The sequence below is a fragment of the Petaurus breviceps genome, unplaced genomic scaffold (genome assembly GCF_028583685.1).
Source record: "Petaurus breviceps papuanus isolate PSGF00001 unplaced genomic scaffold, PetGlider_PUasm1.0 90617, whole genome shotgun sequence".
In the NCBI taxonomy this organism is placed as follows: domain Eukaryota; kingdom Metazoa; phylum Chordata; class Mammalia; order Diprotodontia; family Petauridae; genus Petaurus; species Petaurus breviceps.
In genome coordinates this window covers 2,586,003-2,728,480 of record NW_027187287.1, presented here as the reverse complement: position 1 = coordinate 2,728,480, position 142,478 = coordinate 2,586,003, and the positions used below count along the sequence as shown (strand labels likewise).

Here is a 142,478-nt window from a genome sequence, read left to right as displayed (position 1 = left end):
CAAGGGAAGCAGCCTCCGACGCCGCAGCCGGGACAGGCGAGGTACGACATGCCCCACGGGGTCACAACCTCCCCCCTCCTCAGACAACTTTAACCGGATTTCCTGAGTTCCATATTAATATATGTTAATTTAACAAGATAAATACATATAATTTATATATATATATATAATTATATATATAAAATATATATAAATATATAATTATATATATAAAATATAATATAAATATAATTAATAGTAAAAACAACAATGATGTTTATTTGTTAGTGTTATCACCGACTCGAGAAATGGATAAAAAATAATGATGGTAACTGAGCAAGGCCCTTAATCTCCAAGCCTCAGTTTCCTTATCTGTAAAATGAAAATGGGCCACCTAGGTGGCACAGTGGATAGAATGCCAGGCATGGAGTCACTCCTCTTCCTGAGTTCAACGCTGGCCCCAGACAATTACTAACTGTATAACCCTGGGCAAGTCACTTAACCCTGTGTGCCTCAGTTTCCTCATCTGTAAAATGAGCTGGAGAAGAAATGGCAGACCACTCCAGTATCTTTGCCAAGAAAACCCCAAGTGGGATCAGGAAGAGTCAGACACAACAAATGGGCATGATATATCTGTCCCAACAGATCTGTTGATGAGATGTATGTTAAGCACTTTTCAAACCTTAAAGTGTCAGTTATGATCCTTATAGTTTGGTAATTTAAGGTCCACAAGGTATTTTTGCTCATGGCCCCTCAGATCTGCTTTGGTCTCCTTGGTTTTCAATCACACTTGGAGTACTTTGCACCAGAGGCATTGTGAAAATTGGTTTTGACTGATCTAGTGAGAGGGAAAGGAGTGAGAGAGGTAAGAAGAGAGAACAAGTTGACTTGAAATGCTGCGATTGCACTATAGTGGATAGTAATTTGGCACTTACCATATATCATCTTCATTTAGCCAGCCTATAATATTGAATGGTTTAAAAGTCCCAAATTAGAGGCAGTGTGGTATATAGTTGAAAGAGGTGAGCTGGGAGACCTGGGTTGGAGACTGGGCTTGGCCCAGACTAGTGATATCTCTTTGACTGGGCCACATTTCTCAGCCTGTTTCCATACATACAAAATAAAGACTTTATACTAGATTATTTCTATCATAAATCTGGAAGGGACCTCAATTCATCTGATCCATCCCCCTGGCTTTTTACAGATAAGGAAACTGAGGCTTAGGGAGGCTTGCATAGGGTAGGAAGTGGCAGAGAGGTAAGATCCTAAAGGATATATTCTGTGAAGTTTGGATTCAGTCAAAGGGCCACATTTGAGGACCTAGAGGGCCACATGTGGCCTTGAGACTGCAGGTTCCCCACCCCTGTCCTATACTGATATACTGTATAAAACACACACACACCCCTGTCTTGATATTGGGGCATCATCTCTCATAACATAATTTGAGCCTAGGACATTAAGATCTCTTCAAGCTCAAAAATTTGATTAATGTGATTTGGAGTCTTGACTGCTCCATAGAGAACGAATGAGGTGGTAATTAATTTGATTGTCATTAGATCCATGAGAATTCAGTTTAGACTACAGCAGTAGTGGGTAAATGATGAACCCCGACTGGGGTACAAATACAAGAGTGACCAGTATAACCACCAGCTTGGAGTGGAAGGTGTTCACATGGTGCTAATACATCTCTTGTGTGTGTCTTGTGTCTTCTCTTTCTAGAAAAGAGAAGAAGAAAGTAAACTCTAAGCCCAAGAACTTGGATGATCAAGAGATTCCTTTCCGACTTCGGGAAATTATGAAGAGCCGCCAGGAGATGAAAAAACATATCAGCAAAAAGAAAAGAAAAGCAGGTAGGACACACTTTGTTGCTTCCCAGCTGAGGGAATAGCTAGAACATCTTTTGTGGGGTCTAGACTTGTGATTTCATTGCTTCAGGGAGTTCTTTGTGTGGAATTTCCTGCTCTTGTACACATCAACACATCCTCTGTTATTCAGCACTTAGGGAGTCTTCCTAGGGTCACTGAGAGGTTACATGACTTGTCTGTGGCTACAGATATGTGAGCCTCAGAGGCAGGACTTGAACCCAGGTTCTGGATTCCTGTCTCTACTCTGTCACTCTCCACACATCTTTAATTCATCTCCAGTCAATTCAACATGATGAGTACTTACTCCATTTGGGAGATAGTGAGAGAAATGAAAACACAGACTCTGTCTTCAAGGAGTTCACAATCTAGTAGGAGAGTTAGAACAGTTACACAAAAGCCCCTGCCATGGCCTAGGGGCTCCACCCTTTTCCCCCCAACTCTAACTTATAGGTTAGACCCAGAAGATTAAAACTGTAAGTTTAGAGTACTCAGTGGCTTTTGGCTCCCGTGTAGCTCATAAACCACAGTGGATATGTTTATCTTTTGATAGATAGCTGAAGGACACAACTCTAACTTCTCCAGCTCAAAATACAAAAGCATTTTGTGAAATAGCACAATAAATATCAACAAAATATCTCCCCCCAAACCAGAAACTCAGTGTCAATTCAAATAATAGCTAAAATTTACATAGCATTTTAAGGTTTGCAAAGTGCTTTTCAAGTATTATGTGATTGTGTCCTCTTAACAACGCTTGGGAGGTAAGTGTTATTATTATCCTCGGTTTTTACAGATGAGGAAACTAAGGCTGAGAGAGGTTAAGTGACTTGCCTGGGGTTGCACAGCTATTGAGCATATGTATTGGGTCTTCCTGACCCCAAGTTCCTTTCCACCTCACCACCTAGCTGCCTTGACACTTATAAATCTCTTAAGTAGAGAGGCACGAATACTGGAGACGTGTTCAAGGTAACTTAGACTTCTAGGGATGTATCTGTCCTCTTTTCCCACCCCGCATTCTTCTGATAGTCCCCAACTGTTCCTTGTGGGTTGAAGCATTTCTCCTCAGTGAGTTGTCTGGTTGTCTCCTAAGCAGGGCTTGTATCCCTGAAGACTGGCATCACTGCCTTCAGCTTCAGCTGAAATCTTGGCCCAGCATATTATTTGCCGTGTGCTCCAGGAAAGAAGTAGAACCCATAGTCTAGAACCAGCAGGAATCTTGCCTCTCTTGAGCAAAGTCTTGCCTACAGAGTTGAGATTCCCCTTACCAGTTCAGCTCTACCCTGCTTCTGGACTTGCTGCCAAAACACCAGTGCCAGATGGGAGGTGGGGATTGATAGGAGAGAAATCCCTTCCCCCACTTTTTGCTGTACTTTCTAGTAGAAACAAAGGAAAAGATGAAGTGTGAACTCTCTTTAGAATTGACTTCTCCATTCTGTCCAGGACAGTAAAAAAAAAAAAATGAGTAGAGAAAAATCACCAAAGCAGTCCATATGCAGGGGTCTTTTCCAGTCCTCATCTGCATTTGCTATTATTTCCATATGTAGATGGGCTACTCTGGGTCAGCAAAAGGTTAAATCCTTATGTCTTGCAGTCTGTTACCTGCCCCTTTGCATCCCTTAATGTCATCTTACTTGACTCGGGGAGTCAGTTGATCTGGAATTCCCAAATAACCACCCTCACACCCATTGGATGTAGCACAAGGCTGAACTCAGTATACCTGTCAGTATTTCAGGGGTTTTCTGAAAGAGATAACATTAGGTTGGGGGCAGGAAGGTAGTGTGGATTTGGTGGAATATGAGCTGAGTCATAATAGATGGGTGGTATTTTAGTCTGCAGAAAGGCAGGAAAGAAACAATATAAGCAAAGGTATAGATGGGGGAGCCCAGATAAATCAGTGGTTCATATTAACTAGAACCTAGGAAACACTTGGAGTGAAGGAGATGGGGAAAGGGGAGTTAGATAAATAAGAATGAACTTAATGATCTCTAGGTTCTTTCCAGCTCTAAGTCTGTGCTCCAGAAACAAGGCTTACTTAAGATAATTTTGCTTTGAATTGGGCCTGTTTAAAAATGGAACATCTGTTTCTTCTCTCCCCACTCCCTCCCAAGGGTTCTTAACCTGGGCATTCTGAATTTTTTTTTAGGGGCAGGAGGCATAACTATATTTCAGTACAATTGATTTCTTCTGTAATCTTTTATAATCCTTTACTTTGTGCATTTAGAAACTTAATTCTGAGATCTTGTCTACAGGATTCATTAGGCTACCAAAAGGGTCTGTGACACAAAAAACTTATTTAAGAACCCTCGATTTATGGGAAGTCTAATTTTAGAATAGATTACATTGATTGAGGCTAAAAAGTCTTTCTTCTGCTATAGAATACTTTACTCTCTTAAATCTCTTCTCCCCCATTCTTAGGTTCCTGAAGCCTGGTATATTATAAAGCATTTGAGAGTCAGGAGGCTTGGGTTCTTGTCCCACTTCTGCCACTAATAAACTATGTGATCTTTACCACTCTGAGTCTCACCATCCTCCTGCATAAAATGAATAAATGGTTCCTCAGGTCACTTTCTGTTCTGAAACTTTACATTCTGGCTGTTTCCCTAGTCCAAGTGGCATTCAGGCAGAAGTTTGAGAAGGAAGCAATGGGGTCTCTGTCAGACATCCCAGTTCCCAAATTCAAGCAGGGAAAAAAGGAGTCGGATGAAGCATATGTTCACCGAATGGAACAAGAGGCCCAGCATGTGATCTTTCTCAGTGAGAACCAGTTGGAACAGAAACCCGAGAAGGAAGAAGCTTCTCAGCAAAAGAAAGAGAAATCTCAGCGGAAGAAAGAGTGAGTTGGGTTTGGCTGGGGTGTGATGACTATTTGCTTAAATCTCCAGCTTGAGGGTATTACTATCCCCAAACATGTCAGGGCATAGGGATTTTAGAGGCTTCTAGACTTCAGAACACTCATTAGGCACTAAAAATTTCATTGGTTGATGGCAATGATGTTAGTTCACCAGCAGATGGCGACAGAAACTCCCAGATAATGCCAAAGGCCGACCTGGAGAAGCAAGTTTCCAGTTTCAGTCAAATCCGTAATCACATTTTTTTGAACATCTGTACTAGGGTAGGCACTGCATAACTAAATTTCCTGCCCTTAAGGAGTTTGCAATCTAGATGAGGAAACAAGAAGTGAAACATGTGAGTATGTAGAGTACTATGCTTGACACTGGAGAGATACAGTGACAAAAATAAATAGTCCCTGCTTTCAGGAAGCTTAAATTCCACTGGAGGATAGCACATGCAAACAGGTAAGTATATGTGTGATTAACTGGGGAAGGAGAGAACAACAAGCAGTAAATGGTACCTACTTTTGGGAAGATGTAGTACCTAAGGCAAGCCTTGGAGGGAACCATCAGTGATGACGACGATGATAGCATTTTTATAGCGTTTTGAAGTTTCCAAAGAGTTTTACAAACATTATTTCATTTTTATCCTCACAAGAACCTTCTGAAGTAGGTGCCATTATTTTCCCCATTTTATAGAAGAACAGATTGAGGTCTGTAGTGGTTAAGTGAATTATTCAAGGTCACATAGCCATTAAGAATCTGAGGCTGGTTTTGAACTTAGGTCTTCCCAACTCCAGACCCTGCCCACTATCCATTGAGCCACCTACCTGCCCAGTGGTTAGATGGGATGGATAGTCTGTGTAAAGACATGGAGTTGGAATGGTGGAATGCTGAGTTTGGGGAACCCCATGGAGACCATTTCATGGCTACCAAGTGTCTTATGGGGAAGATAGGCAGGATAAAAGTTTACATTGCAGGCTATTTGTGAACTCCATTGTTTCTATAGTTTCTTTCCTCTACTCTAGTTATAGCTATTTTTCTTTCCTCATTAGTGTGCCGGTATCTTAAGATTTAAACATTGGGAGACTTTGTCCTGGAACCAAGGTCTCAGGCTTTGTTAGAAGGATAATATAGTTGGATTTCTAAAACTATTAATGGTACAAATTCACCTTCACTTACTAGGCATTTGGGCACTTTCTAAAATTTGCAGTTGACCAAAAAACGGGGAGATAGCCGTTATGTTGGATGATAGAATCAGGATCCACAAAGATGAGATCATTGGGCTAAAACACGATTAATAAGAATAAATATGAAATCTATTTGTTCAAAAGCTCAAATATGAAGTAGAGGAAAATGTGACTAGAAATTTTTTCGTATTTTTCATGTGAAAAAAATCTCAGGGTTTTAGTGAATTGTAAACTCAGTTTGAATCAGCAATGTATTGTGATTGACAAAAAAAACCCTAAAGATATCTTAGAAGGAAAAATGGAAACAAGCCTTTGTTAAGAACCTGCTATGGTCTAGGCACTTTACAAATTTATAAATTGATTTGACGCTATCATTTGATCCTTAAAACAAGCCTCTAGGTATTATTATCCCTGTTTTACAGTTGAGGAAACTGAGGCAAACAGAGATGAAGTGACTTGCCTAGGGTCATATAACTAGTACTTGTCTGAGGTCAAATTTGACCTCAAGTCTTCCTGACTCCAGGTCTGGCCCTGGCTCTCTTGCGCCATCTAGCAGCCTCTTAAGTGACATTAACAGATGTATATCTTCCCTCTTCCTACCACATCTGGGTTATTGGGTGCAATTGTGGGTGCCACATTTTCCAGAAGAAAACACCCGGTGTAGTGAAGGGTCTCAGAATTGAACCACAAAAGAATCATTTGAAGTTCAGGGAGATGTTTAGCATAGAAAAGAAAAGAACTAATTTGAGGTGACTAGAAAAGGACACATTCGCTAACTTCAAATCTATGACGAGATTGTTATGTAGAAATGTTAGACTTGGATTTGATTGGTTCTTGGGGATCTGAACCAAGTTCAGTGGGTAGAAATTACAGGAAGGCTGTTTTCAAGACAGGGTGTGGACAAACTTTATTGTTAATACTGTCCAGAAATGGAGTGAGCTTCCTTAGGGAGTAGAGCTCCCCGTGACCAGAGCAATCTGGGTAGCCCTCAATGAGGCTGCTGTAGATGGGATTAATGCTTTTCATGGATTTTGAATAACATTTGCATTTGCATCTGAGGTCCCTTGTCACTAGAGGCCTATGATTTTTCTTGACTCTGTTCTAGGCCCCATTGGAAGTTTACAGGAAAAATAGTCCTTCTGTTCCTGTTGACCAATTTTCTTCAGGCTCTCTAACTCTGTTTCAGATTTCACCTTATAGTTATTAACTTCTGGATAGTTGGCACAGTAGATAGAATACTGGACTGGGAACTAGGAAGGCTCATCTTCCTGAATTCAAATCTGACCTCAGAATCTTACTAGCTGTGTGACCCTGGGCAAGTCACTTAACCCTGTTTGCCTCAGTTTCCTCATCTGTAAAATGAGCTGGAGAAGGAAATAACAAACCACTCCAGTATCTTTGCTAAGAAAACCCTAAATGGGGTTAGAAGAGTCAGCCGTGACTGGAATAACAACAATAATTTCTGTGAGATGTATATGTATGTGTGTGTGAGTGATATGGATATCAGTTTATCATCCTGGAAAATATTGGGAAAAAATGAATTATATTTGACTTTTTAGGTTCCAGAGACGGCGTTTGGATAAAGTTCGACATCAGAAAGAGGAAAAGGCAATAGCTGGCCTGGAAAAAGAACTCTTTCAAGGTTCTCCAGCTTGGGATTCAGTCTGCCAATCACCTGCTTTTGGAAACACATGCCAGAAGAGAGTATTTTAGAGATTTCTGAGGACTTGTAGATCAGAGAGCAGGTTATTAGCATCCAGTGGTTTTAGCCATGCCACTTGTGGAAACTTTTAATAACAAATATAATTACAGCTGACATGTATATCATGGCATGATGTTGCAGAGCCCTTCATATACATTATCTTGTTTGATCTGTCCAAAAGCCTTTACTTTTTTCTGTGGATAGGGGCTCAGAGTGGGTCCCATAGAGAGGGTCAGGGGCAAAATTCAGGCTTAAGTATCTCCTGACTGCAAGGGCAGCACTTTGTGTCTAGTTCCCTACCTGCTGCCCTAACCACTGGTGGTACAATTTGAACCAGAAATAGAATTCTTTTTCTGGGGTTGTTTTCATCAGGAAAGGTAGGGCAGGGTTGAGGGTGGTTCTGGATTAGAGAGAGGGTGGGGAAAGGTGAGATGTGAGTGGTTTGGCTGTGTAGACAGCATCCTATTAGAGTCATTCTCAAACCTCTTTCCATTGTAGATTCTGTGAAATTTGGTGAGGTTGTCCTTCAGCCCCCGGAATTAACAGCAAAACCAAGGAAGGGCACAAACAGTGACAAGGTAACATGGGGCTTGGGTGAGGGGTCTGGTCAAGTGAGGATGAATGTATCACATTAATGGGTCATAAGAATTTGAAATAACCTTGTCCATCACCCTTCCAGTGAAGGTTGATTTGGTGGGGCTTCTGGGCAGCACCTGGGATGTGTGCCTGGGAGCAGAGGAGCCTTATTCTGTCCTGGTCTGGGTGGTGGGTAGATCTCAGCTGTGTTGGGGCTGGGAGCTGTGCACACAAATACTGGTACTGATCTTAGTTCTAAGAACAGGCCCAAGGGGATCCCTCTCTTACCTCATTATTGCCCTCTTTTTCTCAGCTCGGCAACAAGTCGCTGTTGCTGACAAGCCTCCTGACCCCTAGCAATGCTCCCAAACCCCCAGCCGTCTCACTGGCTCGACAGCGGATTGTGGCAGAGGAGAGAGAGCGTGTTGTGCAGGCCTATAGGGAGCTCAAGAAACAAAAGCAGCAACAGCTGGAGCAGAGACAGCCCTTTAGCTGATCTGAGGGGAAACCAAAGAAACCAGTTAGAAGAAGAAGCCCCTGTGACTTCTGGGACTTGATTCCAGCATCCAGGAATAATGGGGATGACTCTTTCTGGTAGGGGCAGAACTGAAGCCTACTTGGCCTCCCCTTTCCTCCTAGAAACTGCATCTCAAGAGCTAGAAAACTACTTGTGTGTAATAAAGTGACTCTGGACAACTATCACAACAGTGATAGCACTCAGAATCAGGCTGCCAAACCTGAACCTTTTCTGGAACCAATAACTCTTGAGTGGTCCCAGTTTTTGCTATGGCTTTGTTTGCTGGGTGCCAAGAGACATGATAGGTGCTGTGGCTCAAAGAGCTTCATGTGCATTCACCTGCCAAGATGTTTCCTAGGAATGTCAGGAGTCTGACCCTAAAACACTGATTAGACAGGGCTAATGACTGATCCTGTAGTTTTGTATCACAGTATGGACTGTGGAAGGTAAAATTCGGAGTGGCTGCCAAGTTTGGGCTATGACTGCTGTTTAATAAATGCTTGATTTGATTTGACTATTTGTAGTTTATATCTAGAACCCTGAACAGTGAAACTTGGCAACATTACATTCTGACTTGGTTTTTATTTTTTTCCTGGTGCTGGAAACAGATAGAATGTATGTGGATGACAGAGGCCTAAGAGAGCAAGGGCTGGAGGAGAATCACATCCTATCCATTACCCTACCACATGTGTGCTAGCTGTGTGACCCTTGACAAGTCACTTAACCCTTTTTACCTCAGTTTCCTCATCTGTCAAATGACCTGGAGAAGGAAGTGTCAAACCCTTCCAAAATTTTTGCCAAGAAAACCCCAAATGGGGTCAGGGAGAGTCAGAAACGGCTGACTGACAATAACACGTGTGGCACTAGCCTTGGCAGTGAAATCTGTCACAAGCCCAGAATTCCAGCCTAAAGCTAATTATTATCTAGGTTATTTATTCTTGAATTCCTGCAACATGCTTAATATGCTGGCAGTTAAGGGCTAGCAGGACTTTAGAGCTTGAAGGGAGCTTAGTAATCAGCTACTGTAAGGTCCAAGTCCTCATTTTACTGATGAGGAAACAGGCCCAGGGATGTTCAGAGACTTTGTCAAGATCATACAAGAAGCAGAACCAAGATTCAGCACAAGGGGCCACTGCCCCCTGTGCTTTGTCCCTGTTTCTTGGGACTGGCCAAAAAGAGGCAGAAGTTTATGGTTGTTAATTCTGATGAATGCATTGACCAGCACAGTTCCAAAGGAATGAAACAGACTGCCTATCTCCTGACAGAGACATGATGGCCTCAGAGTACAGATTGAGAAATGCCTTTTTTGACATGGCCAGTGATGCAATTTGTCTTGGACTGTACACGTTTGTAAACAGGGTTTTGTTTTTCTTGCTTCTCAGTTGTGTGTGCTCTTAGGGGGAGGGGAGGGTGAAAGGAGAAAAGGCAGTTCTTCGTTTGAGAATAAAATAAAATTGAATGATAAAAAAACACATAAAAATAATTAATGGCCATTTGGCTTTAGGTAAGGGCCTGGTCACCAAAATGGAAAGCGGGTGGGAGGGATCTTTCTATACCTGTTTATACTAGAACTACTTAATTTTGCTAGTTTCCTTCCACATTTCCTCTAATAATTTCCCTGACATTAGTCAAGGGCTAACACAAGGTGGAGATAGAGTTCTCAGGAAATATATGGCAGGTTACATCATTCCTTTGCTCCCTCATCCATTGACTAGGTCTCCCCATCTCTCCCAACTAAATGTCTTGCCACCTGCTTCAAAAATTATGGTAAAAGTGTAGCTCATTCTCAAATCTAAAACTTATACACTCTCAGCTTCCTTGTCTCAATTTGTAAGATCTCTCTGTCCTCCTGACCCCAGGTTACACATTTGAATCGATCATTGATACTTCCTTTTCTCCTCTCTCAGCCAGCCCAGCACCAAGCCCTTTGCTTTCTCCATAACTCGGATCCTTTTGCCAACCCCACACCTCCATCTGAGGCCATGTTAGTTAATGCCTAGGAGTCACAGCATTCCCTGCCTCTGACCTCAGCTTATGACTATTGCAAGTGACCCCAAAAGTAATCTGTACAGATGATTCCCAGTCTATGTTTCTAAGCTAAGTGTCTCCTAAACAGTGCTGCATCACCAACCTTTAGACATCTTGAACTGGAAGTCCCATAGGCATTTCAAACTCAACATGTCCCGAAACAATTCACCTTTTTCCCTAAACCCTCTCCTTTTCCAAACTTCTTTTTTGCTGCCAAAGCTTGCAACTTCAGTGTTATCTTGACCCTTCACTATCACCCCATATATCCAATCTTTTGCTAAATCTTTTTTCTAACTTTACAACATTTTAAATCATCCCCTTAGTTCTCTTCACCCAGCTGCCACCCTAGTTCATCACCTAGACTGTGACTCGGGTCTTTCCATACTCCACCATTCAGTGTCAAAATGATTTTTTCCTATAGCATACATAGGTCTGCCCACATTTACCCTGCTTCTCAATTCCACTGATTCCATATTACCTCCAGAATCACATATAAAATCTTTTGGCATTTAAAGTTCTGACCCCACCTTTTAGTCTAATTATATTTTGCTCTTTTCCATATACTCTGTGAACTAGCCATATGTGTCTCCTTGCTATTTCTTGCACATAATAATTCATCTGCCTTCATGCATTTGTATAACTGGCCGTCACCCATACCTGGAATGTTCTCTTACCTGACCTCTACCTCTTAGTTTCCATGGATTACACCAAGTCTCAGCTCAAATCTGTCTTTCTGCAGGAGATCTTTCCTGATCTTTCCAACCCTCCTCTCCGCACTATAATGCTAACGTCTTTCGTTTGAAATTACCTTCAACCTCTGTAGAGGGATGGCTGTTACTATTCTCAGGGTTCTAGAGTTAACTCTGTGGCTGGCTACTCCTACTAACACTGTAACTCCCAAGCCCTCATGGGTGTACTTCCCAATAGTAGTTACTTTCCTTGGATAGGAGTAGGAACTAAACTTCTAATTTCATAGGTATAGGCAACTCAGCATCTTCAATTTATAGCTGAGCAGAGATGTCAGTTCCTACATGGCCTGAACCAAATTAAAGTGTAATTGGGAAATATTTAACAGAGTAAATAAAAATGCTATAGAACATAGATAATGTTGTCTTGTGGTTTTCTAAGTCAGTATGCATCAGAGATCTGTTTCTTTTTGAATCTGATATCACTGGCCTAGAGCATTGAGAAATTATGTGACTTTCCTAAAGCCACAGAGTCTTTGTTTGAGGTGGGACTTAAACCAACTTTCTCTTAATTCTGTCACATGGCTTCTTTATACTGACCTATATTTGAATTTTAAAATTGGTTAAATGAGAGCAATAACAAATATATAACTATTTATAATACTTTGGCTAAGACCCATATCACCACCAAAGTCAACTGAAATGCTCAAAATATCAGTGGTTAGCTCCGCTTGTCTGGAAACTTAACTGTTATTCCATTCAGTCTCTCAAGATACCAAGTAAAGATTTTTCTTAAATCTTCATATGATAAAGTTTGAAAACTGCTTCCTCAGAAAAGATCTCTTCATTTCTTTCCATATTTTCTTCAATGACAAGAAAAGTCTCTAGCTTTTCTCAAGCTAATATTATTAATATTATCTCTCCACAGTCAAGTGGTTCCTAACAGCTTTAAAAAAAAATCCCACTCTCTCCCTGGCCTTATATTGAAAGGTATAGTTCAAATTCTTCATAGATTCTCATGGCTTACTGATAAGCATACCCTACCCCCACCACCATCAAGTCTACCTGACTGTAGGGGTAGGTCCTTCACAATAATCCATTCCTTGACTGTCCCTTCCAGCTGCCCACACCAACTCTTTTCCTCAAGATTCAATTTGCTCTTAAAGCTATAGTAACAATATTTGTAATCCAATTCCAGAGAAATGATGAAACTTGCTTCGCTCTTGACAGAGAAGCAGTAGACCCAAGATGTAGAATAAGACATATATTTATGGGCACAGCCAATGTGGGAATTAGTTTTGCTTGACTATGCATATTTGTTACAAGGGCTTTCTTTTTCTTTTTTTCCTAGTGGTCAGTTGGGGGAACAAGGAGGAATAGGGATGGGGAAGAAAGGAGAGGGAATTATTTATTGAGGCATCTTCTTTAATGCAGAGAAAAGAATAGAAATCAGAAAGAAGCAAAAACAAGCTTTTATACTTAAAAAGAAAAGCAAGCTGTACATAGTAGAGATCTGCAGTTTCATGTATGAGCTTTTTTTCATTCTATTATGAATGTGGAAATGACCATTTTATTTTTAAATTAAAAAATTTAGTTTAGGGGTGGCTAGGTGGTGCAGTGAATAGAGCACCGGCCCTGGAGTCAGGAGGACCTGAGTTCAAATCCGGCCTCAGACACAACACAAAAAACTAGCCATGTGACCTTGGGCAAGTCACTTAACCCCAATTGCCCCTCCAAAAAGCAAAATAATAATAATAATTTTTAAAAATCTGTGATCTCAGTGATATAGGCATTCAAAGCAAGGAGCTGCTGTTTGAAGTGTGATTAGGGAACCAATCAGATGAGTAGGAATACGGTACAACAGTGAGGGCCCAGAAGAAAGTAGACAGCAAGATTTATAGTGGACAGGGTCAGCATAGTTTTGTCCCTTTCTCTAGCTGCAGGGTTTGAGAATTAGCAGGGCTGAAGATTAGTAGGGCTAGGAGGTCTGAAGGATAATGACAAGGTATCTTTTTAAAATTGTATGGATTCATTTGATATTACCCAATAAACACCTAAAAACACCCCACTGTTTATTGAATTTATTATTCAATAAACCCCAGTGACTCCCTATCACTTCCAGGAAAAAATACAGAATTCTCTGTTTGGCATTCAGAGCCCTTTATAACCTAGCCCTCTTTTCTTCAACTTTCCAGTTTTCTTATGCTTTATACTGCCCCCACCCCCATGTGTACTCTTACATCCAGTGACATTGGTTTCCTTGCTGTTCCCCAAACAAGACTCTCCCTTTCTTGGCTCTAGACATTTTCTCTAGCTATCCCCCATGCCCGGAGTGCTCTCCCTCCTCATCTTCACCTCCTGGCTTTGGTAGCTTTTTTCAAGTCCTAAAATCCTGCCTTCTACAAAACACCTTTCCCAAGCCTTCTTAACTCTGATGTCTTCTGTTGATTATTTCCCAGTTGTCCTGTATAGATTGTTTGTATATATTTTTGGCATGTTGCTTCCCCCATTAGACTGACCTCTGACCTCCTCGAGGTCAGGACTGCATTTTGCATTTCTTAGTATCTCCAGAATTTAATGCAGTACCTGGCACATAGTAAGTAGGTGATCAATATATCGATGACGGCTGCAAAGTACACTTCCCAGCAGTTCAGCAATTACTGTAATCACCTCTGTTAGCACAGGAATTCAGAACGAATTAGGTGATGGAAGGACGAGAAATTGGCTCAGAGAAGAGAATCTCAGAGTTCGTTTGTCTGAGGTTAGCTCACGTGAGATCACTCTGTGTGGTTGAAGTGGAATGAATCATTTCACCAATGCCAAGGGTGGAAGGCAGCAGCATCACCCACTCTGCCCCCATGCTCCTCCCTCAATCTTTTAGTTTCAAGGCTGGTCATATATAGCAAGTGGGAAAGAAGCTTATTACCCGACCAAGGGCTACACTTTCTTCCTGATTTGATGTGTGGGCTCCATCAAACTCTGAAGAAATGACCTTACTTGATGTTTGTGCTGGGAAGCAAGTCATAAGGCTCTCAATCCATGGGAGATCTATAGAGGGAGAAGGTAAGATAATAGCAGAGAAAACAGCTCACAATCTTATGGGAAAGTTGACATGCAAACAAGTATGTACAAACAAACTATATACAGGATAAATAGAGATAATCAACAGAGAAAAGACACTAGAGTTACTTCAGTCAGTCAGTCTAAAAGCACTTATTAGACACCTGCTTTTTGCCAGGTACTTTGCTAAGCACTTAGGGATATACAAAGAACAAAAGTGAAATTCTGCCTTCCACAGCTTACATTCCAACAGGGGATTTATTCATATAAGTATCAATGTAATATATATGTTGCCTGATTGTCTCTGTGGAGATGGGGCATCAAGATGAGGTGGTTAGGATGTGGATTTAGTTTCAAGAGGAGCAGAGGCATGGTGTAGTAGACAAGGATGTGTCCTTCTTTGCACCTGAGGAGGGAGGATGGGACAACAGTGGAGACTGAAGAGAGAGACTGGACACTAACAGTGGCAGGCTGGCCTTAGAGCCAAATAGCCACTTTATGGAAACACAAAATTAAGACTGATTGCTCCTTTTAAGAACTGAAGAGGCTGTGAAAAGATTTTACTGCCTTTCCCCCCTCTCCTTTCCCTTGTTAATAAAAAAAAAATTGATGTGAATTGTTTTGGAGTCACATATTTGATTTTGTACAGTGAGTGTAAGTGGAGGGATAGCTGTGGCTAGCTTGAAAACACTAAAATTTAAGTAGGTCAGAGAATTAACTTTGTTCTGGTGATCAGGCTTTGGTATGATGTAGAAACTCTGATGATTCTTAATAATAAACTACATTGATAAAACTCCCTAAAATAATAGAGAAAGAGTTCCACATGGACCTGAGAAGCCATTGCCCTATAGGCTAAAGCAAGTTCGTTGTTGTAGTAAGGTGAGACTGATCATACTGGAGGAAGAGGGAACAGTGGTGGTGACCAAAAAGAAGCTAATACTTAACTCTCTAGATAGATAGATAGACATCCATATACATATATACATGTTTGTATATATATATATATATGTGTGTGTGTGTGTGTGTATGTATGTATGTATATTAAAACTATAGCTAACATTTATATAGCACTTAGTATGTGCCCTATGGGCAGTTAGATGGCACAGTAGATAGAGTGCCAGGCCCAGAGTCAGGAAGACTCATCTTCCTGAGTTCAAATCTGGGTTCAGACACTTACTAGCTATGTGACCCTGGGCAAGTCACTTAACCCTGTTTGCCACAGTTTCCTCATCTGTAAAATGAGCTGAAGAAGGAAATGGTAGATAGTATCTTTGCTAAGAAAACCCCATAATGGGGTCACAAAGAGTCGGACATGACTGAACAACTACAAAAATGTGCCAGGCACTGTGCTAAACACTTTACAATTATATTATTTAATCCTTACAACAACTTAGGGAGGTAGGTGCTATTATTATCTCCATTTTTACAGATGAGGAAACTGGTTCAGTGCCTTGCATGGGATCATACATTTAATAAGTGTCTGAAGCTGGATTAGAACACAGGTCTTCTCTTCCTAACTCCAGGCCCAATGCTCTATCCACAGAGCCTCCTAGCTTCCCCAGGCAGGGAGAACACCTTTGAGCCAGCTCAGTGAGAGAAGACATAGTCTTAGAGAAACCAACTTGTTCTCTTTCCAGAAGGAGAGTTGGGGTGTTAAAAAAGAGAGAGAGAGAGAGCCCAGTTAGTCAACTGGAGGTGGGTGCCCCAGGGATCAGGAAAGGCTCTATACAGAATATGATATATGAGCTGAATCTTGAAGGAAATCAGAGATTCTAAGAGAAAAAGATGAGGAGGGATTGCATTCTAGGAATGGGGGACTGGCCAATGCAAATGTACAGAGATGAGAGTCAGATCATTGTGTGAATGGACAGAAAAATGAGTAAGCCAATATAGTTGGATTGAAGAGTGCAAGGAGGGTAGCAACATGTAAGGAGACTAGAAAGGTAGGAAAGGGTGAGGCTGTAAGAAGCTTAAAATGCCAAATAGAGAAGTCCTATGTTTTCTCTTCAAAGGCAATAGGGACCCACTGTAGTTTGTTGGGCTAGAGTGTTATGTGATCTGAATTGTGCTTTAAGAAAATTTCTTTGGCCAATGTGTGGAGGATGGATTGGAGTGGGAAGAAGGCAGGAAGACCAAATGTGAGGCTATTGTAATATTCCAGGTAAGAGATATTGTGGGTCTGAACTAGGGTGATGTCTATGTGAGGTGAGGAGGAGGGAACCTATATATACATGTATATGTATGCGTGTATACATGTATGCATATACACTCACATGTGTATGTACATACACACAAATGCATACATGCATACATATGTGTATGTAACTATCTCTATATATGTATAAGCTTTGGCAACAGATTGATATATGAAGGGAGGGAGAGCAGGGAGCTGATGACACTGACATTAGAAACCTAAATAACTCAGAGGAATCTTGGCATCCTCTGATACTTATAGGAAGTTTTGGAAATGGGGCGAATTTTGTGGAGAAAGATAATGAGTTCTGCTTTGGACATATTGAACTTAAAATGCCCCTGGGAGGCATTTAATTTGTGTTGCAAGGCCTGGACCCAAAGGCTATATACATCGCAGCCCAGCCCCTCAGTGAGAGCCTCTAACACCTGCTCCTCTCCTTTGATCTTAATTATTTTTGTACATGACATATATCTCTCCCAGGCACAAGATTGTACTGTATCATTTTTCATATTTGTGTCTTCAGTGCCTAACCCTCCACCAAGAGTGCTCCAGTAAGGAATACCAGAAAATGAAGATGAGCATCGTGCGGCATGCTGCAAGGCAAAAGAAATCTCAGCCTGCAGGGGCATCTCAATGAGCTTCCCAGATGGGCGGGGCAGGGGGTAGAGCCTTGGAACTGCAGTCAGGAAGATGGGAATTCAAGTGCAGCCCCAGATACTTGCCAGCTCTGTGACCCTGGACAAGTCCCTTAATCTCTATAGATCTCAATTTCCTCATTGGTAAATTGGGGATAATAATGTTACCTAGGGCAGCCAGGTTTTGTAGTGGATAGAGTGCCTGACTTGGAGTCAGAAAGACCTGATTTCAAATCCAATCTCAGATACTTACTAGCTGTGTGACCCTGGGCAAGTCACTTCACCCCGTTTGCCTCAGTTTCCTCATCTGTAAAATGAACTGGAGAAGGAAATAGCAAACCATTACATTATCTTTACCTAGAAAACCCCAAAAGGGGTCCCAAAGAGTTGGACGCAGTTGAAATGACTAAACCACAGCAACAAAAAATGGCACCAAGCTCCCCAGGTTGTTGTGAAAATGAGATAACATTTGTGAAGTGCTTTGCAAACCTGAAAGTGCTATATAAACACTAGCTGTTATTGTTATTGTTTCCTGTGTGATTTCCATCTTCCTGAACTCTAATGCAACCAGCTCAATATAAAGAGCACTTGGAAATTACATGAAGAATATCAAGAAATATGGGAAGATTTATATGAACAACAATTGGGGGGGGGAGGCAATTGGGGTAAGTGACTTACCCAGGGTCACACAACTTAATAAATGTCTGAAGCTGGATTTGAACTCAGATCCTCCTGACTCCAGGGTCAGTGCACCATCTAGCTGCCCCACTTTATTGTGCTTTATTTTGTTTGGGCCTCTCTATGAAGTAGGCACTATTATCTCCATTTGCTAGATAAGGAAACTGAGGCAGAGGTTAAGCCATTTGTCCATGGTCACATGGTTAATAAATATCAGGAACAGAATTTGAACCCAGGTTTTCCCTGATTCCACAGCAGAGTGGGGTAGAGGGGACAGGGAACAGAATCAGAAAAATAGTATACACACTGACTTGTAAATATGTAAATAATAATAATAAATGAAATCTGAAAAACAAAAAATTGGAAGGTGGAGGTAGGGAGGAGAGTACAGTCCTAGATGTCACATTATAAATCTAATCAGAGTCAGAGAATCATAACAACAAGAAAAAAGGGGCCCTGGGTCATGAGGGTCAAATTACAAATAAAATGAGTGACCTTTAAGCCAGTTGTGAGACCTATTCGTATGGGCAGGATGTGACTACAAGAGCAATACACCCATAAAAGAGATCTCAAACAAAAACAGTTTTGCATTAAATAACAGGAATAAGGATAAGGACTAGCCTTGTGATCTCTTAGGTACAGGGAACTCCCAGATGAGGAAAGTCACTTCACAATACTGGTTGGCACCTCGTTTGCAATTCAGTCTTAGAGAGGTACCTAGAGCACCGAGAGTTTAAGCAACTATCCTAGAGCTACAGTCAATAAATATTGTGTTATTATATAATCTATAAAGAACTGATTTTGTTGTTTAGTCATTTCTGACTCTGTTACCTCATTTGGGGTTTTCTTAACAAAGATACTGGAGTGGTTTGCCATTGCCTTCTCCAGCACATTTTACAGATGAGGAAATTGGGGCAAACAGGGATAAATGACTCAGGGTCACACAGCTAGTGAGTGTCTGAGGCTGGATTTGAACTCATGTCTTCTTGATTCCAGGGCTAGGACTGTAGCCACCTAGCTGCCCATGCCACCATAGTAGCCCATGCCAATCAATTGCTCCCTAACTGATGAGATACAAAGTCCCAAACAAAGACTGGACCCCTATGTGAGCTTATCAAGTTATTCAAGGAACTCCCCTGTTCACTTTCTTATATAAATGTGTGTGTGGATTACAAGCAAGTAAGAGTATCACTGTACATACTACATATACATATATATGTAGGTATGTGTGTAGTGATTTTTTCTTGCTTGTTACATATATTTACATATGTGTATAAGCAAGCAAACAAAAATGTCCCTATAAACATGTGTATATATGACTATATATATATATAGTCATACTTTGATTGTCATATTCCTAAATTTTGTCAGGGGCCTCCCTTTTGTGGAAGCATATAGTACTAAGGCATTCTGGTATGGTATCTTTGTTTTTGTTGTGAGACTCATTTTGGGTTTTCCTATCTCTCCTGGGCTAGAAGTGGAGTAGGCAGCCACGCACTGGGCAGGGTCAGTTAGCATAGAAGCTTTGACCAGCTCCATTTCCATTTCCTCTCCTTAGGGAGACTGGTTCTCTCACACCTTCCCAGGAGCTCATCATATTGTTGCCAAACTTAGTGTGGATCTCCTTAGCCCCTGGGCATAACTCCCCAAATCAAGTGATCCTCCAGCCTCAGCCTTCCCATCAGAGGAGACAACAATCCCATACCACCACACTCCGCATCAGTTGTGTTATAAAAATGTTAAGAAATAAGTGTTCCTGAAATTGAAAACTTCTGTACAAACAAAGCCAATGTAACCAAGATTAAGAGGGAGGTGGGAAATTGGGAAAGAATCCTTACAACCTATGTCTCTGACAAAGGACTCGTTTCTAAAATACACAGAGAATTGAGTCAAATTTATAAGAATACAAGTCATTCCCCAATTGATAAATGGTCAAAGGATATGAACGGGCAATTTTCAGAGAAATTAAAGATATCTATAAGCACATGAAGAAATGCTCTAATTCACTATTGATTAGAGAAATGCAAATCAAAACAACTCTGAGGTACCACATCTCACCAGTCAGATTGGCTAAGATGACAGAACAGGAAAATGACAAATGCTGGAGAGGATGTGGGCAAATTGGAACACTAATGCATTGCTGGTGGAGTTGTGAACTGATCCAGCCTTTCTGGAGAGCAATCTGGAATTATGCCCAAAGGGCTATAAATACTTTCATATCCTTTGACCCAGCAATACCACTCCTAGGGTTATATACCAAAGAGATCATAGAAGTGGGAGGAAGACCCATATGTACAAAAATGTTTATAGCAACTCTTTTTGTGGTGGCAAAGAATTGGAAATTAAGGGGGTGCCCATCAATTGGGGAATGGCTGAACAAGTTGTGGTATATGCATGTTATGGAATACTATTGCACTATAATAAACGAGGAGCAGACGGTCTTCATATTTACCTGGAAAGGCTTAAACAAACTGATGCTGAGTGAGAAGAGTAGAACCAGGAAAAATTTGTACACAATTACAGACACAACATATGTGTGATGATCAACTGATAGCCTGGACTCTTCTCAGCAATGCAGTGATATAAGTCAATCTCAAAAGACTCATGATGGAGAGAAATGTGTGCATCCAGAGAAAGAACTAGAAAGAACTGAGTTTATATCCAGATGGAAGCAAAATACTTGATCTTTTTCCTTTTCTTGTTTGGTTTTATGTCCTCTTTACCATTTTTCATTCCATCTGATACAATCCATCTTTATAACCTGACTAATGTATAATGTGAAAGTATTTACAGATCCTATACTTGACTATATGCCGCCATGGTGGGGAGTGGAGGGAGGGGGACAAAATGTGAAACTCAAGGAATTGTGGAATTGAATCCTGTAAACTAAAAGTAAACAAACAAATTAATTAATTAAAAAAAACAAGAAATGTGTTCCTCAAAAAAGAGAAGAAAAACAGGGCAGTTAGGTAGTACAGTGGATAGAGAACTGGCCCTGGAGCCAGGAGGTCCTGAGTTCAAAGCCTTCCTCAGACACTTTACTAGGTGTGTGACTAGCAAGTCACTTAACCCTGACTGCGTCAAAATAAAAAAAAAAGAAGAAGAAATAAGTATTCCTCGTGTATAATTGATATCACATTGCTTGCCTTCTCAATGTGTTGTAGTCTGGGGGTGCTAAGAGCCCTGAAATGACAGGGCACGGATCTGCCTCAAAAGAATTCAACCATTCAAGCCTTCTTTTAGTCCAAGTACTTTATTAAAACATCAGTTGGGGTGGGTCAGATTTCTAGTGAGTCTGTGCTTTTTGTGACGGCCAATACAAGAGGCCAGATTTTAAGAATCTAAGCATGTGATAGAGAACAAGATGGACATTTTTTTTACAGAAAGACTGTGGGAAGATCTGGATGGGATTAAAGTGTGGTAAATTACCTGGGTTGGGCTGTACCCAGACAATGAGGGCCACAGTGAAAGGGCAGTGAAAGGATATTTAACTGGGATGGGTGATGTCTCTGGCAAATGCCAGAGATCTGGGTTCAGGGGCTTTGGGGTCCAGTTCCCAAAGACATGAGCTTTTCCTTTTAGGGATTCAGATCCCATCTCCGTCAAATGGATAAGGAGTGAGAGCAGGAGACAAATCTGAATTAAAAATGAAAAAAAAAAAGAATGTTAAAAACAAATAATTTATTTTTTTAAAAGAAGAAAGTGTCCTGGTCTAATGTCCTAGTTCTACTTGAATTAAAGACCTAATCAGTTTTTCTTGAACAGAAGACCTAATCAGTTTTCAGGAAAGGTTTAATTCCCTGAAACTAAGATTAGAGAGAATTTGTCCTTTTTATGACAAGTAAGCTAAGTCTTCTTATTTCATACAATTAAGAAAACTGTATCTTTTTTCTGTCTGATCAAATTGAAAAGGAATCCTTAGAGGATTGCTGTTCCTTGAAAAGACAATCCTTTTCCTCTGATTTTTTTTTCTCTGCCTGTGCCTTATACCTGGAAGGCTCCCATTCTTTATCTCACACCTCCTGGCTTTCCTGGTTTCCTTCAAGTCCCATCTGAAATGCTGTCTTCTTCAAGAAGCCTCTCTGGATTCCCCTTAATGTCAGAATCCTCTCTGCTGATTATCTCTGATTCATCTTGTATAAACTTGCCTAAAAATTGTTGTTTTTAGCTGTGGTATATGATTATAATGGAATATTATTGTGCTATAAGAAATGATAAGCAGGATGATTTTAGAAAAACCTGGAAAGACTTGCATGAACTGATGCATAGTGAAGTGAACAGAAACAGGAAAACATGTACATAGTAACAGCAACACTGTTCGATGAAAAACTGTGAATGACTTAGTTATTCTCAGCAATATAATGAACCAAGACAATCTCAAAGGACTAAAGTTGAAACATGCTATCTGCCTTCAGAGAAAGAACTGATATTGATTGAATACAGACTGAAGCATGCTATTGATGTGGATGTAGCATATGGTACCTTAAAGGGTTAAGAACATGAGGGCATCCTAAAATCTCTTCCCCTTATCTTGAAATACCATAAAACCTCCCCTTATGCTGGACCATAAAATTCCTTGTCTTCTTTATCCTGAGTCATAAAATTTTCCCTATCTTCCTTATCCTGTCCTTATAAAAACAAGCTCCTGTCCCTCTATAAAATGCTAGTCCTTCTTCCAGGGCTAGCCCACTGCTTTTGCATCAATAAAGCTCCCCTTGTTTAAGAGAAAGTCATCTAAGTGAATTCTTTTACTTCTGAACCACTCTCCCAACTCTGAACTTAACGCTATTTTTGCCACTTTCATTTTTTCTTTTATTTGAGTCTTCTTGTACAAAATTAGTAATATGGAAATGTTTTACACAATTGTATCTGTATAACCTATATCTGATTGCTTACTGTCTCAGGGAGGGGAAAGAGGAGGGAGAGATGGAGAGAGGGATAGAATTTGGAACTCAAAATTTTAAATACAAATGTTTAGAAAAAAAATTTTTTTTAATGTTTTTAAGTTTTCTCCCCCCTTAGACCTGTCTTTTGTCTTTCTTTATATTCCCAGTGCTTAACATAGTGTCTGACACATACTAGAAGTTTAATAAATGTTTGTTAACTGACTTACTGACACTAGGTCCTCTCTATAAGCAGAAACAGCTAGTTTCTAGAGGGCCCCTAGGTGGCACAGTAGATAAAGTGCAGGGCCTGGAGTCAGAAAGACCTGCGTTCAAATTTGACCTCAGACTCTTACTAGCTGGGTGACCTGGGCAAGTCCTTAACCCTGTTTGCCTCAGTTTCCTCATCTGTAAAACAAGGTAGAGAAGGAAATGGTAAACCACTCCAGTATCTTTGCCAAGAAAACACCAAATAAGGTCACAAAGTGTCAGACATACCTGAAAATGACTAAACAACAAATAATCAGAAACGCTTGCATTTGTATAAACTATCTGATAGATTGGGCTATGACACAGAGTATAGAGTTTTTCTTCCTGACTGTACAAAAGTCCTCATCTTAATATTATATGACTATATGAGGTAAATGCATGCTTCATGTGTCTATTGTGTATGATAAGGAACAGGGAAAACTACAAGCCCAGTCATCCTCTTTCCCCCTCTCAACTCATTTTGGTGCCCAGAGGTATAGATACTGAAATGGAAAATGAATATAGAACCTTGTCTCCTTACCAGGTAAAAATCAAGCTTGGAGATTTAGAAGCAAGGTCCTAAGGGAGAAGCATAAAATAACAGAGAGGACCAGTTTTTTCTGCACTACCTGTATCAACAATGCAATATTCACAATGCCTACAGTAACTATAAATATGCTGATATGGTTATTAATCACAAAATATACCAGGCTCTCTACATGGGGGACAAAGCTAGAACATTTATTCAAATACCAGAAAACTGAGTCCCAAAACCAGAAAGTCAAAGCCATCACAGTAGTTATGAAGGTGGCACACGTAATTAATGTAGTAAACACCCACATTCTCAAGCCTTCAAAACAGAACAGGTTACCTCAGGCAAAGATCCTCCTCTCTTCACTCATGGCAACTGCTCAGTGTCCACACAGCTTGCTCCCAGCAGCTCTGCTCCTCCACAGTTCCTGTCCCTGGCAGTCCTCAGCAGAAGTCCTTAACAGAAATTCTGGCTGGCTCAACAAAGAAGGAGTTTGTGCTGCCGCCACCACCGCTGCAACTGCTGCCACTGCTGCTGCTGCCATGCTTCCAGTCCAGGCACTCTACCTTGGCTCCAACTTCCTCTTGCCCCACCCCTTCCTGCTATCTCAGAAAGTTCAAGGGGCATGGAAGACCTTCAAATCCTATAACCATTACACTACCCTACTTATTATCAGGCAACTAGGTACAGTGGATAGAGTGCCAGTCCTGGCAAGAAGATCTGAGTTCAAATCTAGCCTCAGACACTTACTAGCTGTGTGACCCTGGGTAAGTCACTTGAACCCTGTTTGCCTCAGTTTCCTCATTTGTAAAAAGGGGAGCTAGAGGAGGAAATGGCAAACTCCTCCAGTATATTTTCCAAGAAAACCCCAAATGGGGTCACAGAGATTCAGATGAGATTCAAAATGACTAAACAACAACACTGCATATTCCAACCCTACATTGCCTTTAGTAGTCATTTGTTTCTGTTCGGCAAATCACAAGTTTGCTAAGATGCTTTCTGGCCTTTTGTTTCCTTGTTGCAGCAACTCATTTACATTGTTTAAATTTCTGGATAAGATAGATTATTATCGGGTATTGATGAAATTCTTGTTTCCAATTTCACATTTTTCATTTTTAAAATTCTCATTGAAATGGTTTAGTTGTTTCAGTTGTCACTAAATAATTTTCTTCTTTTTTGTTCTTTTTCCTGTTCTTCTTCTTGCTCTGTTGTTTTTCTTCTTGTTCTGTTGTTGTTTTTCTTCTTGTTCTGTTGTTGTTTTTCTTCTTGTTCTTGTCGTTCTTGCACTTGCTCTTTTAAGTAGCCATATGGCACAGTACGAGCTTTGGAGTCAGGCAGACATGAATTAGAATTCTGCCTCAGACACTTACAGCTGTGTGGCAATCACTCAAACCTATTTCAGACTTAGTTTCCTCATCTGTAAAATGGGGATTATCATAACAGCAGCAACCTCACAGTGTTGTTGTAAGAATCAAATGAGATAACACATGTAAAGTCCTTTGCAAACCTTAAAACACTATATAAATGCTACCTATTTATTACTTACTGCAGACGCAGCAGACTTAATATTATTATTTTTAAAAAATTTACCCTGGAATCTGTCTGACCCACTTAGAGCTCATTCTTTGTATGTATCTGGGATGTGCTTTCTGATGTTTTTGTGTTATCATGTGCTATTTTGTCTTATTTATATAACATATAAATAGATTATATAGTAACAAACAAGAAAAATACATAGGAGTTGTCTCTGAGTCAGGGTTCCCTGTACAGTCAGATCATTAACTAATCGGAGCTGAAATCAGGATTACTGCATGGAATCAGAGTTTAAAAGATACAATATAATAACTTCAAATAGTTCACTGGAAGCAGCCACTTCCAATAAGAGGCGAGTTCATAATATAAGCCCAGAGAACAGCTGTGCCCTGTCTATAGCATGGTCTGAATGCCTCCATTTCCCTGCTTCCCCTATCTTCAGCAAGCCCAAATTCAGGAGTACCTTAATTATTTATTTGGACAGGGCCCCCAGTGCCCTGAAGCCATAGCGTGGCTTGACGAATTCGTGATAGCACTCTATCTCTGCATCTCAGGCAGTTATCCTTCCAGGTGACCCTACTAGCATCATTCTGTTGCCAGGAGCTTCCAAGAAAATATACGTGTGGAAAATGAGCAGGGGATTGTTTTACCAGAGGTACTATGCTGCCCAAGTGGTCTCTCTCTGCAATGGCTCTCTAACCCAGCTGTTTCACATAACAACCAGACATAGCTCTCTCTGGTATGATGCTACCAAGCAGGATTTTTGTTTCTCTGCATGCCATGACAATTTCATGACCCATCTGATACTTTTATGCATGTTTCTATTCCCCAGAGGGTGCTGTCAGATGGAAATAAGGGAGTTATATTTTATATATATATATCAGTTTGCATATGCAGGTTCTACAAATGGAAAATTAAAAGACAAGTAAATATTAGTGGTGATTATTTCATGTGCTGTGTTTTTTTGTTTGTTTTTAAGTGTAGGGTATGTGTTGGCTTTGAGGGTTATATAGATCAAATTCATTAAAATTCATTTTGAATGAATGGATTCAAATTAAGGAATTAAAGTTCAATTTAAAAAACCTTTTGCAAACCTTAAACCACTATATAAGTGTTAATTATTACAATATCTATATCTACACAGGTTTGTCAAAATTTAATTCATAGGGAAATTTGGTAAATATCATGGGAATTTTGCCTACTCTGCAAGGGAGACTATAATTCCTGTCTGGTGGGGAGCATGAGAAGGAGCCACATGATTAACTAACTATTCTGCTCTCCTAAGAAAGAGGATACTATACTAGAGTTATACATATACCTATCTGCCTCTCTCCTAAATATTGTTAGTCTAGTGATTTTTTTTCTTAGTTCAAGCTGCATGCCTGATTAATATCCCTTAAAGAAGAAGGAGTACCCTCAAACTTATATCTGAAGGCATGACTCCTTGCCAAATTCTAGTTACACAAAAACCATCACAAATAGTGAAGAGCAAGTAAACCCATATATCCAAACAAAAGAAAATAACAAAAAGATAACAAAAAGAAACCAGGGACTGTTTACACATTAGAAGATGATGGAGTGAATAAACTCTATTAATGGGAAGGAAATATTTCAGCTCAGCTTAATGAGATTTACTGCTATCTCACCCAAAGGGAAATTCCACAAAGTCTCTAGGGAGGCAAGCTGAAAGTCAGAGACATATTGGGGAACTATCTTTACCCTACATATCTATCTTCCAAAGTCTATTTTTCTCAAGTTTTCTCTCCAAAGAGCATCTGGAACTACATGTCCTCTCTTGAAGTAGGAAGAAGAAAGTCTCTGTTCTCCCAAGCTCTTTTACCAGCTCCCCTCATTCAAACAAGAAACGATGAGTCATAATTCTCTCCATCAATGAGGAGAATCTTATGCAAATGTTCCAGGTGTGAAGCTAGGGTTACATAAATGTCATAGGTGAGACAAAGGTTTTTTGATGACCAATATATAGCACACCAAAGCAATTTAGGTGTTGTTATTGACAAATATTTCTAATACAGACAAGAATGAGAATTAAATGAGGACAGAACATTGACATTGCCTCCTGAGATTATTTTTTCTCCTGGCTCAAATTCATATGCAACTAAGACAAATAGGATCTTGAAATCATACAAGAGTAACACACCATAAGCAATGTGTTGTTGTTATTCAGTTGTTTCTGTTATGTCTGACTCTTTTTTCCCTTAAAAAAATAATTAATTAATTTTTAGTTTTCAACATTCATTTCCACAAGATTTGAGAGCCAAATTTTCTCCCCATCTCTCCCCTCCTCCCCACCCCAAGATATCATGCATTCTGATTACCCCTTCCCCCACTCTGCCCTCCCTTCTATCACAACACCCCCCATTCATCTCCTTCCCCCTCACTTTCTTGTAGGGCAAGATAGATTTCTATACCCCATTGCCTGTATATCTTATTTCCCAGGTGCATGTAAAAATAATTTTTAACATTTGTTTTTAAAACTTTGAATTACGAATTCTCTTCTCTCTTCTTTCCCCACCCACTCTCATGGAGAAGGCAAGAAATTCAATATAGGTTATACATGTATAGTTATGCAAAACACTTCCATAATAGTCATGTTGTGAAAGACTATATTTCCCTCCATCCTATCCTGACCCCCACTTAGTCTATTTTCTCCTTTGATCCTGTCACTTTTCAAAAGTGTTTGCTTCTGACTATCCTCTCCTCCAATCTGTCCTCCCTTCTATTATCCTCCCCCCCAACTCCTTCCCCCTTCTTTCCTGTAGATACCCAATTGAGTGTGTATGTTATTCCCTCCTTGAGCCAAATCCAGTGAGAGTAAGATTCACTCATTCCCTCTCACCTCATCCCTCTTCCCCTCCATTGTGAAACCTTTTTCTTGCCTCTTTTATGTGAGGTAATTTACCCCATTCTATCTCTCCCTTTCTTCTCCCAATGTATTCCTCTCTCACCCCCTAGTTTTATTTTTTAGATATTATTCCTTCATATTCAACTCATCCTGTGCCATCTATCTATCTATCTATCTATCTATCTATCTATCTATCTATCTATCTATCTATCTATCTATCTGTCTGTCTGTCTGTCTGTCTGTCTGTCTGTCTGTCTGTCTGTCTGTCTGTCTGTCTATCTATCTATCTATCTATCTATCTATCTATCTATCTATCTATCTATATCTATCTATTCCTCCCAATTACCTGAATACTGAGAAAAGTCTCATGAGTTACAAATATTATCTTTCCATGTAAGGATGTAAACAGCTCAACTTTAATAAGTCCTTTATGATTTCTCTTTCCTATTTCTCTTTTCATGTTTCTTTTGATTCTTGTATTTGAAAGTCAAATTTTCCATTCATCTCTGGTCTTTTCATCAAGAATATTTGAAAGTCCTCTATTTCATTGAATGTCCATTTTTCCCCTGAAGTATTATACTCAGTTTTGCTGGGTAGGTGATTCTTGGTTTTAATCCTAGCTCTTCTGACCTCCAGAATATCATATTCCAAGCCCTTCCATCCCTTAGTGTAGAAGCTGCTGGATCTTGTATTTCTACAATACTCGAATTGTTTCTTTCTGGCTGCTTGAAATATTTTCTCCTTGACCTGGGGACTCTGGAATTTGGCTACAATATTCCTAGGAGTCTTCCTTTTGGTATTTCTTTCAAGAGGTTATTGGTGGATTCTTTTTTTTTTTTTTAAGCAATCAGGGTTAAGTAACTTGCTCAAGCTTACACGGCCAGTTATTTCTGGGTGCTGTGCTGAGTGTCTGAGCCCGGGATTCGATCTCCAGGTCATCCCGACACTGGAACCGGTGCTCTTACTCACTGAGCCACCTGGCTGCCCCCTGGTGGATTCTTTCAATTTCTATTTTTCCCTCTGGTTCTATAATATCAGGGCAGTTTTCCTTGATAATTTCTTGGAAGATGATGTCTAGGCTCTTTTTTTTGATCATGACTTTCAGGTAGTCCAATAATTTTTAAATTATCTCTCCTGGATCAATTTTCTAGGTCAGTTGTTTTTCCAGTGAGATATTTCACATTGTCTTCTATTTTTTCATTCTTTTGGTTTTGTTTTATAGTTTCTTGATTTCTCATAAAGTCATTAGCTTCCTTTTGCTCCATTATAATTTATTCATTTATTTTTTGCTTTTTGGAGGGGGGAAGGCAGGGCAATTGGGGTTAAGTGACTTACCCAAGGTCACACAACTAGTAAGTGTTAAGTGTCTGAGGCTGGATTTGAACTTAAGTCCTCTTGACTTCAGGGCCAGTGTTCTATTCACTGTGCCACCTAGCCACTCCAATCCACTCTAATTTTGAAGGAATTATTTTCTTCAGTGAACTTTTGGACCTCCTTTTCCATTTGGCCAATTTTGCTTTTTAAAGCATTCTTCTCCTCATTGGCTTTTTGGACCTCTGTTGCTATTTGGATTAGTCTATTTTTTAAGGTGTTATTTTTTTCAGTATTTTTTGGGGTCCCCTTTAGCAAGCTGTTGCCTCGTTTTTCATGATTTTCTTGCATCACTCTCATTTCTCTTTCCAATTTTTCCTCTACTTCTCTTGCTTGACTCTCAAAATCCTTTTTGAACTCTTTTATGACCTGTGTCCAATTTATATTTTAGATGTAGGAGCTTTGACTTTGATTTTTTTTCTTCTGGTTGTATGTTTTGATCTTCTTTGTTACTAAAGTAAGATTCTATAATCTGAGTATTTTTATGCTGTTTACTCAGTTTACCTGCCAAAGACCTGACTTTCTAACTCTTTGTTAAGATAGGACTATGCTTCCAGTGGGGGTGAGGATAAGGGTGGGGGTGGGTGTACTGTCCCAAGCTTCAGGGGTTTTCTATAGCTATTTTCAGAGATACTTCTAGATACTTTTCAGAGATACATTTTCAGCTCTTCTAAGGTGGTATGTTCAAAGGAGAGGTGTTAACTACTCTCCTGTCCTGCATTCTGGTCTATGAGTGACCACAAGCACTCTTTTCTGCCTTGGAACTATGAGGAAGGTCCCCTCTCTATTGCTGCTACAGGCTCCACCACAGCAGTGCTCATCATCACCAGGATCGCTACCCAAGACTGTGACCCAGATCCGGGCAGAACAAAGCAAGAGAATCCTGCCTCAGTACCAATGAAGAGAACCCTGCAGTCTCCCTCTGATCAGCTGCTTAATCTCAATTCCTCACCATCTGTGGGCCCAGAGATCAGGAAACAACCGCTGCTGCTGTTGCCGCCACCACTACCACTACCACTGCCACTGCCACTGCCACCTCTGCCACCCTGGAACTGAGCCCAGATCTCATTCCTCTTTCACTCAGGTCTGCAGAATTTTCCCACTGACCTTCTATGTTGTCTTTGGCGTTTGTGTGTTGGGAAGTCTGGAAACTGCCACAGTTGCCAGTGATTCAGTCTCCTGAGGCCTGCTCCAGTCCTCTCTGTGCTGATGTGGCCCATGCCAGACTGCGCTCAGCTCACAGTCCAGTAAGATAGACACTTCCTGTCAACCTTACAGGTTGTCTTGGGCTGGAGATTTACTTCACTCTGTCATTTTGTGGGTTCTGTAGCTCTAGAATTTGTTTAGAGTAATTTTTTACAGGTATTTGGAGGGGTTTGGGGTAGAGTTCAAGCAAATCCCTGATTTTACTCATGATCCCATTTGGTGTTGTTTTGGCAACTAGAATTGTTGAGGTTTGGGGTTCAGGGGTGCTTTCAGACCCCCAAATACCAACATTCCGGGTCCTGCTGAATGAATTCAACTCAAGTCTTTTCTCAGCCAAAGAAAAGTTTATTAAAGATTCTCCATAATGGGTACCCTCTTAAGGAGCCTAAGTATTTGTGATGTTTGTATTGGGCAAGTAGGCCAGAATAATCTAACACAGAGTGAGTTTGCACTAGATTGAATTCTCAGCACCTTCATGGAGACAAGATGGATCTTATATACAGAAAGAGTATGGGAGGATTTGGGGGTGGTCTAGAGAAGAGTGAATAGGATGCACTTTCTGTGAAGACTCCTCAAAGTGAGAAAAGAGAGAGATTACACTGAAAACCAGAGGCAGACCAGACAGGCCTGAGTCCTGGGTTTCCTATAAAATTATACAAGTCAGGACCCTTCCCCCCCTTGCTGCTACAATAGCATTAAGCCCTCTAGAAGTCTCCTAGGACCTTCCCCTTCCTTGTTTTAGCTTTTTCTGAATAAAGGTATGTACATTTGAACTGGCTCTACCCTGCTTCTCTGTTCTTTGTCCTTTATATGCCCAGACTGTAAGCCCACCTCCCAGCCAATAGGAGGAAGAGATAGTGGTGGGAGGGGGCTTGTCTGCATTAGGGCATAAAGTTTTGTTTTGTCTTCTGTAACACAACTCATTCCACTGGTCCTTCCTGGTGGAAGAGATGCCCTCTTCTCGCCAGAACTGAATAAAAGCTTCCTGTTCTCACCTCAAGACACCTCTGACTTTTAATTTTTGGGTAGGGGATTTTTGGGGTCCCTGTACCCCAAGCAAGGGGTTTGGGGAGGGTCTTGAGGAGGAGTCTAAGGAGGATCTTGAGGAACTGAGGTCAAACTCCAAGAATGGGATTAAGGGTGGGAAATAGCTGAAGGCTACCTGGATATGACAGACAATGGAGGGCTAGGCTAGTTTAAGGGTAACAGATTTGGGTATGGATATTTTGATAGGATCAAGGATGGGAAGTAACTAGACAATGAAGGGCTAAATTAGGTTAAGAGTAAAGGAGATTTGGGCCTAGTGATAATAAAGGCTTATGGACTCAAGCAAATACCTCATCAAGTGGGAAGATTCAAGGGGGTTCCTAGAGCCTAAACCCCATCAGAGTGGTTTTCCATTTCCTTCTCCAAATCATTTTATAGATAAGGAAACTGAGGTAAACAGGGTTAAGTGACTTGTCCAGGGTCACACAGCTAGTAAGTGTCTGAGGCCACATTTGAATCCAGGAAGATGAGTCTTCTTGTTTCTAGGTCCAGCACTTTAACCACTGTACTACCTAGGTACCCATATAAGTAAGGTAGTTTTATCTGTAATAGAAGACTGGGATCTCCAGCCTAGACATAATCATGGAAAAGAAGGAGTCTCTCACTGCTAGAGCCTCTAAGGTTTCCTTCCACTTATTCTGCATGTTATAGCTTCTATATACCTATTTATTTACATGTTGTTCCTCTTTTTAGAATGTAAGCTCCCTGAGGGCAGAAACTTTTTGCCTGTCTTTGTAATCTTCAGAATTTCACACAATATCTAAGATGTATGGATTGATTGAGGATCTAATCTTAACCTAGGGGTACTCTGTCAGAATTTTGTTAACCAGATATGGAGTGAAAGTTGAATATAGAGTTATGGTGTTTCCCTCCCAAAAGGCAAAATAGTTTCTCACTGCCTCTTGCCAAAATAGGTCTTTGTGTCACTCCCACAGAATGTGTTGATCTTGTCTCTGAATGGGCAGGGTTACCAATCACTTGGGTGATCTTTCATTTTTGCTGGGTTAGAAGTAAAATATTCTTTCCAAAAATACCACACCCTAGCTCTCCAAGGACTGATTTCACCACAAGGTCCTTATTTTCATGCTGCTTACAAGAATTTTCAGCAAGAGTCAAATGAAAAAGCAAAAAAAGAAAGAAAGGCTTAGACTGAAGAAAGCTGCAGCACAAGTCTAAAAAAGGGATTTTGGAAAAATAGCTGATATTATAAAGAAACCTTTAGAACCAAGCAATTTTAAATCTGGATTTAAACTGGGTTTGAAAAATTAATTGTGGCCAATTATTATTCATGGCATAGTTGATTTGCATTGTGAATAGTAATTGATGGTGTCATGCCTTTATAGCTATGAGATTAAAAATAATAATTACTCTATACTGGTTTCTGAATGTAACCCTTATAGGATGTCAAGATTGGGAGACATATGTGTAGAATGTTTTACATATAGATGATTTATATGTTAATTCAATTGGATTAATGGCACTAAATTGGTAATAAGCTTTGTTTTACATTTATATTTCATTATATAGAAGTATTAATATTTTGGAATGATATCTAGAGTTTGATCATATATAACATTAGGAGATTAGATCCTCTTTAATCTGAATATAATGATTGATTTGCGAATAAGAGCTATCATACAGTAGAGACATGTCTGGAAAGCATAGTAGTAGACTTGATGGAATCCCTGCTACTATGTGCATTAGAATATGCTTTTGATCACTGAAGGATGTGAAATGGACTGATTGAGAGAAATGACCCAAGCCAAGCCAAGCCAATAGTTCTGAGCATCATTTTATTGAGCTGGCCAGCGACAGTTTCCCGAGGAAACCTTAGGAGAGCTGCCCTGACCATCGGGAAAGGGGGAATATTTAAAGTCAAAACCCCACAAAATAGGTGTGGGAAATAAAGTTAGTCTTGTGGGAAGTAAAGTTTGTCTGAAATGGTAGATAAGCACATCTGTTGTAGCCAGGTCTTGGTCTGGACAGTTGTACAGTCCTTGCCCTGATTTTTTGTGAGACCCAGATGTCCAGGATCATTCTGACATCAGGAAGTATGGCCAGATCTGTGTCCTCCCAAATGCCTGTTCCATAGGTAGTAAACTTCTTAAATATATTCCTCTCCCATTCCTTCCATCTACTAACTCTTACTGAAACTTGACGTCCCCCTAATGATACAACTTCTGTGGTCACTCTTTCCAGTATGGGTTCCATCTTCATTCATTCTCTTCAACTCACTGGTGGAGGCAGGGGAGTTGGAATACTCCTTGCCACCCCCCCCCCCATTGCCACTTCCAAGTTCTTCCCCTTCCTCTATCACTTAGTAATCTCTCTTCTTTTGAAATTCATGCTATTCATATCTACCACCCAATCAAAATCCTTGCAGTTATTGTCTATAGATCACTAGGTCAATTCCCTTCTTTCCTCAAGCCTTCCTAGTTAGAAGACTATAGAAGTCTCCCAGACATGGGATAAGAGCCCAGACCATTCCTTAAGCACTTACTATGTTCAAAGCCTTGTGCTAGGTGCACAAGGATAGATAAAACACAGAGGACTCTAGTCTTTTTTTTTTTTTTTGCCTTTTGGAGGGAAATTGTGGTTAAGCAACTTGCCCAAGGTTACACAGCTAGTTTTTTTTTTTTTTTTAGGACTCTAGTCTTAATAAGTCAACCTTACCTAGTAAGTTTCATTCTTATTCAAGGACCTTACTAGGTATGGAGAGTGAAGTGTGGGTCACTGAGGCAAGAGCAGGGTAACATATGGCAGATAAGCTGCAGTCAGATTGTTTAGTACCTTGATTGCCAACATCAGTAGTTTATACTTTATCCAGTAGACAATAGAGAGCCATTAAGAATTTTTAAGTAGAGGAGTAATGTGATTGAGTAGTACATGAAGGATGGAAATGTGAAGTATGGATTAGAAAAGGGATGGAATGGACACATGAAAACCAATTAAGATGCTATTAAAGTGGTGTCATGTCTAGGTAAGATGAGATGAAAGTTTGAATTGGGCAGTTATAGTGGGAATGGAAAGAATGATGAGATATGCTGTGGCACTAGAATTGACAAGACAGCAAAAGTATTGGCCTGACTAAGGAATTCTGAAGCCTCTGAAGATAAGTACCTGCACAAATAGGTTTTTTGTTACAAGATCATAGGTTTCACCAACTTTGAATATTTCACTTAATGGTGAAATTTACTTACCTTAATTATTACAGTACCACCTCATTATCACTAATAAAGTGAGTCTATAAAGGAAATAGCCACAGATACCTTGAGGCAAATAGTTTTTCTGACACCCATCTTTATCCCAGGAGTGGGGAACCCGTGGCCTTGAGGCCACATGTGGCCCTCTAGTTCCTTAAATGCAGCCCTTTGACTAAATCCAAACTTCACAGAACAAATCCCCTTCATAAAAAGATTTCTTCTGTAAAATCAGGTCTCAGTCAAAAGGTTACACCGGAAGACCTAGAAGGTCATGTGTCCTTGAGGCCACAGGTTCCCCACCCCTGCAAGCTACCTGTGCTGCTATTATGGCTAACCAGCTCAGTACATTTCTTTACTTTGGGGGCTATATTCCGTATTCTTCTTTGGACATATTAAAGACCATCTTGTTCGACTTCAGAAATTCTTCAGGGAAGATGCATATTCTAAGTTAAGAAAAATCGCTCAGTTCCATTTGCAGAATACGAAACTTGTATACTCACCCAGATAACTTAGTCTACCCTTCTTGAATCTATGTGTTCCTTCTCAAATACCCTACACCTTGTTCCAAATGGAAACAAAGCCTTTATCAAAAGTCCTCTGGCAAGGAATGTGTTTTACTACATACTTTGCTGGGTGAAGAGGAGAAGGGAGAAACAGGAGTGATCAATCATCCCTGAAAACCAAAATCATGGAAATTTGACTGTCCTACTTTGTGGAGTAGTTTTGAAACTATTCTTAAACCTCAATGTCATTTAATAGTTTAACTATGTGACTATATGCTTGGGAATTATTAAGTCACCCAGCAAAGTACAAAAAGTACAGTTTAGCATGAAAGCTAGCATTTCTCCAAATTCCCTGGTGGGGTCTCCATTCCTGACTTATGGTTCAGAAGGTGATGTGAGTCAGAGCTCCAAATATACTGTATTACCTAGAAGGGACTCTCAGATTTTAGCAGCCAATAAGCCCTTGAAATAGTTAGCACAACAGGATAGAGGTGTTATTGTTGAATTTCTTGGTGTAAGATTATTTTGTAAAAACCTTTGGGGACTATCTTAAAATGTCCATGGGCTTATAATGATCAGTCATTGAGAATCATAAGTGTCCAGAATTGCTGATCTGAACCCTATGAAATAAAAAAGCTTGTGAATATCTTAGACCTTGGTCCTTTCTGCCCCATCAACCACATATGCCTACTTCTTCCATAGGCTTTGATAGAAAATAGTTGCAATGAAGCAGAAGAATGATCAAATCAGGACAGACCATGAAATAGAAGGGGTAGTGTGAGAATTTCTCTTACTGAAGATTGAACTCTCAGGTTGCTTAACTTTTCATTTACCTTAATGCTTAACTTGGAGGGAAGGACCATATACCTGATGTTTCTCTGGTATTTACTCAGCTCTCTGGGACTGTGTTCTAGAACTGGAAACTTCCTGAAAATTACTTTGCTGTTTCTGCTATCCATGAGAGTTCTTTGTTCTTTTTTTTCTTTCATTTTTCAAATGCTTTATTAACTTCTGATTTATATCATTCATTTCCACCAGATTTTGAATTACAAATTTTCTCCCCGTTTTCCCCCTATCCACCACCCCAAAATAGCAGTCCCACAGGATATCCCCTCCTCCAATCTGCTCTCTCCCATATTTTCTCCCATACCCCTTTCGACTTTTCCACTGGATCTCTATGTCCCAGTGCCTGTATATCTTATTTCCCAATTACATGTAAAACAGTATTAATAATAGTATATATATATATATATATATATTTGAATATTTGATTTTAAAACTTTGAATTCCAGATTCATTGCCTTCCTCCCTTGTCACCCACCCTTATTGGGAAGATAAGCAGTTCAGTACAGGTTGTACATGTGTGGCTAATGCAAAACAATAACATAGTAGATATATTGTAAAAGACTGACTATTTTTCCCTCCCTCCTATCCCACCTCCCACTTGTTCTATTCTCTGCTTTGATCCTGTCCCTTTTCAAAAGTGGGTGCTTTCAACTTCCCTCCCCCCCAGCCTGCCCTCCCTTCCATTATCTCCCTCTCATCCCCTCCCCCCCCTACTCTCCTGGAGGGTGAGATACCCCATTTAGTGTGTATGTCATTCCCTCCCCGAGCCAAATTCAATGAGAATAAGGTTGACCCATTCCCTTTTGCCTTCCTATTCTTACCCTCCATTGTAACCATTTTCCCTTGCCTCTTCTGTATGAGATAGCTTACCCCAATCTGTCTCTCCCCATCTCCTCTCATTATATTCCTCTCTCATCTCTTAATTTCCCCTTTTAAGTATCATCCCTTCCTGTTAAAAGGTCCTGTGCCCTCTATCTATGTATACCTGTAAACATATATACACACATTCACATATGTATTCATATGCCCATATACCCTCCTATATAGACATATATTTGCATATATATGTATATTTCTATTCCCTTCAACTATTTTCATACTGAGAAAAAGTTTAATCAGTTACAATTATCGTTTTTCCATATAGGAATGTAGTTCAACTTTGATAAGTTCCTTGTGATTTCTTTTCCCTGTTTTACCTTCTCATGCTTCTCTTGCTTCTTGTATCTGAATGTCAAATTTTCTATTCAACTCTGGTTTTTTCATCAAGAATGCTTGAAAGTCCTCTATTCCACTGAATGACCATATTTTCCCCTGAAACATGATACTCAGTTTTGCTGGGTAGGTGACTCTTGGTTTTAATCCCAGCTCCTTTGACCTCTGGAATATCATATTCCAAGCCCTTTGATCCCTCAGTGTAGAAGCTGCCAGATCCTGGGTTATCCTGATTGTGTTTCCACAATATTCAAATTGTTTCTTCCTGGCTGCTTGTAATATTCTCTCCTTAATCTGGGAATTCCAGAACCTGGCTATAATATTCCTAGGAGTTTTCTTTTGGGGATCTTTTTCAGGAGGGGATCGGTGGATTCTTTCAACCTCTGTTTTGCCTTCTGGTTCTAAAACATCAGGGCAGTTTTCTTTGAGAACTTCCTGGAGGATGATTTCTAGGTTCTTACTTTGATCATGGTTTTCAGGTAGTCCAATAATTTTTAAATGATCTCTCCTGGATCTATTTTCCAGGTCAGTGGTTTTTCCCATGAGATATTTCACATTGCCTTCTATTCTTTCATTTGTTTGGATCTGTTTAACAGCATCTTGATTTCTCATAAAGTCATTAGCTTCCATTTGCTCCAATCTAATTCTGAAGCAATGATTCTCCTCAGTGAGCTTTTGAGATTCTTTTTCTATCTGGCAAATTCTGTTTTTTATAAGGCATTCTTCTCCTCATTGCCAGATACAAGAAGCAAGAGAAGCATGAGAAGGTAAAACAGGGAAAAGAAATCATAAGGAACTTATCAAAGTTGAACTATTAACATTCCTACATGGAAAAACAATAATTGTAACTTATGAAACTTTTCTCAGTAGTTGAAGGGAATAGAAATATATATGTCTATATGAGGGTATATGGGCATATGAATACATATGTGAATGTGTGTATATATGTTTACAGGTATACATAGAGGGCACAGGACCTTTTAACAGGAAGGGATGATACTTAAAAGGGGAAATTAAGAGGTGAGAGAGGAATATAATGAGAGGAGATGGGGAGAGACAGATTGGGGTAAACTATCTCATACAGAAGAGGCAAGAGAAAATGGTTACAATGGAGGGTAAGAATAGGAAGGCAAAAGGGAATGGGTCAACCTTATTCCTATTGAATTTGGCTTGAGGAGGGAATGAAATACACACTAAATAGGGTATCTCACCCTCCAGGAGAGTGGGGGGGGGAAGGGGATAAGAGGGGAGATAATGGAAGGGAGGGCAGGCTGGGGGGGAGGGAAGTTGGAAGCACCCACTTTTGAAAAGGGACAGGATCAAAGCAGAGAATAGAACAAGTGGGAGGTGGGATAGGAGGGAGGGAAAAATAGTCAGTCTTTTGCAATATATCTACTATGTTATTGTTTTGCATTAGCCACACATGTACAACCTGTACTGAACTGCTTATCTTCCCAATAAGGGTGGGTGACAAGGGAGGAAGGCAATGAATCTGGAATTCAAAGTTTTAAAATCAAATATTCAAATTATATATGTATATGTATATATACATATACTACTATTAATACTATTTTACATGTAATTGGGAAATAAGATATACAGGCACTGAGGCATAGAGATCCAGTGGAAAAGTCGAAAGGGGTATGGGAGAAAATATGGGAGAGAGCAGATTGGAGGAGGGCATATCCTGTGGGACTGCTATTTTGGGGCGGTGGGTAGGGGAAAAACGGGGAGAAAATTTGTAACTCAAAATCTGGCAGAAACGAATGATGTAAATCAGAAGTTAATAAAGCATTTAAAAAAAAAGGCAAACTAGACCATCTTTTGCCTCAATTCTTATTTAGCCTTTATTTGGTGACTGGGAGTTGCCTCAAACAAACTGATATCTGGGAAAGGCCTTGGCTTAAAAAGGTCAAGGTCTCCCACTCCACTGGGACTCCTATAACTCTGGAGAACAGTGAGGCTGATGACTGCACATCCCTGCCTCATTTATATCCAGGTCACTTACAAGTCAAGACGTCACTCTCCTGAAGACATAGGTCTTCTTCCACAAGGATGAGTAACAACAAACAGGGAATGTGCATTATGATTAGTATTGCTTGTTCACTGGAGTGACCCCCAACAGTGTCATACCATGATTCTTCCAGCCTGGGCCCTTCCTGATTGGGCGTATAGCAAGGTTTATTGTTCCAGCTGAATGACTCTGCCATGTATTGCCTGGTAAAGAATGCCAGAAAGTTTTTCCTAGTCATTTGCCATTTGATAAAGATTATATTCAGTTGAATGGACACATGGAAATGATGCAGAGGCGAAGTCCTTGAGCAAATTGCTTCTGAGCAAACTGAATGAAGTAGGAACAGATCTGAGGAACGCCTCAAATCCTTTCATTGCCCAAGGAGTCTTACTCTTCCAAAAGATGGCAGGAAAAATTTAGGGAAAATTTATTACTAGATTCACATCTGTAAGATTTGGTGTGACAAAAGGATTATGCTTCTAGACTAAGAAGTCTCCAGGAAAGATCAAGTCAAGCAAAGACCTGAGGGATGCATAACCTTGAAAGTAGTTTAACACAGTGCTTGGCACATAGCAGGTGCATAAATGTTTATGTATTTTTGTTGATAATTAAGATGAGATTAGGTGGAAAGGAGGGATGAGGAAGTGGCAGGAATGTAAACGTGCTTCAGATATTTTCAAGTGCTGTTTTGTGCACATATCTAGGTGCAGATATCTTATGGAGCTCCAGAGAGCAATCCCAAGGATCAGAGAGCGAAAGTTCTAACAAGTTCAACTTAAGGAAGTACTAGTACTTAACAGTCAGAGTTGTCCAACAATTGAATGGACTGCCTCATGAGATCAGAAATTCTCTTAACATTGAACATGTAGGGGGATTTTTTTGTATAGGGAGGACAGGAAGGTATTGTGATTTCTATGAACTTTCCCAATTTTAAGAATCACAGATTTTAAGTCTTCCACAGAGGAATTTTGTATAGGTGGCATGCTGTAGTAGAAAGAGTAATAGAGTTGGAGTCAGTGCATTCAAATACTGCCAACTGCCAACTATGAAACCGAGACAAATCACTTAACATTTCTGAACGTCAGTTTGCCTCATATACAAAAGAGGGATAATAATATAGGGTTATTGTTCAATTTTTAAAAATACTGCTGTATTAGGGATACTAAAATAAAAACAATCCCTACTCTCAAGGAACTTGCATGTACCCAGATATGTACAGTACTTTGTAAACCTTAAAGCATAATATGAATATGAATTATTAAAAGTTTTATTATACAGTGATTTTCAGTCAATCTAGAAGTGTTAAATAAATACACGTGCTTCATTTTAAAATCTAGGCTTTATTCCCCTAAGATTTATACCACTTGCTTGATGGAAGACCCACCACATATGCCTCTGGCATTTGGATAGAAAAGTAGAGCCCAGATAATTATCAATAAGCCAAATCCAGGTGCCTGTATGCTGCTTGGGCTTCTGGGGTAGATCAGGGGTTGGTGGGGATGAGGGTGGGGTGTGCACCTTATCAGGGCCAGAGAGGCCAGCAAACTACACTGGAGAAATCAAAGGCCTAGAAGTAGTATGATTTTCCAAGGCGGCATTAGGAATGACTAAATGAGTTTTCCAAGGGGTGACTCAGGTGTCGAAAACATCTTCTCAGAGCTGTGGTCAGCCTCTTCAGTTTGCAATTCAGCTACCAGAGATTTTCAAGCCCTGTAAACACCCTCCATTTGCCTCCCAACTCAGCCAGTTGAGCTTAGGCCACCTTCATCATCTTCTGGTGGCTCAGCCTGGGCCTTTCTGCCCTGAGGACAAAGCCCTACAGTGCACACCTTCTTCTGTCCTGTCTCGAAAAGGAATGTTACCTATATTTCTTCATCCTTCAATCAGCTGTTGGCTTTGTGGGTGTCTTGTAGCCAGCGCAGGACAGCTGCCAGACCAGTGCCATCCCGGGCACTGATTTCTGCTGTGGTGATGCACTGCGTGGCACAAGCAATGATATCTGGGAGTCTGATTAGGGACTTCATCTCCTCTAAGGTCATGTAACAGGGCATATCACTGTAGCCAAAACAAACAAACAAAATCAAACACCTGAGAATAATGCATCTGACTGGCAATGCCAACCCTACCCCACACTTTCTCAAACAGCAACCTGCCCCACCCTTCTCTATTCACCCAAACATCCTTACATCTTATTGAAGAGGATCAGGACAGATACATCGGCTAGCTGTTCTGCAGAAAGGAGGCCCAGAAGCTGACTACAGGATAAGGAAAGCTGGGTGGGGTCAGAAGCATCGATCATGAACTAGGGAAGACAGAGAACCTGTTAGTGTCAAGAATGCCCAAATACAGGGGACCATGGGGACTCTGCCAATTCTGGACATCGTGGAATAATTCAAGGAAGAACACTACGGTTCAAAGAAAAGGTCAAGGGTCCCAGAAGCTTCTTTGCTTTGAAGAACTCTTTGGGTTCCAAGGAAAGGCTCCTTGGGTTCGTATCACAAATGGTACTTCTTCAAAGCAGTACTAAAGGTCTGATGATGTTCTCAATCAGGAATTTTTAATCTTTTTTTGTTTCATAGAACCCTAAGTCAGGTTGGTAAGTCTTTGGACCCTTTCTCAGAATAATGCTCTTAAACACATAAAATACATAGGATTATAACAGAAAGAAATTTTATCAAATATTAAATAATTTTTAAAAATCACAAAATCAAGCTTATAGATTCCAGGTCAACAGAGTCAAATATTTCTACTCTGGTCACAATAAGCTTTTTTTTTTTTTTTTAAAGAAAAAGTTCAGAGCTATGATTTCATCTGTGTAGAGCAATCTTAAGTACATAAACTCTTTTTACTATAGAGCTGTGCAACTCATCTGTAAGTTATAGTCTTACAGAGTTGCCTGGGCTACAGAGAGGTGTGGTCTGGGGACTCCTGGAGATTCCCAAAAACTTTTCAGGGGCTCCTTGGGATAAAAAAAATACTAAAACATTCTAATTTCTAAATATAACCCACATAAAAAAAGTTCTTTGGTGTGGTGTGTGTGTGTGTATGTGTGTGTTGGGGTGCTCCTAAATAATTTTTAAGAGTGTAAAAGGACCCTGAGACTAAAAAGTTTGAGAACTGCTGTGTTAGAGGAAGTACCACCTAAATCTTCCCTTTCTTTATGATATGAAGCCTCTCACTCTCTTGATACATTTATATAAAGACACACACATACACAGACATATAAACACATGAACAGATTGAGCTCTAAATCCTTTTGAGATACTAAAAAATATCGTATTTTCCAAGAGAAGGAAAATTTAATATAGACTTTGTATCCTAAACCAAAGTCACTGAATTATCTAAAGTCTACTCCACACAGAACTGAGGATGAAACCAGCATGAGGACACATATCCCTAAAGGAAGTCTAACAGACTGTGACCCACCAGGACAGAGCGGCAGTCTCCATAGTAACTGGACCAGATGGGGCCCATGCATCCCCCTAACTCCCGGATAGTCATCTTTTTCTGGGCCATGATGTCAGTGAGATCAGTACCCACCTGTGAAAGGAAAAAAAAAACCTTCAATGCAAATGGGGGGGAGAAGTAAATGATTTTCAATTCTTTGGCTCCATGTGACACTATGATGCAAACCCAACAGATATAATTCCTGTCCTCTGAAGGCTTCAGTCCCCTTTGCTAGCTCCTTATCATGTTCCTCTAACCCTTGGTGTCCCTCAGGCTCTATCCTGGGTCCCCTACTTTTGTCTATACTCTCTCTTGCAGTGACCTCATCAGTTTCCATGGGTTTAATTGTCATCTCCACAAACACAGAGGCAGCTAGATGGTCTAACAGAGTGCTGGAGCTAGAGGTAGGAAGACCTGAGTTTAAATCTGGCTTTAGACGCTTGATCAAAGGAGACAATTTCTGTAAAGTGCCTGGCACAACAGTACATACTATGTAAATGTTAGTTATTATTGTTACTCCTCTATCTAGAATCTGGTCCTATGTGCTTCCCTAAGCCTATCTGACATTTCAAATTAGATGTTCCAGAGACACCACAAACTCCGCATGTCCATCAGAACTCATTTTTTTCCTAGCAAACCCATCTCTCCTACAAAATTCTATACAGGAAATATGGCACCACCACATTTTCAGCCTTTTAGGTTCATAAACTTGGTGTAACCCTCAACTCATTCTCCGTCATACCCCATATCCAATTAATCACCAAATCTTGCCTGGTCCTCCTTTTTGTGCCTTCACATTGCTCGTATCCAACTGCTTCTTTTTTACTCACAGAGCTTATATCTTAGTTCATGTCCTTATCACCTCTTGCCTAGATTATTGAAACAGACTCTTAATTGGTATTCCTTCTCCAAGCCTCCTCCCCATTTCAATCCATCCTCTGCACTGCTCTAAAATGATTTTCCTTAAGCGCTATAGTGGATCTCTCTTGTTTGTAGGATAAAATATAAAGTCTTCTGTTTATCTTTTTAAAACAACTATATTATTTTTTCAATTAACAAAAATTTATATTTTTTCTACCCCACCCCCATGGAAAAACAGAATATAAGCAAAACCTTCATAACAAAACTTTGACTTCTGCAGTCAAGCAAAACAAATTCCCACATTGGTCATGTCCACAAAACATAGCTAATTTTATACTTTGAGTCCATTTCCCTCTGTCAGGAAGTGGGTAGCTTCATCATCTTTCCTTTGGAATCAAGGTTGGTCATTGTGATCAGTTTACCTTTTCAAGTACTTTACAATCTGTCCCCAATCTATCTTTCCAATCTCATTAGACCCTCACTCCCCTTCCACATTCTGCAAACCAGTTAAACTGGCCTTCTTTCTGTTCCTCACACACACATTTCCTCTTGGATCTCCCTGCCTTTGCTTGGACTGTCCCCCATGACTAGAATGTATTCTTTCCTCACCTTCACCTCATAGAATCCTTCAACACTCAGCTCAAGTATAACTTTCTGTTGATCAATCGTTTTTTCAGTCATGACACCATTTGGGGTTTTCCTGGCAAAGATTGGTAGTTTGCCATTTCCTTCTCCAGCTCATTTTATAGATGAGGAAACTGAGGCAAACAGGGTTAAGTGACTTTGCCCAGGGTCACATTGCTAGTAAGTGTCCCAGGTTAGATATGAACTCAGGAAGATAAATCTTCCTGGATTTGCTCCACCTACGTGGCCTTTGACATGAAACCTTTCCTGATCTTCTCAACTGCTCCTATGCTCCTAAAACTACTGAGTATCAAACTATTTTATTTGTATTTATTCTGCATATGCTTATACATATAAATATATAGGTACAAGTATGTGTATGTATATATAATACATTCATAAACATATACATACACATATAGTACAAGTAGTTTATGTGTACATGATACAAATTCATAAACATATATGTACACATATATACATGAATATATATCTATAGGTACATTTTTGGGTGCATACACAATATGCACACTCACATATATCTATAGGTACAAGCACAAATATGTGTATATTACACATGTTCATTAACATATATATATGTACATAAATGTACTGGTCCAGGTATGACAGGTATACATGTACATAAATATCCATACACGTATATAGGCACATCAGTGTGTATGCATAATGCACATACATGTATATGTAAATGTGTGCCTGGATATCTCTATATATCCTTGATATGTCTCCTACTAGGTGAGCTTCTTGTTAATAGGGGCTGTTTTATTCCTTTTATTTTGATTACCAACTATCTAGCAAAGGGCTTGGCAAATGGTAGGTATTTAATAAATGCTTGCTGACTGGTAAATAATAGGTCCTTAATAAATCCTTGTTTATTGATGATTTCTAATAACATCAGGCATTTGGAAGGGTGCAAAGTACCTTATTCATTGATCCTCACAACCACCTTAGGAGGTAGGTGCTGTTATCATTCTCATTTGAGAAATGATGAAAATGAGGCAGACAGGTTTTGGGGTTTTTTTAAGTGACTTGCCCAGGATCACACAGCTCGTCAGTGTCTGAGGTTGTGACCCAGTTCTGTCCTTCTGGATCCAGGTCCAGCCTTCTTTCCACCGAGCCACCTAAGTAAGGTCCCTCCCAGGTGGGCTGACCACCTACCGTGGGCTGGGTGGGGGGTGGGTCACCAAGGTCACTTTTCCCCTCCCGGGAGCTCAGCTGTTCCGGGCGGATTAAGGAAGAATAAGAGGGGGCGGTGCTGGGAGGGGAGGGCGCCGGCGACGCCCCGAGGGCCCACGCAGCCTCAGGTAGCTAGTCCAGACCCACTCCTAGGGAGTCTGGGGCATCACCCGAATCCTGGGCTCATCTTTGGCTCCTTCCCTCCCTCCGTCCCTGCCGCTCGGTAAGGATATTCTGTAGTCGTTTCACCAGCAGAGTCTTCCCAACTCCAGTAGCACCCAAAAGGAGACACATCCCTAGAACTTACGCTTCGGCCCACCCGGTCGCCGTAGTGACCAAATACCCTACACCCCCGCCCCGAACACTCTCATTGGACGGGCGTCTCTCTCTTCCGACTGCTAATTGGTCCCCACCACCGACCATCGGGGATGGGTGGCCAATTGGCGGGCTTCTCGCTTCGCTTCGGTAGAACGTCTGCGCTTGCTCCTCAATCCCCGGAAGCTCCTATTCCCAAGATTCCAGCGTCTTCTCCGCGGTCCAGTCGCCGTCCGTCTGTCTGTCGGTCATTCTCTCCGTGACGTGTGCGCTTCAGTGGAAACAGCCCAAGGCGGAAGCGGAAGCCGGGGGACGCGCCTGCTCCGAGTTGGGAGAGCGTCTATCGCTGCGGGGTTGGGTCTGAGGTCGCCATGGGGAGAGGTAGCGGCACCTTCGAGCGTCTCCTAGGTAACGTGCCCCCGACTGACCGCTTCCCCCCCCCCCCTTCGCCAGCGCCGATCTAGGGTCCGCCGGGCCTGCCTCGTACCATCTGGGGGGCCTCGCCGCCCCGGCTCGTCTGCCAGCTTGTTCTTCGACCCCGGGCGCTGAGTCAGTTGGATCCCTGGGGGAGGTGGAGACACCAGAGGGTGGGGTCACGCATGGGGTGGGGGCGGCCCTCCCCTCCTCTTCTTGCTGTTCTCTGTCTTCCCCACCCCCCACCCTCCTATCCACTTGCCCGCCTCTATCCTATGCCTTTCTTCCCACTGTCCCATGGGCTGGTCCCTGAGGTGCTGGAGGGGCGTCGCAATCATTGGTGCCTCCAGGCAGTGTTGGGGACTGGCATGGAAGGACTGAGGACCCCTCGTTTTCTGTCGTCTCTTGCAAGGAGATTAGCCTCTTCCCTAATTTCCCTCCTCTGTATTTTGGTAAGGCTTAGGATCAGTTTCACATGGGGAGCTTTAAAGCATCAATTATTATTAGGAGTCTTGTGAGAATTAATTACCAGAAACTTAGGAAAATGTGGATATTAAGTGGGCACCCAAAGAAGGAAGCGCTAGTATTGATGCTTTAGTAATTCTGCATCCTCGTCTTAGGTAGTTTACACCTGTCCCCCAGGAAAAACAGCCCCCTTGCTTAAAAGAACTAGCATCTGACAGGTTGGACAGGTTGGACTTGGAGTCAGAAGTCCTTCATCACAAGGGTTGGTGACTAAGTCAGATACGAAGAATATTGTTTCACAGGAAAATATAGTTTGGTCTAGATTCTGATGAAATTTTCTTAGTTCTGGTCCCCTCAAGCAATGGAACCAGTTTTCCTCTGGGATCTGCCAGGACTCTCTAGTGCCGCCATCTTCGGGAAACAAAATAACCTTTTTAGTCTGAACCCTTCCTAACCTTTGCATGCCCGACTGGGAGTTAGCCCAGGAAAAACCCTCAGACTTCTCACCTAAAGAAAAAGGGGAGAGAGCTATTTTCTCCCCTTGAATAAGAGGAATTCGGCTTTCAGCTTATCTCATTTGCTTTGTAACTTAGGAGCACACAATCTTTTAAGTTTTCAGGGGCAAGAATGATTGGAGTGTGCATGGGTATATTTGAGAGAAAGTGAGTGTGTGTACGTGTGTGTGTTAGAGAATGGCTTAGCTGTGATAAAGTAAAAAAACAAACCAATTTTGGATTTTGAGAGTTAGAGGACTTGGGTTCAAATTCTAGTTCTGATACTACTTGTGTGACCTTGGACTTCTCTGGGCCTGTTTCCTCACCTGTTAAAAATGAAGCGGTTGAACTATATAATATCTGAACTCAGAATAATCTGGACTTTGTTTCTATGACTCTAGCAATATGTTATCTCCAGCTTAGATAGAATTAGAGGTCTTTTTGGGGTAGAGTTATTTGCTTCTAACCAACAGGCACATGACAGTTAATATCTTGTTTTGCATACCATTTTAGGGGAGATTATACACCTTTCTTATTAGTACTCACCTATATAAGCTAAATTGTATCAAGAAAACATTGGAAGGACTAGTAATTTATATGGACCATTTAAAGTGATTTTGCTCTTAGCTGACTCACCAACATTTTCCATCTTTCAAAATGTACCTTACATGTTAACCTAGTCAATATTGAAAATGAAAAAGGTTTATTTGATCACTTTATGTATCCCCAGAGAAAATTATACTCTCCAATGCAGAAAGGCATTATTATTTCTCCTTGAACCAATATTTTAAATGGAATAGAAATATTAGGTTATAGATCACGTAATGTGAGATTAATGTCTATGACATTCACAAAGACTGCTTTAGATTAAACCAACTAGGAATTTGTGATATTATTATGGTCTTAAGTCTGCTTATAGTCTAATTGAGTAAATTAGACACCTAATAGCCTAAAGGGTTAAGATTAATAAATTATCTTCCTTGAGCAAATTATTTCCTTGTACTTTGTACATTTTTTTCTCTGTGAAATGGGGATAATACTTTCTCCATTTTTTAAGGACTATTGTAAGATTTGGACCTGTGCTGAAATTGTTTTAAAAAATTATTAAAATAAGCCAGAATGAATTTTCTGATTTTGTGATTAGCTTTAGTTGAGATAAATGATCTGGCACTTGATTAAGTCGCAGTAAATTATAGTGAATTCATTTAATGGGTGCATTTTTTCCTTGCAGACAAAGCTACCAGTCAGCTCCTGCTAGAGACAGATTGGGAGTCTATCCTTCAGATCTGTGACATGATTCGTCAGGGAGATACTCAGTAAGTGAGCAATGTTTACTTTCATTATAGATATTTCTTTTCTAAATTTCATAATTTTTTAGGCTACTGCTTCTCAATATCATGCCTGCTAGTCTAGGCTGGCACAGATTGCCTGTACTAGTCCAAGGTTCTGTAATCTTCTGACTAAATTGGAACTGACCTGTAATCTAGGAACCTGCATCCAGATCTTTGTCTGTGAAGCTCTGTATAATATGCTATCTTATGAAATGTTTGCCCTTGATCTTAAGAATCAGGGGCTTTGATTATAAAAGACATAAAATTTTGCTTACACAAAACTAAAGTGCTTTTGCATGTACTCAAAAAAAAAAGAATTGCTACTAGACTAAAAAAAGAAACTAGAAAAATAAAGAGGAAAAAATGTTTTTATTAAACAGCACTGATAATCCTGCCATCTAAGCACTACTCAGTTGACACAAATATATAAGACAAGAGCCATTCCCCAGTCAAAGTATATGAAAGAGTGAAACAGCATTTTATTAAGTACTTACTATATTTCCAAGAACTATGGTAAGGCTTGAGGATAAATATTTTTAAAAATAGAGACAAAGTCCCTGCCCTCAAGGTGCTTACATTCTAACAGTGGATGACTACTGTTTTGAGGAAGTAGAAAGTTGGAAGGGAGGCAGATGATGAGATAGTCTGGGTAGTTAGCTTCATGGGCTATGAAACCAAAGCATTCTTGGGTGTATAGAACCGGCATGTAGAGAAAATGGCCTAATTTGCAGTGAGTGGATTAACTTCCCCAGCTATTGGACCATGTGTTCTGAATAACCTAGTCCTAGTCCGGGTCTTAGGTCCAGGGTGGAGGTCTTATTCTAAATGGGGTGGTGGCAGGTAGATGACCTGGTTGACTGGGTGGGATATGAAATTAGAGCTCAAACAATTTTCAAAAGAAAAATACACTATTAAACAGTCACCAAAATGTACTTCAAATCATTATAGAGAAATGACAGTATAAGACCTCTGAGGTCTTGTGTCACACCTGATAAATTAATAGAGATGAAAAGTCCTCCATGTTGGAGGACTGTGGGAAGAAGTGCAAATGCAGCCATTCTGGAAAACAATTTGGAATTATTCAAGGGTACTACTGATTGCAGAAATTCTATTACTGGACAAATACCTCGATAAGATCAAAGACTGAAAAGTCCAATATGTACCAAAATACTTCCAGCATCACTTTTTTGTGTGATAGCATAGAACCAGATACAAGGTGAGTGCCCATTCATTGGACAGCAGAGGAACAAATGATGGTATTTTGAATAGATGAATATAATGAATTATCATGCTTTAAAATTGATATTTTTTAAGGTTCTGCTATGTACCAAGTAACTCTGTGCTAGGTGCTGGGGATACAAGGCAAAAGTGAAACAACCCCTGCCCTCAAGGAGCTTACATTGGTGAAGAGGGTAATGTGTATATATAGAATCATCGAAGGATTTAGGGAAGGAATGCTATTAGCAGTTGGGAATTGGAAAAGATTTCATGTAGAGGTGGCCCTTGAGCAGAATGTTGAAAGAAGGAAGGTATCACTGCCAAGTGAATCTGAGGAGAGAGTATATTCCAGGCCTGGTGGATGGCCAGTTCATTATCACAGGGATGGGAGGAGGGTCATGTAGAGAACCAGCAGGAAGGCTAGTTTGGCTAGACTGGTTAATGAAGCTGACAAGCTAAGTCGGGCCAGCTTGTGAAAGGCTTTAGAAGTTAAACAGAAGAATTAAATATTGGATCCTAAAAGTGATAGGGAGCCACTAGAATTTGTTGAGGAGGGTAGTGACAGTATAAGACCTCCACTTAAGCCAGATCACTTTGGCAACTCTGTGGAGAATGTTTTGGGGTAGGAAAGAGACTTGGGTCTATGAGACTAATTAGGGGTCTTTTACAATACTCCAGGTAAAGGGTAATGAGAGCCTGCATTTAGATGGCAACTATTCGAGTAATGAGCCAGGCACAGTTTGGAGAGGTGTTGTAGAGGTAGAAATAGCAAGATTTGATAGCTGATTCTATATGTAGGGTGAGAGAATGGGGAGTTGAGACTTCAGACGTTAGAGCCTGGAACGAGGTTTTCGAAAGAAATAAGGAAGCTCAGAAGACGAATGAATTTTGTTTGAACATACTCGGTTTGAGATGCCTGTGGACATCCCATTCAAGATGTCTAAAAAGCAGTTTATGATGCAGAACTGACCCTCAGGAGGGTGACTAGAGGTAGGTGCATAAATTTGGGAGTCATCTTCAATGAGATGATAATTAAACCCCTGGGAGCTGGTGAAGTCACCAAGTAAGTGTAGAGAAAAAAGAGAAGAGGGCCTAGTGCAGTACACCAACGCATGAAACATGAAGGAAGCATGAAACAGATGAATCAGCAAAAGAGAGGAAGGACCAATTAGGAGAAGCAGGAATGAGTAGTATCATAAAAATCCAGGGAAGAGTGTTCAGGAGGAGAAGGTGGTCCCTCTTATCAGATAAAACAGACAAGTCAGGGCTATCAGATTGTACACTTGGGGTCATTTGGTAACTTTGGAGAGAACAGTTTGATTTCCGTGATGGCAGAAGCCAAGTAAAAGGGTTGAGGAGTGACTAAGAGCAGAAGTGAAGGCAGTGGGTGTAGATGGCTATTTCTAAGAGAAAGATGAGAAATTCAGAGCAGAATAGGGAGACTTACGAAGTAGAGCAGAGTGAAGTGAGCAGAACCAGAAAAACAGCATGCACAGCTAGCGCAACACTGCAGCTTACTTTCTTTCACCTCAGCAGCTCTTCCAAACCTCTTCATCCCTCCTCACATTGCCTATGGCCCTCTCTCCCCCTACTCTCTCAACTGAGAACCTTGCCTCATATTTTACCAAAAATATTGATAACATTTGCATCAGACTCCCTTTTCTCTCCTCTTTCTCATCTATACTCAGGTATCTTCTGTTGCTATCTCTTCTTTCACTCCTGGCTCATGTTGTGGAGTGGCCTTATTCCTTACCAAAGCTAAAACTTCTCTACCTGTACAAATGATCCCATTCCATTCCATCTCCTCCAAAAGATTACCTCCTGTTATCCACCCCCTCCTTTCACTTATTTTCAATCTCTCCTTCTTTACTGGTTCATTTCTACTGCCTAAAAACATGCCCATGTCTCCCCCATTCTGAAAACACTCTCACTTGACCCTTCTTTTATCCCCACTTTCATCCCATATCTCTTTTACCCTTTGTAGCTAAACTCAAAAAGGCTGTCTACCATAGGTGCCTCCATTTTCTCTCCTCTCGCTCTCTTAATCCCTTATGGTCCAGCTTCTGACCTTATCATTCCATTCTCTCCAAAGTTACTAATGATCTCTTTCCTCGCCCAAACCAATGACCTTTTCTCATTTTCTCATTCTCCTTGACCACTTTGCAGCCTTTAACAAGTTGATCACTCTCTCTTCCTTCTCTTTTCTCTTGGTTCTCTTATGTATTTCTCTGTCTCCTTTTCTGGATCCTCAAGATCGTGCCCTCTAGCCCTAGGTGTCCCTCAGAGTTCAGTCCTGGGTCCTCTTTTTTTTTTTTCACTTGGTGATCCTATGGACATCTCTTTGCTGATAATTCTCAGATCTACCTATCCTGCCCCAAACTCTGCTGACCTCCAATCTTCTATCTCCAGTTGCCTTTCAGACTTCTTGAACTGGATGTTTCAGTAGACATCTTAAGCTCAACATGTCCAAAACTGAACTCATTATCTTTCCCTCTAAACGCTTACCCTTCTCCTACCCTCTCTATGACTGTAGAGGAAAACAACATCCTCCTAGACCCTCTGGCTTGAAGCCTAGAAGTTATCCAAGAATCCTCACTAACACACACATGCACACATAGTTGCTGAGACCTTCCAGTTCTCTACTCTGATGTGTTATTACAACAGCCTGCTAATGGATCTGCCTGCCTCAGCTCTCTCCCCACTCCAGTCCATCTTCCATTCAGCTACCAAAGTGATTTTTTCCCAGAGCACTGTCACTCCCTTACTCAGTAAATTCCAGGATCAAAGAAAAAATACTCTTGAGTGGCAAACAGAGCTCTTCATCCCTAGCTCCCTCCTACCTTTCCAAGTCTTCTTAACCCCTTATGGAGATTTTAGTGACACTGATCTTCTGGCTGTTACATGAACAAGACACTGCCTCTCTAGATATTTTCTCGGGTTGTCTTCTGTGTCTGGAATGTTGTCCCTCCTCTACTCTGCCTACTGACATCCCTGGCTTTCTTAAAAATCCCATCTTCCACTGGAAGCCTTTCCCCACCCCTCTTTAATTCCTTTGCCTGCTCTCTGTTAATTATTTCCTATTTATCATTTAAATAGCTTGCTTTGTATGTATTTGCATGTTGTCTCCCCATTGTAGCATAAGCTTCTTGAGGGCTGGGACTGTCTTTTGCCTCTTTTTGTATCCCCAGTGCTTAGCATAAATGTTTACTGATTGATTGACTACAATACAAATGAAAACTATCAATTAAAATTCCTTCTAATTTTAATAACCAATTTTGGTCCTAGATAATGCATAATGAAACATGTACCAGGGAGTATAGGGACAGAATATTACATACATTTTCAGATACAGTGCCTGTTTTTGTTATTTTTGCTTAACTATTTTTCTTTGTTTCTAAGGAAGTCCAGTTCTAGAGTTGGGCAAGGAGTTGTCACTTATATCCAGAAATGACTTATAAAAACAAAGGCATCAATACAATTTTTATTATTTAATAGTATTTTATTTTTTTCTAGTTACTTGCAAAAACAATTTTCAACATTCAGTTTTTGGAAGATTTTGAGTTCCAAATTTTTCTCTCTACCCCAAGACAACAAGCAAATTGATATAGGTTATATATGTGCAGTCATGCAGTATGGTTGTTTTTTTTTTTTTAAATAATCTCATGCTTTGCTCTGTTGGTACACTTAAGATCTTGGGACAGTTACGACTAATTCTTCTGATTTTTACCAACAGTGAAAACTGTGTAGTTGTTGAATTCTTTGTCACTGTACAAACCAGGTAGATAAATGTTGTGTTGTAGTTTCTTTAGTTGCTAAGGACATGTTTCTTTCTCATTCCTGTCCTACTTACTTAATGCCCTTTCCTTTCAGAGCAAAATATGCAGTAAGTTCCATCAAGAAAAAAGTCAATGACAAGAATCCACATGTGGCCCTCTATGCCTTAGAGGTAATTAGCAATCAGTATATTCCAGTGAGGTCTGACCTAGGCTTTTACCACATATAAGGTTTCTCCCTATCTTTTTGGAAGGCATAGAGATGAGGAAAGTCTTACGGTCTCAGGGAGGCACCCAGCAGAGAGCAGAGTTTTCTGTTGAGCATCGAGATGAACTCCTGAGATCTAGTTCTTAGCAGTACCACTTACTTTGTGACCTACCAGGGGTGGAATTATTTTCCTTTCTTGTTTTCTCCAGATGTAAATAACAGAGCTGTTTCCAGTAATAAATACCTGTGAAATGATTCATGTGGGTTTTCTAGTTAGTACTATAGGGAATCAGTGGGAACTTTTGCAGACATTGTATGGCTGCCTAATCCAAAGGAATAAAATTACTATTTTGGCCTATCACAGACCTAAGGAGAGAAGACTGGTAGGAGTTTGCCTTTCAAGCAAGGAAGGAATTTTGTAGGCTTTGTCTTAATGAAATATTTCCTTTCCACCTTTTGGGCTTCTTTCCCGTGACAGGTTATGGAATCCATTGTCAAGAACTGTGGTCAGACAGTTCATGATGAGGTAGCCAACAAACAGACAATGGAAGAGCTAAAAGAACTGCTCAAGGTAAGAGTGTCCTTGAGAAATATTTATAAAACAGATGCCCTGTTGGCAAGAACTGAAGGGGGTTCCCTTTTTTAAGGTCTTTATGGCTAAGTTTCTAGCGGGCTAACCTGATAGCTATTCTTTGTAGTCAGGTGCTCCACTTTTGATAACTACTATCTGGATTGGGAGAGAGAGGGAAGGCCATGCATTGCATGAGTAGCAGTTCCATACTGTGCATACACAGTGACCTAGGTAATCTGTTTGCTCTTTGCAGTAGGTCCCACTTTTTGTGACTGATTTGCAACTTCCAACCTAGAGCTGGGCACCAGGAGTGTTTCAAGCATGCTAATGTAAACTGGTGACTGCTGAACTCTTGCTTTAATTCAGTTAACATTTAGTGCGTATTGTTTATAAGGCACTTAGGTCACAAAGACAAAAATAGAGCAGTTTCAGGGAGCTTATGGTCTCTGGGGGAGAAGCAATACATACACTGAAGAATCCATTCTAAGTAATTCTGGGAGGGAGAGGCTACTAGTAATTGGGTATGAGAAAAGACCATATGTATGTAGGGGTGACACATAAGCTCTCCTTTGGAAGAAGCCAAGCATTGTTTTTTTGGTGTTTTTTTTTTTGTCAGTGTTGGTGAGGAAGAAGTTCATTGCAGGCTTGGGGACCATCTGTGCAGAGCTATAGAGATGGGAGATGGCATGTACAGGGAGCTGCTGGTAGGGCAGTTTGACTAGTACAGAGTCATATAAAATAAGACAGGAAAAGTAGAGGAGTTCTTAAACTTTTAACAAGATTTTGATAATTGTATTTTGGTATAATTGGTTTCTTTTGTAATTCTGTGTATTTTATGCATTTAAGAACATTCTGGTAAGAGGTCTATGACACAAAAGGTTAAGAGCCCTTGTCCTAGAGGCAATGGAAAACTGAAGACTTTTTCATTAGAATTACATAGTCATATATGTGTTTTAGGACTATCAATTTAGTAGTAAGAGAGGAGATAGCTGAAGCAGTGAGACCAGTTGAGAACCTATTGCCCAGACTTGAGCCTTTGCTACCTACATTTGTGATTACAGACTTATAATGATAATGCTTTGGGCATTTTTGCTGTTATTAGGTTCTGATTTGACTTAAGGAAATGAAAGAATTATTTACTTGACTCTTTCAGCTAATTGTCTATATATTCCATTTACATCACAATTTGTCACTAAGATGGCATGTTACCTAATAAGTTTCTCTGTGGCCGGTTTTCTTACTGAGATAAGAATTTGAGAGACTGAAGCCCAGATGGAGGTTTCTTGTAGTCCCTCCCTGAAGCCATTTCCTCTGCTTCTTCACTGCTTCAGAATTTACAGCTAGAGGCATCTCCTTGATAGATATATAGACTGAAGATTTGGCTGTGCTGTGACCTGGTTGAAATTGGAGCTTTCAGCACTTGGCCCTTGTTCTGTTTCCTGGGAGAGTTTGCAGAACAGCTGGTCATGTGGTATGAAGTGATGATGCCAGGATCAGCTGATGATGGCAGAACCTCTGTCTAAGACTGACCAGGACTAGAGAGAAATAGAAGAAAGCCCTGCTAAGCTAAGCTGCCTGCAGCTTCCTAAGTATGACAGGCTCTGGAAGGCTGTTGATCTCTCCTTCTAGCTGGCAGCTTGACCTTGGAGGTTCAGAGTTTCACTAATGCAAAACTTGGTTGGGTTGGAGAACTATATGTTAGAAGTCTGGAGTGGTGAAAGACTGTGGTGATTCTGATGAATTGAGGGAAATCTTAGTGGCTGGGCAGGGTCCCATAGGAAGTTTTGTGATTGACTTTAATGACTATGAGTGCTGAGAGCTGAAGAATTGAAGCAATTTGGGAATTGTCTTACTGTTTGAATAGGATTTGGTTACTATAAGACAAACACTCAGGGAAGTGCCTTAAATGGCTGGACATTTCCTGTGGTAACTGTCTGTCCCACATTTCTTAGATATGTAGGAAATCTCCCTTCCCTTTTTCCTCATTTGTAAGTCCCATTCCTTTAGAATATTAAATTTCTCATCTGCTTCCCTACCCTAAAACTTCTCCTGGAATTCTTCATCTCCAGTTGGTTTTACTGATCTCTGCATCCTCTTTTCTCTGCAGAGGCAAGTGGAAGTAAATGTCCGTAACAAAATCCTCTACCTGATCCAGGCTTGGGCTCATGCATTCCGAAATGAGCCCAAGTATAAGGTAGTGCAGGACACCTACCAGATCATGAAGGTGGAAGGTAAATTATGGCAGGAGATGTGTGAAGATGTAGATTAGAGGTTTTAAATTTGGGAGGATTCAGAGATGTGGGGTACATTCTAGGTTAAGGCCAGTAGGAGAAGGAGGAAATTTAGGAATTAACTTGATATGTGTGTGGGGAGGGGTGCACAGTGAAAGCAAAGGAGGATCTATGTCAGGGCGTAGTGGGAAAGCAGGTAAGAAAGGCCAGTTTATGAAAGACCTTGAATTTAGGTAGAGTTCAAATGTGATATGGTAATTGAATATCTGTTGTAAGTCCAAGTAACTGTCAGTTTTGATATGACAGTTGTGCTAGGAAAAATAGTCTGGTAATGATTTGCAGGATGAATTGGAGGAGTAAGACCCTCGAAGGAGAAAGAACAGTTTGTATAAGGGGAAGGAAGGGAATAAGCATTTTATAAAATGCCTACTGTGTGCCAAGCACTATACTTAGCACTTTTACAAGTATTATCTCATTTGATCTCAAATCAACCCTTCAAGGTAAGTACTATTATTTCCCTGATTTACAGTTGAAGAAACTGAGGTGAACAGAGGTTAGGTGCCTTGTACAAGGTCGTATATGTATGTGAGTATATGAATCTGAATTTGAACTCAGGTCTTCCTGACTACAGGCCCAGCGCTCTATTTATGGCACCTCTTACTATAACATTAGGCAACTTCAGAAACCTAATTAATGACCATAGAGAATTCTTTGGGTTATCTATGTCATGTATACCTTCTGAAATGTGAAATAGGAGGTGGACTAATTAGAAAAAGCTTATCCTTTGCATGCTAAGAGCAAGGAAAGAAGAAGGGACTCCCAGAACCCTCTCAGTGTGATCATGCCAGAGGTCAAGATTGGGCAATGACTTGCCATAGGTCACATATAATATAGTAGGTCAGATAGCAAACCTAGGACTTCTAATTCCAGCCTTTGCTTCATAAAACTACTGTTGGGATATTTTTTTGGTGTGTGCAATGTATATTCTCATTTCTACAGGTCATGTTTTCCCAGAATTCAAGGAGAGTGATGCCATGTTTGCTGCAGAAAGGGTGAGTTCTCAGATCTAGGACTTGTACTGAATTGAGGAGAGAAGTATTAACTCTTGAAATTGGGGTGTTGTGTGTTTCTTAACAGTATTATGTGTGTGGTATTTCCTTCAAAGATTTAAATTTCTGATCATGCAGAAGTTGTGGCCAACTTATAGACAAAATCTTCATGTAGCTGTTTTAATCTCTTTATAGTAATATAATAAAGAATTATGGTAGGATACTAAACAAAATCTATGGCTGTTAAGAAATTGCGGCTAGTGGTAATATGATCTAGACCCTAAATTAAAATTTATTCAGAGCCTTAAGATGTCTTGAATTTCCATTCCTTGCCCAAAAAAAGGGATCTTTTGGATTTGGGATCCTTTTTTTTTTTCTCTGAAACATAATCTTTAGGCCTCAGTGATTCTGCCTTTCTCCTAGGCTGCTGGTTTTAATTGACAGGAATAAATAGTTTTTGCACATTTAAACTACCACTTCTTCCTACACTCTGAATTTTCCATGTATTCTTTCCTAGTTTTATTGGGAGTTGAGAATTTTTACTCAGTGCTATTGTTTCAGCACTGGGTGCTGAATTTGGCAGAGCAAAAAGAGGGATGGGGACATCTAGTTTTGTTGCCCATGGAAATATCTTATCTGGTTGTGTCTTTTTGCCTAGGCTCCTGATTGGGTTGATGCTGAAGAATGTCACAGATGCAGAGTGCAGTTTGGGGTGATGACCCGTAAAGTAAGCATGTTCGCAGCTGAGATGACCAGTTTGTACTTTTGTATTGGGTAAGATGGGGAGTAAAACACATTTCTGATGTCCTCCTCACTTCTTATTTGTAGCATCACTGCCGGGCATGTGGACAAATCTTTTGTGGGAAATGTTCTTCTAAGTGTTCCACCATTCCCAAGTTTGGCATTGAAAAGGAAGTACGTGTGTGTGAGCCCTGCTATGAACTACTGAATAAGTGAGTTCCCCTTGTTCCCATGTGTTATCTTTTCACGAATTCCTTCCTTTACTAAGCTGTAATGTCTCCATCTTTGAGAGTCAGTGTTTACCCAGAGCATGGTTTTCCTACACAACAAAATTATAGAATATTACCATTGGAAGTTACCTTAGGCATTACATAGTTTTAATCCAGCCTCCTCATTTTATAGGGGAGGAAACTGAGAACAGAGAGATTGTCACTTGCTGAGAAAGGTGTTTCCATTTTGGCTATTAGGAACTCCCCATAACTCAGGAAGGGACTGGCTGTATTCACTGTAGTTGAGCAACATGAAGCTTATGGTGGGGAAGGCTAAGATTCTCCTTGGAGCAGAATTCCAGTCCTAAAGTCACTGTTTATCAACCATTGGCTTGATTTTTTTCCTTCTAGATGTGTCTGGCTGAATGTAGCTTAGATTTGCTTGTCTAACACTGTGTCTAAGATTGTGTTTGTGTAGCATACCCAGAGGGATTCTGTACCCATTTAGCAATGTTAATAGTCTCAGAAAGAGCCCTGGGCCCCCCCCAAAAAAAAAGAGCCTTGGGGTGCTACATCAGAAGACTTAAATCAAGGTAGTATGGTATAATAGAAAGAGCACTAGATGAAGTGAGGAGACTTGGATTTTTGTTCCAGTTCTGCCACTAACTGTGGTGATGCTGATGAATTGAAGGAAATCTTATTGGTTGGGCAGGTCCCAGAGTTTAATGATCTACTTTAATGACTATGAGTGCTATTAATATGACCTGGAACACTTTACCTTTTCTCTGCCTGTTTCCTCATCAACAATCCCTGTATCAACTACCCAAGTGCAAAATGAGAGGGTGAGACTTGATCTCTGAGGTGTAGATCTTATGATCCTGTACCCCAAATTGTTTTTTAATTCTCCAGGTAACAGATATTTTTAAAAATTATTAATCTGTCCCTGCCCATTGCCACATTGGTCACATCCAGAAATTCATTTCTTATTCTATTTATTAGTCCATCATTTCTGACATGAGGTGAGAGGCATTCTTTTTGGTCATTTAGGTGATGAGCAGCATTGTTAAGTCTGTGAAAATTATTTGTTTTTGTACTTGTTCTGCTCACTTAATTCTGTATTACTGCACACAGGTCTTTATGATACCAACTTTTCCCTAGTTTTTTATAGCATAATAATATTCCGTTACATTCATATAACACAGTTTGTTCAACTATTGCCTAATTGAGCACCCTTATCATTTTGTCACTGCAAAAAGAACTACAATGAATATTTTTATACACATAAGACTTTTTGCTCTTTCTTTGATCTGTGTTGTATTGGCCTAGCAGTAGTCTAGCCGAGTCAAAGTATATGCACTATTTAGTAATTTTTGTGCATGGTTCCAAATTGCTTTCCAGAAGGCTGGACCAATTTATAGCTGTTCATCGGTGTAGCTGTTTTCCTGTAGCTCTTCCAATCTTTTTTTTTCCCAACTTTGTTAATCTGATGGGTATGGTACTGCCTGCCACATTAGGTGCTTAACATGTTTTTGGATTGACTGATTCTGAAGTGGAACCTCAGTTGCTTAATTCTCAATTCTCTAATTATTAGTGTTATGGGGCATTTTTTCATATGGCTAGAGATAGCCTTGCTTTCTTATCTTTAGAACTGTCTATTTGTATCCTTTGACCATTTACCAATTGGGGAATGGCTCTTATTCTTTATTCTTTTTTTTTTTTTAGTATGCTTTAATCTGCGCTAAGTTCATCACTTCTCTCTCTGGAAGTGGATTCTATTTTTTCATCATTCATCCTTCATTGTCATCTTGGATCATTGTCGTGATCAGAGTAGTAGTCTTTCACAGTTGTTCATCCTTAAAATATTGCTGTCACTTTGTACAATGTTCTCCTGGTTCTGCTCACTTCACTTTACATCAATTGATAGAAGTCTTTCCAAGTTTTTCTGAAACCATCCTCCCTCATCATTTCTTATAGCACAATCATATGTCACAACTTGTTCAGCCATTCCCCAGTTGATGGGCATCTCTTCAATTTGCAAGTCTTGAATGACTCTTATTCTTTTACATTTAATTTATTTGCTGCAGAGATTTTTCTCCAGTTAACTATTTCCCCTCCAATCTTGGCTAAGATGTTGTATTTGTTCTGATTGTATAAATTATTCTTCTAATAAAGTTCACTCTACATCAGCTCATAAAATCTTCTCACTTCCTTCCAAGAGAGTTCATTTCATGATTTCTTATGGTACAATAATAGTCCATTTACGTCATATGCCACAATTTATTTAGGAACAGGGGTAAGATGCTAATACAAGTGTGAGGTATGCAATACAAGACAGTGATATTGTTCTAGTTATTCCTTCATATACAACTCATTCCTCCCAATAGGACAGCCCTATAGTTTTGAATTTTTGGTGACCACAAGAAGAGCTACTCTAGATACTTTTCTGTGTTAAAATCCTTTCCTTCCTTCTTTGATTTATTTGATGGTATAGGCCTGGTGGTATGACTGGGTCAGAGACAGTAGGTCTCTCTGTTGTGGGCATAGTTCAGAATGGTTTTCCAGACTGGTTTCATCAATTAATTCACACCTCCACGCAGGGCTTCTTAAACTTTTTCCACTCACAGTCCATTCAGCACTTCTTAAACCATAGGTCACAACCCAAACCCACAGTTAAGTAGCCTATACTAAAGCACTGTCATACCTGTGTTCTCACAGCTCTTCAACATTTATCCTTGGAAACTCAAAGTTTCTTAAATTTGCATTTCTCTGATTTTTAGTGACTTAGATGATTTTTTCATATGATTGTTGATCTTTTTTTTTTTTTTAAGCAATCGGGGTTAAGTAACTTGCTCAAGGTTACACAGCCAGGTGTTTCTGGGTGGATGCTAAGTGTCTGAGCCCGGCTTCGGTCCCCAGGTCATCCTGACACTGGAGCCGGAGCTCTTATTCGCTGTGCTACCTGGCCGCCCCTGATTGTTGATCTTGATTTCTTCCTTAGCAAACTGCCTATTCATATCCATTGACCAATTTTCTTTTGGGAAATGGTTCTTAATCTGATAGGTCTTTGTATATCCTGGAAATAAGATCTTTATCAAAGAATTTTTTTAAAAATGTTTTTCCCAGTTTTACTCTTTAGCTTCTATTTTTACTACATTAGATTTCTGTGTGTGTGGAAAAACTTTTTTATTTTATATAATCAACATTGTCCATTTAACTTGAGTAATACTCTTTATTACTTGTTTAGTCATTAACTTTTCCCCTACTGTTATATCTGAAAGGTCATTAACTCCTCTAATTTATGATGCGACTTTATATTTAAGTCATATATCCGGTAGGAGCTTATTAGTTTCTGCCAGGCTATTATCCAGTTTAATAGCAGTTGTCAAGTAGTGAGTCCTTTCTTTCCCTAATAACTTGGATCTTGGGTTTATTGATTACTAGGTTACTATATTTATTTGCTTCATTCGACTGACTTTTTTTTTAACCAGAACCAAATTTGTTTTAATGATCACTGCTTCATAGTTTGAAATCTGGTACTATTTAATATCTGGTACTACCATAATATCTGGTACTACCCAGATTGTTAAAATAATTAAAATAAAGGTACTTTGAAAAATTAACTGTCAAATACTGACAGCAAATCCCCTATTCTTTTTGAGCTTAAAAATATTTGTTCTCTGTGCCTTCTGGGTTGTTGTAACAAATAAGATGATGCATATAAAAGCATATGAACAGAGGTAAAATGCTATACAAGTGTAAGGTACGCAATACAAAGAAGTACTGTTATTCTAGTTATTCCCATATGACTATAAAGTAATGAGACTAATTGTGTCTTGTGGAGTCTGTTCCACTTCTTTCTAATCTTGTCTAATGTAATTGTAAAACCCCTAGGAAATAACATTGTTGGGGGTTTGGTTTTAGGGATGACCCCATCTTAGAAGTTAGGGAATTGTTACTTTGAAGAGTGTCCTATGATTTTTATCACTCTGTAATCTTTGATGCTATTCTTCATTTAGGAAGGCTGAAGGTAAAGCTAGCTCCACAACAGAGCTGCCTCCAGAGTACCTGACCAGTCCCCTGTCCCAGCAATCTCAGGTACAAAGGTTCCCCAGTGCTAGCCTCTCCCCACAACCTGGACTTGGGAAGCAACAGTTTCCTCCTCCCTTCTCCCCATTCCTCCATCCGCTTTCCCAGGGGTCTTGTATGGTTTATCTTAACTGCACATTAGCCTCTTACCTAGCTCTCCCTGTGCTAGTTGCCTCCCAAGAGGGACGAGACAGCTTTGCAAGAGGAAGAAGAGCTGCAGCTGGCTATTGCCCTGTCCCAGTCAGAAGCTGAGGAAAAGGAGAGGATGGTGAGTGGCTGGTGGGGGCCCCCCTAGACTCAGGACCCTGCTTTGACACAGAAAAGAGAAGGTGTTGTTAATTCAGTCCCTGCCTATCAAAGTGCTAAGGTTTTCACTTGATACATCAGCATGGGGTGAAGGGCATTCACTTGATCAGGGGTGTTAGGCTGAAAGAAGGAATTGTCCACTTGTAATATGTTTCCTAATTACTCTTTCCTAAAAACAATGCTTTCTATTCTATCACAGAGGCAAAAGACAACATATACCATGTATCCAAAGGCAGAGCCCACACCTGTGACCTCATCTGCCCCCCCTGCTAGCACCTTGTATTCTTCTCCTGTGGTAAGGTCCCTTTGTATTACCAGACCCACTTGAAACCTTTTCTTCAGAGTCAGAGGGTAGTATATCTTACTTTACTTACATTTTCAAGATGAAGTTGCCTTTTTCCTTAAAGAACTATCTCTAAGAGGACCGACATTTTAGTACCTGACAAAAATAAATACAAGTCATTTCAAAGCCAAGTGTGCCTAGGCTCTCATCCTTACTGAACCTGATCGTTCTTTTTTGTCATTTGTAGGAATCAGGATTTTAGATTTGGAAGGCACCTTAGAGATTTAGTCCCCTACTACATGAAGGATATTATGTTAGGATTCATGGGTAGATGCAAAGAAGAATAAACCATGGTTCCTACCCTTAAGTTTTTCACAGTTTAGTAGAAGATATAAGAAATGCACACAAATATTACACGTCAGATAAGTACCATAAGATGGGATATGAATGAAAAGGAAGAGAAAAATCGCTTCTAGCTGGGGTGAGTAAGGAAGGGAATCCAAGAAGGGTTTGTGAAGATGATATTTTATCTGGATCTTAAAGGATTTTCTTAAAACTTAAAAGATCTTTAGGAATTCAGCAAGCAGAGATGGTGAAGAGGGTATTCTGGGCAGAGGAATGTCAGGAACACATGCAGTAGTGGGATGGGAAAACATAGGGTCTGTTCAGGGGATACAAAGTCGTTCTATTTGACTGTAATGTAGAGTGCTCAAAGGAACCTAGTTGGGGAAAAGGCTGGGATAGAGAAAAGTTGGGAACTGTGAGCTTTGACTGATAAATAATGGGACTTTGGGCTTTATAGTGTCAGACCTTGGAGGTTTTTTGAGTAAAGGAGTGAGGTCAGAGCTGTGAGCTAGCTAAATAATCTGTAATTTACTATTTGAATCTTGGATCTGTGGGTGTGAACGAGGGAGCAAGAGGAGTAGTGCACGCTAAATCCTGGGCTTCCCCTCGGTGCCTCTTATGGACTGGGCTTCTGTCTGTTCTCTGTCGTCTTCCAGGGTGGGTGTTTCATTATGGTGGGGCACCCGTTGTCTTTGTAGGGAGTGACTGTCTCAGAATATCCTCTTTTTATCCCCAGAACTCATCCGCCCCCTTGGCCGAGGATATTGACCCTGAGGTAGGGGCATGACTACTTGTTCTGTACTGTCTCTCCTCCTTTTTCCTGGCCCACAGAAGTGACTTTTTCTCTCTGTTCCTTCTTGCAGCTTGCTCGGTACCTCAACCGGAACTATTGGGAGAAGAAGCAAGAAGAAGTTCAGAAGAGCCCCACACCATCAGCCCCTGCTCCTTTGGCAGACTCTGCTCCCCAGCCTACAGAAGGACATGCTGCCCCAGTAAACATGCTAGAGGTAGCAGGGTGACCCCAGCGCCTTGTCCATGTGCCCAGTCCTTTGGGGAGGGTTTGGGGGAAAGATTTAAGGTGACAGGCCCCCACTGAACCTCTGGTCTCTTCCAGACTCCCCTCCCGGAAACAGACTCTCAGCCCATAACTCCCTCCGGTGGCCCTTTTAGTGAGGTAAGCTGTTGTTTGGCCCAGCCCATAAACTTAATAATGTTGTCCATCTCAGCAAGCAGTCCTCAAGGGGCCGGCCAACTGGGTCTCAGGCACCCTGGAAAATGGCCCCCAAGGCTAACAAGCTGGCAGGAAGTGCCACGGTGAAGGGAATTCCCTGATTAATATACCCTGGCCTCCCTCTGATCAGAACTGAGCTGATTCCAGTCCTGGGAGTGCAATCTGGGTCACTTAGTGACCCTGCGCTTCTAATGGGATTCCAGAAACCTTCACCCCAAGGACCTGAGGGAGGTGGGTCTGATGTGAAAGGTGAGTTAGTGGTTAGAATAGATTCAGAATGTCACTTGTGGACTGGAGGCCCTAGAGTTAGCTTGAGCCTGCCTTGGGATGAGCTCCAGTGTCCATATTGTGTCTGGAGCCACCCAAGGGGAATTGGGATGTTAGTTCCTGGGGCATTTGTCCGATGACAGTCACACACCCCACCCCCACTCCCACCCCCGGCATTCTGGGTTTGTTAGACAGTAGAGAGAGCCTAGTAGAGATAAAAAAGGCCTCCCTCCCAGAGAAGAAAGAAAGCATTTATCACAACACCTTAATAGAAATTAGCTTCCTTCTAGTATTACGGAGCTCTGAAGGCCTATTAAAATGGTCCCCTGCCCTGGGAAGTCTGAGACTAAGTCTTAGCTCCACTGGCTGTGATACTTGGCAATCTCCTACACTTTGTTTCCAGCAGCAGCAGTACCAGAATGGGGAGTCCGAGGAGAACCATGAGCAGTTCCTGAAGGCTCTACAAAATGCTGTCACCACCTTTGTCAACCGCATGAAGAGCAACCATATGAGGGGACGGAGCATCACCAATGACTCAGCTGTGCTCTCCCTCTTCCAGTCTATTAATAACATGCACCCTCAGCTGCTGGAGCTGCTCAACCAGCTGGATGAGCGGAGATGTGCGTGCTTTCTGGCCTTTTTGAGCTGCACTACAATCATACCCACTACCCACCATGACATAACAACCCAGTATCCATATTTTCTGACATTATGGAATTCCTTCTTGTTGGAAGTCATATCCAGTGGTCTTTTCCATTTTATTTATTCAGTCTAATAGAGATTGATAACTTTGTTTCCTAATGCCATGTCAGCTATTAACTAGCATAGGTTAAATGGGGTTTTGCTTCTGAGATAGTGCTATAGGGTAGCTCAGCCTCCACCACTCCTAGAGTCATGCCTGTGATATACCTCTCTAGAACTGCCTTTCCCTTCCCAACCTCCCTGGGAGCAAAGGCTGTGCAGCCTCTTAATCCCAGTGAGACTGGGTTAGATTGTTACCATACCCTTTCTTCCTCAAAAACAATAGCAACCAGTTTTGCCATGGATGAAAAGATATCAAGTTCTACATCATGTGTAAGTTAATAAATTAGTTATTCTTCAGGGCCAGTGCTCAATCAACAAGTATTTATTACATGCACACTCATGGTGCATACAAAGTGCCTCTTGGGAGTCCTCTCTCTTTCTGCATTGTGAAGGTCATTAGAGCCTGTTAGAGAGATGCATCTCTAATAGCTTAAAATTGCACTGGGACTTTTGGAACACCCTGTATTGGATACTGCTTCTTCAGCAGAGGCCTCACACAAAGGCTTAGCTCCACAGAGGGTATTGCCAATGACTTACAAGGTCAGCCTGTACTTTATGGAGAGGTTGGAGAGGAGCAGTGCCAGGCAGGTGTAGGCTGTGCCTTTCTTCTCCTAACTGACCTTAGTAACAGCATAAAGGAAGTCCGTTCATACCCATGCCTATACTGGGAGGTGCTGCTTAGCATCTGTCAAGATGAAAACTGTTCCAGTATGTGCAGGATGGAAGATGATCCAGCAACATCTTGAAGGATAGAGCCACAGTTGTGTGTGGGGCGTTCACATAGAAAGGAGTTCATGCTTTTTGTTCCTTCTCCCACAGTGTATTATGAGGGACTTCAAGATAAGCTGGCCCAGATCCGAGATGCCCGAGGAGCACTCAATGCTCTCCGAGAGGAGCACAGGGAGAAACTGCGCCGGGCAGCCGAAGAGGCAGAGCGTCAGCGCCAGATCCAGCTGGCCCAGAAACTGGAAATCATGAGGCAGAAGAAGCAGGTGAGCAAGGCCTATTTCCTTATGGGAATGTTCAGATGGAGAGGGCAAGTCCTTTCTAAAAACTGGGTGTCTTTAACTTAAAGAAAAGACAGATTATTATGGGCCTGAGAGCCCTTCACATGGTTAATTACTGCTTGAAAGAGGTAAGACTCATGTTCTGCTTTGCCCTGAAGGCTGAGGACTGGGAACAGAAAGGGCTATGTGTGCACAAGAGGGATGAGCTCCTTCAGGAGGGATAGCCCAGCAGGAATTTGATGAAAAACTCCCCCTGTACCCTAGCAGTTCTGCTGTAAGATCTGAATGTTGTAGAGGGACACCTTCAGGTAGGCATCTAGGTGTGGTCAGGCTATAAGTGGAAGTCCTTGGGTCCCTTTCAACATTTGGATTCCACAATTTGGGAACTAGACATGCCCTGTTGTGGTCGCTAAGGATGAGGATTCTGGGGTCTTCTGTTCCTTGCTTCCTGAGCTGTAAGAGTAGAAGTCACAGCTTGCATTCACATAATGGGTTCACAAGGGACTTTCCTCAAAAAAACCTTGTACGGTGGCTATTGTGACTATTTTCTCCATTTTATTGATGAGGAAACTAAAGGTTAGAGATGTTAAATGACTTGTCTGTCTAAGGTTACACAGCCTATGAGTGTCTGAGTCAAAATTCAATCCTGTGTCTTCTGATTCCAAATGTTCTTTCCACTAGTAGTTCCCTGCAGTTCATCAGTGTTTGATCCTTACTCCTAGGGAAGATACTGATAGGGTGCCTTGTCAATTGTGCTCTTCCCCTCCAGGAATACCTAGAGATGCAAAGGCAGTTGGCCATTCAGCGCCTACAGGAGCAGGAAAAGGAGCGACAGATGCGCCTGGAACAGCAGAAGCAGACAATTCAGATGCGAGCACAGATGCCAGCTTTCTCCTTGCCTTATGCCCAGGTGTCTATTTACCTGCTCATCCTCTCTCCAATCAGACATTTTCTGCTAAGCATTCTATCTCTAATAACCTCTTTATTTTTCCTTTTACTAGTTACAGGCCATGCCCCCTGCAGGTGGGGTGATATACCAACCTTCTGGCCCTACGAATTTCCCTGGTACCTTTAGCCCAGCAGGCTCAGTGGAGGGCTCCCCAATGCACACGGTATATATGAACCAGCCAGCACAGGCAGGCAGTGGACCCTACTCTAGCATGCCAGTGGCTGGAACAGGTAATGGACTATGGGCATCCCAGGGTAATTAGGCTGTTGATCCATAACCAGGAAAGCTAAACTTGGAAATCCTCCATTTTTTTCCTATCACAGATCCTAATATGGTGAGCGCCTATATGTACCAGGCAGGGGCAGGTAGTGGACAGGCAACTCAGCAGGGGCAGCCTGTGCCCACCACAAATCCAGCCTATTCTTCCTACCAGCCAACCCCCACACAAGGCTATCAGGTAAGGAGGTAGAACATACCTGTCAACAAGCAAAAAGTTTAGCTTTTTTTTCTTGGTAGAAGAGTCAAGGCTACCAACTCATTATGAGTTAAGAGACAGAGTGTCTGTGTGTGTATGTACACATATACACACACATTGATAACTGGGAAACCTGCCTAACTTTATCTTCCCTTTGCAGAATGTCGCCTCTCAGGCCCCACAGAGCCTCCCACCCATTTCTCAGCCTCCACAGTCCAGTACAATGGGCTATATGGGGAGCCAGTCTGTCTCTATGGGATATCAGCCATACAGCATGCAGGTGAGAAGAGGGTCGGTAAGCATAGAGGTTGTGATTTATAGTTTGGGAAGGGTACTCCACTGTATCCAGAGGAGAGCTGAGGACTGAAATAGGGACTAGGAAGGGGGAGAGAGCTTCAGTGACTGAAGGATGTTTGTGCCTCTGTGCTTCATGGGCCATCAGTTTTTATAGAAATTGTAATGAAATGAGCCAGGCACAGGTGGAACATCTTTTTCTATCTGATCCTTCTTTTCCTACCATCTGACATTTTCCCCTTCCTTCTTTTGATTCTGCCTGATCATATATTTCAGAACTTTAAGCATCTTATTTCATTAATGCAGCTACTCTCCCTCCACTGAGATAGTTGAGTACACTTTGTAGACAGTCTTTGAGCAATGTGATGGTCAAAAAATTCATCTTGAAGAGTCTTTTTAAACATAGCTAGGCTAGTGCTCAGGTGACAGAGCTAGATTCCATTTTCCCTGGCCCATACTGGAAGCCTAGTCCTTGGTAACATGGTGGAAGATGCTCCCACATCACTCAGCTATTTTCTTAAGGTAGTATTTCCTTTGTTCATACCCAGAATCTTATGACTACCCTTCCCGGCCAGGATCCATCAATGCCACCCCAGCAACCCTACCTCTCGGGACAGCAGCCTATGTACCAGCAGGTAAGTCTGTTCCACAGGTCTCCCCCATTATTATTTGACTGGCTTCTTGACCTTGAAAAACACTATTCTAAAAATGACCTCAGTACCTCATTAGATTTTGGGGTACAAATAAAGAAGGGTATTCAGGCTATCAAGTGGTAACAAAGCCAGTCTGCTTGGAAATCTGTCAGCAGTAGGGTTTGGACTGGGCACAGGTAAGAACTTAAGGCTTTTCATCAGACAAGTGAATGTCCTGGACCTTGAAAAGTCTATGAAGCTGTATCCTGGTGGGCAAAAGAGGACTGACTAAATCTTGCTTCATCAGTAAAGAGTCTAGTAACAAGCATCTGGTTTTCTTCCCTCTAGTTGGCACCTCCAGGAGGCCCATTGCAGCAGCCACAACCACCGGTCCCTCAGCAGCCCCCATCACAGGGCCAGGCGGCCCCAGGAAGTGGAGAGGCACAGCTCATCTCCTTTGACTGATCTTTGGGGAGGGTGGTAGGGTTGGGGGATCATCATACCAGTATGACACTATGGTTCATCAGAAGTTACTTCTGTACTTAACTAGCCATTTTTCTGTCACCTCATTCTCTGCCTGTTGCTGTGTAGTCCTTTCTCTGTACAGGATAGGAGAGGGGGAATCTCAAGAATGGAGGTGGAATTGTCATGTTCTGTCACGGATTCAGCAACACGGTTTCTGAACATCTCCCTTTCACCAAAGCCACCTCTCTTTCTGTCTTCCTGCAGTTTCTTAATTTCCCAGGCCCCCATCACCATCATTCATCTCATTGGTGCCATGTTTCTGGAAACTGACTCCTTTTTCCCAGGCCTGGCTCCTGTGAAAGGAGAGGGGTGGGGGTTAGGAGCAGTAGAAGCATCTTCCAGGTGAATTCTGGCCCTGATAATCCCCCTTGAGAAAAGAAAAGAGCTGTGTTTGAGCCTCAGGGGATTGGGTTGGAATGTGGTTTCTTCTCCACCTTCAAATGCAGCCTGAATTCTGTCTTATTTTGTGAGATTGTTGAGTGTATTCCCAGCAGCTGTGGGAAGGGAATGTGTATGGAACTATATATTGTAGACCAAAGCTGGTTTCCTTCTTAGAGAGGCTAGCTCCTAGGAGTCATTTGCCCCTCTCCATAGGACCTGGCCAAAGGTTGAGGGGTCTGTACACCCCTGCTTCTAAGCACTCATCTCTCATGTTTAGTGTCTTTAGTAAACTGACTGGAAACAATAATCAAATACATTTTAAAAGTGTGAATGAATGCGACAATTTTTCTGATACCTGGAAGAGGGGCCGTTTTCCCCAATTATTATAATTAGGCTTTTTTGTTAGAGGGCAGGTTGAAGTACTGGATGCCGGAGGGCACCTTCCCCAACCTTTGGGCAAAAAGTCCTGTTGTGCCCATGAGTGGCCCTCACACCCAATCCAATAAGAACTTTCTGACCCTGGTCTTTATGAGCTGCCACAGCCTGGGGCCCTGCTCCAGGTTTTCCAGGCCTTCTACTGCCCTTACTAGAATCGGAGCTGGAAAGGAGGAACGATCTGGGTGTCATGGAGTCCAGCCAGACCTGATCAAGAATCTCCTTTACTCGATAGCCAACAAGCCTTTAGAAACCACCTGTGAGACACTAAGCTCGGGGAATGCCAAGAAAGAACATCGTACCAGCCCCTCAACACACCCACAAATACCCTTGACAAGTAATCATTCCATTTCCTCTTAGAGATCTCTAGCAATTGGTAGTTGCCCCCCACTTGAGCCCTTTCCACCGAGACTAATTGATGGGAAGGTTTTCTAGCTATGACCTATTAAGCGCCTGTGTGCGGAGACGGCGCCTCCGCCTTCTGCAGACTTGGAGGAGCGGAACCCGGCAGAGGATGGCCACGGAGGAGAGCTCGGAGTTCCCCCGCCCCCCTCCCTTGTCCCAGCATCAGCCTTCGGGCCCCTCCTCCACACTGTAGGCACGTGGGCCGGGGGGTGGGTTCTAGGCGAGGCGGTTGGCTGGCTCCTCGCGGCCGCCCCTCCATTCCCCCCTCTTACCTGGGGAGGGTGGAGCCGCAGTTGTCCGGGGTAAGTCCGGGTAGGCTGAGGAGCTGGCCGCCTGCCTCCCGCACGGCCCCCTCTGTAGGACGCAAAGCCTTCCCTTTTCATAATTGTTTTCGTTGCATCCCAACTCATGCTTTAGAGTGATCCACCCTGGTTTTACAGGTAAGCAAACAGGTTCTCGGCCTCTTCATTTTCTAGTTTTGAAATAGTTTCATTTAAATGCCGTGCCCTGAAATGTGGCCTGTCAGGGAAAAAAGCCCTCTGTTGATTAATCAAGGATCCACAACCTTCCCGATTCTGGGGCCCAGGGGAGCTCCCCGTCTCCCTGGAGGGCTGAGAGAAAGGAGGAGCGCCCCTGTCCATCACTGCACCACAGACTCGGAATCCCCTTAGCTCAGCCTCAATCAGTCCCCTTTGCCCTCCGAGAGACACTAGTGGGATGGAAATCCCCGCCCCGGAAAAAAAAAAAAAACACTTTTCGTGCCTTATGTTCACATATCCGACTGCCTAGTTATGCCTTTTAATTTTATTTCATCAAGTTAGAGAGCTGGGGTAGGGTGAATAGTGAGAGGGGAGAAGCACTAGGTATAACTTGCCCGAGGCTACCCCCAAGGTCTAGGGAACCTTTCCTTCCCGTCCCCCTCCCCTCACGTTGAAAATGATTCCTTCCCCCGCCTCCATCTGACTAATTCAGTTAAAGGCTCATGGACTCCAGTAAGAAATGACCAGGTCATAGTAGCTCTAGATTGGGCCTTCCCTCCTACTGTGACCCTAATAATCAGAAACTCTTTTTGGACACCCTGTATTTTTACAGTGTTCTAACTGATGAGAATGGCCCAAGACTGGAAAAATCTAATGCTGTGGGGGAGATATCTATCTAAAAATTCTTGGTTATCCACAACGTTCTTCCTGTGTGCATCAGTGATCTTGTATTAACTTGATAATCCTGTTCAACTGAATGTCAACTGCCCCTTAGAGACACATTGTTAAAACCTGGGGTGGAACTTGGGAATGCTTAGTAGTCCTGTGTCCAGATCAAGTCCATCCCAGTCACACTGCACTGTGGGGATGAGCTTTTCAGTATTGGAAAGTCAGGAGGTATTGAAGAGCTAAGATGCAAGGTAGATGGGGATGGGCATCTGCCCCAGATGATGATTTTTATTGTTCAAATTTATATGAAATGAATTGAAGGAGAAAAGTATTGTTTGTATCACAAGCCTTGATTCCTGGGTCTGCCAACCTATTCAATAAATCTTGCAATTACCTTGAAACCTAGCTAGAGAGAGGATCCCTAAATATGGAGACAACACTATTTAGTAGAATGGGTACTGAATCTGAGTGACAATTTCAGTTATTCCTTAACTGCAAATCATTCAATCTCTGATCCTCAATTTCCTCTTCTAGAAAATGGGAATAATAATCCTTGTACTGTTTACCTCATAGGGTTATGCTGAATACTCAAATGAGATGATGTATGTAAACACAAAGGGTTCTAGAAATATAAGCTATTGTTTGTTGTTCAGTTGTGAAAGTCACCTTTCATGACCCCATCTGGTGTTTTTTTTTTTAATTTAAATGCTTTATTAACTGCTGATTTACCTCATTCGTTTCCGCCAGATTTTGAGTTACAAATTTTCTCCCCGTTTTCCCCCCACCCATCCCCCCAAAACAGCAGTCCCACAGGATATCCCCACCTCCAATCTGCTCTCTCCCATATTTTCTCCCATACCCCTTTCAACTTTTCCAGTGGATCTCTATGCCTCAGTGCCTGTATATCTTTTTTCTTAATTACATGTAAGATGGTATTAATAATAGTATATATATATATATATATATATATATATATATATATACACACACTCACATATATATATTTGAATATTTGATTTAAACTTTCAATTCCAGATTCATTCCCTTCCCCACCCTGCCACCCACCCCCACTGGGGGGACAAGCAGTTCAGTATAGGTTGTACATGTGTGGCTAATGCAAAACAATAACATAGTAGATGTATTGTAAAAGACTGACTATATTTCCCTCCCTTCTATCCCACCTCACACTTGTTCTATTCTCTACTTTGATCCTGTCCCTTTTCAAAAGTGGGTGCTTCCAACTTCCCTCCCCCCCAGCCTGCCCTCCCTTCCATCATCCCCCCTCACATCCTCCTGGAGGGTGAAATCCCCTATTTAGTGTGTATTTCCCTCCCTTCTCGAGCCAGATTCAATAGGAATAAGGTTGACCTATTCCCTTTTGCCTTCCTATTCTTCCCCTCCATTGTAACCATTTTCCCTTGCCTCTTCTGTATGAGATAGTTTGCCCCACTCTGTCTCTCCCCATCTCCTCTCATTATATTCCTCTCACCTCTTAATTTCACCTTTTAAGTATCATCCCTTCCTGTTAAATTGGTCCCGTGCCCTCTATCTATGTATGCCTGTAAACGTATATACACACATTTATATATGTATTCATATGCCCGAATACCCTCAAATAAAGACATATATATATATATATATTTCTAATCCCTTCAACTACTGAGAAAAGTTTCATAGGTTACAATTATTGTTTTTCCATGTAGGAATGTTAATAGTTCAACTTTGGCCAGGTGGCTCAGCGAGCAAGAGCACCGGCTCCAGTGCCGGGACGACCCGGATCAAATCCGGGCCCAGACACCTAGCACCACACCCAGAAACAACAACCGGCCATGCAACCCCGAACAAGCCACTCAACCCTGATTGCTTAAAAAAAAAAATAGTTCAACTTTGATAAGTTCCTTATGATTTCTTTTCCCTGTTTACCTTTTCATGCTACTCTTGCTTCTTGTATCTGAATGTCAAATTTTTTATTCAACTCTGGTTTTTTCAGCAAGAATGCTTGAAAGTCCTGTATTCCACTGAATGACCATATTTTCCCCTGAAACATGATACTCAGTTTTGCTGGGTAGGTGACTCTTGGTTTTAATCCCAGCTCCCTTGACCTCCGGAATATCACATTCCAGGCCCTTCGATCCCTCAGTGTAGAAGCTGCCAGATCCTGGGTTATCCTGATTGTGTTTCCACAATATTCAAATTGTTTCTTCCTGGCTGCTTGTAATATTCTCTCCTTAATCTGGGAATTCCGGAACCTGGCTATAATATTCCTAGGAGTTTTCTTTTTGGGATATTTTTCAGGAGGGGATCGGTGGATTCTTTCAACCTCTATTTTGCCCTCTGGTTCTAAAACATCAGGGTAGTTTTCTTTGAGAACTTCCTGGAGGATGCTTTCCAGGCTCTTACTTTGGTCATGGCTCTCAGGCAGTCCAATAATTTTTAAATTATCTCTCCTGGATCTATTTCCAGGTCAGTGGTTTTTCCCATGAGATATTTCACATTGCGTTCTATTCTTTCATTTGTTTGGATCTGTTTAACAGCATCTTGATTTCTTATAAAGTCATTAGCTTCCATTTGCTCCAATCTAATTCTGAAGCAATGATTCTCCTCAGTGAGTTTTTGAGATTCTTTTTCCATCTGGCAAATTCGACTTTTTAAGGCATTCTTCTCCTCATTGCCTTTTTGAGCCTCCTTTGCCATTTGAGTCAGTCTGTTTTTTAAGGTATTTATTTTCTTCAGTTAGGCTGTTGACTCTCATTTCATAATTTTCTTGCATTGTTCTCATTTCTCTTCCCAATTTTTCCTCCACTTCTCTTATCTGCTTCTTAAGGTCCTCTATGGCCTGCAACCAGCTTGTATTTTCCTTTGAAGCTTTTGGTGCAGGAGTTCTGACTTCACTGTTTTCCTCCTGTTCCATGCCTTGCTCCTTCTTATCCCCAAAATAGGAGTGTAATGTTGGAATCTTCTGTCTGCTTTGTTTCCTTTGCCTGCTCATTTTGCCACTCAATGATTTGACTTTTGGGCTTTTTGCCAGAGTAGGACTCTGCCACCAGACAGGGGAGTTTTCGTCCCAAACGCTGGGGTTTTCTCAGCTGCCGGAGGTATTAGATGGGTGCCCTCTCTGAGGTCTCCACGCTCTGGCAAGCTGGACACACACCCCAGGACCTCCACCCTAGACTGCAATCCAGATCCAAGCAGGTTAAAGCAAGAGCGATTACCCCTCAGACTGGTGCTTGGTCCCCCTACACTCTGCAGGCCAGGAGCTGAAGCCGCCACGTGGCGCTGGCAGGCTGTGCTGGAGTCTCAGCGGTTTCTCGCTCCAGGGGTAAAAGCCACGCACTCCCACTTCCTGGGTCCCAAAGTCCGGACTGCATTGGCCTCTTACCTTGTCCTTCGCATCTATGTATTGATAAATCTGGAAACGGCCACAGCTGCTGCTGATCTGGAGTCCCTCTGGCTGGCGGCTGGTCAGGCCCACCCTGGGGCTAAAGCCTCGGTGTGGGGCTGGGCTCAGCTCCCAGAGCGCTGTGCTGGCCTATTCCTGCCGGCCTGCCAGGCTGTCCTCAGCGGGAGGTTAGCTTCTCTGTGTCATTTTGTGGGTTCTGCAGCTCCAAAGTTTGTTTAGAGTCCCCTTTTTACATGGATTGGGGAGGGTGGAAGCCGGAGCTGCGGGAAGGTCGTGCTTCTACTCCGCCATCTTCCATCTGGTGTTTTCTTGGCAAAGATACTGGAGTGGTTTGCCATTTCCTTCTCCAGCTCATTTTACAGGTGAGGAAACTGAGGCAAACAGGGTCACACAGCTAGTAAGTGTGTGAAGTCAGATTTGAACTCAGGAAGATGAATCTTCCTTACTCCAGACCTGGTACTTTATAGCCACTGTCTCACCTACCTGCCCAGGTTATCATTATAATATGTGATTTTTTTTTTTTAGATCTGTAAATCTTCTGGAGTCATGTATGGCAGGTATCCAAAAAAAGTATGACATCTGAATTAGTGCCTGTCCTTAATAAATTCCCAGATTTATTTTTCTTATTATTTTTTGAAGATCCCTAGGTTTAGAGGAACTCAGGAAGACCTGAGTTCAAATCCTACCTCTGACATGAACTGTGTGAGCCAAGATGAGTCATTTAACTTGTTTGAACCTTAGATTCCTCATTTGTAAAACAGGGAGAACAATACTTCTAGTGTACTTTACAGGGTTATTGTGAGATTCAAGTGAAATAATATATGTAAAGCACTTTACAGACTTTAAAATGTTACCTTATATCAAATTTTAAAATTGTAATTATATTATTGTTCTGTATTAGCAATAAGTCAGCTCACATTTATTAAGCACCTACTGTGTGCTAGGCACTATATTAAGCTCTGGGGATACAAAGAAGACAAAAAACAGTCCTTACTTTCAAGGAGCTGACAGTTTAATGGGGGAGACAACATGCAAATAACCATGTACCAACAAAATATATCCAGGATGAATAGGCACTAAGATTAGGAAGACTGGGAAAGGCTTCTTACAGAAGGTAGAAGTCAGATAATGGGAGAGAGGCAGTTCCAGGAATGAGGAACAGTCAGTAAAAATATATGGAGTCAGGAGATAGTGATGGGTGCCTGTGCTTGAACCCCAGTTTGTAAAATCACATTTCTCCCTAGCCTCAAAACACTGTCTTAAGCAGTTTCTCTCTAGCTCAAAGGCACCATGCCCTAGCAAAATACTTATCTCTCTTCCTGATACAGTGGCCAGCTGCACTTACCGAACTGAGTAGTTTGACCTAGCTGTGTACTGGCTGAAGCAGCTGTGTACTGGCTGAGGCAGCTGTGTACTGGCTGAGGCAGCTGTGTACTGCCTGAAGCAGCTGTGTACTGGCTGAGGCAGCTGTGTACTGCCTGAGGCAGCTGTGTACTGGTTCATGCCTATTGTATGTATCGTGGACTCAGTCATATATGTACTCCCTAGCTCATTATATACACCCCGAATCTCTTGCTAGCTTAGTTTACTCCTAACATCTATCTTGTCTAACAAGACATTGATGGGGACGGCCTGGGTATTTCTCAGTCATCTCTGACCGATAGCTGACTTAGTGACATTTCAAGCCTAAAACCACACCTCCATGCAACCCCCTCCCCCTCGGGTTATTTCCCGGTGGATTCTGGGTGATATACTTGCACAGTAGATATTAAAAGTCCATGTTCCTTTAAGAACTGACCACTCCTTAACCATTCCCTAATCCTCCCCCCACCCCCCACTCACCTAGTTAGCATATCTAGCACATATTTTACTATAGAATATGCTATCTAAACTTTAACTGTACCCCTCTAAGGTTGCAGGTTCTTTGAGAACTCTTGCCTGCTGTATACAATAACTAACAATACAATAACACTGTAACAATAAATCTTTGCCACCTTGACTTAAAGAATACTTGAGGCGGTGAACTCATTCCAGACTGCTTTCCAGGGACTCTGGTTATTGGGGTTCCTGGACTCCCTGACCCCCACATCAACAGTGTCATGTACTGGAAACAGCAAGATTCCTGACAATAAGAAGTGTCAAATTTCATCTGATGTACAGTTTCTAGTACAGTAACCTCCTTTGTATTTCAGTCTTTGCTTTAGCCTCACTCTCCTAGGAGGGATACCCACTGCCTAGCTTTCTTTTTCTTTTTTTTTAAATAAATATTATTTCATTTTCAGTTCCAAAGTCCCTCCCTTTTCCTTTTGCCTCCTCAACCTATGGAGATGACAATAAAAATAAAACCTATTACAAATATGTTTAGACATGTTCAAAGAAAGAAAGGCAGGGGGCAGCTAGGTAGTAAAGTGTATAGAGCATGGGCCCTGGAGTCAGGAGGACCTGAGTTCAAATCCAGCCTCAGACACTTAACACTTACCAGCCATGTGACCTTAGGCAAGTCATTTAATCTCAATTGCCCTGCTTTTCCCCTTCCAAAAAGAAAAAAGAAAAGAAAGAAAGGCAGTCAGTAGAAGAAAATATGCTTCCATTTGCACTCTGAATACCTCAGTTCTCTATCTGGAAGTGGATAGCATCTTTCATCATGAATCCTTTAGAAGTGTGATTTGTCATTGGGTTGATCAGAATTACTAAGTCTTTCAGAGTTGATTACTTTTATGATATTACTGTTACTATATAAATTGTTCTGGTTCTGCTCACTTCATTTTTCATCAGTTAAGAAAAGTTGATCCAAGGTTTTTCCAAAACCCTCCCCTTCATTTCTCATAGCACAACAGCATTCCATCACTTTCATATACCATAACTTGTTCAACCATTCCCCAATTTTTTGCTACCATAAAAAGGGCTGCTACAATATTTTTGTACATATGGGCCTTTTTCTTCTTTCTTTGATCTCTCTGGGTTAAGGACCTAGTACAGTATTGTTGGGTCAAAGGGTATGTACAGTTTTATAACTTTTGGTGCATAGCTCCAGATTGCTTTCTAGAATGGTTGGTGCACAGCTCCACCAACAGTGCATTAGTGTACATATTTTTCCCTTAGTTACTCTAGCATTTGTCATTTTCCCTAGCTTTCTCTAGGATCAGTCCCCATTGGTCATTGGGCACCATTCAAGTAAATTCCAAAATGCCATCTCTAGCAGCAAATTATGTTCTGTGGTTAAGCAAAGATCCTTTCTACCAGCATCTCTAGTATCCTCAAAGTGTTCAGATACAGTTACTTAAATTGAAATTTTAAAGTTTCAAAATAAAACATTGCTACCTCCATTACAAATCATCACCCCCACTACTGTCTTCAGCAGTTCACCTAGAGTTGGTAGGGAGGAAGCTTTTGGGTGCTCCTGATTCAAGTCCACTTCATTTCACAGTTGCCACCTCCCCAGTGAGTTCCTTCCTTACACACAGAACAGCAGCCTGAAGCAATGTTCCAGCCCAAATGTGCAAATTAAAGGCAAGTACTGTGACTGTTTATTTCTAGAGGAGAATGCAATTACCATTCTTGGCTTGGGGAGGCCCAGAGTGACTGAGAGAACAAAAGAACCTTAGTTTTGGAGATATTCCAACCTCTCACTTGCTGTAGGAATCTGCCCTATGGCACCCCTGCCCAGGGCTATCTTGTAATCTCTTCTGGAATACCTCTAGTGACAGGAAACTGTAATGCCATGCACAAGCAGCTTTTCAGAGGACTGCTACTGTGAACAGCTTTTAAGGTTCTGATTACACAGTATAGTGAATACTCTATTCCATAACAAATCAAAGCAAAACATTCACAGAAAGTCAAGGTATAGCATTCACAATATTACAACTAATCACAGAAAATCACAATATAACATTCACAGCAGCTTATCATTAAAATAGCCACATAGTTTTCACCAAAGTGGTCACAATATTTAGAACAAAGAACAATCACAGTCAGTCTTCCATTCATGGGGCAACTAGGTTAACTCAGTCACTTATCAATAACAATTATCTCAAAGTACAATAGTCAAAGTCTTACACTCAAGGGGCACACTTGATTAGCTCAATCAGTCACTTATTCAGCAATCAGTTACTAAGTGTCATACACAAAACCCTCCACCCCTTAGGTCACTAGTAAACTATAATTCCATAATTACTTAGAACCCAGGGAGAGGTCTTTTCATCTTGACTTGGGGCCTGTTCTGAGGTTCCCTGGATGCTCTTCCATGGTCCCAGATTCTACCTGGATTCACCAGACTGTCACCTGGGTTCAATGAGTTCCCAGTTCCTTTTCCAGCTCTCTGGGCAGGTTCTGCTCCACACTGAAGTTCACAGGGTCTGGTCCATGTCAGATCGTTCATTAATTCTGCTCCCGGGAATTCAAGGCTCAACCAAGCCACAAACAAAGTCTCAGCATCCCAGTCATGCTTCCTTAGTCTTCTGCTTCCTCAGTCTTCTCCTGGGCTCCTTTTTAGAAGAAGCTCCACCATCACAAGTTCTCAGGAAATTCTGGCTCAGTTTTCCATTCTTCTGTAGCTGCTCTGTCACCAGATGCTGGTCCCAAGAAATTCTGACTGCCTCTCTGAGGCTTTTCCTTCGATACACACAGAATTAGCTTCCTGTTTTAGCCAACCCCTTCCTGTTACATCAGCGACAGGAGACAGGAGTTCATACCTTCTGTTTCCCCAGCAGAGGCTTTATCAGTTACTAAGTGCTAAGTACCTGCTACCTTTGCCAACACAAAGGGATCTTCAAATTCAAAATTACATTACCATTACAGAAACTTACCACCACACATTTCATTGTGAAACAGCTCTACTTGTTAATTCAGTCCAATTTAATAAACATCTATTAGCATATACTATGTGCAAGGAAAGCACTATGCTACTCTATGAGGATTCACAGATAAATAGCTCCTGAGGAGCTTAGCATCTAATGATGGGAGTGAGGGAAAATATCTGTACATGAGTAGTCTTGATTCATGGAAGAGTATATGTTGTTGTTCAGTAGTTGTCAGTCATGTCTGACTCTTTGTGATCTCATTTGGGGTATTCTTGGCAAAAATACTAGAATGATTTGCCATTTTCTTCTCCAGCTTATTTTACAGATGAAAAAACAGGGTTAAGTGGACTTATCCAGGGTCACACAGCTAGTAAGTGTCTGAGGTTGAATTTGAACTCAGGTCTTCCTGACTTCAAGCCCTGTACTTTATCCACTGTACCACCTAGCTACCCATGGAAAAGTTTACCAATTAAAAGAGAAAGACAGGACTTTGAGAAATTTGAGGTAGAAAAAATTGCTTTCTCTGGGGGAAGACACAGAGGAAGAGGATGTCAAGGAAAGCTTCATGGAGGCTGTTAAAAAATTCTTTATTATATGCATTATATGATACATTTTGAGCCCTCACCAAAACAGCACAATATAGTGCCAGACTCTGCCTTGCTATAAATCACATCCATTGATCCAAACTAAATTAGCAACCTTTAGAACAGAGATTCTCAACCTGGAGTCCTTCAATTAAAAAAAAAAGTTATAACTATTTCAGTATAATTGGTATTTTATTTTACTAAATGCACTATCCTGTAATACCCTGAGAAGGGTTCACACATTCCACCAGGTTGCCAAATACATGACACAAAAAATTGTTAAGATGCTAGAAGTTAATCAGTAGAACAGGTTAGCTACATCACACACAGAAACAAACAACTCTATCAACCCTAGTGTTTGATAAGGTTCCCAAAACAAGCTATTGGGATAAGAACTCAATATTCAGCAACAACTAATGGGTAAATGACTTAGACATGAAGAGTGCCATCATAAACAAATTAGGAGAACAAGAAAGAAATTACCTTTCAGGTCTCTGGATCAGGAAGGGTTCAAACCAAACAAGGGATAGAGAGGATCACAGAATGTAGGACAATTTTGAATGTAATAGTAAAAAGTTTTTATACAGACTGGGAAACTGGTAACTAGGGGAAAAGTTTCATAGGAAGTTTCTTTGATAAGAGTAACATTTCCAAAGTATATGAGGAACTGATTAGAATCTACAATCATAATAACTGTTGCCCAGTTGAGAAGTAGTCAAAAGATATAAAAGGAGGTTTTCAAAGGAAGAAATCCAAGCTGCCAATATTTTTTTTTTTGCCTTTTTGGAAGGGCAATTGGGGTTAAGTAACTTGCCCAAGGTTACACAGCTAGTTTTTTTTTGAGTGTGTGTGGGTGTTAAGTGTCTGAGGCCGGAATCCAGGTCCTCTTGACTCCATGGCGCTTTTACTCACTGCACCACCTAGCTGTCCCTACCACTAATCTTAAATGAAATGCTTCAAATTACTAACAATTAGAGAAATGCAAAGTAAAGCAACTCTGAGGTTTCACCTCATACCTATAAGATTGCCAAAATCTACAAAAAGGGAAAATGACAAATGCTGGAGGGGTTATGAGAAAATAAAACACATCAAAGCCCTCTTAGTGGAGTTTCTGTATTCATAACAGCCATTCTGGAAAGCAATATGGAAATCGGCCCCAAAAGTCATTAAACTGTGCATACCCTTTCATTCATCGATACCACTAAGTGTAAATCCCGAAGAGTTCAAAGAAAGAGGAAAAGGACCTATATGTGCGGGTTCCCCTGATCTAGAGTCACCCTCCTCCCACACAACAACTCTAGATTTTTGAAGGCTCATTGGGGTTGCTCTTGTTGGCCGTGTACCTGTAATGTAATGCCAAAAGAAGGCAACTTCCCAGGTTCAAAATTCCAGCATAGGTGCTCTCTATTTTATTCAGTGACAAACCAAGAACAGAGAAGATCAAAACATGACATCATTCAAAATACAGCATTTACTAAGTGTGATTAAATAATCTCCAAGTACTACCCCACCCCAGGACCTTCCAATCATTCAATCAATCACAAAGTCTCTGTTCTAAATACTTCTCCACCCCTAGGCTATACCTTAATTAAGTCCACCACAAAGCCCCTCTTCTCAAATGGAGATTAGTTTCCAAACATAAGGTCAAAAGTTCCCCACCCCTGGATCACAATTGAATCTACCCCAGAGTTACATCAAGTTTAAACACAGCACTTAATACCCAAATGGAGGTCTTTTCTTCATCTTGACACGAGGCAAGTTCTCAGCAATCTTAGTTCCTGGGGAGACAAGGCTTAGCAAAGCCACAAGATACATTGCCAGTCCCTTCATGAATTTATCCTCTGTCTGTAGAACAGTCCTAGAACCCCTGAACACATTAGCAAAGCCCTCTCCCAGGATTTCTGTAAACATACAACAAGAAAATCCTTCTTCAGGGCTTCTGAACCAACAGAAAGGCTCCCAGACCCCTGCAACAACAGCACTGTCCTTCACCAGTGGAGAGTATTCATTCTGTCTGCAGGACAGTCTCCAGACCCCTGCAACAACAGCACTGTCCCTCACCAGTGGACAGTATTCACTCTCTGTCTGCAGGACAGTCTCAGGGCTTCTTAGCGAACAGCCAGGTTCCAGGACTTCTTCAACAAAAGGACTGTTTTTCACCAGTGGACAAATCTGGCAAAACAACATCAAAACAGACAGACAAAGTACCAGCAAAACAGCCATGTCTCCTCAGTCCTTGGCAGCTCAGGGGGCAGGTCTCAAAAGTCCAGGGCAATTCAAAGCGGCCACCAGCAATTCTCTTAGTCTCTCTCTCCACGAGGTGCTGCTTCCAAAAAGATCTTCTGCCTCTCTCTTGTCTCTCCAAATCTACATCCCCAGCTCCTCCCAGTTCAGGACTTTCTTTTCACATCAACAAGCCCATCCCACAGGTGGGATTAACAAACTCTGGGTTTTAACACAATCAATTTGAAAACCAAGCCAATACAGGGGAATCTTTAATTGCCATTACTATCACAGTACCCCATGGAGCCGATGGGGACTTGACTTGGAATCCTGGGATCATAGAGTTCTATTTGGAAGGGACCTTAGAAGTGATCTAATCCAAACTTCTCAATTTACAGATGAAAAAACTAAGGGTCTAGCCAGGTGAAGTAAATTGTCCACAATCACACAGAGGTAGAGTTGAATTGTAAGGAAGTTGTTTAGTTGTGTCTAATGCTACATGACTCCATGGAAAAGTTCATGGGGTTTACTTGGCAAAGATACTAGAGTGGTTTGCCATTTGATTCTCCAGTGTGTCCCCATTTTACAGATGGGAAACTGAGGTAAGTAGGGGTTAGGTGACTTGCCTAGGGTCACATAGCTAGTAAATCTCTGAAGCTGGATTTAAAACTCTTGAGCTGGAACTCAAGGTTCTGTCCCTAAGCCTGGTGTTCTATTCACTGCACTATCTAGTTGCCCCTGATAAGGAAGACCTAGAAAACCCAGTTGTTAATCCTGTGTCTGACACTGACTAGCTTCTCTGTGTGACCATAGGGAAGTCACTTAGCCTCTTTGAGACTGTTTACTCATCTGTAAAATAGAGATAAGAATGCCTTTAGTACCTATCTCTCACCCAGTTGTTGTGATGCTCAAACAGAGATTTTTGTGTGTATGTGTATGTTATGCAATCAAAACTTTATGAAACTTACATGGAAACTAGATTTATTACAAGAGAAATGAACATGTGTGTGGAACCCAAAGAGTTCACAATCCATACAGAAATTTGCATTTTATAACACATTTTTGTAACAAAGGGAAAAGGTACCAGAATCTCCACCTAAAGGGATAGGAGGGGGAAAGGTGCAATAAAGGCTGGAAAAGGACAAAACTCCTCCCAAAGGGGAGGAGCAAGGGGATGACAAAAGCAATATTCTTTTCACTTGGGTCTGTTTATCTGCAAGGATCCCAGTCACACAAGCAATTTCTTAGCCTAGTGCAGACTGACTGGTTCCCGTATGGACATCCAGTGACACACAGGGAGCCCAGTTTGGGATGCAAGTAAAACATTATGTCAGCTCAAGAGGGTCTTTGTCCTTGACACATTCAGGGCATGCTTTGCATCCAGTGTTTCTGGAAAATATGGCAATTCAAAAAGACAAGTTCAGGGGACCTCTTAACAATGTGTATGTGTATATGCATATGTATGCATGTGTGTGCATAATATCTATGTACATTTATGTTTGTATGTGCATGTGTATAGATATGTGTGTATGTGTAGATGCACACATAAAATACTAAATAATACCCCACATACAGGAATAATATATTGTGTATATATGTATATATAACACAGATATGTGTGTATGTATATATACATAAAATACAGAATAATATCCCTTATTATTGTAGTGCCAACACAATATTCACAGTGCCACCGGCCACTGTAAATATGCCAGCATAGTGCTTAACTATAAAATATAACAGATTCTCCATTTAGAAAACAGAAGCAAAACATTTATTCAGACATCAGAAAACCGAATCCCAAAACCTGTAAACCAATTCCATCATAATAGAAAAGAAGTTAATAAACTATAACAGTACAGAGAGCCACAGCATCCTTCAGCCTTCCCACAAACCAACATTATTCACAAGCCTAACTGTCTCCCTGGGGTCAATCCTCTCTCCCCCACCATTTATCTGTTCTGACTCCCGCCTTCCTGTGTACTCTGTTCCACTCTTCAGCAAACTTCTCTCACCACAGGCTCCATGTGATTACATTCAGCCTATTAGGGGGCAGAGTATATCTTCAAAGCAGGGAAGGTCTTCAAATTACCATTACAATTATATGTAGGGATAATGAATATTACGTATATGAATATATATGTGCATACATGTGTACATATACACATGTCTATATATGCATATATTGCTTTGTAAATTTTGATATCCTGCATGTCAATAATTAGGAGACAAAAAAGAAGTGTCAGTCATTCAACATTAGAATACGAGTTCCTTGGGAACTGGGACTGCTTTGTTTTTCTTTTTGTATCCTTCCTTGGTGCTTAGCACAGGGCTTTGCATATAGTAAGTACTTAATAAGTGTTGTATTTATTCAACAAGCATTTGTTAAGTGATGCCTACTGTTTGCCAAACTGTTTTCTGTTTCAAAGAACCTTTGGGTTTTTCCCCTCTCTTTTGGGATAATTGATATCTCCCAACAGAAGGCATTGCCTAGTAGTTTAAATGGTACAGCTCTGGAGAACCTCTTATTCTCTTCTGAGTACAAGGAATCCTCCTGTGGGAAACATCTCTGCTTTTACAAAATGGTCTGATTTTCCTCGATAATGTCAGTCAGTCAGTCAGTAAGCATTTAATAAGTGTCTACTGTGTGCTAAGCTCTGGGGATACAAGGAAAGGTAAAAGACAGTCACTGCCCTCAGTGGAGCTCACAGTCTAGTATAATCGGACGGCATTCTGATGCATTCCAGGGATTTAGCACATACTGCCTTCCTAGCGCTTCCCATGGAGATGGAATGTCCACTTCCCCCCAGCCTCTGGACTTTTCCATAAATAATCCTGTCTGAAACGCACTCCTTTCTCCTCTTCACCTAGCAGAAGCCCCAGGCAGATGGTGTAATGGATTAAGTGTTAGACCTGGAGTTAAGTAGAACTGAATTCAAATCTGTCCTCAAACACTGACTAGCTTTGCAACCTTGAGAAAGTCATTTAGCTTCTGTCTGTTCAGTTTCCTCATCTGTAAAATGAGGGTAATAATACCTACCTCCCAGGGCTGTTGTGAAGATAAAATGAGATACTGTTTGTAAAGCACCTTGCAAACCTTAAATCACTATAAAATGCCCACTGTTATCATTAAAGTACAGCTGAGATGCCACCTCCTGTGTGAGGTTTTTACAGCTCCTGGGCACAGTAATCCAATTACTAGGACTCTCTCTCTTCAGATTACTTTGTATTTACTTAATGCTGTGCATGTTTTACTCTAGTAATCTTAAGGGGCAAAAGTTTCCTGAGGTCAGGGCCTATTTCATTTGTCCTTGTAGAGCCAAATGCTTATTGTAATGCCAGTTTAGTTTTATGTTTGACATATTTTAGTTTAGTTTAGTTTAGTTTATGTTAGACACATTTAGTTTAATGTTTGACAAATGCTAATAGAATTGAGCTGAATTGACTGTCTTATGCTCATCATAGAACTTTCTGTACCTATTTCTGCCATCCCTCTCTTCCCTTCCCTTGCACTCACTATTGCTGTTGTTGAGATTTAGGGGTGCTGGGCCCCCAAAATAGTGAGGTAGGTCCTGCCTCGAATGAATTCTACCCAAAGACAAGATTTATTAGAACACCAATAAAGGGTGGGCGTGATTCTACAAATTTGCAATATTGACTAGACTGAACCTGCACCACTGGCTAGACTCTTAAGGAATCTGAGCACCTTAATGGAGGCAAGATGGATCTTATATACAGAAAGACTATAGGAAGGACCTAGGAGTGGCCAAGTAGTCTGGGGTGACTGGGAGGTAACAGAGAAGGGATGGGAATGCCGGGGACCTGGACCACATGACCAAAGGGGAATGGGGTCTAGATAGGATAAAGGGTGGGAAGTAGCCATGGTGATCCTGAGGTAACACACAGTGGAGGGCTAAGCTAGGTTAGGGGTATCTCCCAGAGAATTGGGAGATCGGGCATAGGCTACAATGAAAGGCCAGTTGACTGGAATGGGTGGATCCCTCAGGTGAGTGCCAGAGACTTGACCAAGTGGGAAAATTCAAGGAGAGTTCAGGGGAAAAAGTTCAAGGGAGGGTTTCCAGGACCCATAAACAAATGGGACCCAAATGGGGCCCCTATCCCATCACTCTAACTGATTCTACCTGTCTTTTGAACCCTTCAGGTATTGGTTCCAAGAGCCTTCTGCAAGTCAAATGAGCAGATGCTAATGGAACAACCAACACCTGGCAAATGCCCTGTGGACAGTGGCCCAATATGCAGCCCACCCAGATCTATCCATCAACATAGAATCCCTGAACACTTTGGTATGCCCTCTTCTAACTAAAATGTGAGCAATCTCCTTCTCCCAGAAGTGTGTGGCAGCTGCAACCTTTGATAGAATTTCTTGGCCTATAAAATAGCATATTGATAATCAAGACTCTCACTGAGCCCCTTGCAAGTGATTGCACCCAGATCACAACATGGGCAAGAAAACTGCTTTCCGCTGGTATTTTGGAGGACTGGCTTCTGTGGTAGCCACTTGTGTGACCCATCCACTGGATCTGATTAAGGTGGGTGCCATCCTCTCCATTCCAAAGAATAAATGAAAATGATGTCTTCTCTTAGAGTTCAAACATTCATTCCCAAAGCAATCACTGGGGTAGTGTGTAGTGCATAAAATTCCTTCAAGTCAGCAAGAGCTTGTTTCAAAGTCCTGCCTCTGACACCTGCTAGATGCATGATCTCAAGCAAGTGTTTCAGTCTTTCAGTGCCCCCAGGCAACACTAAGATCTTTTTAAGTTTTAGATGGGCTATTGATCCACATTGGTGGAGAAAGAGTTCCTAATGACAATTAATTCACAGGTCCAGAAAGGGGGGAAAAATAAGCAATATACTATGTCTCTGGGAGAGAAACAAAGGATAAATAAGACAGTAAAAGATTTAAGGTCTTGGTAGTAGATAAGATACACTTAAAAGAACTGCAATTTAATCATGTTGGTGTTGAGATGTAGGGGTGCTGGGACCCCAAAATAGCAACACAAGGGTCCTGCCTGAGTGAATTCGATCTAAGCTTTCTCTCAGCCAAAGACAAGGTTTATTAAAACACTGTCCAAGGTGGGCGTGATTCTAAAAATCTTCCACATTGGTCAGACTCTTAAGGAATCTAAGCATTTGTATCACTTATGCAAGTGGGCCATTGAATCTGAGCACCTTCATGGAGACCAAGATGGATATTATGTAAAGAAAGACTGGGAGGGATCTCGGAGTAGCCAAGAAGTCTGGGGTGACTGGGAGGTAACAGAGAAGAGCTGGGAACACAGGGACCTGGACTACATGGTCAAGGGAGGATGGGGTCTAGAGAAGATCAAGGGTGGGAAGTAACCTGGGATTATCTGGAGGTAACAGACAATAGAGAGCTGGGAACTAAGAATTGGGAGATTGGGCATAGGCCACAATGGAAGGCCAGTTGAGAGGATTACTGGAATGGGTAGATGCCTCAGGTGAACACCAGAGACTTGACCAACTGGGAAAGTTCTCCTCCAAATAAATGAGACCCAGATTGGGGTAAGGGGCAGTGATCTCAGCTTGGGCCTCTACCCCATCATTGGTACTTCCTCCCAAAGGCAGAAGTCCCAACCCCTCTGTAACTTAGGCTATGCCTTGTACTTCAAGGAGCTGTAATTTGGGGGGGGGGATGTTTTCACTCTTTTTTAGTCGACTCTTTGTGACCTCATTTTGGGGTTTTCCTGGCAAAACTATTGGAGTGGTTTGCCATTTCCTTCTCCAGCTTATTTTACAGAAAAGGAAACTGAGGCAAACAGTGACTTGCCCAGGCTCACTCAGCTAGTAAGTGTCTGAAAGCATATTTGAACTCAGGAAGATGAGTTTCCCTGGCTCCAGCTCCAGCATTCTATCCACTCTGCCACCTAACTGCCCTGTAATTTTGTTATGGGTAGGTATGCCATCCACTAATTTAGATCACAATCTATTTATAATAATTGCTGTTGCCAAAAATTTATCACCCTGCCCCAACCTGGTGATGATACTCTATGAAATTAATTAGGCTGTTCCTCAGATAACAGACACACAGTCCATCTCTAGGTTCATTCTCTCTGTTGTTATTTAAACTTATTTTCTCTCTGCTACCCTCCTCCTATTAAAGAACAAAATAAAAAACAAAACTCTTGCAGTATGCATAGTTAAGCAAAATAAATTCTCACATTGGTCATGTCCAAAGGTATATACGTCTCAGTCTGTACCTGGAGTCAGGAGGTGGGTAGCATGTTTCATCACTGGCCCTCGGAGATTTGATCAGTATTCTTAAGTCTTTCAAACTGTTTTTCTTGACATTGTTGTTGTTGTCTAAGTTGTCACCTCAGTTTTTCTCACTTCACACCAGCCTTCCCAAATTTTTCCGAACCCATCCCATTGATCATTTCTTAGTACATGATAGTTTTCCCATTCTTATACCATAATTTGTTCAGCCATTCCACAATTGAAACACATCCCCTTAGTTTCTGAGATCTTTGCCACGACAAAATGAAAATAAAAGTCAACATTGTCATCCACGGTTATTCTAGAACAGGATTCTTTTTTTTTTTTTAAAGCAGTCGGGTTAAGTAACTTGCACAAGGTTACATGGCCAGTTATTTTTGTGTGGGTGCCGAGTATCTGAAGCCGGAACCGATGCCAGGTCTCCTGACGCTGGGGCTGGCACTCTTACTCACTGTGCCACCTGGCTGCCCCTAAGCAATTGAGGTTAAGTAATTTGCTCAAGGTTACACGGCCAATTATTTTGTGTGGGTGTTAAGTATATGAGCCCAGAACCGATCCCAGGTCTCCGGACTCTGAGGCTGGGGCTCTTACTCACTGCACCACCTGGCCGCCCCTAGAACAGGATTCTTAACCTTTTTTTTCATAATGGATCTTTTTGCTTGAGTCTGGTGAAACCTATGGACCCTTTTTAGAATAATGTTGCTAAATGCATACAGTCCTTAAGATTACCAAGGAAACAAATTATTTTGAAGTACAGTTGTCAAAATATGAAAAATTACAAATTTGTAGATTCCAGATTAAGAACCTTTTTTCTAGAACAAAAGGGGTGTAATTGCCAGGACTCACACTCAGGTCTTTCTTCCTGTCTTATGCTCTAGTAAACTCTACCCCACTTTCTTTGGAGGGGATGTATGCTCTACGCCATTCCTGAGCTGCACCTGGAGGACCACTGTCCCTGGAGTTTGTCCTTTTCTCCTGCTGAATTCACACAAGAAGCTGGCTGGAGTTCTGAAAAATATTACCGTAGGCAGGAGGAATGGGGGAACCTCTACCCTCAAGGCCACACGTGGCCCTCTAGATCCTTGGGCAAGTCCTTTTGATTGACTCCAAGTTTTACAGAACAAATATTTTCATTAAGGGGATTTGTTCTATGAAGTTTGGATTCAGTCAAAAGGTTGCACTTGAGGACCTAGAGGGCCACATGTGGTCTTCAGGCTGAAGGTTCCCCATCCTGGTTAAGGAAAACTAAGGGATAAAAAAAAACTGAGAAATTTCTGGTGAAAGGTTCCTGCCTGAGATCCTCGTCTCTGACCAAAGTTCCTTAACAGTCTAAGCTTCCTGTTTTTGATTAAATGTGGATGGAATCTATTGCTAAGCCCTGTTTTTTTTTCCTGTTCCTGTCCTGCCCTGTTTTTCTAGGTGCTCTTAAAAAAAATAAAAAATGTTTTATTTGATTTAAGGCAGATACTGCCCCATGTAAGAATCTTGGTCTTAGATTCAGGAAGGTCTGCCTCTGACACATTAACTGCGTGTGACCCTCAGCAAATAGTAACTAACTTCTTGTTGGTGCCAGAAAACTCTCTAAAACTAGATTTGGCCGACCAGGTTCCTGTCTGCATTGGTCAGCTTCCTCAACTAAATGTTCCCCTCCTGTGATGTCACAGATACAGACCCCAAAACCTGGACATTAGTGCAGCCACTGAAATGCTCAGTAACTCTTTACTGAGTTAATTCATTTCAGTGCACCAACTATCCCAGTTTTTCAGTCACTGCCCAAGGTCCCTCTGAATTCTTTTTCCAGATGTCCTCCTTCCCTTTTCCGCTCAGATGGTCATGGCCCCATAGACTTGCATTGAGTACAATTTTTGAAGTCAGGAAGATCCTGCCACTGAAGTGCACTTACTTTGTGAATCTGGGCGAGTTTCTTCTCTGGAGCTCAGTTTCCTCATCTGTAAAGTGGGTGGATGAGTTGGATTGTCTGTTCACATGTTCCCCTCCGGAATCCTTCTCCTCTTGTTCTGAAATAGACTCCCTTCTGCCAGATTTCCATGTTCCTTCTCCTCAGGGCTGACTGCTTGGAATTTATATATGGGGATACCTGAATCTTTTTACTTTTTATTCACCAACACTCCACCCACTTCCCTCAGTGTCAGATGATGAACTCATCAGCTCACGTGTTCATCGAAAAGGAACTTCCCAGTCAGCCTAATATTTTCTTACAAAATGATGCCTTTAGCCAGACTCTGAGACAGAAATTGAAACCAACAAATAATCTCCACTGAAGGAAGAGGGTATATTCTCTCCCTTCCCCCAAACATGAAGTAAAAGAGGTGTGACTTCCCAGGGGATATTATAGCTCTACCTCTAAGCAGGAGAGTGAACAATAAGGTCCAGTTAAGGAGAACCTATGTCTATGATCCCATGAGTTCTTGTAGTTCTAAATTTATGAATCAGCACATGCAAAGTACTTAACATTGCATTGCATGCTTAGGACATATATAATCCTTGCTGTCAGCAAGCTTGCAGTTTGAATAGGGTGGAAACCTATGTTGCCCCTACTGCTCACCTGAAGATGCTGCTGTAAATGAGCCACCTTCAGTGGGTCTGCCAATATATTTAGTGCATTACTGCCTAAATAAGCAGTAAGACATCTCTATCAGGAGGTGCACATTCTCTTACCTGACTCATTTGGCTATTGTCCACTTCTAGTGTGCAAGCCTATTGTGATTTTTTTTTAGTCTGATTTCTTCCTCCACCATCCCAGGTTGCAGTTCTGCTACAGGTTGGGAGGCAGTCTTCCAGAATCTTTGCACAGTTTGCTCCTACCTATCCCCTTGACCCCAGCCTGAACTTAGTGAGGCTGGTCCTTAGGTCAAAGGCATACAGCCATTTTTTTCTGGGTCTGTCCTTGAAGGATTTCCAATGTTAACGGAATCCACTTAATCTTGTGCTCTGCTGGTGCAAGATTGGGGAGCTCTGGCTCCTCTCCATGTTGTCGCTTCATAATGCAGCAGCTCATTGTATCATCCCACCTCCATGTTCATCCCCACATGTCTCCCATGTAGGTCCATCTTCAGACTCAGCACAGAGCAAATATTGGCTTTACTGGCACAGCAATGAGAGTGATTAGCTTCAGTGGCTTTATGGCACTTTACAATGGGCTCTCTGCCTCACTCTGTAGACAGGTAGGTGGTGGGATGGGGACCCCTACTATCTTATCTCTGATCTAACCCATCGTGGGTCCAGAAAGTGATCAAGCTAGTTGACATTGTGACTGTCAAGTATCACATGGTTTTGACTAACTCTAGGATGACATCTTTAGACTTGGCTGTTATCCCTCAACTCCTCCTTCTATCCCCAGCGCCTCATAGCACATAGGTATTTAACAATTTTTGTTGATTGATTAATGTGTCCAAATCTTCTTTTCCTACCTTATAAAACATAAGCTCTTTGAAGGTTCCTTTTTGTCTCTGTATCCCCAGGACTTAATCAAGGTCTGGCACAAGCATTATTTTTGTTTTTTGTTCTTTTAAATCTTGCCTGTTCACCCCAGGGCAGTGGGATCTAGGGACTGCTACTTAAGATTTCTCCTGGCTGCCTGAGATATCCTTCTCTTTGAAACTTTCCATCTTTTTGTCAGCTGACCTATTCTGTGACTCGCTTTGCCATCTATCACTCAATGCGGGACCATGTGATACATAACCAGAAGCAGCACCTGTACTTCTATCAGAAGGTGTATATGGCTGCCCTTGGAGGTGAGTAAAGAGGAGCTGAGCTTGGGGCTGATAGGGAGCTATCAAACTACCTGAGTCAAAGGATTGTTAAGGACTGTTGTTCATTTCCCCTGAGTGGGCGTTGGCAGTAGGAAACCATGGGAACTGAGAGTGGATGGTCCCTGGACTTGCAAGGAGTACAAAGCAGGATTGTAAATCCTATACCCTTTTCCCTCTGGTTTTAGGTGTCGTTGGTGGGTTTCTGGGAAGCCCAGCAGAAATGGTGAATGTTAGGTCAGTCACATCCCCTGTTGCCTTCCCTCTCTTTTCTCTTGCTCCTTCACCTGGCTAGTCCTTCCCTCTGCCATTTTCCCCTTGGCATCTCTATTCCTCTGAACCTTCTCACATCCCTGTGTCCTTTAAGGGTGGTCAGCCCTTCTAATCATTGGATCTTCTTTGGAAGCAGGATGCAGAATGATATGAAGATACCAGTGCACCTAAGGAGGAAGTAAGTTGCAAAGAAGAGGGACTGAGTTCATACTTCATAGAAGCTCAGAACTTGAAGAGACCTTAGAGATCCCCTCATCCAAATTGAAGCCCAAAGTTCATTTGAAGTGAACATCAGAGCTAATACTCTTTTAGATGATCATTTAAACTCAGCTATTCCTTAGTGTTTTGGGGAACAGAGATAGAGCTAACAGATTCATGTTCCAGTCATCTTAAACACTCTATGCCAGGATTATATTTCCTTGCTCTTTCCTCCTAGCCCCAGAGACTCTGAGCTCTGCCCCCAGGCTACTGTGGCAAAGTGCCCAGCGGAATGCATATGCCAGAGAATGGAACTTTTGCTGGTTGATGTGAGGAAAGAAATCTCACCTGTCAGGAATGAAAACCCGAAAAATAGAAATCTGAAGAAAGTTGCCAATGAATGGGCTGCTCTGTGCCCAGTAAACCATGCAAAAAAGCCCTACAATTCTGCTGAAATAAACAGCACCAGGTCTTACTGATTACCAACCATATGGCAGCAATTCCCCAAGAAATGCGATGCCTTTGACTAGGGATGTGAAAAGGAATAATTTGGAGTTACAAGGAAATAGAAATAGCCTAGATAAATGAAATCCACAAATGATCCCTGAATTCCACTTTAGTCTTTCCCATGATATCCAAGAGGCTGGTTGCAAAAAGGGAAAAAGCAAAGAATGGAAAACCTACAAACTAAATAACTAGTCCTTGGGATATAACTCTGTGTGTCGGTGTGTATATAAATAAGTACATTTTCTATCCTATAGTTATTCCCATGTGCTGAATGGAATGACTCGTATAATTCAGGAAGGTAGGCTGTCCTAAAGGGGAAGAAAAATAAGAATTTACTTATTGTTGTTATTGTTTTTTGAATCACATTTATTAGAACAAAGTGAGTCCTAGGTACCCACCAAAATAAAGCTTCTGAAATCGGGCACGTAGTTTAGGATTTTCCTATTATCCAACAAGCAGTTATTAAGCCCTTCTTATGTTCAAGGTGAGAGGCAACATGGAGTAGTAGATTGAGGTCTGGCTTTGGAATCAAGATGATTTGGGCCAAAGTCATGCCTCTCACATATACTAGCTGACAAGTCACCAAAATCCTCAGGGCCCTCAAGCAATTCTGTAAGACTCTGAATTATGGGAGGGTGGGAGACTGTTGTTCTGCATCTTCATTTACACCTGTGTAATTATAGGTCTAGACCCCAAAAGTAAAATATGTAAGTGACCGTTCTAAGGGATACAAAGATGTAATAGTCCCTGCTTTCAGGGGGCTTACATTCTTTTGAGGGGTTGCAACATATAAACATATAAGTACATACATAAAAATGAGGAGGGGAAGAGGACAAATGATGAAGGGGATTAGAAAAGGCTGTAGGGGGTGCTGGTGGATCATGGCTTTTTCTTTTTTTACTTATATCTTGTATTTTTCTGTGTGTATACTCCTATTCTTCATGGGGAATGTAAGCTCTTAGAGGACAGGGACTAGTTCATATTTGTACCCCCAGTGCCCAACACCTGGTGGGAGCTTAATATATGGTTACTGAAATTGAATCGAATTGAATGAAGCTTAGGATTCTCTAAGAGGGAGTGCTGGAGATCTTCAGGTCACTTTTTATCTTTTTATAACAGCACCTACCTTGGGATCCTTAGACATTACATGTGCTATTGACTGAGGCTTGTTGAATTAATCATGGAGGTGAATAAACTTTAGAGGTTCTCAGGGTGGTTGTCCATACTGGGACTGGGCCTATAGATAGCCCTTGGTCTAAACTTGCTCAATTTCATTCCATCTGATTCCCTACCCCTCTTCTTTCCTCCAGAGGGATTTTTGACATTATTCTCTGGTGCTCCCCTGGCATCAGGTCGAGGGGCTTTGATGACAGTGGCACAGGTAGGACATGTTCCTTCCCCAGATCTTCAGCTGTCTGTTTTAACTCCATCTATTGGGTGTGAGAATGTCATGGAAGGAGGCCAGAAATGAAGTTATCAGAGGATTTTAGGCTGTTTCAATGTAAGTCTCACCTTTAAAACTATAAAAATGTTATTGAATCATATTCATACACTTTACAGTCACAGATTTGAAACAAAGTGTTCAGAACTGCTGCCTCAAGGGAAAAGGGTTTGGTGAGATGAAATATATAATAATTAACCTATTTGTGGAGTGCTTTAAGATTCATAAAGGACTTTCCTCACAACAATCCTGTAAGAGAGAAAATATAAGTATTATCTCTTTTACCAATGAAGAAACTGAAAGGGGCAGCAGCTAGGTGGCACAGTGAGTGAACAGAGCATGGGCCCTGGAGTCAGAAGGACCTGAAATGCTTGATACTTACTACCTTTGTGACCTTGGGCAAGTCACTTAACCCCAATTGCCTTGCCTTCCCTCCTCCAAAAAAAAAGCTAATTAAGTCCGTCTGTCTGGTAATCCCTGGGAAACACCCTAGATGGGGGCTCAAGAGAAATAGACCAGAGAAACTGAGTTTCAGGGAAGTCAAGCAATTTGTCCATAACCACACAGCCACTAACTGTCAGGGCTAGGATTCAAACCTCATTCTCCTGGTTGCAAGGCCAGACTTCTGTCCATGATGCCACAGCATACAAGTATGGCTGGGTTCATACTAAGCTTCTGTGGAAAGTTCCTCCTGGACAGAGGTGATAGAGAGAAACGGGCATAAAATGCTGCTACAGTTGAGGTTTGAAGTTATGACATGGCTCCTCTTGATTTTAATCTCCTGCAGGCATCCGGCTACGACCAACTCAAGCAACTGGTGCTCACCTTGACTTCCTTCTCAGACAGTCTCAGCACCCACATTATTGCCAGTTTCATTGCTGTAGGTTCCTTTTAAAAGCTCCAAGTGATATTCATGAAGCTATGACCTTGTAGGTATAGTGAAATGCACATATGCTGTCTCAGAACACACACTTCTAGAGTGTTTAGTATGTTATGGAGAAATCTCCCCAAAATATTAATGTAGTACCATTGGTACCCCTTCTCTCATTGAGATCCACAGAAAAGTTATACCCATTTCAAGGTGCTCTTTGGGTCAACATTAATGCAAAACCATAGCCCACAAACCCCCACCAATGTGTATTTTTATCCATCAACCAGATGATCCAGTTCCGAACAAAAGGTATTTCATTAATGGCATGGCAAATAAAGTGACAAGGGAAGATTTCACAGCCCTCCCACATGCATGTATGAGGTATATGGAGTAAAGCTCACATTGCAAAGGGTGCACATGGCCTGGAACACAGGTGAAGAGGCACAGACCACAAACTCATGTATACAGTAGGGTATGTGTGGCCAAGGCACATATGACCCTAGCAGTTGACTCCTCGAACCTTGCAAAGCTGTCCATCATTACAGTACACTTTGATGATATCTCTGCTGGGCATCATTTCTGTGCTGTGCATCTCCTCTAGTTTGATGGTCAGTGAGACATTCTCCATTACCATCTCGTGGGATGCCTAGAAAGTCTTGCCAGGGAGAACTTCAGTTCCTTTAATGCAGAACTCGTGGTTATGAGTCTCCCCACTTACCCAGGAAGCCAACAAAAGCCAGCAGAATGCTGGGGTTGTTTATTTGATTGGTTTTTTTTTTGTTTGTTTTTAAGGTACTGGGTTAGGTCCTGTTTCAAAGTTTACGTTCCCAAACAAATTTCTCAAGGGTAGGAAATTCTTTGTATTCCAATTCTGATGACCCTTTAGCCTCAAAACCTATTTTGGAGACTGTGCCCTTAGAAATATCCACTGGAACTGTGAGGAGGCCGGGTTTTGAAACCAAACCCATCTTCCTCCCAAGGTACTGTTTGATTTGTATTCAGATGTAGTTAGGGCAAGGACAAAAGTCCTGGGGAATATCCTGAATCATATTCCTTTATTATGAATATCTATCAGTAGCAAAACAAAACAAAAGATCCTGATCCTTTTTTTGTATCTGAGGAAACCCAGTCTCTATATTAACTAGAGTAAAAAGAAAAAGGAGCTCTGAAGTTTCTAGCATCTCTGGCTTGTCTCAGGCCCATCCCTGGTGCCCTTTGCTGAATGTTCCTTAAGTTGGGGCCTAGTGTAGTAGCTGCAGCTTAATGTGACTGTAGGAAGGAACATGAAATACCTTGGAATTGATCAAGTAGCTTAAATCTGCTTTTTCTTCCTTGGCCTTTGGCTCTTCTGCATTTATCCTTATAAAGCAGCAGTGAACCAGAGAAATGGAATACCCTAATTTCTTTTAATCAATAGCAGGATCATCACTCTCTTCTCTTTTCTTCCCTCTTTCCCTCACTCCCTTCTCTCTCCTCTCTTTCTTTGTCTCTCTCTTTCTCTCCTTCTTTCCTGCTCTCTGTCTCTTTCCCTCTCTTTCTCCCCTGCTTTCTCCCTCCCTCCTTTCTTTTCCTTTCCCCTTCCCTTGTCCCCTCTCCTCTTCCTCAGTCAGTGTCCCTTTCATCATACCTATATTTTTTGACAATCACCTTTCCTCCTGTGGACTGTTTCCTTTTTACCAAATTTTCCCTTCTAAGAATTTAATGTGAAGTTGACTAAGTTTGTTCTGCCATCTCACTTGGAGTTGAAAAGTTTCTTTTTATCCATTGACATGATGGCCATCTCATCCTTAAATCATAGACTTAGCTATGCAAATGTGAATTGTCTGATGCCACTGAACTCCTATTAGGACTTCTAGCTGTAAGTAAGCCTTTGTTCCTTTATCACTTGAGGTTTCTCACAAGGTCAAGATTTCTTTATTCTTTCCTTTTGCATGATGTGGTATTAATTTCCCTTGTAATCTTAGCTCCTAGAAAGAACAGCACCAAGGCCAGTCAGATGTTTTGCCATTTGATAAGTATACAGTCATTTTTTGTGTTTCATTATTGGGTGGCCAGCAGCCCATTCATGCCCTGAACAAGGTGAATAAGCTGAGGATGCAGAAGTATTAGGAGAAGGAGATCAAATCAACAATATCACCTCCCCTCAAAAACAAAAACAAAAAACACAAACATGTATTTCTTGATGCTATGGTTGGGAAGAGGATACCAATTTAAAAAAATTTTTTTTTTCAAATGCTTTATTAACTTCTGATTTATGTCATTCATTTCTGCCAGATATTAAGTTACAATTTTCTCCCCGTTTTTCCCCTACCCACCATCCCAAAATAGCGATCCCATAGGATATCCCTTCCTCCAATCTGCTCTCTCCCATATTTTCTCCCATACCCCTTTCGACTTTTCCAGTAGGGCATGGTGGATCTCTATGCCCCAGTGCCTGTATATCTTATTTCCCAATTACATGTAAAATAGTATTAATAATAGTATAGATATTTTAAACATTTGATTTTAAAACTTTGAATTCCTGATTCATTCCCTTCCTCCCTTGTCACCCGTCCTTACTGGGAAGATAAGTAGTTCAGTATAGGTTGTACATGTGTAGCTAATGCAGAACATTTCCATAGTGTATATATTGTGAAAGACTGAATATATTTCCCTCCCTCCTATCCCATCTCCCACTTGTCCTATTCTCTACTTTGATCCTGTCCCTTTTCAAAAGTGGATGCTTCCAACTTCCCTCCCCCCAAGCCTGCCCTCCCTTCCATCATCCCCCCTCTCATTCCCTTCCCACCTATTCTCCCGTAGGGTGAGATACCCTATTTAGTGTGTATATCATTCCCTCCCCAAGCCAAATTCAATGAGAATAAGGTAGACCCATTTCCTTTTGCCTTCCTATTCTTCCCCTCCATTGTAACCATTTTCCCTTGCCTCTTCTATATGAGATAGTTTACCCCATTCTGTCTCTCCCCATCTCCTCTCATTATATTCCTCTATCACCTCTTAATTTCACCTTTTAAGTATCATCCCTTCCTATTCAATTGGTCCTGTGCCCTCTATCTATGTATATCTGTAAACATATATACATACATTCACATATATATTCATATGCCCATACACCCTCATATGTAGATATATATATTTCTATTCCCTTCAACTATTTTCATACTGAGAAAAGTTTCATCAGTTACAATTATCGTTTTTTCAGGTAGGAATGTTAATAGTTCAACTTTGAAAAGTTTCTTATCATTTCTTTTTCCTGTTTACCTTCTCATGCTTCTCTTGCTTCTTGCATCTGGATGTCAGATTTTCTATTCAACTCTGGTTTTTTCATCAAGAATGCTTAAAAGCCCTCTATTCCACTGGATTACCGTATTTTCCCCTGAAAGATGATACTCAGTTTTGCTGGGTAGGTGATTCTTGGTTTTAATCCCAGCTCCTTTGACCTCCGGAATATCACATTCCAAGCCCTTCGATCCCTCAGTGTAGAAGCTGGCAGATCCTGGGTTATCCTGATTGTGTTTCCATGATATTCAAATTGTTTCTTCCTGGCTGCTTATAATATTCTCTCCTTAATCTGGGAACTCTGGAACCTGGCTATAATATTCCTAGGAATTTTCTTTTGGGGATATTTTTCAGGAGGGGATCGGTGGATTCTTTCAACCTCTATTTTGCCCTCTGGATCTAAAACATCAGGGCAGTTTTCCTTGAGAATTTCTTGGAGAATGATTTCTAGAAGAAATTCTTGGAGAATTTCTTTCTTTGATCATGGCTTTCAGGTTGTCCAATAATTTTTAAATGATCTCTCCTGGATCTATTTTCCAGGTCAGTGGTTTTTCCCATGAGATATTTCACATTGCCTTCTATTCTTTCATTTGTTTGGATCTGTTTAACAGCATCTTGATTTCTCATAAAGTCATTAGCTTCTATTTGCTCCAATCTAATTCTGAAGCAATGATTCTCCTCATTGAGCTTTTGAGATTCTTTTTCCATCTGGCAAATTTGACTTTTTAAGGCATTCTTCTCCTCATTGCCTTTTTGTGCCTCTTTTGCCATTTGAGTTAGTCTATTTTTTAAGGTGTGATTTTCCTCAGTTAGGCTGTTGACTCTCATTTTGTAATTTTCTTGCATTGTTTTCATTTCTCTTCCCAATTTTTCCTCCACTTCTCTTATCTGCTTCTTAAGGTCCTCTATGGCCTGTAACCAGCTTGTATTTTCCTTTGAAGCTTTTGGTGCAGGACTTCTGACTTCACTGTTTTCCTCCTGTTCCATTCTTTGCTCTTTTTTGTCCCCAAAATAGGAGTGTAATGTTGGAACCTTCTCTCTGCTTTGTTTCCTTTGCCTGGTCATGTTGCCACTCAATTACTTGACTTTTGGGCTTTTTGCCACAGTAGGACTCTGCTGCCAGACAGGGTAGCTTCGTACCAAACTCTGAGGTTTTCTCAGCTGCCAGAGGTAGTAGTTGGGTGCCCTTGCTGAAGCCTCCACATGCTCTGGAAAGCTGGACACACACCCCAGGACCACCACTCTAGACCACAATCCAGATCCAAGCAGGTTAAAGCAAGAGCGATTACCACTCAGACTGGTCGCTTGGTCCCCCTACACTCTGCAGGCTAGGAGCTAAAACTGACTTGTGGGGGTGGCTGCACATCCGTTGCAGCAGCTTCTCACCCTGGGGGCAGAAGCCGTGACATTCCCAACTACTTGATCCCAAAGTCCAGGCTGCACTGACCTCTCACTTTGTCCTTTGTGTCTTTGTGTTGATAAATCTGGAAATGGCCACAGCTTCTGGTGATCTGGAGTCCCTCCAGCCAGCAGCTGGTCAGGCCTGCCCTGGGGCTAAAACCTCTGGCTCTCGAGGGCCTGGGCTGGGCTCCCAGAGCTCTATGCTGGCCGATTCCTGACAGCCTGCCGGGCAGTCCTCAGCAGGAAGTTAACTTCTGTGTGTCATTTTGTGGGTACTACAGCTCCAAAGTTTGTTCAGAGTCTCCTTTTACATGAATTGGGGAAGGTGGAAGCCAGAGCTGTGCGGAGGTCCTGCTTCTACTCCCTGGGATACCAGTTTTTGAGGATGGAATCTGCTCCTGGACAGAAGCAGCTTCTCCTGGGGCTTTTATTTACAAATCTGAAAGTCAACAACTGGTAGGCTCTGGTGAAAAACCATGATGTAATGGTTTCTGAAATGAGGTGGTGGACAGTGTGATGTCATATTCATCCATTGGGTGACTAGTTGGTTCTTAGGCACCTTGCTGGCAGGTACCTTCTCGTTTGCCAAAGAATTGAGAGATTTAAATGAGGAAAATGCCTAGAATATTCTAATTAGAAATGACCAATGGAAGATGGCAAGGGAAATATTTTACCCCCTATAATCTCGAGGTTCTCCCTCTCCCTAGGGTCTGTGTGCCACCTTGCTATGTCAGCCCTTGGATGTGCTCAAGACTCGAATGATGAACACCCAGGATTATGATGTGAGTTCATAGAGCTATTTCATTTCTCTTAAAGACCCTTCCTTCCAAATGTCATTACTATTACCAAACCAAAGAATTTAGCATGGGCTATTTTTTAACTCTGGTGGTTACCTCAATTTTTTCAGCTTAGCCAGTGGAAAATCTTTCTCTTCAAAAAAGGTGCTAACTTACCTGGCTTTGTCTATAACACAGACCATAAGGTTGAGGGGAAAGAGCTACACAGGGACTAAGGTATAAGTGGACTGTTGAATATATAATCTTTGGGAAATTATGTTTATTGTATCTTCCAGGGTATCATTCATTGTATATCAAAGACAGCCAAATTGGGACCTCTGGCTTTTTACAAGGTACTTAGTCTTTTAAGATGTTTAAGGACTTGTCATTGGTAGGATTTTAGGGACAGAGGCCCTACCTTGTGGAAGTGTCAGAGAAGAGTTGAGTAATCATTTTTTTAAAAAAGTTTGACAAAGAAATTTTAAGAATCTACCAGTTTCATACAAACTCTCAAAAGCTTGTAATTTTTTTTGGTAACCATTCATACTTATCAGTTATGGTCACACCACCTTCTTAGCCCCAACTAAACTTTAGGAAGATGTCAGAGATGATTTTGGTTTTTTTGTCTCTTTGTTCCTAGTGCTTAGCACAGTGACATGCACATGGTGCTTAATAAATGCTTATTGAATCAAAATGTGTCACTGAGTAGAATTTAAAATAATGAGTAGAATTTAGATGATGTAAAAACAAAAGCCATCAGTAAACATTTATTTTAAAAATAAATTAACAAACAGTCATTTATTTTCAGTGCCAGGGACAATCATATCCCTCCCCTGCCACAAATTCAAACATGTTTTTCAGTGGTCAGTAGTATCAGTAGACAGTCACAATGTCAATGAGACACAATGTGAAAACCAGGTTTATTTCAAGAAAATTGAACATGTATGTGGAACCTAAAGGGTTCCCAGTCTTTACAGAAGTTTATATTTTTATAATTGCAGGACAAAGGGATGAGAGGAAAGCAAGAAGGGGTGTGACATGGAAGGGGGAATGGTGCTGCAAAGTTGAGAAAAAAGACAAAATCACTCCCCATTCAGAGGAACAGGGTCCTGGCAAGAGCCTCATTTTTTCCCCTGGGAAACTGCTAGTCTATGAAGATAGGAGGGTCTGTTTACCTGCAATGGACCCCACCTCCACAAGCATTATCACTGACTGGCTGGTGCCTGTCTTGCCTCCCAAGGACACACAGGGAATCCAGCTTGAGGTGCAACAACAAATTATTTCAGCTTAGGGGGAGCTTCATCCTTGACACATTCAGGGCCTCCTGCATAATCTGAGTCCAGTGTTACTGGAAAATAGGGCAACTCAAAAACACAAGTTCAGAGGACCCCTTAACAGCAGTTTCACACTCCTCAAATTAGCTTGTACAGTGTGTCCCCAAAGTTTTAGTGCAGCTTTAAATGGCTTAAGCCACTAAGACTTTGGGACAGCCTTAATTTATTTGTTTGGAATATGTGTTGTATCCTGCTACTATCCTCGGCAGAATGAAAATTCCTTAAGGGCAGGAACCGTTTATGTTTTAGTCTTCACACCCCTGGCACCTAGCACAATGCTTTGTTCATTGTTGTTATCAGTGAGTGGGTTTGTTTTTTTTCCAGTCTTGTCTGACTCTTCATTACCACATTTGGGGTTTTCTTGGCAGAGATACACTGGAGTGGTTTGCCATTTCCTTCTCCAGATCATTTTACAGATGAGGAAACTGAGGGAAACAGGATTAAGTGACTTGCCCAAAGTCACACAGCTACTAAGTGTCTGAGGCCATATTTGAACTCAACAAGAGTCTTCCTGACTTCAAGCTTAGCACTCTCTCTACTGTGCCATCTAATGTTGCCCCTAGGGAGTTGGGAGCAGACCCATAATTTTATAGGTATAGGGAACTCTCTGTGAAAACTCTACTACTCCTGCAGATTGGTAACTCACATCTGACTTACAGCCTTAGAGAGTTTCCCACAGTCATACAACTATTCTGTATGAAAGGCAGGACTTTAACTCAGTGCCTCCTAGCTCCAAGTGATAGCCCTTTATTCTCTATTCCACACTGCATCACATTTTGATGGGTAGAAATAATGGCATTCCAGGGTAGCAGCAAGGTTGCACAGTGGATAGAGTGCTTACCTGGAATCAGGAAGAACTGAGTTCAAATTAGGGCTCAGATACTCTATGTGACCCTAAGTAAGTCACTTAACCTCTGTCTTCCTTAGTTTCCTCATCTTTAAAATGGGGGTAATAATAGCACCTAGCTCCTACAGTTGTGATTAGGATCAAATGAAATAAAATTTGTAAAATGCTTTGCAAACCTTAAAGTATTATATAAATGCTAGCTATAATAAAAATTGTTATTCAGTCATTTTTCAGTCATTGTCTGACTCTTTGTGACCCCTTTGGGGGTGTTTTCCTGGCAAGATACTGGAGTGATTTGCCATTTCCTTCTCCAGCTCTTTTTACAGATGAGGAAATTTGAGGCAGATAGGGTTAAGTGACTTGCCCAGGGATACACAGCTAGTGAGGGTCTGAGGCCGGATTTGAACTCAGAGTTTTCTTCACTTCAGACTTGGCATTCTATCCACTGTGCCACCTAGCTGCTTAATAACAGTAGTAATAATAATAATAGTTATTATTATTATTTTTCTTCCAGGGGAGGTAGCTAGCATGAGCAAAGTTGAAGAGGTAGGAATGTATAGAAAATATTCAGGATGTAGTGAACAGACCAACTTGACAGGAGTGGAAGGTTCATTTTAGGGAACTAGTAGGGAAGAAGGATAAGATGAAAAGCTAGCTTAGTTAGGACCAGTTTGTAGCAGACTTTGAATCTAAGAGTAAAGAAATTGGAATGGGTCTACCCACTGAATATCCCTTCCCCCAATCTGCTCTCTCCTATATCTTCCCCCATCCTCCCTCCAAATTTCCAGTAGGGCATGTTGGATCTCTGTGCCCCAGTGCCTGTATATCTTATTTCCCAGTTACATGTAAAATAGTAATAATAATATATATTAAACATTTGATTATAAACCTTTAAATTCCACATTCTTTCTCTACCTCCCTCATCACCCATACTTACTAGGAAGATAAGCAATTCAGTATAGGTTGTACATATGTAGCTATGCAAAATATTTCCATAGTGGATATATTGTGAAAGACTGACTATATTTCCCTCCATCCCATCCCACCTCCCACTTGTTCTATTCTCTACTCTGATCCTATCCCTTTTCAAAAGTGGGTGCTTCCAACTTCCCTCCCCCCGAGCCTGCCCTCCCTTCCATCATCCCCGCTCTCATCCCCTTCCCCCCTATTCTCCTGTAGGGTGAGATACCCTATTTAGTGTGTTTGTCATTCCCTCCCTAAGCCAAATTCATTGAGAATAAGGTTGACCCATTCCCTTTTGCCTTCCTATTCTTCACCTCCATTGTAACAGTTTTCCCTTGCTTCTTCTATATGACATAATTTACCCCATTCTATCTCTCCCCATCTCCTCTCATTATATTCCTCTCTCACCTCTTAATTTCACCTTTTAAGTATCATCCTTTCCTATTCAACTGGTCCTGTACCCTCTGTCTATGTATACTGTACACATATATACACATATTCATTGTATTCATATGCCCATATACCCTCCTATATAGACATATATGTATGTATACATATACACACACACATTTCTATTCCCTTCAACTGTTCTCATACTGAGAAAAGTTTCATAAGTTACAATGATCATTTTTCCATGTAGAAACGTAAATAGTTTGACTTTGATAAGTTCCTTATGATTTCTTTTCTCAAAGTTCTGACTTTGTTGTCTACCTCCTGTTCCATGTTTTGATTTCCTATGCTTCTCTTGCTTCTTATATTTGAGTGTCAAATTTTCTATTCAACTCTGGTTTTTTCATCAAGAATGCTTAAAAGTTCTCTGTTCCACTGAATTACCATATTTTCCCCTGAAACATGATACTCAGTTTTACTGGGTAGGTGATTCTTGGTTTTAATCCCAGCTCCTTTGACCTCTGGAATATCATATTCCATGCCCTTCAATCCCTCAATGTAGAAGCTGGCAGATCCTGGGTTATCCTGATTGTGTTTCCACAATATTCAAATTGTTTCTTTCTGGCTGCTTGTAATATTTTTTCCTTGATCTGGGAACTCTGAACCTGGCTATAATATTCCTAGTAGTTTTCTTTTTGGCATCTTTTTCAGGAGGTGATCGGTGTATTCTTTGAACTCTATTTTGCCCTGAGGTTCTAAAGTATCAGGGCAATTTTCCTTGAGAATTTCTTGGAGGATGATTTCTAGGTTCTTATTTTGATCATGGCTTTCAGGTAGTCCAATGATTTTAAAATTATCTCTCCTGGATCTATTTTCCAGGTCAGTGGTTTTTCCCATGAGATATTTCACATTGCCTTCTATTTTTACATTCTTTTGGAACTGTTTAATAGTATCTTGATTTCTCATAAAGTCACTAGCTTCCATTTGCTCCAGTCTAATTCTGAAGGAATGATTTTCTTCAGGGAGCTTTTGAGATTCTTTTTCCATCTGGCAAATTCAACTTTTTAAGGTATTCTTATCATTGCCTTTTTGAGCCTCTTTTGCCATTTGAGTTATTCTGTTTTTTAAGGGGCTATTTTCTTCAGTCAGGTTGTTGACCCTCATTTCATAATTTTCTTGCATCATTCTCATTTCTTTTCCCAATTTTTCCTCCACTTCTCTTATTTGGTTTTCAAAAGCCTGCTATGGCCTGTAACCAGTTCATATTTTTCTTGGAAGCTTTTGGTGCAGGAGTTCTGGCTTTGTTGTCTACCTCATGATCCATGCTTTGAACCTTTTTGTCCCCCAAAAAGGAGTACAAAGTCCAATTACTGTGCTTGCCTTGCTTCCCTCATTTGCTCATGTTGCCACTCCATTACTTGACTTTTGAGCTTTTTGCTACAGTAGAACTCTGCTACCAGAGGGAGAAGCTTTGTCCCAAATCACTGGGGTTTTCTAAGGTGCTCGAGCTATTAGTTGGGAGCTATTAGCTTCTCTGAAGCCTCCCCGCGCTCTAGCAAACTGATCATGAACCCCAGGACCTCCTCCTTAGACAGCAATCCAGATCCAAGCAGGTTAAAGCAAGAGCAATTACCCCTCAGACTGGTCACTTTGTCTCCCTACAATCTGCAGGCCAGGAGTTCTGAAGCAGCCATGTGGCAGCAGCTGCATGTCTGCCATACCCCAGCTGCTTCTCTCCCCTGGGGTAAAGGCCCAGTGCCAACCGCACTCTGGAATTCTCAGGTCCCAAATTCCACACTGCACTGACCTTTCACTTTGTCCTTAGCATCTATGGGTTGATAATTCTGTAAAACAGCACAGCTGCTGGTGATCTGAAGTCCCTCCAGCCAGTGGCTGGTTGTGGCCACCCTGAGGCTAAAACCTCTGCCTTGCTTGGGGCTGGGCTCAGGTCCCAACATACTTCGCTGGCTGCTTCTGACAGGCCTGCCGGGCTGTCCTCAGTGGGAGGTTAGCTTCTTTGTGTCATTTTATGAGTTCTGTAGCTCCTAAATTTGTTCAGAGTCACCTTTTATGTGAATTGGAGGAGGTGGAATTGGGAGCCCTGAGGAAGTCCTGTTTCTACTGCGCTCTGTGCCTGAGGGCAAATTTTCAAGCAAAGGGAATGTGTGATAAATGACTACAGAAAAGGATGAGGAAGAAAAAATTAATTATTTTGGGCAATTAGAAAGCCACTGGTGAATCTCAAGAGTCAGTTTCAGTGGACCAGTAGGAGAAGAAGCCAAACTGTAGGACTCTTAAGGAATGAAGAATTAGCAAGGAAATGGATATAGTGAATGTAGGACTCCTTTTGGGAAGGAGCAGTATATTTAAAGAAAGGGTTTTTTTCAAGGTATGTTTGTACTCAAAAGAGCAAGTGGAGAGAGGCAATAACTGATGGAATAAGGTGGTGAAGGAGGAAGAGCTGACCAATTCTTTATTTGCCCTACTTAGTTTTTCATTTGACTTTTTTACTTCTGTTTGGGGTGGGGAGGAGTTGGTACCAGACTAAAGCCCCAGCCCAAGATGTAATTACAGAAAATGAAAGTCATATAATAAGTTGTCATACTAAGTGCAAAGACTTGTATGACTTTTATCCCTTTATGAGGTGTGGGAGAAGGGTCATTGAGAAATGATTAACCATGCCTGGGTGGCCCCCAAAAGACCAGCCTAGCATCTGAGAGCAACACAATAGTTTGAGTTCAAGATAGCAGTTTTGTGGAGCATTGGCCCCTCATCCCTTGTCCTCTAGCAGAGGGCATTTCCTCTCCTTCCCTAACCCATTTGCCATGGCTTTTTGTAATAGAGCTTCTCATCCATTATGAGACACTATATTAGCAGGGAACGTGACAAACCAGATGTAGCAAGCAGCATTTAAGGCAGAAAGCAGCTTCAGTTATTGCCCTGGCTGTTGAGAGTCAAACTATAGAGAGCGGCAAAACTGAGGAGCCCATGTGAGTGGCTCACCCAAAAGAGACACTGGTCTTAATGGGGAGGAAAGCAGCGCCTAAACACCATGGGGAAAGAGCATGTTGGAGTACTGCAGTACCAGAGGCATGAATTTCCCTGGTCATATGTGTTCTCTGTGTGTATGCCTCACTACCAGTTGTACTCAAAGGTGTGTATTAGTGGGAGAATGTTTAAACCAGGTGTGCACATCCTGCATCTGGGGCTTGTGGCATGCCAAAGGATTTTGGCAGCCTGTGAAAATGTAGAGAAAAACATCCTTTGTATGTAGAGGAAATCCTTTGGCATGCCTCAAGCAGCCTGGGCTGTGGGCCATAAGTGGCCCGAGGGCTGCAGCTTGTTCAGGCCTGCTTTAAAATAAACATATCTATACAGAAGACTCTTCTGGCTGACTGTTAAAAAATTAGCTTACTGGGGTGGCTAGGTGGCTTAATGAATAGAGTACCAGCCCTGGGGTCAGGAGGACCTGAGTTCAAATCCAGCCTTAGACACTTAACACTAGTTGTGTGACCTTGGGCAAATCACTTAACCCCAGTTGCCCTGTCTTCCCCCCTCAAAAAAAAATTAGCTTACCCATAGGGGCTCATTTTAGTGTCATAGATACATATGGTATCTTGAAATCTATGAAAATCACCACCCTTTGGAGAATCTAACTTGCAGGTTTGAGTTGGGGAGTTAACCCAGAGGTATACTATAATAAGCAAGTTAGAGGCATGCTGGTTTAGTGGATAGCTTAGTTCAAATCCTTATCTCTGGCACCTACTAGCTGTGTGACCCTGAGCAGGTCCCTTAACCTCCATGTACCTCGGGCAGTCCACTTCCATATATAGTTTGTAATCTGATTCAGAGTTTCCTATATTGAATTCAATTCAATAAGCATTTATTAAAGGAGTACAAAGTCTTGCACTAGGAGCTAGAAATACATTTACTTTCTACTGGGGGTAATACAACATATACATAATAAATATATATAAAGTGATTTCAAGAAGGAGAGAGTTCTGATAACTGGGGGTGGGGGGAAGAGATGGGAGGAATTGTGTGGAGGAAAGTGAGGAAAGGAGTGAGATCTAGAATAAATCTGTTAACTGAGCTGTGCTTTGAAGGAACCTAGGAATTCTCAGACACTTATTAGCTGTGTGACCCTGGACAGATCGCTTAGCCAAATGGCAAAATATTCCATTATCTTAGTGAAGAAAACCCCCCAAAAGGGGTCACAAAGATTTAGACACAACTGAAAAACACCTAAACAAAACAAACAGGAATTCTGAGACAGGTGTGAGGTTCAAGTAAATTCCAGACTTAAAAGATGACTTGTGCAGGGGTGGAAGACTGACTAGCCAGATAGTTTCAATGGAAGGAAAAGTGTTCAAGGGGAGGGATATGCAGTAAGACTAGAAAGGTAGATGGAAACTATATTATGGAAGTGCCAGGTTGAGAGTTTTTTATTTTATTTTAAGACTTATATACCTTGTATAATTCTACAGGTAAGTCACAGCAGCCTTATTGCATATATTTGTGTTTTGTGCCATTGAAGGGTCTAGGTCCCCTAGATTAGTATCAAGGATTTTTTCATATACCTGAACACCACTCCTGCCTCCACTTTATCTTTTCCCTCTCTCATTTCAGGGTACGTTTCCTGCTGCTATCCGCCTGATACCACATACCATTTTAACATTTGTTTTCTTGGAGCAACTTCGATTAAACTATGGAATCTCAGTGAAAAGTGATTTGGGTCAAGATTGAGGTCCAACAGAGCCTTTGGACCTAAGTTTGCCAAAGAATCCATCAAAAGGACCAAGAGGGTTCCCCAGATACTTCTGACTTTGCCATTTCAGGGTGTAAAGAAGGTCATTGACCTGGCATGATTTCCCATGCCTTGAATTGTGCACTTCATATAGCCTCTTAGAGGAATCAGTGGTGTCCACTGATCCTTTTCACCTCCCCACCCTCACCTACTTACCTGCGTGCAGTGGTCTACTCAGGTGTGCCTTCTTTCTTTGTGGCATTTATAGATTCAGCTCCTTGTAACTTGGGTTGGCTGTGATGTAGACCAGAGAACAACATCACATTCTGGTGTGAGAAGGTTTATTTCTAAGGTTCCAGAGTCAATCACAAAGATATGTTGGTTCTCAGCAGGTCTGCCCTTGGTACTTGGGGGTGCTCTTAATTTGCCCTTCTAATGCATTCCCCCAGCTCACCCCATCTTCTGTTTGGGTCTCTGCTGCCCTCAGAGGCTGTGAAGACTGAATCTTGGCTTTGATGATTGGTTCCATCACAGTTACAACATCTCCAGAGCTGCCTTGGACCTGGAAGCAAACTGTGTGTATGTATTTGGGGTGATGAGTAGGGGCAAAGATTCATGAAGGAGGGGGGGCTACAAAACTTATAATTGTTTGCATTTTAAATACTCCTCTCTGACATTTTAACCATTTTCATTCTGTCTGTTCAAACACTAAATATATTTTTCCCCAAGTCTTCATGTGTGTCATTACTGGACTGTGTCCACTACCACGCTGGGCAATAGTAGCCTCTTCCACAACTGTGCTTTCTTCCTGAATTGTCTGTGGGCTTCCTCTTGGTATGCAGGTGGATGGGACTTCTGGTATGATGCTCTCCTGCCCAGGACAGGAGGCAAATGGACATAAAATTGAGCCTAAGATCTACAGTAGTTCCTAGGTCTTTTTGGGTCAGTGGTTTCCAGGAGACATGTGGTGTGACTTCACTTGCCAATAAGCTTATAAAAAGTTAATCTAATTGAATAACATATACCTCTCATCAAAGAACTCAGCTAAACCTTAAGGATTTTACCCCCTTTCCCTTTGAGGACAAGTTCATCCCAGCATTAAATGTTCCATTAATTCATGGATTTGAATATAATAGATAAAGAAAACTAAGTGCAAGGAAGTTGGAATCTGCCCATAGTCACACAGTGAGACAAGATTTGAACTCAGCACTGGTGAAGCAGTATGTCAGAGCAGAAAGAGTTCTGAATTTGAAGTCAGAGAGCCATGTGTCAGATCTGAATGCCACTCAAACTTTAGCAAGTTAAAGTGTGACCTTTAGCAAGTCATTTTATGTCTTTTCAATCAGTAAAATGAGGGAGTTGGACTAAATTCATTCAGTATGCATTTATTAAGTACCTGCAATCCACCAGACATGGGGGTAGACTCTGGGATATGAAAACAAGATGATCCATGATCCTATGAATTGGTGCTCCTACTATATGACAACAATAAGATATGCTAAGGATACAAGGAAAGGCTAAAGGCAGCCCCTGCTCTCACAGAGCTCACAGTTTGGTGGGCAAGACAATAAGCAACGATGGACAAACAAGATAGGGACAAGATAAATAGGGGGTATTCTCAGAGGTAAGGAATTAAAATTGAGAAGGACTTAGGAGAGATTGAGCTTCTCAAAAGCCTGTTTTCTCCTCTCCAAAATGGGGATGATGCTGATATTTTCACAACTATTGTGAGGACAAATAATACGAGGTATATTTAGTCAGATTACCCCCACCCTTCTGAGTCTCATATACCTGGGCTAAGATCAGTCATCTGCTTTGCCTTTCCCTTTTTGGAGACTTTCAAAAAGCAACTCCTAAGTCTCTCTAAACTCCAAAACATTTAGTGGGAGACACTAATTCAAGTGGGATTATTCCCTCCTCTCCCAAATGTTGGGGGAAGGAGGAAGTAAATGGAATGGTATCACCATGAGCTGATCTGGAGCAGGGAATAAATCCATTTGTTCAGTCTAAGAGAGAGGTGTTCCCATTCCTGGGGCTGTGAGTAATTTAAAACAAAACACATTTAAATAGCACAAGCATTGGGCTCTGGAGCCATGAAAGACCTATGTAGTCTTGTCAACTAAGGTTGCACTGAAACTCCTCCAAGGGTTCAGCTACTCCAGAGCTGGTGGTCCCTGGAGAAAAAGGAACTTGTACAATCTGGTGGGGGAGAATTGAACTGTGGCAAGCCACATGGGAAAGTAGAGAATAACCCCAAGAAGGACCCATGATACCTGCCAAAATTGGATGACAGCAAGCATAGGACACCTACAGGAACCAATAACTAGGGAAGAGGTGTGGGTTAAAAAAGCAATGTGCTCCTAAACATGAATGTGAAGAAGCCAACCCCAGCATGAACACCCTCTTGGAGGGGACAGTATTGTAAGTTGGACGTACTGTACCCTTCTCTGGGTGAAGGATAGCCTGATTGGCAGCAGAATCTTTTGATTATGAGCTCAAAAATAAAGTTCTTGTCTCCTTTACTATGTAAATCTGTTTTGTGGCTCAAAGCTTTGAAAACCTGAACACTTATAAGAGGAACTGGTGGTGCCCCTCAAAGTATCAGACCCTAAAGTTCCCATGTTACACCTGGATGGGGGAAAAGAGGCAGAGAATTGAGAGGTTCCTAAACTTTACCTTTGTGTCAGGAGGGAGCCTCTGACATAAGCTTTGCCAATATAGAGACGGTTGTTATGAATCAATATCCTTTACAGAGCAACTGTATATTTTGGCAGATTTGGAGCGAAGTGGGTAAAATGAAATGTAGTAATATAGGACTGTGCTGGGTTTTCCCATGAGATGATGAGTCACTAAAGGACAGAGGAATTGTCTTCTAATTCCTTTTATAACACTTCATTTTGCACTAAACCCTTTGTGTTAGACACATAGTGGGTACTCTGTGAACATTACTGAATGCCAGTGGGACAGAAGCTGTTTTCTAGATTTAAAGTCTAGAGGGTGATGATAGAGTTCAGTCAGAGGGCCAGTATTTTACAGATACTCCCTTGATTTGCTTATTGGATTTCATCAGCTTAATCTTAGCCCTGACTATATGCTGTAACTGAAGAGAGTCTTTAGCATCAGCTGTTACAATATATCTACTTCCTGAAAAAAAGCAGTTGCCCCCCCAGCTGGCCCCAAAACAACCAAAGATATTGTCAGAGTTAGCCTTAGCTTTCAAAAAAAGAGAGGGTTCCCTGATTGAATGTGTGAACTGGAGAATGAAGGCAAAGTGTATAAATCAAGAATAATTCCTAAGAAATGCTTACCAGTTGAAGAATGACTGAACAAATTGTGGTATATGATTGTGATAGAATACTATTATGCTATAAGAAATGATGAGAAAAATGGTTTTAAAAAAACCTGGAAGACTTACATGAACTGATGCACAGTGAAGTGAGCAGAACCAGGAGAACTTTGTACACAGCAACAGTGAGGCTCCAACAAGGATCAACTGTGAAAGACTTAGCTATTCTAATCAATACAATGATCCAAGACAATTCCAGAGGACTCATGATGAAAATGCTAACCACCTCCAAGGAACTGATGAACTCTGAGTGTAGATTGAAGCATACTTTTTTCACTTTATTTTTAGTTTTTGCAAAATGGCTAATATGAAAATGTTTTGCATGACATTGCATGTATAATTTATATCACATTGCTTGCTTTCTCAATGGGTGAGAGAGGAGCTAGAGGGAAGGAGAGAATTTGGAACTCAAAACCTTATGCTATCCATGGAGGAGGCTCTTTGATTGGCTGTGAAGGCATTCAGAAAAGCCTGTCTGTTCCAACCACTTCCTAGTGGCTTCATGAAGGAGATCTCCATCCTTAGTCTCTGCTATGTTCTTTGCCCTTTTAGATGGAGATTAGAGCCATGAACCTCATGAGTTCAAAAGGTCAGGGGGGGGTCTCACTAGTGTTTCTTTGTTCCAGAGTCTGGGTTCCAGAGCAGGGCAGTTAGGTGAAGCATCAGTGAGTACCTGGAATCAGGAAGAACCTGAGTCCAAATTCACCCTCAGACACTTTTGCCTCAGGTTCCTTAACTGTAAAATGGTTATAATAACATTGCCTACTTCCCAGTGTTGATGGGAGAATCAAATATGATATTTGTAAAGTGCTTAGCACAGGGCCTAGCACATAGTAGGCAGTATATAAATGTTATGTATTAATATTATTTGTTATTATTAGCATCAATTCCCCAAAGAGTAAGAAGTGACCTTTGGGACCCTAGTCCAGTGCAAATTTATAAAAGGACTCATATGGCAGAGATGTCATCTTTGGACATGAACTCAGTGGGACCATTGCTTTGTGGGAACTGAGCTAGGTTTGAGTCTACTTCCTCTCCCAGAGACTGAGGTATTGGGGGAAAAATGTCTACACTTTGTTCTTGCTATTTTTTTAAAGTGATTATTCCTTTGCAAAAGGAAAATGGTGTCACTAGAAACTGGGGTACTAGTTACTGGCCCCTGTCATGGGTGTAAAAGTATTGAGAGGAGATCAGAAGATAGTGAGATTCAGGGCAGCTGGACTTTAGGATTCTGGCCACTGTTCTCCACAATCCTTGGTTCTCAAAGAGGAATAACAGTGCATTATTTTGAGTCGAACTGGCCTTAGAATTCTTCTTCTCAGCTGAGGTTTGGCCTATAACCATGTAGCCATAATGAAGAACTACAGACAATACCTTACAACCTGGTCTTCAGCACACAGTAAAAACACAATAAATGGTGACTGGAGATCCATTATTATTTATCTTATAAACCAAGAGGATATTCTAAAGTTTAGAAGACCAGTTCCCCTTAATAAATCCTGTAGCAAAAATAGGTATTACTGAAAAGAACTAGAAAAGAATTTAATAATTCAATAAACATTTGCTGAGGCAATAAAGTATACTAGATAGTCAGGAAGACTCATGTTCAGGTCCTACCCCTGATGCTTCCTAGAGCTGTGTGACTTTTGGTAAATTAGTTAGCTTCTTTGAGCCTCAGTTTCCTTATCTGTAAAGTGGATTTAATAATAGTGTCTACTTCACAGTGTTGTTGTGAAGATCAGATGAGATAATAGGCATAAAGTATTTTGCAAACTTGAAAGCATTGCATATGTCAGCTTTAAAAAATGTTAATACTCGTTTACTGTGTGCAAGACACTATGCTAAGTGCCAGGGAGACAAAGATGAAAAATTACATAGTTCCTACATTCAAGGAGTTTATAGTCTAATAGGGAAATAAGATGTGTATAAGATAAATAAAATGAAATAAGTATGATTCCAGATAGAACAGGGTTAAGTGCAAAGGAGAAGTCCAGATAAAAAGGTTTAAGAAATTTAAGGGAATTGATATATGGTCAAAGGATATGAACAGGCAGCTTTCAGAGGAAGAAATTAAAAGATATCTATAAGCATATGAAAAAATGCTCTAACTCACTATTGATTGGAGAAATGCAAATTAAAACAATTCTGAGGTACCACATCTTACCAGTCAGATTGGCTAACATGATAAAACAGGAAAATGATAAATGCTGGAGAAGATGAGGGAAAATTGGAACACTAATGCATTTTTGGTAGAGTTGTGAACAGATCCAAGCATTCTGGAGAGCAATTTGGAACTATGGCCAAAGGGCTATAAAAATGTGCAATACCCTTTGACCCACAATACCACTTCTAGGACGGTATCCCAAAGAGATCATGCAAGTGGGAAAAGGACCCATATGTACAAAAATATTTATAGCAGCTCTTTTTGTGGTGGCAAAGAATTGGAAATCAAGGGAATGCCCATCAATTGGAGAATGGCTAAACAAGTTGTGGTATATATATATATGAATGTAATGGAATATTATTGTGCTACAAGAAATGAGGAGCAGACGGACTTCATAATAACCTGGAGAGACTGGTTAAACTGGTGCTGAGTGAGGAGAGCAGAATCTGGAGAATATTGTACACAATTACAGACACATATCTGTGATGACTAACTTCAATAGACTGGGCTCCTCTCAGTAACACAACACTGTAAGACAACACCAAAAGACTCATGATGGAAAGGGCTATCCACATCCAAAGAAAGAATTACAGAGTCTGAATGCAGATCGAAGCAAACTACTTGCTCTCTCTTTTTTGTTGTTGTTGTGTTTTGTTCCTTCTTTCTTGTTGTTCACTCCATTGGTTATAATTCTTTACAACCTAGCTAATGTTTAATGTGAAGGTATTTGTAGAACCTGTATTGGATTGCATGCCACCATGGGGAGAAGGGGAGAGGAGAGGAAGGGGGAGAAAATTTGGAACTCAAGGGATTGTGGAACTGAATGTTGTGAACTAAAAGTAAATAAATAAGTTCAAAATTTAAAAAAATTTGAGGGGGAGATCACTTCTAGTTGAATTGTATTCACTCATTTGATGTTCCTCAAATTTTGCTTCTGTAGGTTCTTCACCATCTGACTGAAGGTATTTCTTTTTTTTTATTTTTAAAAATTCAATTTTTAATTTATTAATTTGTTTGTTTCCTTTTAGTTTACAGGATTCAATTCCACAATTCCTTGAATTTCACATTTTGTCCCCCTCCTTCCCCTCCCCCCCCCATGGCGTCTTATAATCAAGTATAGGATCTGTAAATACTTTCACATTATACAATGGTCAGGTTATAAGGATGGATTGTACCAGCTGGAATGAAAAAATGGTAAAGAGGACATAAAATCAAATAAGAGAACGAAAAAGATCAGGTATTTTGCTTCCACCTGGATATAAATTTAGTTCTTTCTAGTTCTTTCTCTGGATGCACGTTTTTCTCTCCATCGTGCGTCTTTTGGGATTGACATATCCCTGCATTGTTGAGAAGAGTCCAGTCTATCAAAGTTGGTCATCACACATACGTTGTGTCTGTAATTGTGTACAAATTCCTCCTGGTTCTACTCTTCTCACTCAGCATCAGTTCTTTTAAGCCTCTCCAGGTAAATATGAAGACCGCCTGCTCCCCGTTTCTTATAGCGCAATAATATTCCATAGCATGCATATACCACAACTTGTTCAGCCATTCCCCAATTGATGGGCACCCCCTTAATTTCCAATTCTTTGCCACCACAAAAAGAGCTGCTATAAACATTTTTGTACATATGGGTCTTTCTCCCATTTCTATGATCTCTTTGGGATATAACCCTAGGAGTGGTATTGCTGGATCTAAGGGTATGAAAGTATTTATAGCCCTTTGGGCATAGTTCCAGATTGCTTTCCAGAAAGGCTGGATCAGTTCACAACTCCACCAACAATGCATCAGTGTTCCAGTTTGCCCACATCCTCTCCAGCATTTGTCATTTTCCTGTTTTGTCATCTTAGCCAATCTAACTGGTGAGATGTGGTACCTCAGAGTTGTTTTGATTTGCATTTCTCTAATCAATAGTGAATTAGAGCATTTCTTCATGTGCTTATGGATAGCTTTAATTTCTTTCTCTGAAAACTGCCTGTTCATATCCTTTGACCATTTATCAATTGGGGAATGACTTGTATTCTTATAAATTTGACTCAGTTCTCTGTATATTTTAGAGATGAGTCCTTTGTCAGAGACATAGGTTGTAAAGATTCTTTCCCAATTTCCCATCTCCCTCCTAATCTTGGTTACAATGGCTTTATTTGTACAGAAACTTTTCAATTTCATGTAGTCAAAATTATCCATTTTACATTTTATAATGTTCTCTAATTCCTGTTTCATCATAAAGTCATTCCCTCTCCACAAGTCTGACAGGTAAACTATTCCTTGTTTTAGCAGACTGCTTACAGTATCAACCTTTATACCTAGATCATGAACCGATTTAGACTTGATTTTGGTATATGGTGTTAGATAATGGTCTATGTCCAGTTTCTGCCATACTATATTCCAGTTTTCCGAGCAGTTTTTGTCAAATAGTGAGTTCTTATCCCAAAAACCAGGGTCTGGGGGTTTATCAAACAATACATTACTGTAGTCGTTGACTTCTGAATCTCGTGTGCCTAATCTATTCCATTGATCCACTCCTCTATTCCTCAGCCAGTACCAAGTAGTTTTGATGATTGCTGCTTTATAGTACAGATTGAAATCTGGTAAAGCTAGTCCACCTTCCCTAGCATTTTTTTCATTAATTCCCTTGATATTCTGGACCGTTTATTCTTCCAGATGAATTTTGTTACTATTTTTTCTAACTCTATAAAGTAGTTTTTTTGGTAAATTAATTGGTATGGCACTAAATATATAATTTAATTTAGGTAAAATTGTCATTTCTATTATATTAGCTCGACCTAGCCATGAGCAATTGATATTTTTCCAATTAGTTAGATCTGACTTTATTTGTGTGAAAAGTGTTTTGTAGTTATGATCATACAGGTCCTGGGTTTGTTTTGGCAGGTAGATTCCCAAATATTTTATAATGTCTACAGTAACTTTAAATGGGATTTCTCTTTCTACTTCTTGCTGTTGAGTTTCATTGGAAATATATAGGAATGCCGAGGATTTATGTGGGTTTATTTTATATCCTGCAACTTTGCCAAATTTATTTATTGTCTCAAGCAGTTTTTTACTTGATTCTCTAGGATTCTCTAAGTATATCATCATATCATCTGCAAAGAGTGATAGCTTGGTCTCTTCTTTGCCTAACTTGATTCCTTTGATTTCTTTTTCTTCTCCAATTGCTACTGCTAACATTTCTAGTACCAGATTGAATAACAGGGGTGATAGTGGACACCCTTGTTTCACCCCTGATCTTATGGGAAATGCTTCCAGCTTCTCCCCATTGCATATAATACTTGCTGATGGCTTTAAATAGATGCTACCTATTATTTTAAGGAAGGCTCCATTTATTCCTATACTTTCTAATGTTTTTAATAGGAATGGATGTTGTATTTTGTCAAAAGCCTTTTCTGCATCTATTGAGATGATCATGTGGTTTCTGCTAGTTTTATTGTTGATATGCTCAATTATACTGATGGTTTTCCTAATATTAAACCATCCTTGCATTCCTGGAATAAATCCTACCTGATCAAAGTGTATTATTCTTGAGATAAGTTGCTGTAGTCTTTTGGCTAGTATTTTATTTAGAATTTTTGCATCTATATTCATGAGGGAGATTGGTCTATAATTTTCTTTCTCTGTTTTATCTCTTCCTGATTTAGGTATCAGTACCATGTTTGTGTCATAAAAAGAATTTGGTAGGACTCCTTCTTCACTAATTTTCCCAAATAATTTGTAGAGTATTGGAATCAATTGTTCTTTAAATGTTTGATAGAATTCACTAGTGAATCCATATGGCCCTGGAGATGTTTTCCTAGGGAGGTGACTGATGGCTTGTTCAATTTCTTTTTCTGAGATGGGATTATTTAAGTAATCTACTTCCTCTTCAGTTAATCTGGGCAACTTGTATGTTTCTAAATATTCATCCATTTCCCTAAGATTGTCAAATTTATGTGCATACAATTGGGAAAAATAATTCCTAATTATTGTTTTGATTTCCTCTTCATTGGAGGTAGATTCACCCTTTTCATTTTTGATACTCATAATTTGGTTTTCTTCTTTCTTTTTTTTTTTTATCATATTGACTAAGGGTCTATCAATTTTGTTGGTTTTTTCATAAAACCAGCTCTTGGTTTTATTTATTAGTTCAATAGTTTTCTTAATTTCGATTTTATTAATCTCTCCTTTAGTCTTCAATATTTCTAGTTTAGTATTTAATTGGGGATTTTGAATTTGTTCTTTTTCTAGGTTTTTTAATTGCATGCCCAATTCGTTGAGCTCCCTTTTCTCTAATCACGTATGCACTCAGGGATATAAAACTTCCCCTAAGAACTGCCTTTAATGCATCCCACAGATTTTGGTATGTTATCTCATTATTATCATTCTCTTGAATGAAATTACTGATTGTTTCTACAATTTCTTGTTTGACCCACTCATTCTTTAGGATCAAATTGTTTAATTTCCAGTTAGTTTTTAGTCTGTATTTTCCTGGCCCTTTATTGCATATAATTTTTATTGCATCATGATCTGAGAATGATGTGTTTAATATTTCTGCCTTACTGCATAGAATTGTGAGGTTTTTATGCCCTAGAACATGGTCAATTTTTGAATATGTGCCATGAACTGCTGAGAAGAAAGTATATTCCTTTTTATCCCCATTCAGTTTTCTCCAGAGATCTATCATACCTATCCTCTCTAAAATCCTGTTCACCTCCTTAACTTCTTTCTTGTTTATTTTGAGGTTGGATTTATCAAGTTCAGATAGGGGGAGATTAAGGTCTCCCACTAATATAGTTTTGCTATCTATTTCTTCCTCTAATTCCTTTACATTATCATTATACAAATCTATCACTTTTATCTCCCTTTTCATTCTTTAAAAAAAAATGTTTAAGGATGAGGGGAGCCTTTGTATCCCTAGGGATGAACCATACTGAACCCCCTTCAGTCCAACCTAAATGTGTCCTTATCTGGGCCTGAGTATCCCAAGGCCACTGTGTACTTTCTGATTGGTCAAATCCACCTGCTGCTGCCAACATTACTTCATTTTTAGTGTTATTATCTAGGAGTTCTCTGGGAACTCAACTTCTTTCCAAGGCTACTGTCTGATACTTTTTATCAGTAGTCTTGTTTCAGCAATTCTTGCAGTTCTATAGAAACTTAACCCTTTGTTACCTCTGAACTACCATTCCTTTCCCCAAACTAAAAACACTTCTAATTTGGTCTCAATAGTTAATCCAATCAATTGTATTTATACTCAATATGTATTACATTACCTTGAAATACACAATGACTTACATATATATGTGGAAGCTATATTGAACTTAGTTACAAAATATAAGGAAGTAATAAGAATATAGGATGTTCAGAATGGGGAAACTTCACTGCAAGTCATCCCTCACAGTGCCTTGAACATGGTTGGCGTTTGTTTAATAAATGCTTTTTGACTTGACTGATCCACAGCAGTTTGCATGCAGCCTTCTTTGATTACAAGCTCCTCTGGCGCGGGTACTTGTTTCTGACCAGGCAGTGGGTGTGCTCCTAGCGTGCAGCACGGTACTTGGCACGTTTAAAATATGGTTGCCTGAGCTACCTTCCCAAAGCGGCAGATTCCGATCTTTTTTACTACGTTTACTTTAATATGCCAAGTAAAAAAAAAATATATCAAACATTCTTACATTTTATGTTCAACATAACACTTAAAAGGCAAAGAACCGCTTAGGGCAAGCGGCGCCTATAATCGAGGTAGCCACGTGACTAAGAACGCCTAAATTGAAGCGCATGCCCTGTCTGCCTCCACATTAAAGGCTCCTTCTCAGATGGCTGGGGAATTGTGGGTAACCCTCAACCAACGAGACTAAGGAAGCTGGCCCGTGGTAGAGTGGCACTTCTGGGTCAGCGAGAGCTGCCCCTGGGCGGGCTAGAGCGTCGCTTTTCGCCTGTACAACCGCGTGAGTGACCTTCTCGCGCCCACCGTGATGCTGGCTGCGGCTGCTACCTCCCTGAGGGGGCCCTGTTTGAGGTTCCGGGACGCGGCCCTGCTCCAGAGCAGGTACCCGAACCGGGGCCGGGACTGGTGGGGTTGGGCCTCCGGGGCTTGGGGTGAAGTAGGAGCCGCGGCCTGGCGGCATGAGGCCGAGAGGGGTGCCTAAGGCTGCTCACTCCCTTGCTGGGAGAGGTCTTTCTCGGAGTCTGCGACCTTTAGTCGGTAACTTGTGTCTCCCCTCACCCCCCAGTCTGGAGCCTGCGACCCCTTTAGTCTGGCGCCCACAGACCCCCAATCTGAACCCACAACCCTTTATGGAGCTCGCGATCCCCCCCATGAGTTAAGTAGAGTTGCAACCTTTTCTTGCGCCTAGAAAAAGGGGGAGGGTGACACTTTTCCACCCCTCCTTGGGTCCTATCCTCCCCACCCCCCGCCCAGGGGCTCCTTGTATGGGAGACCAAGTCCTGGTCTCAGCCAGTGTGACCTTGGGCCGCTCACTTTCTAGGCCTTAAGGGGGGTGAGGGATATTGAAGGGAGCATTTATCTCATTCGATCCTCATGATAATCTTGTGAGGTAGGTGCTGTTCTCATTTTTCAGTTGAGGAAGCTGAGGCAGACACCAGTTAAGTGACTTGGCCCAGAGTCACATAGGATAGATTTGAATTTAGGTTTTGCTGACTCTACCTTGGGTGGGTACTACCACCTAGCTGCCTTAAGCATCTCTTGGGTGTAAGATACCGTGGTAGTAAATTTGCAATTTTTTGTGCCTAGATTGTTTGTTTTTTCCCCTTCCTGAGCCACATGAAGGGGTTAGAATATCAGGTTCTTAACCCAGGGTGCATGTTGATCTTTTTCTTTTTTTTTTTAAAGCAATTGGGGTTAAGTAACTTGCTCAAGGTTACACGGCCAGGTGTTTCTGGGTGGGTGCTAAGTGTCTGAGCCTGGATTCGATCCCCAGGTCATCCCAACACTGGGGCCGATGCTCTTATTCGCTGTGCTACCTGGCTGCCCCAAGGTTTTTGATCTTTGATGGAAAAAAAATTTCATCTTTATTACAACATAATTGGTTTCTTTTGTAATCCAATATATTTTGTTAATAATTATAGCAAGCTATTATTTACATAGCACTTTTATTTATACATTTGTAGTAATATTTTATTTTACATCTAACCACTTTAAGGTTTTCAAAGACCTTTACAAGTATTAACCTCATTTAATCTTCATAAAAAACCTTGGAGTTAGATGCTATTGTTTTCATTTGTACAGTTGAGGAAACTAAGGCAGACAGATTTTTAAGTTATGCCCCAGGGTCACATAGCTAGGAAGTATCTGAGGCTGGATTTGAACCTGACTCCAGGTTCAACACTATCTTGCATGTTATCTAAAAACATTATTCCGAGAGGGGGGCTGTGGGTTTCACCAGACTGTCAAAAGGATCCTTAACACAAAAGCTATTGGACTAGGTGTCTCTAAGGTCCCTCCTAGATTTTAAGATATGTTTATAGTAAATAGATAGATAGGAAGAAAGAAAGAAAGGTTCAAGCCCTGTGTACAATTGCCCCTTGCTCACTTGCTGGGCTGTGACAGTCTCTTGTTTGAATGGTGTTGGGTGTAGGCTGCCATTATTGGGTATTTGTTCCCTGAGGCTAATGAGAAGCAGCTGTCATCAAAGAAGAAGTGAAACTCTGGCTGGAGCCACTCTGGACAATGCCCCCAAGCAGTACCCTCCTAAGATTCAGCAGTTAGTACAGGACATCGCTGGTCTCACTCTACTGGAAATCTCTGATCTCAACGAGTTATTGAAGGTAATAATAATAATAGTAATTATAAGTAAGATAATAATAATAGCTATCATTTATATAGTGCTTTAAGGTTTGCAAGTTACTTTCCTTAACTCATTTCATCTTATAACATCCCTGTGAGATAGGTTATCCTCATTTTACAGATGAGGAAACTGAGGCTGAGGGAAGTTATGCGACTTTCTCTGGGCTGCATAGCTAGTGAGAATCTGAAGGCAGGATTTGAATTTGGGTATCATCCTGGCTTCAAGTCCAATACTCTAGCCACTATGACACCTAACTGCACTGCCTAGAGAATGAAGTGAGCCATCTATTTGTTGAGTTGGGTTTTGAGTAAATGCTAAATTATTGTCTTTCCCAGATACTAGTGGGAGAATGTTAGATTTTGAGGAAGTTTCTCCCAACAGTTACTTAGCTTAGAAGATGGAATACCAGTTGTTAAATTTTGTTCTTTTTTATATTCCTACAGAAAACACTGAAGATCCAGGATGTGGGGCTGGTACCAATGGGTGGCATGGTACCAAATGCTGCTACTGCAAAGGCAGCCTCTGAGGTGAGTTCTGGGGCTATTTAGTCTGTCTGTCTGTCTGTCTTCTTGTTCTCCAACTCTTCTGAAATATCCCCTTGGCCTTGTATCGTTTTATCCATCATTTTGTGTTTCTCCTCCCATTATGTCCTATGGCCTAGTAGCACTGTACAAAACAATTTGGTAAAGATTATTCATGGGCAGTCATGCAAAATGTAATTCCGTGTTAGTCACATTGTGAAAGAAAACACAGACCAAAAAGAAAACTAAAGTTAAAAAAAAAAGTATGCTTTTGATCTGCATTCAGACTCCCATCAGTTCTTTCACTGGAGGTGGATAGTATTTTTCATTGTAAGCCCCTCAGAATAATTTTATTGCTACAATATATGTCATTCACAGTTGATCATTGTACAGTATTGTTGGTACTGTATACATTGTTCTGGTTCTACACACTTGGTATCATTTCATTAGTTTTCCTAGGTTTTTCTGAAAGTATCCTGCTTGTCATTTCTTATAGCACAAGAACATTCTATCATAATCGTGTACTACTTAGCCATTCCCCAATTGTTGGGCCTCCCCTCAATTTCCGATTCTTTGCCACCACAAAAAGAGCTTCTCTAAATATTGTAATTTTAAGTCTTTTTTTTTTTTATCTCTTTGGCATATAGACCTATTAGTGGTATTGCTGGGTTAAAGGGCATGCATAGCATTATAGCCCTATGGGCATAGTTCCAAATTGTTTTCCAGAATGGTTGGATCAGTGCACAGTTCCACCAACAGTGCTTTAGTGTCCTAATTATCCTTAAATTAAAAAAAAAATTTACCTCAAATTTTGGCATATTAATTTCAGCCCAGTTTTCTAGTCTAGTTCTTTTTGGATCTTGTCATCATCTAGTGTATTATCTATGCCTTTCTTCAATCCTGTGGTGCCTGTACTGTTTGAAGGAACTGGGCATGTTAGACTGGAGAAGGGAAGACTCAAGGGAAATATGATGACTGTTGTGCACAAGGGGTTAGATTTGTTCTGTTTGGTTCCAAAGGGCAGAACCAGGAGTAGTAGGGAGATGTTGCCAAGAGGCCAATTTAGGTTTGATGTCAAAAGAAACATCCTAACAATCAAAGCCTCTCTCAAATGTAGAATGGGCTACTTCAAGATGTGTTGAGTCTTCTTGCCTTAGAGGTAGCTCAAGTAGACACTGGATGTCCATCCACATAGTGGATAAATCGATGGGCTGAGAGTCAGGAAAACCTGAATTCAGATCCAGCTTCAGTCACTTAGCAGCTGTGTGACTCTGAGCAAGTCACTTAACTGCTATCTGCCTCAGTTTCCTCATCTATAAAATGAGGATAATAATAGCACCTACTTCACAGGGTTATTATGAGGACCAGATTAAATAATATTTGTTAAGTGCTTAGCACAATGCCTGGCACATAGTAAGTGATATGTAATAGATATAGAGAGAGGAAGTGATATATGTTAGCTACTGCTACTACTTGGTTGTGTAGGTAGGGATTCCTTTAGTGTATAAGTTGGACTAGGTGATTGCCATGGTCCTTTCCCTCTCTGATTCTGTGACCATGTCTTCTCTAAACTATATATACATGCATGTGCACACACCCTGGTTATAGTTATAGTAGCAGACTCTTAATAAATGCTTACTGTATTGATTTGAAATTGAATTAACCAAGATTAGAAGAGGTGTTAGAATGATATAAATATCTAAAGCTTTTTAAAAATCATTTGTCAAGATCCTGCCTTATATCAGAATAATGCAAGGTAATAGGGTTACAAAGATAAAAAAAGACTGGCTTCTAGAATTGATAATTTCTGTAAAAGAAGCAGCATGGTGTTGGATTTGGAATCAGGGCTGATTTCACATTCCAGCTTTACTCTTCACTGGCTATGTGATTTGGGGGTGATGACTCCTGGACTATTTCCCAGTTGTAAAATGAGAGTTTTGGATTAGACCAGTGGTGTCAAACACAAATAGAAATTAGGGGCCACTAAGCCATACATCAGGATCCTTTTAGGCCTCTTGTTGACTTAGGTTTTTTTTGTTTGTTTGTTTTTTCATATTTTGGAGGGCAATTGGGGTTAAGTAATTTGCCTAAGGTTACACAGCTAGTTTTTTGTGCGTTAAGTGTCTGAGGCCAGAACCGAACTCAGGTCCTCCCAACTCTGGGGCTGGCTCTTTACTCACTGCGCCACCTACCCGCCCCTGTTGACTTAGTTTTAAAAGATAGTGTGATCTATTGTCTTAGTTTTATTTATTTTGTTAAGTATTTCCCAAATATATTTTAATATGGTTCTAGCCACATTCCAGGGGAATGGTATGGGCTATATGGGGCCAATAAGCTGTGTGATTGACACCTTTGAACTGAATAATTTCTTAGGTCTTTTTCAACTTTAAAATTTGTATGTATTATTTTATGTAAGCTACATGACAGTTGCCATTTCTATTTGATATGAAGAAAATGCAACCCAGAGAAGTCCAAAGTATTTGCCTGTGGTCACACAGATACTGTGTGTAGGAGGAAAGATTTGAATCCCAGGTCTTTGTCCTCATAAAGTTTAGGCATCCTATCCATTAATCCATCTTGTCCTTCTCTTCTAAAATTTACTTTTATTGTCAGTTTAACAAACATGAACGTTTCGATATACAAAGAACAGAAAACAGGGTTGTATGTGCTACATTGGCTTTCTTTTCTTTTGCATCACTATCCAACATTTCTCCTGCGCCACCTCCTCCAATAGAGGCCCTGTCTTATAACCAATAATTATAGTGAAGCAAAACAACACATTTGTCCAAGGTCACACAGCTAGTTTTTTGTGTTAAGTGTCTGAAGCTGGATTTGAATTCAGGTCCTCCTGACTCCAGGGCCAGTGCTCTGTTCACTGTGCCACCTAGCCGCCCCTTCCCAGGTGTTTCTGAAAGCGTCCTGCTTGTCATTTCATATAGCAAAGTAGTATTCCATCACAATCATGTACCACAACTTTAGTCATTCCTCAGTTGATAGGCATCCCCCTCAATTTCAAATTTTTTTTTGCTACCATAAAAAAATTTCTATAAATATTGTACATATATGTCCCTTTCTCTTTTCTTTGATTTCTTTGGGATATAGACCTAGTAGTGGTATTGCTGGGTTAAAGGGTATGCACAATTTTATAACCCTTTGGGCATAGTTCCAAATTGCTCTCCAGAATGGTTGAATCAGTTCACAACTCCACCAACAGTAGATGAGTATCTGTTTTTCCACACCCCCTCCAATATTTGTCATTCTCCTTTCCTGTCATGTTAGCCACTTTGGTTGGGGTAAGATGGTACCTCAGAGTTGTTTTAATTTACATTTTTCTAATCAGTAGTGATTTGGAACATTTTTCCATATAGATATTGGTTTCTTCTGAAAACTGCCTGTTCATATATTTTGACCAGTTTGGTCAGTTGGAGAATGGCTTGTATTCTCACAAGTTTGACAGTTTTGTTTTTTTGACTCAGTTCTACATATTTGAAAATGAGGTGTTTTATCAGAGAAACTTGCTGTAAAATTTTTTCTTCAGTTTCCTGCTCTTTTTCTAATCTTGGTAGCATTCATTTTGTTTGTTCAATATCTTTTTAATTTAATTTAATGTAATCAAAATGATCTATTTTACATCCTTGTAATGCTCTCTATCTTATTTGAACATTAATTTTCCTTTATCCATAGATCCATTTTTCATGCTCCCCTAATTTTCTTATGATATTACCATTATGTCTAAATTATGTACCCATTTTGACCTTATCTTGGTATACAGTGTGAGGTGCTGGTCCATCCATACATAGTTTCTGCCAAACTGCTTTCTAGTTTTCCCAGGAATTTTTGTCAGATAGTGAGTTCTTGTCCCAAAACCTTAGACCTTAGGGTTTATCAAATACTAGATTACTGTGGTTGTACTACTGTGTATTGGGTACGAAATCTATTCTACTCATCCACCATTATATTTCTTAGCCAGTACCAGATTTTTTTTTTTTTTTTTGCTTTTTTGGAGGGCAATTGGGGTTAAGTAACTTGCCCAAGGTCACACTGCTAGGTTTTTTTTGTGTGTGTTAAGTGTCTATCTGAACTCAGGTCTTCCTGACTCTGGGGCTGGCATTCTACTCACTGTGCCACCTAGCTGCCTCACCCAGATTATTTTAGTGGTTACTACTTTGAGCTCTGAAGTCTTTCAAAATTATTTTTGTTAAATTGTTATTATTCAGTGTATAAATTGTCCTCCTGGTTTTGCTTACTCTGGAAAAGTTTCTCTGAATCTGTCATGTTTATAATTTTTCTTGCAGTAATAGTCTGTTACATACATACATACCGTGTTTCCCCGATAAGACCTATCCCGAAAATAAGCCCTCCCCTTACTGTGTAAGATTCCTCTAAAAATAAGCCCTCCCCCGAAAATAAGCCCTATTGAGATTGCTACTGTAGTTAAGGTGATCCCCTGTGCTACACACTACATTACGGTACCCTCTGTATGCACTGTCCCCCCCCCCCCCCAGCTGCATCCAATCAGAGCTGCAGCAGTGAGCGCGTCATCCTGTTCTTCCCCAGTGATTTGCTTGCTGGCGCCATTGAGAGCAGTGCCACGGAGGAGAGCTGAGGCAGGACAGCATAAGCCCTCCCCTGAAAATAAGCCCTGGTGTTTTTCTTTCCAAAAAAATTAATAAGACAGTGTCTTATTATCGGGGAAACACGTTACATCATAATTTATTTAGCCATTCTTTGTTTCTAATTTTTTGTTACCAAAAAAAGTGCCACTAAAAATTTTTTTGTACATAGAGGTCCTTTCTTCCTTGATCTCTTTGGAGGATGTGCCTAGTTAGTGGTATTGGTAGGTCAAGGGATATATACAATTTAGTGACTTTGGGGGAATATTTCCAAATTACTTATCCAAACAGTTGGACCAATTCACCAACAGTGCATTAGTGTGCCTGTTTTATCATTGCCCTTTTACATTTTCATCTTTTGCCATCTTTGCCAATCTGATGGATGTGAAGTAGAACCTGAGTTGTTTGAATTTCCATTTTTAAATTATTTGGAACTTCCTTAAAATTGATAGCTTGCCTTTTTTATTCTTTCCAAAACTGCTTGCTTTATTATCTTTTGACCATTTATCTATTGAAGAATGGCTTTTGTTCACATGTTCAGTTCTCTAATGTCTTGGAGATCAGATCATTATCAGAGAAACTTGGTGCAAAGAGTTTTTCCCCCATTAACCTTCCATTCTAACTATTGAGTTTTGTGTTAAACCTTAAATGAGTTGTGCTGCCTTTTCAGAAGGAGCAGTTGATGAAAAAAGCAGAAAAAAAGTGACAATATACCTAATGTGCAAAATCTTTACTGTTTTATGTAATTGGAATTGCCCTTTTTATCACTTATGATAACCTCTATCTGTCTAGTTAAGAATTGTCCCCCATCCACAGTTTTGGAAGGTATATTGAAAGTCTTTTTAGTATCTTTCAATTTATTATTTATATAACCTTTTGTATTTTGGTCATGGACTGCTTTTCTGGTCTTCTAGCAGTTTTTGTTAAATGGAAAATTCTTAGCCCAATAGTTGGTTTCCTTAGATTTATCAAATACAATGCTTGGTTTTAATTAATTGCTCCTGGGTTTTGTTTAGCTAATCTGTTCCACCGATCAATATTTATGTATTCTTAATTAATATTAAATAGTGTTGATGGTTACCCTTTATAGTACATTTTAAGATCTAATACTGGAAGGCTCCCTTTCTTCCCACATTTTTTTCCTCATTTCACTTAAGAGTCTTGATTTTTTTTTTTTGTTCTTTGAGGTGAATTTTGTTTTTTTTTCAAATTCTATTCATATAAGCCTTTGTTAGTTTCTCCATAGGTGTGAATATTTGTTTATTATATTGCCACAGACCAATCAGGAGAGTGTTTTGTAGTTGTATTCATAGAAGGCCTAGGTGTGTCTTGGTAGGTAAATTGCCAGACATTTTACACTTTTTGTATTGATTTTGAATGGAATTTCTCTTATTCCTGTTCTGAGTTTTGTTAATAATATATAGAAAAGCTGATTATTTTATAGCCTGCTATTCAATTGAAGTTGTTTCATTTAATTTTACTTGAATTTATAAGATTCTCTAAACCATGTTATTAGCAAGTAGTGGTAATTGTTCTTTTTCCTGTGCTTATTCACTCAATTAAAAAAAATATCTTATTTCAAAGGCTAGCATTACTATAACTGTTTCAGATGGTAGTGGTAAAAATGGACAGTCTTGCTTTATATTCTTTTTGGAAAAGCAAAATAGCTAAATCTTCATTGAGTGCTATTTTCCTGTAAAGCTAAACTAAAGTTCTGGGGGGATTGAATAATAATAATTAATATTATAACTGGCACTTAATAAAATTATTTCATATACATTATCTCATTTGATCCTGAGTGGAGGGGTTTCAGGAACAATAAATTTGCCTGATAGCTATCTGATTTCCCTTTTAGAGTTAGAAAGTAGGCAGGGGAATCAGTCCATGGCTATGTCTGGCTTCACCTTCTTCACCTATCCTTTTCCTCTCATTCTAGGCAGCAGATGAGGAAGAAGCACCCAAACAGAAGGAACGAACACATTTTACTGTTCGGCTGACAGAAGCCAAGCCTGTGGATAAAGTAAAATTAATCAAGGAAGTAAAGAATTACATCCAAGGCATAAACCTTGTCCAGGTATGAAGAGTTCTTATTCCAAGGACATTACAACCCTCTGCCTGCTTAATGGTTTTGAAGTTGAGAGAATCTCCTTCCTCTGCATCTCTACCAGCTTTCCTCTGGAGGCCTTGTGCCATGATTATAATGATGCAATTGCCCCAGACTTAATCGTCTAGCCAAGAACCAGGCTTATTAATAAAGTCTCCCAGAGTGTTTATGGTTCTAATCCTCCACTTCTTTTCATTTCAGGCAAAGAAGCTGGTAGAGTCCTTACCACAGGAAATCAAAGCCAATGTTGCCAAATCAGAAGCAGAGAAGATTAAAGCAGCCTTGGAAGCAGCTGGTGGCACTGTGATTTTGGAGTAGGAGTTTGGGGATCTGAAGGACTTGTGCAAAGTGGAGCTTACTCCAGTCCAGTCTGACCACTTGGGCAGTTGCCCCATGTGTATTACTGCCTGCAGACTTGAACAGATGTGCTTAAAACCAGCGTGGGTAGTTTGAGTGAGAACTTTCTCAGCTTTCCAGGGGACTCTGTTCTGGGAGGGAAGGGGAGGGCCCATCTGTCCCATGCCCTTTTAAAAGGCTAATGTGAAGAAAGACTTTGTGGAACATAAGAGTGGGGAGCAAGTTTGTTCAAACAGTAGTCTATGAGGAAAATACATTATTACTCAGACTTCCACTGTGTTTAGAATTGTGTGCTGAAGACCAGCGACAGGCAGCCAAGAATTGGCACAGCAGTATCTTAAACAATCAAAGTTGGATGTTATGGGAGATAACCAAGGTTTGTAGGGTGATCTGGGCCCTAAAGTCTACCTTCCTGTGCTCTTTGTTGTGGTGCCAGTTAAACACTGTATTTCTCAAGTCCTTAAGGAACAGGTACTTCCTTCATTATCATTTCCACCATCTCTTTGTAATGTCTGTGGTACAGTGACTTTATGATGGGTACTATTGATTTAAAAAAACAAAAGCTCGACACCATCCCCTCAGCAAGCTTATATTCTAATTGGAGGTACAGTACACATACATAGACATTTAACAGTACAAGATATCATAGGAAATGGGACAGATAGGTGTTAATAGGAGTTAGGAGAGCTTGATCAGCCAAAGTATGGAGAAGGCTGTCTGGGAAAGATATGGTTCAAGAAAGACTTTCAAGGGATGAACTTATATATAAATAGAGTAAGAAGGTGTTTAAGGCAGGAAGAATAGTGGGAGCAAAATAAAGGCACAAGTGTTCTGGATGAATTTAGGGGAAAGTAAGTAGATTAGATTGGCTGGGCTGATGGTAAATGGGGAAAGTTCTAGAAAGCCTCAAATCCCAAAATAAGGAGTTTAGGCTTTTTATTCACCCACAGATGTCAAAACTTGAGGGAATGGGAGTAGATACATTATTTATAAGCTAATAAAGTTGATCTCACCCTTGGAAGGTGATCCAATTGTATAACTAAACTGAGCTCAACTCTAGGGATGAGTCCCTGTATGGGACTTCTCTAAATTCCAAAGGGATTAGTACTTGTATGCACCATAGTAATTTATCCAAAGCTGCCCAGCTTTGAAAGATGGGCAGGTGTCTTAACAAAGGCAGCCTGGGAGGTTCAGCAGACAAATGCTACAGGAGTTAGGAGGTACTGGATCCCCTGGATTGTAGGGAAGTCTTCAGAAGAGAGAAAAGGTCACCTAAAGCTTCCCAATCTCAGTGCCTTATATCTGGGGCCTTGCCCAGACTTTCCCCCTAGTTCCATCTATATAGTTACTGAAGAGTTAATGATTTGCCAGCTTTAGCTGGGCTGGCTATGCCCCCAGCTAAAGCTTCCTTGACCCTTCCCTGAGTCTTCCTGTTTGCTCTCTGGGGTGTGATGGTTCCCTTGCAAGGTGATTGCCCAGAGCAGGGGTGAAGCTAACAGTTCTCTGGCATCTGTTTCCTGGACTATTTATTCCAAGGAACAGAGACAGAAGCATAAAAATCAATACTGAATGGAAGGCTTATGCCCAAATCTCCAGCCACTGTATATTGATCCCACCTGGTTATAGTTGTACTTCCTCCTTTCCCAAACTCAGTTCCTAGTAATGGAGTAATATGAGACACTTTCCTTTTGCCATTTTTACTTTTAGCCCTGGACTTTGGGTGAATGTAAAACACAGTCTCAGTTTTAAGGCACTTCTAACCTGAACAAGAATCCCCTCTACCATACATATGTATACCCAGGAAGTGGTCATGAAGTCCTTCTTTAAAAATTGGGGAGGAAACCCATTACTTCTCAAAATAACTCATTTTATAAAACTTTGGTTAATTTAATAGATAATGAGATTTTTCCTTATATCAGACATTAATCTTTCTTTACAACTTCAAAACCTACTACTTTTGCTTCTCCCCTCAGGCCAGGCAGTTCCTAGACTAATTCCCCTTCCAAGTGATAGACCTTTATTTATTTGAATACTGTCTCTCATGTTGTACCCATTCATTACCCACTGAGGCTCCTGTATCCATTTTTTCTCTTATTTAGGCTAGACATCCTCAGTTCCTTTGGCTGATCCTCATATGCCATGATCTTGAACAGCATTTTGATTGTCCTCCAGACTGTCAGCATATTAATGGTCTTCCTAAAATGTGCTTACCACTGAACATAAAATTCCATAAATAGTATAGTTGAGAGTAAGGCATCCTGTACCCAGTGACAACGTGGCTCCCTTTGTGTAGTGTAAGATAGCATTAGCTTTTTTTGGCCTGTCATAGCCTGTTTAGGGAGTTTGCCATTTATTCAGACCCTCAGATCTTTTCTATCTATACCTCCCTCATTTTTTCTTGTGAAGTTCCTCTTTTTTAACCCAAGTGCAAGAATTTATCCCTATTAAATTTCATCTTACTAAATTTGGTTCAACAGTCTATCCTTTAGAAATCTTGAATCCTTGGGGTGGCTAGGTGGCACAATGAATAGAGCACCGGCCCTTGAGTCAGGAGGACCTGAGTTCAAATCCGGCCTCAGACACTTAACACTTATTAGCCGTGTGACCTTTGGCAAGTCACTTAACCTCAATTGCCCTGCCTTCCCCCCTCCAAAAAAAAATATCTTGGATACTATTACCAAGTTGTATATCATTTTCAAATATAAGTGTGGCATATGTGCTTTTATATACATATTAAATAGCACAGGACAAATCATAGGCACTGGGCTGGATACCTTCCAAACTGACATTAAACTAATGCCTACTTTTGGAATCTAGTTATTCAACTTCTTAATCCACCTCTTGTCACATATCCCATATATCCATCATTATCACGAGGATTGTGTAGTCATTTGTCAAATACTTTATTAGAATCTAGGTAAACTATACTGCATTCCCTTGCATTATTAGTTTAGTAACCCTATTTTGAAAAAAGGAGAACAAGGCTGATCTGGCACAACCTATGATGGTTGGAACCTTGATACGGATTGGTATGGATGATGGAACCTTGAGACCATGCCTCCCTTTCTTCAAGTCTTCATTAACCATCCTTTTCATAAAATGTATGTGATAATTTTATCAGGAATCAATGCCAAATTCACTGACCTACATCTTTACTGACTCAATTCTAGACTTTTTTTTTTTAATCAAGGCATTTGTCTGCCTTGGCACATCTACTGTTTGACTCTCTAAGCTCACTTTAGGTAACAACTCTGTATTCTCTCTTTTCATTACATTTTTTTGAGTCTAAAATTTATACCAAGAGCCTAAATATGAGTTGAACTGCTCTCATTTTTTCATCTGTTATAGTCCCACCTAACCCAAGTAGCAGGCATGTCCTTCCCTGGGCTTCAAAACCAAACCTTTTTGTTCAGTAACATCTTGTTTCATTGATAAGGGTTCGGATAATTGATTCCATTATTTTTGGAGAGCCTCTACATTTTAAGATTGAGACAACATCTAGTGAGTGACAAGTAGCCTAGTATCCTCAGGAAGCAGAAGGATTATTTTAGAAACTTGGAAGCTGAAAGGCACCTTGGAGGCTAATCTCTCATCCAGTGCAGAAACCCCCTCTATAGGGTCTTAGCTAACCTTTTCTTGGTAACTTTTTTTTTTTTTTAAAGAATGAGGTGCTTATTTAAAAATATCTTTTTGATGCCTTTTTTTAAACATAGTATTCATTTTTGAATATGTCCCTTTTCCCCTCTTTCTTGTCTTACTAAGCTATCTTTTGTAGCAAAGATTTAAAAAGAGAGGCAGTTCAACAAGACAATTCTCCCTACTTTTTAAGGTAATATAAAATGAGAAATTTTGTTTTTCTTTCAGTCCCAAGTTCTTTCTCATGGAATGGAAATCTGCCTTCCTTCAACTTTCCCTCATTTGAAGCCATAGAGAATTAATCAGTTCCCTCTTCCACATTACAACCTTTGAAATATTTGATGAGACTACCACATCTCCTTCCCCCCCCTAAGTATTCCTTCTTTTCTCATATGGTATTTTTTCTTTTCAAAATGTGCCCAGAGTTAACAAGACAGCATGGCAGAAATGCTCTGATCAGAGTGAGTACAGGGGAACTCAACCTCCTTTATTCTGGATAATATACCTCTATTAAAGCAGCCTAAAGATTGTATTAGGTTTCTTGGCAGCTCTAGCTCCTTGATGACTTACATATCAGCTTACAGTAAGCCAAAACTGACATTTTTTTTAAGCTAGGTCACTTTCACATTTTCTGTTAAATTAGATTTTGGTAATTGAGGCCTATTTCTGACCTGCTGGAATCTATTTTGAATCAAAATCTTGGCTTCCAGCTCCATTAACTGATCCTTGTAACACTAATTTGAAGATCTGAGCGAGCATTCCTATTATGTCTAGAAGCTTCATATAGTGTAAGGAGCTTTGAAACTGGATGGGGTGAAGAAACTTGGCCTCATATACCACCTCTGAGCAAGATGTATTACAATAGTCAAAATCAGTTAACTCCTCTGATTCTTAACCTCATCTACAAAGTTGAGGGAGACCATAATATTAGCACTATCTACCTTACTTGCATGATGATTGTGAGCTCTCTTGGGTATTTAAATTCCTCTTTTGTGTCTTGATAAGTGTTGAACAGGACAGGGACCTGGAACACTTACTTGAGACAGCCAATTAAAATTTAAAATGCCTACTTCTTATTCTGTCCTTAGTAATTTTTTTTGTAAACATCAGCTTATTCTGAGCTTTAGTCTTACTGACATTATTTTTAGAATTCCAGGCTTCTGTATTTGTCTTAGTGATAGTTACTCTATTTTCATCTTTGGTATATATTCTTAAATCTAGTTCATCAGAGAGTGTACCATAGTGCTATCCCCATTGATTTCTTTAGATTTTCCCTCATCTTCTCTGCCTCATTTGGGATTTATTATTGGGATTTTGTTATTTTTTTGAGAGCATCTATTGAGATATTTTGAGTCACTGACCATGAGATCATACCTGTAAAGACAGGTAAGGACCTGTGAACTTTATATTTATGCTCTTTGTATTGATATTGGCAATATGTGTATGTGCACATATGTCAATATAAAGAGTATGAATATATAGAAGGTGTGTATACATATATGTACATTTTATGGTATATAATGTATATGGGATGTGGGCATACATGTGTATATACACACATACATATGCCATAAAAATTGTTTCTAACTTCTCTGTTATTTTTTCCTAGACATCTATTCTGTGATTGTTTTTTATGTGCCATATACATTTGTCCAGTACTATGATCTAGTTTAATGATTTTTTTTGTCTGGGCTTTCTTTTTCTCTCTACTTTTTTCAAAATTTTCAATTTTCTGTTTTCTAACTCTTACCAGGATTCCATCATTCTTGAAGCCTAAAGCATGGTTCTGGTAAACAAACCATATTTATCAACACCCTTTAAGGTAGTATATTTACTTCCTTTGTCTCTTAAAGTCTTCAACTGATGCCTTTGCTTTGGCACCCTAGAGAGAAGCAATGGGAAGAGCTCTGCTTCATCATAAATTTCCTAAGAGGGGCATGGTCAGTGAAAGTTGGGCAACTGGTTTAGCCAAATAAAAAGCCAATTTTTGTACAAAGAGATTTCATTTCATCACTCCATCTTTGTTGCTGTTAAAGTCTGTGGAGTTTTAGTTTAGTGTTTGAATAATCAACTGAATAGAACAAAGTTGGTCCAGCTGCTTCTTTCTGGTCTTCAGTTTTCTCATCTCTAGAACAAAGACTAGATGATTTTTTATGGTTCCTACCAGATTTGATGTGGTATAGTTTTATGATTGGTATGGAACAAGCTATGAAGACAGTTTGTGTGACCCTGGGTAAGTCACTTAACCATGCAGTTCTCTAAACACCTGTGAGACTCCGTTTGCAAAGTAGGCACCAGCTTGTCTGGATAAGGAGTTTCCTCACTTGAAACTTGCTTACACCAATCAGTCCTTATCCTTATTCCTCCATGATTCTTAGTCATTGAGAGCACAGATCTAGAATTTAAAGGATCCTAGAAGAGATAATCTAGTTACCTAATCACAGAATATACTTTTAATAATTATCCCATTCATCTTATTTTTGCAAATAAGGGAATTAACAAAGAGAAGTTTAGTGACTTGGACAATATCACACAGCTGGAACTGACTGAACCAGTCTGCTGCTATTACCACTACAATTACCACCACCATCACCATCACACTTCCTTAGGCAAGTTCCTTCATTTTACAGAAGAGGAAATTGAGGTCCAGAGAAGTAAAATGACTTACCCATAGTCATGCAGTAATTTTTAAGCACCTAGAAATTATTTGCCTAATGCACCTTACTGTAAACTAATTGGCTATAAAGCAAAGTCCCTTAAGGAGAGGATTCTGCCTCAGGAACAAGCACTGTCATTCAATGTTATGCTGGCCGAAGCCTTATTTGATTCAGTCATATATTCAGAAAAACTCAACCATTCAAAGTAATTGGAACCTAAAGAGGATTTGAGAATTTTTAATTTTACTTAAAACTAATTCTTTGGGAATAAAAAGTCTCAAATTCCTTATTTATTTATTCCTCTTTATTTAGCAAGAAGAAACAGGTTAGACTAAGTTCTGATCAGAACCCCCATCCATGTTTTGGTGGGTAATCACTTGACCCTTTAATGGAGGCTGCCTTCTGTTGAATGGCTAGATTATTTTGCTACTAACCTATCTCCTGCCTATTGATTTTCTCAGAAGAAAAGCTCTGTATAAATTAGTTGGGAAGTACTCAAAGTCAACAATGAGCCCTGTGGAGGGAGATACATTTAGGTAAGATATAGATAACCTTTATTAACATAGCTTTATGCTAGGCTTTGAGACAATAATATACAAAAACACCCTGAGATCCCCTAATAACCTGAAGGAGATGAGAAAAAACTTTATAGAGGAGGTAGCTTTGGAGTTAGGTTCTGAAGAAATGGGACTTGATGGTTCTTCAGTCGCTGCAGGTTAGTAGGGATGTCAGTTTAGTTTTGCTGGGCTAGGATATAATGACTTGGTATACACAGCTGTGCACTTGGAGGGAGCTGAGAAGACGCAGTATGCCTGTGTCTATATAGGCCCCTGATTATTTCTAGCCACCTATCAGATTCCTACCAAGAGAATCTAAACAGTTTCAGCTGCTTGTGGCTTAGCCCAGGACTGTGATTAGTGGGGAGTTTCCTTTAGAATGGAGCTGCAAAAAGACAACCTTGTTCATAGTCTCAGACACAAAGCAATAAATTGCATTTTTTGGCACATCCTAGTAATCCCTTAAATTCAGTTTGATATTTTCAGTATCCAGGACTTATTTGAGGTCCTGTAGAATAAGAATATAATTTAGTAATGTCAGAAGTGATAATATGAGCCAGACAGTGAAATGTACATTAAGGTAAAACTCTACAATATACTGTGCACATGGGAGGTGGGGAGGAGGGGGAGGTAGTCTGCTTGGGTTAGCTGAGCCTGTGATTCAATACCTTGCCTTCAGTCTGAGGTGAAGTCTTACTGGAAATTGAAAAGGGAGAAAGAGGAAGAATTTCAGTGAAAGGTCAAATACTGCCCAAATGAGGCCTTCTTTGATGGAATAATAAAGAATAGCTGACATTAATATATTTCAAGAACTGATGATTTTTTTGGTGTGGTTCATTCTTTCCACTTATGCAAACTTTGGCTTCACGGGGACTTTATCATTAACTGACCAAAATTTGTCACCTGGTGGCTTGTCGATCACTTCAAACAGAAACATCACTGGCCAGTATTTGAAGCCTTCTAGTGGACCTGCCAGAATAGCCTTCCAGAATCCACCTCACTACCACAGTGAGGCAGTGGAGAAGGAGGATCAGGAAAGAATCTTGGGCATCATCCATCTGCTCTAAGCTTTATTCTACAGATGAGAAAACAGGCCCAGAGAGTGAAGTGAGCTGCCCAACACTACAAAATCATTCAACTGGATTAGAACCCTTTAAGACCTGACAATTTACCAAGTGCTTTCCTCCTAACCTTAGGAAGCAAGGATTTGCAAATAAGTTTAGTATGATGGTGAAGCCCCTGTTCATATCAAGCATTTAAGTACCTACCATGTGCCAAACACTGTGCTTGCCAATGGGGATACAAATAGGAAGGATGAAACCGTTTCTATTCTCTGCTAACAAATTGTGAAGTGACAAATGGCCCATCAAGGACTAGAGCTACACTGTCTTACTCTAAATCTGCTGTTCTTTGCACTACCCCATAGATTTCTGTTCTGTGTTTCTCTGGAAAATTCAGAGTCTAAACTAGTCGTATAATGTTCCTGGTTGTGGAAATGGCATTGGAAAGAGATTAGACCAGATTAGGGACAGAGAAGACATTTAGAGCTTTGGGATGCCTTAGAGATCACCTAGTGTGGCCACTTCATTTACAATTGAGGAAACGGATACAAAGAATTACGCTTCGCCTAAAATTATCCAATAAATAGAGCCCTGAATAAACCCCGCTGGATTTGTGAAAAGCTCGTTAATCAAGTACCCATCACGTTTCAGGTAACTTACCCAAGATCGCACAGGGAGCAAGTGACAGGACTAGAAATTGAATCGGGACCTTTCAGGTTCCAAAGTTCCTTCCACACCCCCAGGAGCTACCTTTCAAAGAGATGCTTTTCCCTGTGCAAGGCTGTTTTACGTGGCCCGTTTGAAGTCAGCACCTTTTTTGGGGGAGAGGGGTAATTAACTTCACAAAATCTAGAGCCGATCCAAGCGCCTACAGGTGATAGGCAAGGTTCCAAGATACAGGAAAGGTAAGGCGGAAGGCATTGGGGAAGATGCGGTGACGTGTGGTCCTAGATGTGGGCCGCTTTGAGCTCCAACACTATTGTCAAGGAACATTATTGGGCGCCTTCTACGTGGCGAGCACTTGTGCGCACTAAAAAAGGAAAACACAGCCCTTACCCCCAAGGAACTCACTATCCGGAGCTTAGCACTTGTTCAGTGGCGTCGGACTCTTCGTGACCCCGAGGACCATACCACGCCAATACTGGCCACGGGGCTTTCTTGGCAGAGATACTGGAGTAGTTTGCCATTTCCTTCTCCAGTGATTAAGGCAAACAGAAAAGGTGAATTGCCCAGTAAGTGTCAGATTCGAACTCAGGTTTTCCTGAGCGTAGGCTGAACCATCTAGCTAACCCCAATAATAAATGTTTATTGAACTGAACCGACTCGAACCGGACAGACAACGTGCAACAGTGTACCAGGGTAGACCTTACCGTAGGTAGCCTCTGAGGGTGGGCGCTAAGCTTAAGGAGGACTGAGTGTCTGGAAAACCAAACTATCGGACTTCCGAACCGGAGCCGCGTCTTCCCAGACTGCCCGCTCCAGGAAGGAAGCACGGGGATGACCTGGGCTCCCTTCCAAGCTAAGGATGGGGGTGGGAGGCTGTCTGCGACTGTTAGCCTGGCCCCCTGATCACGCAGCCGCAGCACCCGTTCCGGCGCTGTGCCTTTGACCGTGGCCGCCGGTCCCCCGCCCCTCGGGCCCAGAGGCGCTGCCTCGGCCCCTTTAAGGCGGGCGGGGACCTCGCCCCTTGAAGCTGAGCTCCTTTCGGTTGGGCGGGGGCGATCCTCCGGGACGCAGCGGCGCATTGGCTGTGAGGGGCGGCGGGCGGTGCTTTGAACCTGCTTCCCCGGAGCCCGAGCCGGAGCTGGGCCTCTCTCACTGCGCCTGTCCCCGTGCGCTGTGTGCTCTGCTTTGCCGGCTCGCGCTCGTCCCGGCTCTGGCCTGAGCAGCGCGGTGCAGCCCGGTGCGGCTCTGCCCTGCTCGGCGCAGCCATGTCCAATAGGCGCGTGTCCCGCTGGTACTTCGGGGGGCTGGCCTCCTCCGGAGCCGCGTGCTGCACTCACCCGCTGGACCTGCTCAAGGTGAGCGGCATCCCTCACCCGGAAAGTCGGGCGCCCAAGCTGTCGATCCCCACCCCCACACTGCACCTCCTCCTGGCCAGGGGTCTCCCAGAGCAGCCCCCTACCCACTGCAGTGGTCAGGCATCCCACTCTCTGGCAGTCCCGCGAATGGGAGGCTGGAGTAGCTGGGATGAGAAGGGAAGGGAGCAAGCATTTAGCAGATAACCTGGTATGGACCAGGCACTTGTGCTATGCATTTTACAGATATTATGTCGTTTACTAGCAGGGCCCTGGGGAGGGTAAGAGAGCTGTCTGGCCCCTGGAAGGGTGGGGAGCCCCCAGGACTAGTGAGGTGCCCACAGCAAAAGAAATGGAGAGGTTTAAGAGAGCGAGGCTGGGTGGGATTTTCCACTGCAGCTGCAACACTTTTAAGAGTTAAGTGGTGGAGAGTAAGTGGGGTCAGACTCTCAGCTGTTAAAATAATCCTTTTCCTGGAGAATGTTTTCCTGTATCTATATTTGTACCTTTTAATTTCAGAACAAGCCAGCCCAACCAATATATGCTCGTTCCCTCCCTCCTTTTTTTTCACCACTTGTGAAATGGTAACCTTAGCTTCTGTCTTGCTCAGTCAGTTAATAAGCATTTATTAAACACCTCCAGCGTGCCTGGAAGAGTAGTAACCGTCCTACACCCAAGTTCCCTCATGGCGAAGCAACTTACTTAGGCAGAAGTAAAGTCAGCATATGTATTTAAAAAAAAAAAACAGACCCCTATGGGGGCAGGAATGAGGGAAGGAGGAAAGACTTCTTGAAGAAGGAGACCCTGGAGCTGAGCTCAGAGGGGCAGGTGAGCCGGGAGAGCGTCCCAGGCTTTCGAAATTAAGCTTAGGAAGGAGGGGACGAATGGCCTGTACTGGAGATGGAAACGGGAGCCGCAAGCAGTTTAGTTGAAGTACTAAGTTTTCTTCAGACTGAGTAAGGTTATCAGCCCGCAGACACAAGTTAGCTCCAATTTGTGAAGAGCTTTAAGCACTAAATCGAGAAGTATGTATTTTATCTTTAAGGCAAAGAAGCTCTTTGGAAGCAGAGAAGGGACGTGGGCAAACCTACCATTTTAGCGTTATCAATTTGATAACCATGTGGAGGATGAAGGGAGAGACTGCATACAGGGAGACCAGTTGCAAAAGTCCAGGAGAGGAGTAATGGAGACTTGTAACTAGGGTGGTCATGCCTGAGTGGGGAGAAAGGAATAGACTTAGTCACTGATTTAATGTTTCAAACCATCCTTCCAGACCTAGCTCAAGTATAAGGCCTAGATTATAAACTCCTTGTAGACAGGTACTATGTAAATTGTCTTTTTGTTCCTCCTTCAAAGCAGGCCTTGATTTTATAGTTAGGGACACTGGCTATTTAAATTGAATTCAACCAGCACCTACCTGGCACTGGGCACTTTGCTAGGTAGGCCTGGAGGGTACAGAATCAAAA

General features: G+C 41.0%; 6 protein-coding genes across 16 annotated transcripts in view; 5 read left to right on the top strand and 1 right to left on the bottom strand.

Moving 5' to 3' along the window:
- Window positions 1-9,171, top strand: part of CCDC137 (coiled-coil domain containing 137) — a 9,263-nt gene extending 92 nt beyond the window's left edge. The window contains exons 1-6 of the mRNA XM_069064075.1: window positions 1-41; window positions 1,699-1,829; window positions 4,446-4,674; window positions 7,422-7,504; window positions 8,063-8,142; window positions 8,454-9,171. The exon at window positions 1-41 is cut by the window's left edge and continues 92 nt beyond it. Of these exons, the coding sequence (XP_068920176.1) occupies window positions 1-41; window positions 1,699-1,829; window positions 4,446-4,674; window positions 7,422-7,504; window positions 8,063-8,142; window positions 8,454-8,636 (747 nt within the window). The 3' untranslated portion in view covers window positions 8,637-9,171. The remainder of the gene's footprint in view (window positions 42-1,698; window positions 1,830-4,445; window positions 4,675-7,421; window positions 7,505-8,062; window positions 8,143-8,453) is intronic.
- Window positions 9,172-40,720: 31,549 nt separating this feature from the next.
- On the bottom strand, window positions 40,721-45,968 carry ARL16 (ARF like GTPase 16). Of its 2 annotated transcripts, XM_069064073.1 has the most exons (5): window positions 45,763-45,968; window positions 45,512-45,570; window positions 42,827-42,940; window positions 41,587-41,702; window positions 40,721-41,455 (listed from the first exon to the last, which is right to left on the bottom strand). In XM_069064073.1, exons 1-5 carry the CDS (start codon window positions 45,821-45,823, stop codon window positions 41,284-41,286), a joined length of 522 nt encoding a protein of 173 aa, XP_068920174.1. In that variant the 5' UTR covers window positions 45,824-45,968; the 3' UTR covers window positions 40,721-41,283. The 2 variants fall into 2 exon arrangements, with proteins under 2 accessions (XP_068920174.1, XP_068920175.1); XM_069064074.1 differs by having other exon boundaries at window positions 45,275-45,841.
- Window positions 45,969-46,000: 32 nt separating this feature from the next.
- On the top strand, window positions 46,001-70,464 carry HGS (hepatocyte growth factor-regulated tyrosine kinase substrate). Of its 2 annotated transcripts, none has more exons than XM_069064063.1 (22): window positions 46,001-46,252; window positions 48,449-48,533; window positions 53,637-53,712; window positions 54,226-54,318; window positions 56,426-56,549; window positions 57,549-57,601; window positions 58,257-58,325; window positions 58,427-58,551; window positions 62,565-62,643; window positions 62,804-62,902; window positions 63,140-63,235; window positions 64,305-64,343; window positions 64,432-64,575; window positions 64,683-64,742; window positions 65,473-65,686; window positions 66,690-66,862; window positions 67,647-67,787; window positions 67,879-68,056; window positions 68,150-68,283; window positions 68,462-68,581; window positions 69,144-69,230; window positions 69,576-70,464. In XM_069064063.1, exons 1-22 carry the CDS (start codon window positions 46,216-46,218, stop codon window positions 69,690-69,692), a joined length of 2,343 nt encoding a protein of 780 aa, XP_068920164.1. In that variant the 5' UTR covers window positions 46,001-46,215; the 3' UTR covers window positions 69,693-70,464. The 2 variants fall into 2 exon arrangements, with proteins under 2 accessions (XP_068920164.1, XP_068920163.1); XM_069064062.1 differs by having other exon boundaries at window positions 65,470-65,686.
- Window positions 70,465-71,278: 814 nt separating this feature from the next.
- LOC138142939 (mitochondrial dicarboxylate carrier-like) lies at window positions 71,279-110,910 on the top strand. 8 transcript variants are annotated; one of them, XM_069064064.1, is made up of 12 exons: window positions 71,279-71,413; window positions 87,290-87,677; window positions 92,448-92,567; window positions 93,023-93,137; window positions 93,341-93,389; window positions 93,562-93,603; window positions 94,385-94,428; window positions 95,441-95,511; window positions 96,359-96,451; window positions 101,830-101,904; window positions 102,195-102,251; window positions 110,062-110,910. In XM_069064064.1, exons 2-12 carry the CDS (start codon window positions 87,588-87,590, stop codon window positions 110,176-110,178), a joined length of 873 nt encoding a protein of 290 aa, XP_068920165.1. In that variant the 5' UTR covers window positions 71,279-71,413; window positions 87,290-87,587; the 3' UTR covers window positions 110,179-110,910. The 8 variants fall into 8 exon arrangements, with proteins under 8 accessions (XP_068920165.1, XP_068920169.1, XP_068920168.1 ...); XM_069064068.1 differs by lacking the exon at window positions 92,448-92,567; XM_069064067.1 differs by lacking the exon at window positions 96,359-96,451.
- A 10,629-nt stretch (window positions 110,911-121,539) lies between these two features.
- MRPL12 (mitochondrial ribosomal protein L12) lies at window positions 121,540-131,351 on the top strand. 2 transcript variants are annotated; one of them, XM_069064061.1, is made up of 5 exons: window positions 121,540-121,729; window positions 123,309-123,468; window positions 123,932-124,015; window positions 130,559-130,696; window positions 130,928-131,351. In XM_069064061.1, exons 1-5 carry the CDS (start codon window positions 121,656-121,658, stop codon window positions 131,042-131,044), a joined length of 573 nt encoding a protein of 190 aa, XP_068920162.1. In that variant the 5' UTR covers window positions 121,540-121,655; the 3' UTR covers window positions 131,045-131,351. The 2 variants fall into 2 exon arrangements, with proteins under 2 accessions (XP_068920162.1, XP_068920161.1); XM_069064060.1 differs by having other exon boundaries at window positions 121,543-121,729; window positions 123,279-123,468.
- A 9,355-nt stretch (window positions 131,352-140,706) lies between these two features.
- The window catches only part of LOC138142936 (mitochondrial dicarboxylate carrier-like), a 31,897-nt gene continuing 30,125 nt past the window's right edge, over window positions 140,707-142,478 (top strand). Inside the window, exon 1 of the mRNA XM_069064059.1 lies at window positions 140,707-141,015. Within this exon, the coding sequence (XP_068920160.1) occupies window positions 140,926-141,015 (90 nt within the window). The 5' untranslated portion in view covers window positions 140,707-140,925. The remainder of the gene's footprint in view (window positions 141,016-142,478) is intronic.

What these genes read in the sequence shown, in the direction of transcription:
- ARL16 (XM_069064073.1), bottom strand. Translation starts at nt 45,823, where the DNA reads ATGTGTCTCCTTTTGGGTGCTACTGGAGTTGGGAAGACTCTGCTGGTG. An exon ending in GCTGGTGAAACGACTACAGA is followed by an intron (nt 45,571 to 45,762) that starts ATATCCTTACCG and finishes TCCGCCCGGAAC; the next exon opens with AGCTGAGCTCCCGGGAGGGG. An exon ending in CTGATCCTCTTCAATAAGAT is followed by an intron (nt 41,456 to 41,586) that starts GTAAGGATGTTT and finishes TTTTGGCTACAG; the next exon opens with TGATATGCCCTGTTACATGA.
- HGS (XM_069064062.1), top strand. Translation starts at nt 46,216, where the DNA reads ATGGGGAGAGGTAGCGGCACCTTCGAGCGTCTCCTAG. An exon ending in CACCTTCGAGCGTCTCCTAG is followed by an intron (nt 46,253 to 48,448) that starts GTAACGTGCCCC and finishes TTTTCCTTGCAG; the next exon opens with ACAAAGCTACCAGTCAGCTC. An exon ending in CCCCAGTAAACATGCTAGAG is followed by an intron (nt 64,576 to 64,682) that starts GTAGCAGGGTGA and finishes GGTCTCTTCCAG; the next exon opens with ACTCCCCTCCCGGAAACAGA.
- LOC138142939 (XM_069064064.1), top strand. Translation starts at nt 87,588, where the DNA reads ATGGGCAAGAAAACTGCTTTCCGCTGGTATTTTGGAGGACTGGCTTCT. An exon ending in CTGCCTCACTCTGTAGACAG is followed by an intron (nt 92,568 to 93,022) that starts GTAGGTGGTGGG and finishes TCTTTTTGTCAG; the next exon opens with CTGACCTATTCTGTGACTCG. An exon ending in GCAGAAATGGTGAATGTTAG is followed by an intron (nt 93,390 to 93,561) that starts GTCAGTCACATC and finishes CTTTGGAAGCAG; the next exon opens with GATGCAGAATGATATGAAGA.
- MRPL12 (XM_069064060.1), top strand. Translation starts at nt 121,656, where the DNA reads ATGCTGGCTGCGGCTGCTACCTCCCTGAGGGGGCCCTGTTTGAGGTTC. An exon ending in ATCTCAACGAGTTATTGAAG is followed by an intron (nt 123,469 to 123,931) that starts GTAATAATAATA and finishes ATATTCCTACAG; the next exon opens with AAAACACTGAAGATCCAGGA. An exon ending in CTGCAAAGGCAGCCTCTGAG is followed by an intron (nt 124,016 to 130,558) that starts GTGAGTTCTGGG and finishes CTCTCATTCTAG; the next exon opens with GCAGCAGATGAGGAAGAAGC.